Below are 144,179 nucleotides of genomic sequence, written 5' to 3' on the forward strand. Positions count from 1 at the left end.
AAGAGCCCCCAGGTAGCCTCTAGCTCTAGCAGGGGCAAGTGCTGTGAGTTGCTCTGCCTCGTGACGTCTACCAAAGACAAAGAGCCCCCAGGTAGCCTCTAGCTGTAGCAGGGGCAAGTGCTGTTAGTTGCTCTGCCTCGTGACGTCTACCAAAGACAAAGAGCCCCCAGGTAGCCTCTAGCTGTAGCAGGGGCAAGTGCTGTTAGTTGCTCTGCCTCGTGACGTCTACCAAAGACAAAGAGCCCCCAGGTAGCCTCTAGCAGTAGCAGGGGCAAGTGCTGTCAGTAGCAGCAGCACCCATAGACACAAAGAGCCCCCAGAGATAACCTCTAGCTGTGCTGTAGGGGCAAGTGCTGTCAGTAGCAGCGTCTATAGACACAAAGAGCCCCCAGGTAGCCTCTAGCTCTAGTAGGGGCAAGTGCTGTTAGTTGCTCTGCCTCGTGACGTCTACCAAAGACAAAGAGCCCCCAGGTAGCCTCTAGCAGTAGCAGGGGCAAGTGCTGTCAGTAGCAGCAGCACCCATAGACACAAAGAGCCCCCAGGTAGCCTCTAGCTCTAGCAGGGGCAAGTGCTGTTAGTTGCTCTGCCTCGTGACGTCTATCAAAGACAAAGAGCCCCCAGGTAGCCTCTAGCAGTAGCAGGGGCAAGTGCTGTAAGTTGCTCTGCCTCGTGACGTCTACCAAAGACAAAGAGCCCCCAGGTAGCCTCTAGCAGTAGTAGGGGCAAGTGCTGTTAGTTGCACTGCCTCGTGACGTCTACCAAAGACAAAGAGCCCCCAGGTAGCCTCTAGCAGTAGTAGGGGCAAGTGCTGTTAGTTGCTCTGCCTCGTGACGTCTACCAAAGACAAAGAGCCCCCAGGTAGCCTCTAGCAGTAGCAGGGGCAAGTGCTGTGAGTTGCTGTGCCTCGTGACGTCTACCAAAGACAAAGAGCCCCCAGGTGGCCTCTAGCAGTAGCAGGGGCAAGTGCTGTTAGTTGCTCTGCCTCGTGACGTCTACCAAAGACAAAGAGCCCCCAGGTAGCCTCTAGCTCTAGCAGGGGCAAGTGCTGTGAGTTGCTCTGCCTCGTGACGTCTACCAAAGACAAAGAGCCCCCAGGTGGCCTCTAGCAGTAGCAGGGGCAAGTGCTGTGAGTTGCTCTGCCTCGTGACGTCTACCAAAGACAAAGAGCCCCCAGGTAGCCTCTAGCAGTAGCAGGGGCAAGTGCTGTTAGTTGCTCTGCCTCGTGACGTCTACCAAAGACAAAGAGCCCCCAGGTAGCCTCTAGCTGTAGTAGGGGCAAGTGCTGTGAGTTGCTCTGCCTCGTGACGTCTACCAAAGACAAAGAGCCCCCAGGTGGCCTCTAGCAGTAGCAGGGGCAAGTGCTGTGAGTTGCTCTGCCTCGTGACGTCTACCAAAGACAAAGAGCCCCCAGGTAGCCTCTAGCAGTAGCAGGGGCAAGTGCTGTGAGTTGCTCTGCCTCGTGACGTCTACCAAAGACAAAGAGCCCCCAGGTGGCCTCTAGCAGTAGCAGGGGCAAGTGCTGTTAGTTGCTCTGCCTCGTGACGTCTACCAAAGACAAAGAGCCCCCAGGTAGCCTCTAGCTCTAGCAGGGGCAAGTGCTGTTAGTTGCTCTGCCTCGTGACGTCTACCAAAGACAAAGAGCCCCCAGGTGGCCTCTAGCAGTAGCAGGGGCAAGTGCTGTGAGTTGCTCTGCCTCGTGACGTCTACCAAAGACAAAGAGCCCCCAGGTAGCCTCTAGCAGTAGCAGGGGCAAGTGCTGTGAGTTGCTCTGCCTCGTGACGTCTACCAAAGACAAACAGCCCCCAGGTGGCCTCTAGCAGTAGCAGGGGCAAGTGCTGTTAGTTGCTCTGCCTCGTGACGTCTACCAAAGACAAAGAGCCCCCAGGTAGCCTCTAGCTCTAGCAGGGGCAAGTGCTGTTAGTTGCTCTGCCTCGTGACGTCTACCAAAGACAAAGAGCCCCCAGGTGGCCTCTAGCAGTAGCAGGGGCAAGTGCTGTGAGTTGCTCTGCCTCGTGACGTCTACCAAAGACAAAGAGCCCCCAGGTAGCCTCTAGCTGTAGTAGGGGCAAGTGCTGTTAGTTGCTCTGCCTCGTGACGTCTACCAAAGACAAAGAGCCCCCAGGTAGCCTCTAGCAGTAGCAGGGGCAAGTGCTGTTAGTTGCTCTGCCTCGTGACGTCTACCAAAGACAAAGAGCCCCCAGGTGGCCTCTAGCAGTAGCAGGGGCAAGTGCTGTGAGTTGCTCTGCCTCGTGACGTCTACCAAAGACAAAGAGCCCCCAGGTAGCCTCTAGCTGTAGTAGGGGCAAGTGCTGTTAGTTGCTCTGCCTCGTGACGTCTACCAAAGACAAAGAGCCCCCAGGTAGCCTCTAGCAGTAGCAGGGGCAAGTGCTGTGAGTAGCAGCAGCACCCATAGACACAAAGAGCCCCCAGAGATAACCTCTAGCTGTGCTGTAGGGGCAAGTGCTGTTAGTTGCTCTGCCTCGTGACGTCTACCAAAGACAAAGAGCCCCCAGGTAGCCTCTAGCTCTAGCAGGGGCAAGTGCTGTTAGTTGCTCTGCCTCGTGACGTCTACCAAAGACAAAGAGCCCCCAGGTAGCCTCTAGCTCTAGCAGGGGCAAGTGCTGTTAGTTGCTCTGCCTCGTGACGTCTACCAAAGACACAGAGCCCCCAGGTAGCCTCTAGCTCTAGCAGGGGCAAGTGCTGTTAGTTGCTCTGCCTCGTGACGTCTACCAAAGACACAGAGCCCCCAGGTAGCCTCTAGCTCTAGCAGGGGCAAGTGCTGTTAGTTGCTCTGCCTCGTGACGTCTACCAAAGACACAGAGCCCCCAGGTAGCCTCTAGCTCTAGCAGGGGCAAGTGCTGTTAGTTGCTCTGCCTCGTGACGTCTACCAAAGACAAAGAGCCCCCAGGTAGCCTCTAGCAGTAGCAGGGGCAAGTGCTGTTAGTTGCTCTGCCTCGTGACGTCTACCAAAGACAAAGAGCCCCCAGGTAGCCTCTAGCAGTAGCAGGGGCAAGTGCTGTTAGTTGCTCTGCCTCGTGACGTCTACCAAAGACAAAGAGCCCCCAGGTAGCCTCTAGCAGTAGCAGGGGCAAGTGCTGTTAGTTGCTCTGCCTCGTGACGTCTACCAAAGACAAAGAGCCCCCAGGTAGCCTCTAGCAGTAGCAGGGGCAAGTGCTGTTAGTTGCTCTGCCTCGTGACGTCTACCAAAGACAAAGAGCCCCCAGGTAGCCTCTAGCTCTAGCAGGGGCAAGTGCTGTTAGTTGCTCTGCCTCGTGACGTCTACCAAAGACAAAGAGCCCCCAGGTAGCCTCTAGCTCTAGCAGGGGCAAGTGCTGTTAGTTGCTCTGCCTCGTGACGTCTACCAAAGACAAAGAGCCCCCAGGTAGCCTCTAGCTCTAGCAGGGGCAAGTGCTGTTAGTTGCTCTGCCTCGTGACGTCTACCAAAGACAAAGAGCCCCCAGGTAGCCTCTAGCAGTAGCAGGGGCAAGTGCTGTGAGTAGCAGCAGCACCCATAGACACAAAGAGCCCCCAGGTAGCCTCTAGCTGTGCTGTAGGGGCAAGTGCTGTCAGTAGCAGCGTCTATAGACACAAAGAGCCCCCAGGTAGCCTCTAGCTCTAGCAGGGGCAAGTGCAGTGAGTTGCTCTGCCTCGTGACGTCTACCAAAGACAAAGAGCCCCCAGGTAGCCTCTAGCTGTAGCAGGGGCAAGTGCTGTTAGTTGCTCTGCCTCGTGACGTCTACCAAAGACAAAGAGCCCCCAGGTAGCCTCTAGCTGTAGCAGGGGCAAGTGCTGTTAGTTGCTCTGCCTCGTGACGTCTACCAAAGACAAAGAGCCCCCAGGTAGCCTCTAGCAGTAGCAGGGGCAAGTGCTGTTAGTTGCTCTGCCTCGTGACGTCTGCCAAAGACAAAGAGCCCCCAGGTAGCCTCTAGCAGTAGCAGGGGCAAGTGCTGTTAGTTGCTCTGCCTCGTGACGTCTACCAAAGACAAAGAGCCCCCAGGTAGCCTCTAGCAGTAGCAGGGGCAAGTGCTGTTAGTTGCTCTGCCTCGTGACGTCTACCAAAGACAAAGAGCCCCCAGGTAGCCTCTAGCAGTAGCAGGGGCAAGTGCTGTGAGTTGCTCTGCCTCGTGACGTCTACCAAAGACAAAGAGCCCCCAGGTAGCCTCTAGCAGTAGCAGGGGCAAGTGCTGTTAGTTGCTCTGCCTCGTGACGTCTACCAGAGACAAAGAGCCCCCAGGTAGCCTCTGGCAGTAGCAGGGGCAAGTGCTGTTAGTTGCTCTGCCTCGTGACGTCTGCCAAAGACAAAGAGCCCCCAGGTAGCCTCTAGCTCTAGTAGGGGCAAGTGTTGTTAGTTGCTCTGCCTCGTGACGTCTGCCAAAGACAAAGAGCCTCCAGGTAGCCTCTAGCAGTGCTGTAGGGGCAAGTGCTGTCAGTAGCAGCGTCTATAGACACAAAGAGCTCCCAGGTAGCCTCTAGCTCTAGCAGGGGCAAGTGCTGTGAGTAGCAGCAGCACCCATAGACACAAAGACAAAGAGCCCCCAGGTAGCCTCTAGCTCTAGCAGGGGCAAGTGCTGTCAGCAGCGCCTATAGACACAAAGACAAAGCTCCCCCAGGTAGCCTCTAGCAGTGCTGTAGGGGCAAGTGCTGTCAGCAGCAGCAGCGCCCATAGACACAGAGACAAAGCTCCCCCAGGTAGCCTCTAGTAGTGTTGTAGGGGCAAGTGCTGTTAGTTAGTGGCGAGTAGCAGCAGCAGTGGCTGTGAAGGCTGGCGCCACCACAACTACGCCCCGGCCGCCTTTGTCTCTCCCCACTGTGCTCGCGATGTTCAGCACACACCACAGCACCAGCCACTTATCATTTGAGGCTGAGTCGACCTAGGGGAGGCCCGGGTACCGGTGCAGATAATCGCCGTCACCGGCGGTGTTGGCCGTGAGCGGGAATCGAACTCAGGTCACAGCGCAGCGTAGCGCTACCCGCTACACTACACACACATACAGACACTCACACACAGACACATACAGACACACACACACAGACACACACACACACTCACAGACACACACACAGACACACACACATACACACACACAGACACACACATACACACACACAGACACACACAGACACACACACACTCACACAGACACACAGACACAGACACATACACACAGACACACACACACTCACACAGACACACACACACTCACACACAGACACACACACAGACACACACACAGACACACACAGACACACACACGGACACACACACAGACACACATACACACACACAGACACAGACACACACACAAAGACACACACACACTCACACACAGACACACACACAGACACACACACAGACACACACACAGACACAGACACACACACAAAGACACACACACACTCACACACAGACACACAGACACACACACAGACACGCACACAGACACACACACAGACACACACACACTCACACACAGACACACACACAGACACACACACAGACACACACACAGACACACACACACACAGACACACACACACACAGACACACACAGACACACACACAGACACACACACACAGACACACACACAGACACACACAGACACACACACAGACACACACACACACAAACACACACTCACAGACACACACACACAGACACACACACACAGACACACAGACACACACACACACACAGACACATTCACACAGACACACACAGACACACAGAGACACACACACAGACACACACACACACACAGACACACACACACATACACACACACACCGTACACACACATACACACACAGACACACACACACTCACACACACAGACACACACTCACAGACAGACACACACACAGACACACACAGACACACACACAGACACACACACACACAAACACACACTCACAGACACACACACACACAGACACACACACACAGACACACAGACACACACACACAGACACACACACACACAGACACATTCACACAGACACACACAGACACACAGAGACACACACACAGACACACACACACACACACAGACACACACACACATACACACACACACCGTACACACACATACACATACAGACACACACACACTCACACACACAGACACACACTCACAGACAGACACACACACAGACACACTCACACAGACACACACAGACACACAGAGACACACACACAGACACACACACACAGACACACACACACTGTACACACACACTGTACACACACTGTACACACTGTACACCCACTGTACACTACTCACACTGCAGGTGCCAGGCTCGCCAGATGGCGTTGTTCAGGCGGATTTTGTCTTTCCAAAGGAGACGCAGCCCCTTGAACGTCTTCCACTTGGGAGACACCAGCTTGCCGCTGAGACACGCGGACAGAGACACGGAGACAGAGACACAGAGACACAGAGACACCAGCTTGCCGCTGAGACACGCGGACAGAGACAGGGACAGGGAGACAGACACGGAGACACAGAGACACCAGCTTGCCGCTGAGACACGCGGACAGAGACAGGGACAGGGAGACAGACACGGAGACACAGAGACACCAGCTTGCCACTGAGACACGGGGACAGGGAGACACGGAGACAGAGACACAGAGACACAGAGACACCAGCTTGCCACTGAGACACGGGGACAGAGACAGGGAGACACGGAGACACAGAGACACCAGCTTGCCGCTGAGACACGGGGACAGGGAGACAGAGACACGGAGACACGGGGACAGGGAGACAGAGACACAGCGACACCAGATTGCCACTGAGACACAGAGACACAGAGACAGGGAGACAGAGACACCATCTTGCCACTGAGACACGGGGACAGAGACAGGGAGACAGAGACACGGAGACACCAGCTTGCCACTGAGACACGGGGACAGGGACAGGGAGACACGGAGACACAGAGACACCAGCTTGCCGCTGAGACACGGGGACAGGGACACGGAGACAGAGACACGGAGACACCAACTTGCCGCTGAGACACGGGGACAGGGACAGGGAGACACGGAGACACAGAGACACCAGCTTGCCGCTGAGACACGGGGACAGGGAGACAGAGACACGGAGACACAGAGACACCAGCTTGCCACTGAGACACGGGGACAGAGACACGGAGACAGAGACACGGAGACACCAACTTGCCGCTGAGACACGGGGACAGGGAGACAGGGAGACAGAGACACGGAGACACAGAGACACCAGCTTGCCGCTGAGACACGCGGACAGAGAGACAGAGACACGGAGACACCAACTTGCCGCTGAGACACGCGGACAGGGAGACACGGAGACAGAGACACGGAGACACCAGCTTGCCGCTGAGACACGGGGACAGAGAGACAGGGAGACAGAGACACCAGCTTGCCGCTGAGACACGGGGACAGAGACACGGGGACAGTGAGACACGGGGACAGGGAGAGACACAGAGACACCAGCTTGCCGCTGAGACACGGATACACAGAGACACGGAGACACCAACTTGCCGCTGAGACACGGGGACAGGGACAGGGAGACACGGAGACACAGAGACACCAGCTTGCCGCTGAGACACGGGGACAGGGACAGGGACAGGGAGACACGGAGACACAGAGACACCAGCTTGCCACTGATACACGGGGACAGGGAGACACGGAGACACAGAGACACCAGCTTGCCACTGAGACACGGGGACAGGGACACGGAGACAGAGACACGGAGACACCAGCTTGCCACTGAGACACGGGGACAGAGAGACAGAGACACCAGCTTGCCACTGAGACACGGGGACAGAGACAGGGACAGGGAGACAGAGACACAGAGACACCAGCTTGCCGCTGAGACACGGGGACAGGGAGACAGAGACACGGAGACACGGGGACAGGGAGACAGAGACACAGAGACACCAGATTGCCACTGAGACACAGAGACACAGAGACAGGGAGACAGAGACACCAGCTTGCCGCTGAGACACGGGGACAGGGACACGGAGACAGAGACACGGAGACACCAGCTTGCCACTGAGACACGCGGACAGAGAGACAGAGACACCAGCTTGCCGCTGAGACACGGGGACAGAGACAGGGACAGGGAGACAGACACAGAGACACCAGCTTGCCGCTGAGACACGGGGACAGGGACAGGGAGACAGAGACACAGAGACACCAGCTTGCCACTGAGACACGGGGACAGGGACAGGGAGACACGGAGACACAGAGACACCAGCTTGCCACTGAGACACGGGGACAGGGAGACAGGGAGACAGAGACACGGAGACACCAGCTTGCCACTGAGACACGGGGACAGAGACAGGGAGACAGAGACACAGAGACACCAGCTTGCCGCTGAGACACGGGGACAGGGAGACAGAGACACGGAGACACAGAGACACCAGCTTGCCGCTGGGACACGGGGACAGGGAGACACGGAGCCAGAGACACAGAGACACCAGCTTGCCGCTGAGACACGGGGACAGGGAGACAGGGAGACAGACACGGAGACACAGAGACACCAGCTTGCCGCTGAGACACGGGGACAGAGAGACAGAGACACGGAGACACGGAGACACAGAGACACAGAGACACGGAGACACCAGCTTGCCGCTGAGACACGGGGACAGGGAGACAGAGACACAGAGACACGGAGACACAGAGACACAGAGACACGGAGACACCAGCTTGCCGCTGAGACACGCGGACAGAGACAGGGACAGGGAGACAGAGACACAGAGACACGGAGACACAGAGACACCAGCTTGCCGCTGAGATACGCGGACAGAGAGACACGGGGACAGGGAGACACGGGGACAGAGAGACAGAGACACCATATTGCCGCTGAGACACGGGGACAGGGAGACACGGGGACAGGGAGAGAGAGACACGGAGACACAGAGACACAGAGACACGGAGACATAGAGACACTAGCTTGCCGCTGAGACACGGGGACAGGGAGACACGGGGACAGGGAGACAGAGACACGGAGACACAGAGACACGGAGACACAGAGACACCAGCTTGCCGCTGAGACACAGAGACACAGAGACAGGGAGACAGAGACACCAGTTTGCCGCTGGGACACGGGGACAGGGAGACACGGAGACGGAGACACAGAGACACAGAGACACCAGCTTGCCGCTGAGACACGGGGACAGGGAGACAGAGACACAGAGACACGGAGACACCAGCTTGCCGCTGAGACACGGGGACAGGGAGACACGGGGACAGGGAGACAGAGAGACAGAGACACGGAGACACCAGCTTGCCGCTGAGACACGGGGACAGAGAGACACCAGATTGCCGCTGAGACACGGGGACAGAGACACGGGGACAGGGAGACAGAGATACAGAGAGACAGAGACACGGAGACACCAGCTTGCCGCTGAGACACGCGGACAGGGAGACAGAGACACAGAGAGACAGAGACACCATATTGCCGCTGAGACACGGGGACAGAGAGACAGAGAGACAGAGACACCATATTGCCGCTGAGACACGGGGACAGAGAGACACGGGGACAGAGAGACAGAGACACGGAGACACAGAGACACGGAGACACCAGCTTGCCGCTGAGACACGGGGACAGGGAGACACGGAGACACAGAGACACCAGCTTGCCGCTAAGACACGGGGACAGAGACAGGGACAGGGAGACAGACACGGAGACACGGAGACACCAGCTTGCCGCTGAGACACGCGGACAGAGAGACACGGGGACAGGGAGACACGGGGACAGAGAGACAGAGACACCATATTGCCGCTGAGACACGGGGACAGGGAGACACGGGGACAGGGAGACAGAGACACAGAGACACAGAGACACAGAGAGACAGAGACACAGAGACACCATATTGCCGCTGAGACACGGGGACAGAGAGACAGAGACACAGAGAGACAGAGACACAGAGACACCAGCTTGCCGCTGAGACACGGGGACAGGGAGACAGAGACACAGAGACACAGAGAGACAGAGACACAGAGACACCAGCTTGCCGCTGAGACACGGGGACAGGGAGACAGAGACACAGAGACACGGAGACACCAGCTTGCCGCTGAGACACGGGGACAGGGAGACACGGGGACAGGGAGACAGAGAGACAGAGACACGGAGACACCAGCTTGCCGCTGAGACACGGGGACAGAGAGACACCAGATTGCCGCTGAGACACGGAGACAGAGACACGGGGACAGGGAGACAGAGATACAGAGAGACAGAGACACGGAGACACCAGCTTGCCGCTGAGACACGCGGACAGGGAGACAGAGACACAGAGAGACAGAGACACCATATTGCCGCTGAGACACGGGGACAGAGAGACAGAGAGACAGAGACACCATATTGCCGCTGAGACACGGGGACAGAGAGACACGGGGACAGAGAGACAGAGACACGGAGACACAGAGACACGGAGACACCAGCTTGCCGCTGAGACACGGGGACAGGGAGACACGGAGACACAGAGACACAGAGACACCAGCTTGCCGCTAAGACACGGGGACAGAGACAGGGACAGGGAGACAGACACGGAGACACGGAGACACCAGCTTGCCGCTGAGACACGCGGACAGAGAGACACGGGGACAGGGAGACACGGGGACAGAGAGACAGAGACACCATATTGCCGCTGAGACACGGGGACAGGGAGACACGGGGACAGGGAGACAGAGACACAGAGACACAGAGACACAGAGAGACAGAGACACAGAGACACCATATTGCCGCTGAGACACGGGGACAGAGAGACAGAAACACAGAGAGACAGAGACACAGAGACACCAGCTTGCCGCTGAGACACGGGGACAAGGAGACAGAGACACAGAGACACAGAGAGACAGAGACACAGAGACACCAGCTTGCCGCTGAGACACGGGGACAGGGAGACAGAGACACAGAGACACAGAGAGACAGAGACACAGAGACACCATATTGCCGCTGAGACACGGGGACAGGGAGACACGGGGACAGGGAGACAGAGACACGGAGACACAGAGACACGGAGACACCAGCGTGCCGCTGGGACACGCGGACAGGGAGACACGCGGACAGGGAGACAGAGACACAGAGACACAGCGACACAGAGACACGGAGACACCAGCGTGCCGCTGGGACACGTGGACAGGGAGACACGGGGACAGAGAGACACGGAGACACAGAGACACCAGCTTGCCGCTGGGACACGCGGACAGAGACACGGGGACAGGGAGAGAGACGGGAAGGGTGAGTGTATGACACACACTCACACACATATACACTCACACACACATATACACTCACACACATATATACACTCACACACATATACACTCACACACACATACCAACACAACAACAACCGCCATTCGACACTAAGTGGCGGTGACGTCACCTCGACGCTTGTGCCAGGCCAGACATACACACACCACACATACACACACACCACACACATACACACACACCTCACACATACACACACCATACACACACACACCACACACACACCACACACACCACACACACACACACCACACACACATACCACACACACACCACACACACATACCACACACACACATACACCACACACACACACACCACACACATACATACACACACCACACTACACGCACCACACACACACCACACTACACCACACACATACATACACACACCTACACACCCACACACCACACACATGCATACACACATCTACACACACCTACACACCCACACACCACACACACCTACACACCTACACACCACACACATACATACACACACCTACACACCCACACACATACATACACACACCTACACACCCACACACCACACACATGCATACACACATCTACACACACCTACACACCCACACACCACACACGCCTAAACACCTACACACCACACACATACACACCCCTACACACCACACACATACATACACACACCTACACACCCACACACCACACACATGCATACACACATCTACACACACCTACACACCCACACACCCACACACCCACACACACCTACACACCACACACATACATGCACACACCTACACACCTACACACCACACACATACATACACACACCTACACACCTACAGACCACACACATACATACACACACCTACACACACACACACCACACACATACATACACACACCTACACACCCACACACATACATACAAAGACAAAGATCCCCCATATAGCCTGTAGGGGCAAGTGCTGTTAGCGAGCACCTATGAAGGCCGGAACGGTACACGAGGGGGTGGGTGGCCAGCACCACGCCCGACCGCCTTTGTCTCCCTAGTGGCGATGTTTACACACCGCACCAGGTACTCATTTGAGGCTGAGTCGACCTAGGGGAGGCCCGGGACCGGTTCAGATAATCGTCACTGATGTTGGCCGTGAGCAGGAATCGAACCCGGGTCGCCAGGTGCATAGCACAGCGTAGCGCTAACCGCTACACACAGACACACACACACACTCAGTCACACACACACTCACTCACACACACACACTCACTCACACAGACACACACACACACACAGACATACACACAGACACACACACAGATACACACACAGACACACACCACACACATAGATACACACACCTACACACCCACACACCACACACACATACACACACCTACATACACACACCTACACACCACACACACACATACACACACCTACATACACACCACACTACACACACCACACACATACAAACATACACACACACACACCTACACACACATACATACATACACACACCTACACACACACTACACACCACACACACACACCACACACATACATACATACACCACACTACACAAACTACACACCACACACATACATACACACACCACACTACACACACTACACACCACACACACCACACACATACACACACCTACACACCCACACACACACATACATACACACACCTACACACCACACACACCTACACACCCACACACCCACACACCACACACATGCCATACACACACACCACACACAAATACACACCCCACACACCACCCCACACACCCACACCTACACACACACACCATACACACACACCACACACACACACACCACACACACACACACCAGACACACAACACACCCACACACACCACACACACACTACACACCACACACACCACACACATACACACACCTACACACCCACACACCCACACACATACACACACCTACATACACACACCTACACACCACACACACACATACACACACCTACATACACACCACACTACACACACCACACACATACAAACATACACACACACACACCTACACACACATACATACATACACACACCTACACACACACTACACACCACACACACACACCACACACATACATACATACACCACACTACACAAACTACACACCACACACATACATACACACACCACACTACACACACTACACACCACACACACCACACACATACACACACCTACACACCCACACACACACCACACACATACATACACACACCTACACACGCACACACCACACACATGCATACACACATCTACACACACAAATACACACCCCACACACCACCCCACACACCCACACCTACACACACACACCATACACACACACCACACACACACACACCACACACACACACACCTACACACACAACACACCCACACACACCACACACACACTACACACCACACACACCACACACATACACACACCTACACACCCACACACCCACACACACACCACACACATACATACACACACCTACACACCACACACACATACACACACCTACACACCCACACCACACACATACATACACACACCTACACACCACACACACCTACACACCCACACACCACACACATGCCATACACACACACCACACACACACACACCACATACACACTACACCACACACCCACACACACACACCACACACACCACACACACACCTACACCCACACCACACCCACACACACCACACACACACACCACACACACACCACACATGCACACCTACACACACACCACACACACCATACACACACACCACACACTACACACACACCACACATCACCACACCCACACACACACACACCACACATGCACACCTACACACACACCACACACACCATACACACACACCACACACTACACACACCACACACACATCACCACACCCACACACACCACACACACCATACACACACACCACACACACACACACGCCTACATACACACACCACACACACACACCACACCACACACCCACACCTACACACACACACCACACACACACCACACACACACACCTACACACACACCACACACACCACACACACACACCTACATACACACCACACCCACACCACACACACACCCACACCTACACACACATACACACACCACACACACACCTACATACACACATACACACACCACACACACACACGTGGTGAGTTTCAGCCACCCAACACCAGCTGGAGGTATTTTTAGAAAATATCTCCAGAGCCCATCACCACTACCATCATCATTCACCATCACTACACTCCATCAACACCATCATCATCACCATCACTACCATCACTACTACCATCATCACCATCACCACTACCATCATCACCATCATCACCATCACTACCATCACTATCATCATCACCATCACCACTACCATCATCACCATCACCACTACCATCATCATCACCATCACCACTACCATCATCATTCACCATCATCACTACCATCATCACCATCAATACTACCATCACTATCATCACTATCATCACCATCACCACCATCATCATCATCACCATCACACTCCACCATCATCACCATAACCACTACCATCATCACCATCATCACTACCATCAATATCATCATCATCATCACTATCACACTCCACCATCATCACCATCACTACCATCACTATCACCATCATCACTACCATCACTATCATCATCATCACCATCACCACCATCATCATTCACCATCACACTCCACCATCACTCCATCATCACCACCATCACACTCCATCATCATCACCATCATCATCATCACCATCACACTCCATCATCATCATCACCATCATCACTACCACCAGCACCACCATCACACCATCACCACCACCATCACCACCATCATCACCATCACACTCGCTGTGCGCGTACCACACAAACACCACCATCACTGTGACTACCATCACCACCATCATCACCACCATCACCACCACCACACCACCATCGTCATTACTGTTACTACCAGCATCACCATTACCACCACGACCATCATCAAGACTAACCACCATCACCATCATCACCATCACCACCACGACCATCATTACCACCATCACCATCATCACCACCATCACCACCATCATCAAGACTAACCACATTCACCATCATCACCATCACCACCACCACGACCATCATCACCATCATCATCACCACGTGAAGTGTCGACCGCCCGCTGGCAGGAGGTCACGGGGCAGACCCAGCAGGTGCCACGGGTCGACTGACTGTGATGACTGGCTGATGCACCACCTGTGCCCCCTACTGTGCCAACCTGCTGTGCTTTAGCCACCCGGCGCTCCGCTCGTTGTTGTGAGCATCGCTCCTCCGCCCTCCGTTGTTGTTGGAGGGCGACTGCCTCCAACTGCCCAGTAGCGTCCTTCACGAGCCTCCTCCACAGAGGCCGATCTTGACACCGCTGGTACCAGTCATCGGCAAGTCCACTCAGCTCCACGTCCTCCTGTACCACATCACTCCATCTCTACTCTAGCCCGTGCCGCGCCCGTTTAGCCCCCTCCATCCGGCCGAACAAAAGCTGTTTCGGCATGCGGTGACTGGGCATGCGGGCTACATGACCCAGCCAACGCAGCCTTGCCCGCCGGAGGAGCTCACCGATGGGACCTTGCCCAGATCTTTCAAGGATTTGTGAGCTCCTCACACAATCCAGCCTGGTTAAACCCAGGATGGATCGTAGGCAGGCTAGCCTAAATGTTTCTAACCGGCGAAGATGTTCTATTAGGGGGGTCCACGTTTCGCAAGTGTAGAGAAGGGAGGGAATGACCGTGGCTGAGAAGACCTGAAGCTTAGTGCGGAGCGACAGACCAGGTAGCTTCCACACAGCGTTACGCAACCGATGAAAATATATTGCCGCTCAACTGATTCGGAGTGAGACCTCTGCTGTTAAACTGGAGCTGGTCATAAGCACACTGCCCAGGTATGGGAAACTCTACACTCTCTCCACAACTGCCCCATCACCGATTGGGAGTTGTGGGGGTGGAGTGTCCGATGATACAAAATACCCAGGTAGGTGCTTAGTTTTGGTGGGGCTGATGGTAAGGCCCCATCTCTTAGTGGCACGCTCCAGTCTCAGCAGCAGCGTCTCCAACTCCTCCTCTGAATGAGCAGCTATTACCAAATCATCGGCATACATAACGTGGTTGAGCAATAGGGAGCTATCCCTTGACCGCACCCGGGCATCGATCAGCCTCCCATTATATCTGTACCATATGGAGATTCCCCCAGTACAGCTATTGAAGGCTTCACGAACTACGTGGTCAAAATAGATGTTAAATAATGTGGGAGCCAGAGGACATCCCTGTCGCACCCCAAGGTGTACAGGGAATGGCTCTGACTCCCGGCCACATAGTTTTACCCGGGCCCTTTCACCATCATGAAGGTCCTTAATGATCGTGAGCAGAGGATCAGGTACTCCAAAAGCACGAAGAACAACCCAGAGCCCAGGCCTACTGATGGTATCATAGGCCTTGACCAGGTCAATAAAGCAGAGATGTAGGTCTTGCTGGAATTCCCTACATCTCTGCTGTAGCAGACGGACAGAAAATATGGCATCTGTGCAGGACCGCCCTTTCCTGAAACCACACTGGGGCTCTGCAAGCCTCTCCTCAGCGTGCCTGGCAAGGCGATGTTGAATAATCCTTGCCAAGACCTTTCCCGGCACACTGAGGAGTGAGATGCCCCTGTAGTTGTTACAGTCTGTGCGGTCCCCCTTCTTAAAGATGGGGACCACCAGGGCATCCTTCCAATCCTGCGGAACCTGTCCAGTGGTCCAGACTGTTGTTATGATGTCACGTAGGGCAGTCTGTGCACAAACGCCACCCTCCCTCAGCATTTCGCTTGGGAGATCATCTCTGCCCGGTGCCTTTCCAGGTCTCAGACTCTGGATCGCCTTCAGTACTTCCTTAACAGATGACACTTCAGCCAGCCACTCACAGCGGGTGACTTCTTCCAATATTTGAGGCACCGCAGCCTCAGCAGGGTCATCCTCACTTTGTGCCACGATGTTTTCCTGGCTGAGGGATTTTCCCTCCCCCAGGACCTCACAGAAATGCTCAGCAAATCTGCAAACCTGTTCCTGGGGATCGGAGATTGGATCACCGTTTTTTTCCCCGAATAATGGTAATAGGTGTGGCGCTGCAGGTTACTTTTTTGATGGAGTTCCTCCTCATTCTCTGACGTGGGATTCTGTAGCCAGGGTGTTTGAGAAGGTCTGGACCGCGTACCCAAAGCAGCCATTGCAGCTGCATGAGTCACAGTCCTAAACCTCGCCCATTTACCCTCGACATCAGGAGGAGTGGGGGACGATGCCAACCCCAGCCGTAAGCGATGATGAAATTTTCGCTTGCAACTTTCATCAGATAACTGAGACCAGGCCACTTTAGGTTGGAATGGGGTCCTGGGTGTACACCCACCACTGGAGTGGAAAAATGGCAGGCGCATCTTACAGATGACTAGTCGATGGTCAGAGGGCAGATCAGCTCCACGGTAGGTCCTGGTGTCAAGGACATGGGCTCGCATCCGCTGGTCCGTTACTATGTAGTCCAGCAGATGTTCTTGCTTGGACCCGGCATGCATCCATGATGTTGTGTGGATGCGCCGATGCCAGAACAGCGTGTTGGTAATTACAAGCCCATGGGCTGCACCAAAATCTAGCAGCCTCCTACCGTTGTTATTGAGCTGATCGTGCCCATGCCCTCCAATCACTCCAGACCAGGTGCCAGCATCATGACCAACTCGGGCATTGAAATAACCCAACATGATGACTCTATCCCGAGAGGCCACTTTAGCCAGCACCTGTGACAGGTCATAGAAGGCATCTGACTCATCGGCTTTGCCTGCATCCCTCCACGGATGTTTGTCTTCGGCGGGGGCATAAGTAACCACGACCACCACTCCTCGCCTCCGGTTGATGGGAAGGCGAGCCCAAAGTAGCCTGGGGCTTACAGCTTCCCACACCTCACCTCCACGCTCCCACGCCCCCTTCATTCTTTTGTTCAAATGAAGAGCCACACCCTGTTGTTTGGCAGTCTGCTGCCCCGAGTAGAGGACTGTCCACCCCTCATGGTGGCAGGAGCCAGAACCGGTCCACCGGACCTCCTGAATGCCACAGAGATCCAGGCGGTACCGGTCCAGCTCCCAACAGAGGAGTGGCAGCCTCTCCTCCGCAGTGAGCATTCGAACATTCCACGTGGCCATCCGTAGTGGCTTTTCGTTGTTTCTGGAGGAGCCCCGAGGGTAGGTATTCAATCTCCTGGCTCCGCCAATTGGGGTTTGGCCAGGAGACGTCATAGACGCCTGTCCCCCTGGGGCCTCCGGCACAAGCTTATTAGTTACATATTTCAGTCATAGTTTAGTGGTAATTAATTGAAGGTGGAGGGGTTACCAGCCCCTCGCACCCGTCCAGACTCACTCACACACTCACACACTGATTCACACACTCATTCACACACTCACTCACACACACACCCTCATTCACACACACACTCACACACTCACACAATCACTCACACACAGTGGGTAGACAAGCGATTTGGTGGGTGAGCGAGCTGGTGAGTGAGTGAGTGGGTAGACAAGCGAGTTGGTAAGTGAGTGAGTGAGAGGGTGAGCGAGTGAGTGAGCGAGCAAGAGAGTGGCTGAGTGAGCGAGTGAGAGGGTGAGCATGCGAGCGAGTGGCTGAGTGAGCGAGCGAGTGGCTGAGCGAGCGAGCGAGTGGCTGAGCGAGCGAGCGAGTGGCTGAGCGAGTGGCTGAGCGAGCGAGCGAGCGGCTGAGTGAGCGAGCGAGTGGCTGAGTGAGCGAGCGAGTGGCTGAGCGAACGAGCGAGTGGCTGAGCGAGTGAGCGAGCGGCTGAGCGAGCGAGTGGCTGAGCGAGCGAGCGAGTGGCTGAGCGAGTGGCTGAGTGAGCGAGTGAGTGAGTGACTGAGCGAGCGAGCGAGTGGCTGAGCGAGTGGCTGAGCGAGAGAGCGAGCGGCTGAGCGAGCGAGCGGCTGAGCGAGTGGCTGAGCGAACGAGCGAGTGGCTGAGCGAACGAGCGAGTGCCTGAGCGAGCGAGTGGCTGAGCGAACGAACGAGTGCCTGAGCGAGCGAGTGGCTGAGCGAACGAGCGAGTGCCTGAGCGAGCGAGTGGCTGAGCGAGCGAGTGGCTGAGCGAGCGAGTGGCTGAGCGAGCGAGTGGCTGAGCGAGTGAGCGAGCGGCTGAGCGAGTGAGTGGCTGAGCGAGCGAGCGAGTGACTGAGCGAGCGAGTGGCTGAGCGAACGAGCGAGTGAGTGGCTGAGCGAGTGGCTGAGCGAGCGAGCGAGCGGCTGAGCGAGCGAGCGGCTGAGCGAGTGCCTGAGCGAGTGGCTGAGCGAACGAGCGAGTGAGTGGCTGAGCGAGCGAGCGGCTGAGCGAGCGAGTGGCTGAGCGAGCGAGCGAGCGGCTGAGCGAGCGAGTGGCTGAGCGAACGAGCGAGTGAGTGGCTGAGCGAGCGAGCGAGTGGCTGAGCGAGCGAGTGGCTGAGCGAGCGAGCGGCTGAGCGAGCGAGTGGCTGAGCGAGCGAGCGGCTGAGCGAGCGAGTGGCTGAGCGAGCGAGCGAGCGGCTGAGCGAGCGAGTGGCTGAGCGAGCGAGCGAGTGGCTGAGCGAGCGAGTGGCTGAGCGAGCGAGCGAGTGGCTGAGCGAGCGAGTGGCTGAGCGAGCGGGCGGCTGAGCGAGTGGCTGAGCGAGTGAGTGGCTGAGCGAGCGAGTGGCTGAGCGAACGAGCGAGTGCCTGAGCGAGCGAGTGGCTGAGCGAACGAGCGAGTGCCTGAGCGAGCGAGTGGCTGAGCGAGCGGGCGGCTGAGCGAGCGAGTGGCTGAGCGAGCGAGCAAGCGAGTGACTGAGCGAGCGAGTGGCTGAGCGAGTGGCTGAGCGAGTGAGTGGCTGAGCGAGCGAGCGAGCGAGTGACTGAGCGAGCGAGTGGCTGAGCGAACGAGCGAGTGGCTGAGCGAGCGAGTGAGCGAGTGGCTGAACGAGCGAGCGAGTGGCTGAGCGAGCGAGCGAGCGAGTGGCTGAGCGAGCGAGTGGCTGAGCGAGTGGCTGAGCGAGTGAGTGGCTGAGCGAGTGGCTGAGCGAGTGGCTGAGCGAACGAGCGAGTGGCTGAGCGAGCGAGTGGCTGAGCGAGTGAGCGGCCGAGCGAGTGGCTGAGCGAACGAGCGAGTGGCTGAGCGAGCGAGCGAGCGGCTGAGCGAGCGAGCCGAGCGGGCGGCTGAGCGAGCGAGTGGCTGAGCGAACGAGCGAGTGGCTGAGTGAGCAAGCGAGTGGCTGAGCGAGCGGGCGGCTGAGCGAGCGAGCGGCTGAGCGGCTGAGCGAGCCGAGCGCCCCGAACCTGTAGGCGATGCTCATGCACTCGAAGAGGCGCGTGAGCGACGCGTCGATGGAGAGCCGCGAGGAATAGCGCGGCCCGTAGCGGTAGGTGCACAGCGTGGACTGTCGCCCGCCGCCCCCGGGCCTCTCGTGGGGCCCTCCCCGACGGCCCCAGGCCTCCTCCCCACCCGCCTCCACCGCCTCCTCCGCCACGCCGCCATCATCACCACCGCCTCCTCCTCCTCCTCCTCCTCCTCCTCCTCCTCCTCCTCCGCCTCCGGTGGTGCCACCGGAGTGACGGAACCTTCGGCGGTGTTCGTCGCTGTGCGGACGCGACACCATGAAGTGACCGCTGTGGATGATCTGCCGGGCGCCGGCTCCGGCTCCGCCGCCGCTGCTGTTGCTGCCGTTGCCGGCGTGGTGGTGGTGGTGGTGGCGGCGGTGGCGGTGGCTGTGGCTGTGGCTTTGGCTGTGGTGGAGTTGGAGGGACTCGCCGCCCGCATCAACGCCATCGTTCGACGCAGCGGCCGCCGGGGAGGAATGGCGCGGCATCACCGCTCCGACTCCACCACCAACTCCACCACCACCACCTCCTCCTCCACCTCCTCCACCACCACCTCCACCAACAACTCCTCCACCACCAACTCCACCACCACCACCTCCTCCTCCACCATCACCTCCACCAACTCCACCAACTCCTCCTCCCTTCTTCTTCTTCTTGGTGTTGTTGCCGTTGTCCGTGCGGCAGCGCCGGGCGCCCAGGTAGAAGCTGGCGCGGTTGGCGGCATCCGCGAGTGGTCCGTAGGAGGAGGTGGAGGAGGTGGAGGTGCAGCTGGAGGTGGAGGAGGTGCAGGTGGTGGTGGTGGAGGTGGTGGACGTGGTGGACACTTTCGCTGTCAAGCAGCAGGCGACTCCGCTGACGATGATCCTGCCGCTGACGCCGGCGGCTTGGGAGGAGTGGCCCATGAGGGCCTGGGGGGAGGAGATGGCGATGGGGGGGGGGGGGGGACAGGCGAGTGAGTGGATGGACAGGTGACTGAGTGAGTGAGTGAATCAACAGGTGAATGAACGAGTGGACAGGCGAGTGAGTGGATGGACAGGTGAATAAATGAGTGGAGAGGCGAGTGAGTGGATGGACAGGTGACTGAGTGAGCGAGTGAATCAACAGGTGAATGAACGAGTGGACAGGCGAGTGAGTGGATGGACAGGTGCCTGAGTGAGTGACTCAACAGGTGAATGAATGAGGGGACAGGCGAGTGAGTGGATGGACAGGTGCCTGAGTGAGTGACTCAACAGGTGAATGAATGAGGGGACAGGCGAGTGAGTGGATGGACAGGTGACTGAGTGAGCGAGTGAATCAACAGGTGAATGAACGAGTGGACAGGCGAGTGAGTGGATGGACAGGTGCCTGAGTGAGTGACTCAACAGGTGAATGAATGAGGGGACAGGCGAGTGAGTGGATGGACAGGTGACTGAGTGAGTGAGTGAATCAACAGGTGAATGAATGAGTGGACAGGCGAGTGAGTGGATGGATAGGTGACTGAGTGAGTGAATCAACAGGTGAATGAACGAGTGGACAGGCGAGTGAGTGGATGGACAGGTGACTGACTGAGTGAGTGAATCAACAGGTGAATGAACGAGTGGACAGGCGAGTGAGTGGATGGACAGGTGACTGAGTGAGTGAGTGAATCAACAGGTGAATGAATGAGTGGACAGGTGAGTGAGTGGATGGACAGGTGACTGAGTGAGTGAATCAACAGGTGAATGAACGAGTGGACAGGCGAGTGAGTGGATGGACAGGTGCCTGAGTGAGTGACTCAACAGGTGAATGAATGAGGGGACAGGCGAGTGAGTGGATGGACAGGTGACTGAGTGAGTGAGTGAATCAACAGGTGAATGAATGAGTGGACAGGCGAGTGAGTGGATGGACAGGTGACTGAGTGAGTGAGTGAATCAACAGGTGAATGAACGAGTGGACAGGCGAGTGAGTGGATGGACAGGTGACTGAGTGAGTGAGTGAATCAACAGGTGAATGAACGAGGGGACAGGCGAGTGAGTGGATGGACAGGTGACTGAGTGAGTGAGTGAATCAACAGGTGAATGAACGAGGGGACAGGCGAGTGAGTGGATGGACAGGTGCCTGAGTGAGTGACTCAACAGGTGAATGAATGAGGGGACAGGCGAGTGAGTGGATGGACAGGTGACTGAGTGAGTGAGTGAATCAACAGGTGAATGAATGAGTGGACAGGCGAGTGAGTGGATGGATAGGTGACTGAGTGAGTGAATCAACAGGTGAATGAACGAGTGGACAGGCGAGTGAGTGGATGGACAGGTGACTGACTGAGTGAGTGAATCAACAGGTGAATGAACGAGTGGACAGGCGAGTGAGTGGATGGACAGGTGACTGAGTGAGTGAGTGAATCAACAGGTGAATGAATGAGTGGACAGGTGAGTGAGTGGATGGACAGGTGACTGAGTGAGTGAATCAACAGGTGAATGAACGAGTGGACAGGCGAGTGAGTGGATGGACAGGTGCCTGAGTGAGTGACTCAACAGGTGAATGAATGAGGGGACAGGCGAGTGAGTGGATGGACAGGTGACTGAGTGAGTGAGTGAATCAACAGGTGAATGAATGAGTGGACAGGCGAGTGAGTGGATGGACAGGTGACTGAGTGAGTGAGTGAATCAACAGGTGAATGAACGAGTGGACAGGCGAGTGAGTGGATGGACAGGTGACTGAGTGAGTGAGTGAATCAACAGGTGAATGAATGAGTGGACAGGCGAGTGAGTGGATGGACAGGTGCCTGAGTGAGTGAGTGAATCAACAGGTGAATGAACGAGGGGACAGGCGAGTGAGTGGATGGACGGGTGACTGAGTGAGTGAATCAACAGGTGAATGAACGAGTGGACAGGCGAGTGAGTGGATGGACGGGTGACTGAGTGAGTGAATCAACAGGTGAATGAACGAGTGGACAGGCGAGTGAGTGGATGGACGGGTGACTGAGTGAGTGAGTGAATCAACAGGTGAATGAATGAGTGGACAGGCGAGTGAGTGGATGGATAGGTGACTGAGTGAGTGACTCAACAGGTGAATGAATGAGGGGACAGGCGAGTGAGTGGATGGACAGGTGACTGACTGAGTGAGTGAATCAACAGGTGAATGAATGAGTGGACAGGCGAGTGAGTGGATGGACAGGTGACTGAGTGAGTGAATCAACAGGTGAATGAACGAGTGGACAGGCGAGTGAGTGGATGGACAGGTGACTGACTGAGTGAGTGAATCAACAGGTGAATGAACGAGTGGACAGGCGAGTGAGTGGATGGACAGGTGACTGAGTGAGTGAATCAACAGGTGAATGAATGAGTGGACAGGCGAGTGAGTGGATGGACGGGTGACTGAGTGAGTGAATCAACAGGTGAATGAATGAGTGGACAGGCGAGTGAGTGGATGGACAGGTGACTGAGTGAGTGACTCAACAGGTGAATGAATGAGTGGACAGGCGAGTGAGTGGATGGACAGGTGACTGAGTGAGTGAATCAACAGGTGAATGAATGAGTGGACAGGCGAGTGAGTGGATGGACAGGTGACTGAGTGAGTGAGTGAATCAACAGGTGAATGAATGAGTGGACAGGCGAGTGAGTGGATGGACAGGTGACTGAGTGAGTGAATCAACAGGTGAATGAATGAGTGGACAGGTGAGTGAGTGAGTGGATGGACAGGTGAGTAAGTGAATGAGTGAGTGAGTGAGCGAGTGAGTGAGCGAGTGGACAGGTGAGTGACTGAGTGAGTGGGTGAGTGAGTGGACAGGTGAGTGAGTGAGTGAGTGAGCGAGCGAGTGTGTGAGTGAGTGAGCGAGTGGTTAGGTGAGTGAGTGGGTGAGTGAGTGAGTGAGTGGACAGGTGAGTGACTGAGTGAGTGAGCGAGTGGACAGGTGAATAAGTGAGTGAGTGAGTGGACAGGTGAATAAGTGAGTGAGTGAGTGGACAGGTGAATAAGTGAGTGAGTGAGTGGACAGGTAACTGAGTGAGTGAGTGGATAGGTGACTGAGTGAGTAAATGACTGAGTGACTGAGTGAGTGAGTGAGCGAGTAAACAGGTGAGTGAGTGAGTGAGTGGACAGGTGACTGAGTGAGTGTGTGAGTGAGTGATTGAGTGGACAGGTGAGTGAGTGAGTGAGTGGACAGGTGAGTGAGTGAGTGAGCTAGTGAGTGAGTGACTGAGTGAGTGAGTGTGTGAGTGAGTGATTGAGTGGACAGGTGAATAAGTGAGTGAGTGAGTGGACAGGCGAGTGAGTGAGTGAGCTAGTGAGTAAGTGACTGAGTGAGTAAATGACTGAGTGACTGAGTGAGTGAGTGAGCGAGTGGACAGGTGACTGAGTGAGTGAGTGAGCGAGTGGACAGGTGACTGAGTGAGTGTGTGAGTGAGTGATTGAGTGGACAGGTGAGTGAGTGAGTGAGTGGACAGGTGAGTGAGTGAGTGAGCTAGTGAGTAAGTGACTGAGTGAGTAAGTGACTGAGTGAGTGACTGAGTGGACAGGTGAGTGACCGACTGACTGAGTGAGTGAACGACTGAGCGTGGGTGTTCACCTCATAATCTTCATCATCGTCGTCGTCATCATCGTCATCATCGTCATCATCATCGTCATCATCGTCGTCATCGTCATCCTCGTCGTCCTCCTCGTCGTCCAAGAGCTCTGTCCTGCTTCTCTCCGTGCTTCCACCGTCATCATCCTCATCAGCAGCGCCGCCGCCACCAGCAAGTCGGAGAGTCAGCTGATGACGCTGCTGCTGATGCTGCTGCTGCTGCTGATGACGCTGCTGCTGCTGATGCTGCTGCTGATGCTGCTGCTGATGACGCTGTTGTAGATGGTGCAGCGGTAGCGGCGGCGGGGGTGGTTGTGGCGGTTGAAGCTGTGGCGTTTGCAGATGGTGTGGTGGTAGCTGCGGTTGTTGTTGTGGTTGTTGTTGTGGTTGTTGTTGTGGTTGTTGTGGTTGTTGTTGCGGTTGTTGTGGTGGTGGTGGCTTCGAAGCGTCTTCTCCACGCGCTGGACTGCCCAGTTCGGTTCCTCTGGCCATCGTGCGCGCACTGTACGGTTGACACGCGCGCACTGTACGGTTAACACGCGCGCTGTACGGTTAACACGCGCGCTGTACGGTTAACACGCGCACTGTACGGTTAACACGCACGCTGTACGGTTAACACGCGCACTGTACGGTTAACACGCACGCTGTACGGTTAACACACACGCTGTACGGTTAACACGCACGCTGTACGGTTAACACGCACGCTGTACGGTTAACACGCACGCTGTACGGTTAACACGCACGCTGTACGGTTAACACACACGCTGTACGGTTAACACACACACTGTACGGTTAACACGCACGCTGTATGGTTAACACACACGCTGAACGGTTAACACACACACTGTACGGTTAACACGCACGCTGTACGGTTAACACACGGTACAGTCCGCACACACACACTGTATGGCCAACGCACACTGTACGATCAACACACTGTACGATCAACACACTGTGCAATCAACACACACTGTGCAATCAACACACACTGTGCAATCAACACACACTGCACAGCAAACAATCCACTCTACGGTCAACACACAATGTACGGTCAATACACACTGCACAGCCAACACACTGTACAGTTAACACACACACTGTATGGTCAACACACCCACTGTACGGTCAACGCACACTGTACAGCCGACACGCACTGTACAGCAGACACACACTGTAAGGAGGGCATGACCGAGAAGACCTGAAGCTTAGTGCGGAGCGACAGACCAGGTAGCTTCCACACAGCGTTACGCAACCGATGAAAAGATATTGCCGCTCGACTGATTCGGAGTAAGACCTCTGCTGTTAAACTGGAGCCAGTCATGAGGACACTGCCCAGGTATGGGACACTCTCCACTCTCTCCACAACTGCCCCATCACCGATTGGGAGTTGTGGGGGTGGAGTGTCCGATGGTACAAAATACCCAGGCAGGTGCTTAGTTTTGGTGGGGCTGATGGTAAGGCCCCACCTCTTAGTGGCACGCTCCAGTCTCAGCAGCAGCGTCTCCAACTCCTCCTCTGACTGAGCAGCTATTACCAAATCATCAGCATACATAACATGGTTGAGCAATAGGGAGCCATCCCTTGACTGCACCCCGGCATCGAACAGCCTCCCATTATATCTGTATCAAATGGAAATTCCTCCGGTACAGCTATTGAAGGCTTCACCAACTACGTGGTCAAAATAGATGTTAAATAATGTGGGAGCCAGAGGACATCCCTGTCGTAACCCAAGGTGTACAGGGAATGGCTCTGACTCCCGGCCACGTAGTTTTACCCGGGCCCGCTCACCATCATGAAGGTCCTTAATGATCGTGAGCAGAGGGTCAGGTACTCAATCAGCCTCCCCTTGTACCTGTACTAGATGGAGATTCCTCCGGTACAGCCATAGAAGGCTTCACGAACTACATGGTCAAAAAAACCACGTGAAATAATGTGGGAGCCAGAGGACATCCCTGTCGCACTCCAGAACCACCACCCATTCTTGCAGCACCGCACGGCTCTCCGAAACCTCCGAGCGAAGGCTGCGTTAAACCTCCTCATTCTCTGATGTGGGATGCTGTAGCCGATGACCGTGGGCCTTCCGCTTTTTCTCAACCAGCCTGAACACCTCCTCTGTCAGCCAGGGTCTCTGGGGAGGTCTGGACCGCGTACCCAAAGCAGCCACTGCAGCTGCATGAGCCACAGTCCTAAACCTCGCCCATTTACCCTCGAAACCAGGAGGAGTGGGGGACGATGCCAACCCCAGCCGCAAGCGATGATGAAATTCTCGCTTGCAACTTTCATCAGCTAGCTGAGACCAGGCCACCTTAGGTTGGAATGGGGTCCTGGGTGTACACCCACCACCGGAGTGGAATAATGGCAGGCGCATCTTGCAGATGACAAGTCGATGGTCAGAGGGCAGATCAGCTCCACGGTAGGTCCTCGTGTCAAGGACATGGGCCCGCATCCGCTGGTCCGTCACTACGTAGTCCAGCAGATGTTCTTGCTTGGACCCGACATGCATCCACGATGTTGTGTGGATGCGCCGATGCCGGAACAGCGTGTCGGTAATTACAAGCCCATGGGGCTGCACAAAAATCTAGCAGCCTCCTACCGTTGTTATTGAGCTGATCTGGCCCATGCCCTCCAATCACTCCAGACCAGGCGACAGCATCATGACCAACTCGGGCATTGAAGTGACCCACTTCAGCCGGCACCTGTGACACTAGGTCACAGAAGGCATCTGGACTCATCGGCCTTGCCTGCATCCCTCCACTGACGCTCAGTGATGTCGATCTCCCATTTTTTTGCCAGTGCATCCAAGTCTGGAGTTACGTTGGTCGTGGCAATTCTCAGGACAGATCCGAAGGTGCTGATCCATTAACTTTGATCACTGACGGCCCACAATGCATTGGGAGATCACGCGCCCTCTCGAGCCCTGTACACACCACACTCCCGGTCAAAGTGCGCCATCTGACGGGGAGAAATGGGCGCATTGCAGGAGAAAGGTAACATTTAAATTTCGATTTAAAGCTTTCGTGAATTCTGCAAGGATTCATCTTCTTTGGTTCCATTCGGCAAAGTCACCACCGCCACAACACAAAGCGGCCTTCTTCAGGTGAAAAGGGACAGACCTGTGGCCCTGTCGTCCCGACGTTTCGGCCACAACACAAGCGGCCTTCTTCAGGCGAAAAGGGACAGACCTGTGGCCCTGTCGTCCCGACGTTTCGGCCACAACACAAGCGGCCTTCTTCAGGCGAAAAGGGACAAACCTGTGGCCCTGTCGTCCCGACGTTTCGGCCACAACACAAGCGGCCTTCTTCAGGCGAAAAGGGACAGACCTGTGGCCCTGTCGTCCCGACGTTTCGGCCACAACACAAGCGGCCTTCTTCAGGCGAAAGGGGACAAACCTGTGGCCCTGTTGTCCCGACGTTTCGGCCACAACACAAGCGGCCTTCTTCAGGCGAAAAGGGACAGACCTGTGGCCCTGTCGTCCCGACGTTTCGGCCACAACACAAGCGGCCTTCTTCAGGCGAAAGGGGCAGACCTGCGGCCCTGTCGTCCCGATAGGTTTGTTCCGTTCACCTGAAGAAGGCCACTTGTGTTGTGGCCGAAACGTCGCGAGAATGTTATTGTTTTATGTTATTATTATTCTACGTGGTGGTGACTTTACCGACAGAACCAAAGAAGGTAAAATTTAATTTAATAATATTATTATTTGCACAAGTTCGGCAGGCCGGATTGAAAATCTCAACGGGTCGTCCACAGCCCGGGGGGCCGTACTTTGCCCACGTCTGCACTACACACAACAACTACACTATACTACTACACTATACACTACACTACACACAACTACACACTACTACACTATACACTACTACACTATACACTACTACACTATACAATACACTACTACACTACTACACTATACACTACTACACTATACAATACACTATACACTACACACAACAACTACACTATACACTACACTATACTACTACACTATACACTACACTATACACTACTACACTATACACTACACACTACTACACTATACTACTACACTATACACTACACTATACACTACTACACTATACAATACACTATACACTACTACACTACACACTACTACACTACACACTACTACACTATACACTACTAGACTACACACTACTACACTACACACTACTACAACTACACACTACTACACACTACTACACTATACACTACTACACTATACACTACACTACACACTACTACACTACTACACACTACTACACTACTACACACTACTACACTACACACTACACTACTACACTATACACTACACTATACACTACTACACTACACACTACTACACTACACGCTACAACACTACAACTACACACTACTACACTACAACTACACACTACAACTACACACCTACACTACACACTACTACACTACACACTACTACACTATACACTACACACTACTACACTACACACAACAACTACACACTACAACTACACACTACTACACTACTACACTATACACTACACTATACACTACTACACTATACACTACTACACTACACACTACTACACTACACACTACTACACCATACACTACTACACTACAACTACACACTACAACACTATTACACTACACACTACTACACTACACACTACTACACTACACTACTACACCATACACTACTACACTACAACTACACACTACAACACTATTAAACTACACACTACTACACTATTACACTACACACCACAACTACACACTACTACACTACACACTACAAATACACACTACTACACTATTACACTACACACCACAACTACACACTACTACACTACATACTACTACACTATTACTACACACTACTACACTACACACTACAACTACACACTACTCCACTACACACTACAACTACATACTACAACACTACACACTACTACACTATACACTACAACACTACACACTACTACACTATACACTACAACACTACACACTACTACACTATACACTACTACTACACTACACACTACAACTACACACTACTCCACTACACACTACAACTACACACTACAACACTACAACACTACAACTACACACTACTACACTACACACTACTACACTACACACTACACTACACACTACTACACTACACACTACTACACTATTACACTACACACCACAACTACACACTACTACACTACACACTACTACACTATTACTACACACTACTACACTACACACTACAACTACACACTACTCCACTACACACTACAACTACACACTACAACACTACACACTAAAACACTATACACTACTACTACACACTACAACTACACACTACTACACTACTACACACTACTACACTACACACTACTACACTACACACTACTACACTATACACTACTACACTATACACTACTACACTACACACTACTACACTATACACTACACACTACTACACTACACACTACTACACTACACACTACTACACTATACACTACTCCACTACACACTACTCCACTACACACTACAACTACACACTACAACACTACACACTACAACTACACACTACAACACTATACACTACTACTACACTACACACTACAACTACACACTACTCCACTACACACTACAACTACACACTACAACACTACAACACTACAACTACACATTACTACACTACACACTACTACACTATACACTACACTACACACTACTACACTACACACTACTACACTACACACTACTACACTACACTACACACTATTACACTATACACTACTACTACACTATACACTACTACACTACACACTACTACACTACACTATACACTACTACACTATACACTACACACTACAACTACACACTACAACTACACACTACAACACTACAACTACACACTACACTACACTACACACTACTACACTACACACGACTACACTACACACTACTACTACTACACACTACTACACTACACACTACTACACTACTACACTATTAAACTACTACACTATACACTACTACACTACATACTACACTACTACACTACACTACACACTACTACACTATACACTACTACACTATACACTACTACACACTACTACACTACACACTACTACACTATACACTACTACACTACACACTACAACTACACACTACTACACTACACACTACTACACACTACTACACTATACACTACTACACACTACTGCACTACACACTACTACACTACACACTACTACACTATACACTACTACACTATACACTACTACACACTACTACACTACACACTACTACACTATACACTACTACACTATACACTACACTACTACACTATACACTACTACACTATACACTACTACACTACACACTACTACAACTACACACTACTACACTATACACTACTACACTATACACTACTACACTATACACTACTACACACTACTACACTACACACTACTACACTATACACTACTACACTACACACTACAACTACACACTACTACACTACACACTACTACACACTACTACACTATACACTACTACACACTACTGCACTACACACTACTACACTACACACTACTACACTATACACTACTACACTATACACTACTACACACTACTACACTACACACTACTACACTATACACTACTACACTATACACTACACTACTACACTATACACTACTACACTATACACTACTACACTACACACTACTACAACTACACACTACTACACTATACACTACTACACTATACACTACTACACTATACACTACTACACCAGATACTACTACACTACACACTACTACACTATACTATACACTACTACACTACACACTACTACACTATACACTACTACACCATATACTACTACACTATACACTACTACACTATACACTACTACACTATACACTACTACACTATACACTACACACTACTACAACTACACACTACTACACACTACTACACTATACACTACTACACTACACACTACTACACTACACACTACACTACTACACTACACACTACTACACTATACACTACACTATACACTACTACACTACACACTACTACACTACACGCTACAACACTACAACTACACACTACTACACTACAACTACATACTACAACTACACACCTACACTACACACTACTACACTATACACTACTACACTATACACTACACACTACTACACTACACACAACAACTACACACTACAACTACACACTACTACACTATACACTACACTATACACTACTACACTATACACTACACTATACACTACTACACTACACACTACTACACTACACACTACTACACTACACACTACTACACTACACACTACTACACCATACACTACTACACCATACACTACTACACTACAACTACACACTACAACACTATTAAACTACACACTACTACACTATTACACTATACACCACAACTACACACTACTACACTACACACTACTACACTATTACTACACACTACTACACTACACACTACAACTACACTACACACTACAACTACACACTACTCCACTACACACTACAACTACACACTACAACACTACACACTACTACACTATACACTACAACACTACACACTACTACACTATACACTACTACTACACTACACACTACAACTACACACTACTCCACTACACACTACAACTACACACTACAACACTACAACTACACACTACTACACTACACACTACTACACTACACACTACTACACTATACACTACACACTACTACACTACACACTACTACACTATTACTACACTATACACTACTACACTACACTACACACTACTACACTATACACTACTACACTACACTATACACTACTACTACACTATACACTACTACACTATACACTACTACACTACACACTACAACTACACACTACAACTACACACTACATTACACTACACACTACTACACTACACACTAATACACTACACACTACTACTACACTACACACTACTACACTATACACTACTACACTACATACTACACTACTACACTACACACTACTACACTACACACTACTACACTACACACGACTACACTACACACTACTACTACTACACACTACTACACTACACACTACTACACTATTAAACTACTACACTATACACTACTACACTACATACTACACTACTACACTACACTACACACTACTACACTATACACTACTACACTATACACTACTACACTACACACTACTACACTATGCACTACTACACTACACACTACAACTATACACTACTACACTACACACTACTACACTACACACTACTACACTATTACGCTACACACTACTACAATATTAAACTACACACTATACACTACACTATACACTACACTATACACTACTACACTACACACTACTACACTACACTACTACACTATACACTACTACACTACACACTACTACACTACACACTACTACACTACACTACTACACTATACACTACTACACTATACACTACTACACTAGACACTACAACTACACACTACTACACTATACACTACTAGACTACACACTACTACACTACACACTACTACACTATACACTACTACACTATACACTACTACACCATATACTACTACACTACACACTACTACACTATACTATACACTACTACACTACACACTACTACACTATACACTACTACACCATATACTACTACACTATACACTACTACAGTATACACTACTACAGTATACACTACTACACTATACACTACTACACTATACACTACTACACTATACACTACTACAGTATACACTACTACATTATACACTACTACACTACACTATACACTACTACACTATACACTTCTACAGTATACACTACTACACTATACACTACTACACTACTACACCATACACTACTACACTATACACTACTACACTATACACTACAACACTACACACTACTACACTATACACTACACTATACTACACTATACACTACACTATACACTACTACACTATACACAACAACTACACCACAACCACTACAACAACTACACCACTTACCACTAGAACAACTACAACCACTAGAACTACACCACAACAACTACACAACAACTACACCACAACAACTACACAACAACTACACCACAACAACTACAACAACAACTACAGCCACAACTACACCACAACCACTACAACAGCTACACCACAACCACTACAACAACTACACCACAACCACTACAACAACTACACCACAACCACTAGAACAACAACCACAACTACAACCACAACTACACCACAACCACTACAACAACTACAGCACAACCACTAGAACAACAACCACAACTACACCACAACAACCATAACTACAACCACTACAACAACTACACCACAACAACCACAACTACACCACAACTACACAACAACTACAACCACAACAACAACAACTACACAACCACAACTACAACCACAACAACTACACAACAACCACAACTACACCACAACTACAACAACTACACCACAACAACAACCACAACTACGACACTCCCTGTAAATACATTTGGCTACGTGTCACTGTTGTTGGTGTAGTTGTTGTTGTGGTTGTAGTTGTGGTTGTTGTTGTGGTTGTGGTTGTTGTGGTGTAGTTGTGGTGGTGTAGTTGTGGTAGTTGTAGTTGTTGTGGTGTAGTTGTAGTAGTGGTTGTGGTGTAGTTGTTGTAGTGGTTGTGGTTGTTGTAGTTGTTGTGGTGTAGTTGTAGTAGTTTGTTGTGGTTGTAGTTATGGTGTAGTTGTTGTGGTTGTGGTGTAGTTGTTGTGGTGTAGTTGTTGTGGTTGTTGTTGTGGTGGTGTAGTTGTGGTGGTGTAGTTGTGGTAGTTGTAGTTGTTGTAGTTGTTGTGGTGTAGTTGTAGTAGTGGTTGTGGTGTAGTTGTTGTGGTTGTTGTTGTGGTAGTTGTAGTTGTTGTGGTGTAGTTGTAGTAGTTTGTTGTGGTTGTAGTTATGGTGTCGTTGTTGTGGTTGTGGTGTAGTTGTGGTGGTGTAGTTGCAGTAGTGGTTGTGGTGTAGTTGTTGTGGTTGTAGTTATGGTGTAGTTGTTGTTGTGGTTGTGATTGTTGTTGTTGTTGTGGTGGTTGTTGTTGTTGTGTCACCTCTCGTCTCTCTCCCTTTGCCTCCTCGTCCGGGCGCCTCCAAGTTCGACCGAACCGTCGGATCGAATCGAACGACTTTTTATGTCGGCAGCGAATCGCCGCGTCGGAATCGATTCTTTGGCGTGGCCACGCCCACCTTCCCTCCCCCCTATCCGCATGCGTTGGGATGCGTTGTCGATTCCGCCGCGGCTTTTCGATGGCCGAATCGGATCGTTACAGAGTGGATGTGTGGGCGCTTGGCTTGAGGGGGGGGAGGGGCGGAATCGATTACCGAATCGTTGTTTCGCTGGGCGGAGATGTTAGCAATTGGAATCGATTGCAGAATTGGATCGTTAAAGAGTGGATGTGGAGGGGTGTGTGGAGATGGAATCGATTTTCGAATCGTCGGTTTGCTGGAGGAGATGTTAACAATTGGAAATTGTTTGCAGAATCGGATCGTTACTGAGTAGATGGGGAGGAGGGGGGAATCGATTACCGATTCGTTGTTCTGACGGGGGGAGACTTTAACAACTGGAATCGATTCCAGAATCGTAATCGTTGCCGCGCCCCAACACCACAACAACAACGCGGATCGATCGATCGATTCGTGTTGAGTCACGTGGGGCGTTCCTGTTGTGTTTGTTGTTGTTGTTGTGTTGTTGTTGTGTTGTTGTTGTGTTGTTGATGTTGTGTTGTTGTTGTGTTGTTGTTATGTTGTTGTGTTGTTGTTGTGTTGTTGTTGTTGTGTTGTTGTGTTGTTGTGTTTGTTGTTGTTGTGTTGTTGTTGTGTTGTTGTGTTGTTGTTGTGTTGTTGTTGTGTTGTTGTGTTGTTGTTGTGTTGTTGTCGTGTTGTTGTTGTGTTGTTGTGTTGTTGTGTTGTTGTTGACGTTGTTGTGTTGTTGTTGTGTTGTTGTTGTGTTTGTTGTGTTTGTTGTTGACGTTGTTGTGTTGTTGTGTTGTTGTTGTTGTGTTTGTTGTGTTGTTGTGTTGTGTTGTTGTTGACGTTGTGTTGTTGTGTTGTTGTTGTGTTGTTGTTGTTGTGTTGTTGTGTTGTTGTTGTGTTGTTGTTGTGTTGTTGTTGTGTTGTTGTTGTGTTGTTGTGTTGTTGTTGTTGTGTTGTTGTGTTGTTGTGTTGTTGTTGTGTCGTTGTTGTTGTGTTGTTGTTGTGTTTATTGTTGTTGTGTTGTTGTTGTGTTGTTGTGTTGTTGTTGTGTTGTTGTGTTGTTGTGTTTGTTGTTGTTGTGTTGTTGTTGTGTTGTTGTTGTGGTGTTGTTGTGTTGTTGTTGTGTTGTTGTGTTGTTGTTGTGTTGTTGTGTTGTTGTTGTGTTTGTTGTTGTGTTTGTTGTGTTGTTGTGGTGTTGTTGTTGTGGTGTTGTTGTGTTTGTTGTGTTGTTGTTGTGGTGTTGTTGTGTTGTTGTGGTGTTGTTGTGTTGTGTTTGTTGTGTTGTTGTTGTGTTGTTGTTGTTGTGTTGTTGTTGTGTTGTGTTGTTGTTGTGTTGTTGTGTTGTTGTTGTGTTGTTGTATTGTTGTTGTTGTGTTGTTGTTGTGTTGTTGTTGTGTTGTTGTGTTGTTGTTGTGTTGCTGTTGTGTCGTTGTTGTGTTGTTGTTGTGTTGTTGTGTTTATTGTTGTTGTGGTGTTGTTGTTATGTTGTTGTTGTGGTTGTTGTTGTGGTGTTGTTGTTGTGTTGTTGTGTTGTTGTTGTGTTGTTGTTGTGTTGTTGTTGTGTTGTGTTGTTGTTGTGTTGTTGTGTTGTTGTTGTGTTGTTGTTGTGTTGTTGTGTTGTTGTGTTGTTGTTGTGTTGTGTTGTTGTGTTGTTGTTGTGTTGTTGTGTTGTTGTTGTGTTGTTATGTTGTGTTTGTTGTGTTGTTGTGTTGTTGTTGTGGTTGTTGTGGTGTTGTTGTTGTGTTGTTGTTGTGTTGTTGTTGTGTTGTTGTGTTTATTGTTGTTGTGTTGTTGTTGTGTTGTTGTGTTTATTGTTGTTGTGTTGTTGTTGTGTTGTTGTTGTGTTGTTGTGTTGTTGTGCTGTTGTTGTGTTGTTGTTGTGTTGTTGTTGTGTTTATTGTTGTTGTGTTGTTGTTGTGTTGTTGTTGTGTTTATTGTTGTTGTGTTGTTGTGTTTAGTGTTGTTGTGTTGTTGTTGTGTTGTTGTTGTGTTTATTGTTGTTGTGTTGTTGTTGTGTTGTTGTGTTGTTGTGTTGTTGTTGTGTTGTTGTTGTGTTGTTGTTGTGTTGTTGTGTTGTTGTGTTGTTGTTGTGTTGTTGTGTTGTTGTTGTGTTTATTGTTGTTGTGTTGTTGTGTTGTTGTTGTGTTGTTGTGTTGTTGTTGTGTTGTTGTTGTGTTGTTGTGTTGTTGTTGTGTTGTTGTGTTGTTTGTGTTGTGTTGCTTGTGTTGTTGTGTTGTTGTTGTGTTGTTGTGTTGTTGTTGTGTTGTTGTTGTGTTGTTGTTGTTGTGTTGTTGTGTTGTTTTGTTGTGTTGTTGTTGTGTTGTTGTTGTGTTGTTGTTGTGTTGTTGTGTTGTTGTTGTTGTTGTGTTGTTGTTGTGTTGTTGTTGTGTTGTTGTTGTGTTGTTGTGTTATTGTTGTTGTGTTTATTGTTGTTGTGTTGTTGTGTTTGTTGTTGTTGTGTTGTTGTGTTTGTTGTTGTGTTTATTGTTGTTGTGTTGTTGTTGTGTTGTTGTGTTTGTTGTTGTGTTTATTGTTGTTGTGTTGTTGTTGTGTTGTTGTTGTGTTGTTGTTGTGTTGTTGTGTTGTTTTGTTGTGTTGTTGTGTTGTTGTTGTTGTGTTGTTGTTGTGTTGTTGTGTTGTTGTTGTGTTGTTGTTGTGTTGTTGTTGTGTTTATTGTTGTTGTGTTGTTGTGGTGTTGTTGTTGTGTTGTTGTTGTGTTGTTGTGTTTATTGTTGTTGTGTTGTTGTGTTTATTGTTGTTGTGTTTATTGTTGTTGTGTTTATTGTTGTTGTGTTTATTGTTGTTGTGTTGTTGTTGTGTTTATTGTTGTTGTGTTGTTGTGTTTGTTGTTGTTGTGTTGTTGTTGTGTTTATTGTTGTGTTGTTGTGTTGTTGTTGTGTTGTTGTTGTTGTGTTGTTGTGTTTATTGTTGTGTTGTTGTGTTGTTGTGTTGTTGTTATATTTGTTGTTGTATTTGTTGTTGTGTTGTTGTTATATTTGTTGTGGTGTTTGTTGTTGTGTTGTTGTTGTGTTGTTGTTGTATTTGTTGTTGTATTTGTTGTTGTTCTATCGTTCGGACCAATCCTTTGGATGAGCTTTTAGATTATTTGTAGATTACTTTTTTATGAATTACGTTAGATTACGTTTGGATTATTTTAGATTATTTATAGATTACTTTTAGATTATTTTTCGATTATTTTAAAATGTTTTTAGATAATTTTTAGAATTTTTTAAAACTATTTTTAGATTATTTTAGAATGTTTTCCAATTATTTTAGACTTTTTAGATAATTGCAGATTCTTGAGATTGTTTTTAGATTAGTTTAGAAAAATAATAATAATTTGAGACACTTTTTTATGATTTCAGATATTTTTTTTAATTATCATTTAAGATTATTTTTAGATTATTTGTACTATTTTTTAGATGATTTTAGATTATTTTCACGTTTTTATTTTTTAAAGGTTATTTTATAATGTTTTTAGATTATTTTAGATAATTTTAGACGAATTTTTTTTTATATATTTTAGGTCATTTTTTTACTTGAGATAATTTAGACAATTTTCGGTTATTACTTTAGACTATTTTTAATTATTTTCAATTACAGTACTGTTAAAATATTATAGACTGTTTTTACATTATTTAAAGATATTTTTTTGACTATTTTTAGATGTTTCAAAGTGAGAGGAGGGGGCGAGGGGGGGGAGGGGCGATGGGGGGGGGAAGGAGGGCAGGAGGAGGAGCTTGCTAAAGTATCCGCCGCCGTGATTGGTCGACTACTGGTGGATTGGTATGTAACGACACTTCTGATTGGCCACGGCAACCCGCCCCCCCCACCCGCCCCATTTGCGAGGAGGGAGTGTCGATTAAACTCTCGCTCTGATTGGTCGGCATCCGAAGGCGTTGCAAGAAAACCCGCACGTGATTGGTTACAGCTGTTTCCGGAAGGGGCGTGGCTAGATGAGGGGGAGGAGTTTGGGGGAGGGGTTGTTTACACGGCGTCTCCATATTATTGAATAGAGAACCGAGTCTCTTAATGCACCTAGCCTGGTACAGCAGCACAACCCATGGCAGCTGCAGGGTCTGTCACGTGACCTCCTCCTGCACCTAGCCTGGCACAGCAGTCAACCCATGGCAGCTGCTGGGTCTGTCACGTGACCTCCTGCACCTAGCCTGGCACAGCAGTCAACCCCGTGGCACCTGCTGGGTCTGTCACGTGACCTCCACCTCCTGCACCTAGCCTGGCACAGGACAATAGGATCCGGTCACCCACTGATTGACAGCCCCATGCTAGCCCCGACCCCTCCCCCAAATGAGCCCCGCCCCCTCTTCGCTGAGCCCCGCCCCCTCCTCGCTGAGCCCCCGCCCCCTCCTCGATAAGCCCCGCCCCCTCCTCGCTGAGCCCCGCCCCCTCCTCGGCGAGCTCCTCCCCCTTACCCGGTTCCGTCACGTGACAGCCAAGATGGCCGCCTCCTGGAGCCGCCTGTTCCGCGCTCCGAGGTCGCGACTCCCGAGGTGCGGAGGGGGGGGGGCGAGGAGGGAGGGGCGGGGGGTACCCCCTTGGTGGGGGGGTACCCCCTTAGTGGGGGGGTTACCCCCTTGGTGGGGGGGTACCCCCTTGGTGGGGGGGTACCCCCTTGGTGGGGGTACCCCCCTTGGTGAGGGTACCCCCCTTAGTGGGGGGGTACCCCCTTGGTGAGGGGGTACCCCCCCCCTTGGTGAGGGTACCCCCCTTAGTGGGGGGTACCCCCTTGGTGGGGGGGTTACCCTCTTAGTGGGGGGTACCCCCTTGGTGGGGGCGTACCCCCTTGGTGGGGGGGTACCCCCTTAGTGGGGGGGGTTACCCCCTTAGTGGGGGGGGTTACCCCCTTGGTGGGGGGTACCCCCTTAGTGGGGGGGGTTACCCCCTTTGTGGGGGGGTTCCCCCTTGGTGGGGGGTACCCCCCCACAAAGGGGGTACCCCCCTTTGTACCCCCCACCCCCTTGGTGGGGGGTACCCCCTTGGTGAGGGTACCCCCCCCCTTAGTGGGGGGGTACCCCCTTGGTGAGGGGGTACCCCCCCCCTTAGTGGGGGGGGGTACCCCCTTGGTGGGGGGGTACCCCCTTGGTGGGGGGGTACCCCCTTGGTGAGGGTACCCCCCTTAGTGGGGGTACCCCCTTGGTGGGGGGGTTACCCTCTTAGTGGGGGGTACCCCCTTGGTGGGGGCGTACCCCCTTGGTGGGGGGGTACCCCCACCAAGGGGGTACCCCCTTAGTGGGGGGTACCCCCTTGGTGAGGGGGTACCCCCCCCCCCCTTAGTGGGGGGGGTACCCCCTTGGTGGGGGGGGTACCCCCTTGGTGGGGGGGTACCCCCCTTAGTGGGGGGTACCCCCTTGGTGGGGGGGTTACCCTCTTAGTGGGGGGTACCCCCTTGGTGGGGGCGTACCCCCTTGGTGGGGGGGTACCCCCTTAGTGGGGGGTACCCCCTTGGTGAGGGTACCCCCCTTAGTGGGGGGGTACCCCCTTGGTGAGGGGGTACCCCTCCTTAGTGGGGGGGGTACCCCCTTGGTGGGGGGGTACCCCCTTGGTGAGGGTACCCCCCTTAGTGGGGGGTACCCCCTTGGTGGGGGGGTTACCCTCTTAGTGGGGGGTACCCCCTTGGTGGGGGCGTACCCCCTTAGTGGGGGGGTACCCCCTTGGTGGGGGGTACCCCCCTTAGTGGGGGGGGCTACCCCCTTAGTGGGGGGGTACCCCCTTAGTGGGGGGTACCCCCTTGGTGGGGGGGTTACCCTCTTAGTGGGGGGTACCCCCTTGGTGGGGGCGTACCCCCTTAGTGGGGGGGTACCCCCTTGGTGGGGGCGTACCCCCTTAGTGGGGGTACCCCCTTGGTGGGGGGGTACCCCCTTAGTGGGGGGTACCCCCTTGGTGGGGGGGTTACCCTCTTAGTGGGGGGTACCCCCTTGGTGGGGGCGTACCCCCTTAGTGGGGGGGTACCCCCTTGGTGGGGGGTACCCCCTTAGTGGGGGGTACCCCCTTGGTGGGGGGTACCCCCTTAGTGGGGGGGTTACCCCCTTAGTGGGGGGGTTACCCCCTTAGTTGGGGGGGTACCCCACCCCCTTAGTGGGGGTGGGGTACCCCCTTAGTGGGGGGGTACCCCACCCCCTTAGTGGGGGTACCCCCTTGGTGGGGGGGTTACCCCCTTGGTGGGGGGGTACCCCCTTAGTGGGGGGGTACCCCACCCGGGGGGGTACCCCACCCCCTTAGTGGGGGTACCCCCTTAGTGGGGGGGTTACCCCCTTGGTGGGGGGGGGGTACCCCCTTAGTGGGGGGGTACCCCACCCCCTTGGTGGGTGGGGTACCCCCTTAGTGGGGGGGGTTACCCCCTTAGTGGGGGGGTGGGGTACCCCCTTGGTGGGGGGGTACCCCCTTAGTGTGGGGGGGAGGGTACTCCCTTAGTGTGGGGGGGAGGGTACCCCCTTAGTGGGGGGGTACCCCCTTAGTGGGGGGGTACCCCACCCCCCTTAGTGGGGGGGTGGGGTACCCCCTTATTGTGGGGGGGGTACCCCCTTATTGTGGATGGGGGTACCCCCTTATTGTGGGGGGGGTACCCCCTTATTGTGGGGGGGTACCCCCTTATTGGGGCTGTATCTAGGGGGTGTGGCTAGGGGGTGTGGCTAGGGGGTGTGGCTAGGAGCTGTATCTAGGGGGCGTGGCTAGGGGGTGTGGCTAGGGGCTGTATCTAGGGGGTGTGGCTAGGGGGTGTATCTAGGGGCTGTATCTAGGGGGTGTGGCTAGGGGGTTTGGCTGGGGGGTGTGGCTAGGAGCTGTATCTAGGGGGCGTGGCTGGGGGGTGTGGCTTAGTGCTGTATCTAGGGGGTGTGGCTGGGGGGTGTGGCTAGGAGCTGTATCTAGGGGGCGTGGCTGGGGGGTGTGGCTTAGTGCTGTATCTAGGGGGTGTGGCTGGGGGGTGTGGCTAGGAGCTGTATCTAGGGGGCGTGGCTAGGGGGCGTGGCTAGGTGCTGACATCACCGTCACGTGGAGATGTACAGTAATTAATGTGAACTCGTGCTTTTACTGCTAGTCGTGGACTGCAAGCCCAACCGGGATTCATTCTCACAGGAGGCAGGGGGGGGATGAATTGTTGTTGTTGTGTATGTCTGTGGATGTCTGTCCACGTGGGAGGGGTGGGGCTGGGTGGGGAGGGGAGGGTGGGGGGGAGGGGCTGGGTGGGGGGGAGGGGCTGGGTGGGTGGGAGGGGCTGGGGTGGGGGAGGGGCTGGTCACCCCGTGGTGCCCCCCCCCCCTTATAAAACTCAACGTTTCACCAACTCACAGTCGGGCATATTGTGTAGAACGCACCACGTGGTGTGTGTAGAACGCACCACGTGGTGTGTGTAGAACGCACCACGTGGTGTGTGTAGAACGCACCACGTGGTGTGTGCAACGCACCACGTGGTGTGTAGAACGCACCACGTGGTGTGTAGAACGCACCACGTGGTGTGTGTAGAACGCACCACGTGGTGTGTAGAACGCACCACGTGGTGTGTAGAACGCACCACGTGGTGTGTAGAACGCACCACGTGGTTTGTGTAGAACGCACCACGTGGTGTGTGTAGAACGCACCACGTGGTGTGTGTAGAACGCGCCACGTGGTGTGTAGAACGCACCACGTGGTGTGTACAACGCACCACGTGGTGTGTGTAGAACGCACCACGTGGTGTGTGTAGAACGCACCACGTGGTGTGTGCAACGCACCACGTGGTGTGTGCAACGCACCACGTGGTGTGTAGAACGCACCACGTGGTGTGTAGAACGCACCACGTGGTGTGTGTAGAACGCACCACGTGGTGTGTAGAACGCACCACGTGGTGTGTAGAACGCACCACGTGGTGTGTAGAACGCACCACGTGGTTTGTGTAGAACGCACCACGTGGTGTGTGTAGAACGCACCACGTGGTGTGTGTAGAACGCGCCACGTGGTGTGTAGAACGCACCACGTGGTGTGTACAACGCACCACGTGGTGTGTAGAACGCCCCACGTGGTGTGTAGAACGCACCACGTGGTGTGTGTAGAACGCGCCACGTGGTGTGTGTAGAACGCACCACGTGGTGTGTGTAGAACGCACCACGTGGTGTGTGTAGAACGCACCACGTGGTGTGTGTAGAACGCACCACGTGGTGTGTACAACGCACCACGTGGTGTGTGTAGAACGCACCACCTGGTGTGTGTAGAACGCACCACGTGGTGTGTGTAGAACGCACCACGTGGGGTGTGTAGAACGCACCACGTGGTGTGTGGAACGCACCACGTGGTGTGTACAACGCACCAAGTGGTGTGTACAACGCACCACGTGGTGTGTAGAACGCACCACGTGGTGTGTGTAGAACGCACCACGTGGTGTGTGTAGAACGCACCACGTGGTGTGTGTGGAACGCACCACGTGGTGTGTGTAGAACGCACCACGTGGTGTGTAGAACGCACCACGTGGTGTGTAGAACGCACCACGTGGTGTGTAGAACGCACCACGTGGTGTGTAGAACGCACCACGTGGTGTGTAGAACGCACCACGTGGTGTGTAAGAACGCACCACGTGGTGTGTAGAACGCACCACGTGGTGTGTAGAACGCACCACGTGGGGTGTGTAGAACGCACCACGTGGTGTGTAGAACAACACACCACGTGGTGTGTGCAACGCACCACGTGGGGTGTACAACGCACCACGTGGTGTGTGTAGAACGCACCACGTGGTGTGTAAGAACGCACCACGTGGTGTGTAAGAACGCACCACGTGGTGTGTGGAACGCACCACGTGGTGTGTGTAGAACGCACCACGTGGTGTGTGTAGAACGCACCACGTGGTGTGTTGTTGACCCTGACCATTGACCGAGCCACCCAACAACGTTCCTACCAGCAGCTCCTCCCTCCCTCCACAGGAGAATGTTTGCACCAGCTGTAATGCCCCATCACTGAGATGCTGCTGTAGTTGACTCTTTAAAGTCAGACAAACGACACGTGGTCGTGGTACAAATGATTGCAGCTAGGGCCAAGTGGCTGATGGCACCATCATCATCACCATCATCGTCACCATCATCGTCGTCGTCACCACCATCATCACCATCATCATCACCATCATCACCATCATCATCGTCGTCACCATCATCATCACCATCACCGCCGTCATCGTCATCACCATCATCATCACCATCATCATCATAATCACCATCACCGTCATCGTCACCACCATCATCACCATCACCGTCATCGTCGTCACCATCATCATCACCATCATCACCATCACCATCATCACCACCACCACCATCATCATCATCACCATCATCACCACCATCATCACCATCATCACCACCATCATCATCACCATCATCACCACCATCATCACCACCACCATCACCACCACCACCATCACCATCATCACCATCATCATTACCATCATCACCATCATCATAATCACCATCATCATAATCACCATCATCACCATCACCATCATCACCTCCACCATCACCATCATCACCATCATCACCATCATCATCACCATCATCACCATCATCATAATCACCATCATCATCATCACCATCATCACCACCACCATCACCATCATCACCATCATCATCACCATCATCACCACCATCATCACCATCATCACCATCATCATCACCATCATCACCACCATCATCACCATCATCACCATCATAATTACCATCATCATCATCACCATCATCATCACCATCATCATCATCACCATCATCATCACCATCATCACCATCATCATCACCATCATCACCATCATCATCACCATCATCATTACTATCATCATCACCATCATCACCATCATCATCACCACCATCATCGCCACCACCACCATCACCACCACCATCACCACCACCACCACCATCACCACCACCATCACCACCACCACCACCATCACCACCATCATCACCACCATCACCACCATCACCACCACCATCATCACCATCACTACCACCACCATCACCACCATCACCACCATCACCACCACCGTCACCACCATCACCACCACCATCACCACCATCACCACCACCACCATCACCACCATCACCACCATCATCACCACCATCATCACCATCATCACCACCATCACCACCACCATCACCACCACCATCACCACCATCACCACCATCACTACCACCACCACCATCACCACCACCATCACCACCATCATCACCATCATCATCACCACCATCATCACCCCCATCATCACCACCATCACCACCACCAACACCACCAACACCATCACCACCATCACCACCATCACCACCACCACCATCACCACCACACCACCACCATCACCACCACCATCATCACCACCACCACCACCACCATCACCACCATCACCACCATTACCACCACGATCACCACCATCACTACCACCACCAGCACCACCACCATCACCACCACCATCATCACCACCATCACCACCATCACCACCACCATCACCACCATCACCATCACCACCATCACCACCACCATCACCACCATCATCACTACCACCACCATCACCACCATCACCACCATCACCACCACCATCACCACCATCACCACCACCATCATCACCACCATCACCACCATCACCACCATCACCACCATCACCATCACCACCATCACCACCACCATCACTACCACCACCATCACCACCATCACCACCATCACCACCACCATCACCACCACCATCACCACCATCACCACCACCATCACCACCACCACCATCACCACCACCACCATCACCACCACCATCACCACCATCACTACCACCACCATCACCACCATCACCACCACCATCACCATCATCACCACCACCATCACCACCATCACCACCACCATCACCACCATCACCACCACCATCACCATCATCACCACCACCATCACCACCATCACCACCATCACCACCATCACCACCATCACCACCACAGGGGCATTAACAGCGGCAGTGAGATGAGTCTCTAGTGTGGTGCGGACAGCACATTCACATTGGTCTCCATCCAGCAGTAGATAGGCCACGGGGATTACAGTGAGAGACGGAGGGATACGTGGATTAGAGAACACGCCGGGTGAGTGGGTGGGTGGGTGAGTGGGTGGGTGAGTGGGTGGGTGAGTGGGTGGGTGGGTGAGTGAGTGGGTGGGTTGGTGAGTGAGTGAGTGGGTGAGTGAGTGGGTGAGTGGGTGAGTGAGTGGGTGAGTGGGTGGGTGAGTGAGTGGGTGAGTGCGTAGGTGGGTGTGTAGGTGAGTGGGTGGGTGGGTGAGTGGGTGGGTGAGTGAGTGAGTGGGTGAGTGAGTGAGTGGGTGGGTGAGTGGGTGAGTGGGTGAGTGAGTGGGTGAGTGAGTGGGTGAGTGGGTGGGTGAGTGGGTGGGTGAGTGGGTGGGTGGGTGAGTGGGTGGGTGAGTGGGTGAGTGAGTGGGTGAGTGAGTGGGTGAGTGGGTGGGTGAGTGAGTGGGTGAGTGGGTGGGTGGGTGAGTGGGTGGGTGGGTGGGTGAGTGAGTGGATGAGTGGGTGGGTGGGTGAGTGAGTGGGTGGGTGAGTGGGTGGGTGAGTGGGTGGGTGAGTGAGTGAGTGGGTGGGTGAGTGGGTGGGTGAGTGGGTGGGTGAGTCGGTTGGTGGGTGGGTGAGTGGGTGAGTGGGTGAGTGAGTGAGTGTGTGGGTGAGTGGGTGGGTGGGTGAGTGGGTGAGTGGGTGGGTGAGTGGGTGGGTGAGTGGGTGGGTGGGTGAGTGGGTGGGTGAGTGGGTGGGTGGGTGTGTGGGTGAGTGGGTGGGTGAGTGGGTGTGTGGGTGGGTGGGTGAGTGGGTGGGGTGGGTGAGTGGGTGGGTGGGTGAGTGGGTGGGTGGGTGAGTGGGTGGGTGGGTGAGTGGGTGAGTGAGTGGGTGGGTGAGTGGGTGGGTGGGTGAGTGAGTGGGTGGGTGAGTGGGTGGGTGAGTGGGTGAGTGGGTGGGTGGGTGAGTGGGTGAGTGGGTGGTGGGTGGGTGAGTGGGTGAGTGAGTGAGTGGGTGGGTGGGTGGGTGAGTGAGTGAGTGGGTGAGTGGGTGGGTGAGTGGGTGAGTAGGTGGGTGGGTGGGTGAGTGAGTGAGTGGGTGGGTGGGTGAGTGGGTGGGTGGGTGAGTGAGTGGGTGAGTGATTGGGTGAGTGGGTGGGTGAGTGGGTGGGTGAGTGGGTGGGTGGGTGGGTGAGTGTGTGGGTGTGTGGGTGGGTGAGTGAGTGTGTGTGTGGGTGGGTGAGTGGGTGGGTGAGTGGTTGTGTGGGTGGGTGAGTGAGTGGGGGTGGGTGTGTGGGTGTGGGTGTGGGTGTGTGGGTGGGTGAGTGGTGGGTGGGTGTGAGGTGGGTGGGTGGGTGAGTGAGTGGGTGTGGGGGGTGAGGTGGGTGGGTGAGTGGGTGGGTGAGTGGGTGAGTGAGTGGGTGGGTGGGTGGGTGAGTGAGTGGGTGGGTGAGTGTGTGGGTGGGTGAGTGGGTGGGTGAGTGGGTGGGTGGGTGAGTGAGGTGGGTGAGTGAGTGGGTGAGTGGGTGGGTGAGTGAGTGGGTGAGTGAGTGGGTGGGTGAGTGGGTGAGAGAGTGTGAGGTGGGTGAGTGGGTGGGTGAGTGAGTGGGTGAGTGAGTGGGTGGGTGTGTGGGTGAGTGGGTGGGAGTGTGGGTGGGTGAGTGGGTGGGTGGGTGAGTGGGTGGGTGGGTGAGTGAGTGGGTGGGTGGGCGGGTGAGTGGGTGGGTGGGTGAGTGGGTGGGTGAGTGGGTGAGTGAGTGGGTGAGTGAGTGGGTGAGTGGGTGGGTGAGTGAGTGGGTGAGTGAGTGGGTGGGTGTGTGGGTGAGTGGGTGGGAGTGTGGGTGGGTGAGTGGGTGGGTGAGTGGGTGGGTGGGTGGGTGAGTGAGTGGGTGGGTGGGCGGGTGAGTGGGTGGGTGGGTGAGTGGGTGGGTGAGTGGGTGAGTGAGTGGGTGAGTGGGTGGGTGAGTGAGTGGGTGGGTGAGTGTGTGGGTGTGTGGGTGGGTGAGTGGGTGGGTGGGTGAGTGGGTGGGTGGGTGGGTGAGTGGGTGGGTGGGTGTGTGGGTGGGTGGGTGAGTGGGTGAGTGGGTGGGTGGGTGGGTGAGTGAGTGGGTGGGTGGGCGGGTGAGTGGGTGGGTGGGTGAGTGGGTGGGTGAGTGGGTGAGTGAGTGGGTGGGTGGGTGGGTGAGTGGGTGGGTGGGTGAGTGGGTGGGGTGGGTGGGTGTGTGGGTGGGTGGGTGAGTGGGTGGGTGTGTGGGTGGGTGAGTGGGTGAGTGAGTGGGTGAGTGGGTGAGTGAGTGGGTGGGTATGTGGGTGAGTGGGTGGGTGTGTGGGTGAGTGGGTGGGTGGGTGAGTGAGTGGGTGGGTGAGTGAGTGGGTGGGTGAGTGGGTGGGTGAGTGGGTGGGTGAGTGGGTGGGTGAGTGAGTGAGTGGGTGGGTGAGTGAGTGAGTGGGTGAGTGAGTGAGTGGGTGAGTGGGTGGGTGAGTGGGTGGGTGGGTGGGTGAGTGAGTGGGGTGGGAGTGGGTGAGTGAGTGGGTGGTGAGTGGGTGAGTGGAGGAGGTGAGTGAGGAGTGAGTGAGTGAGTGATTGGGTGGGTGAGTGAGTGAGTGAGTGGGTGAGTGAGTATGTGAGTGGGTGAGTGGGTGGGTGAGTGGGTGAGTGGGTGGGTGGGTGGGTGAGTGAGTGAGTGGGTGAGTGAGTGGGTGGGTGGGTGGGTGAGTGGGTGGGTGGGTGAGTGAGTGGGTGAGTGATTGGGTGAGTGGGTGGGTGAGTGGGTGGGTGAGTGGGTGGGTGGGTGAGTGTGTGGGGTGTGTGGGTGAGTGAATGTGTGTGTGGTGGGTGAGTGGGTGGGTGAGTGGGTGTGTGGGTGGGTGAGTGAGTGGGTGGGTGAGTGTGTGGGTGTGTGGGTGAGTGGGTGTGTGGGTGGGTGGGTGAGTGGGTGGGTGGGTGAGTGGGTGGGTGGGTGGGTGAGTGAGTGGGTGGGTGGGGGGTGAGTGGGTGGGTGGGTGAGTGGGTGGGTGAGTGGGTGAGTGAGTGGGTGGGTGGGTGGGTGAGTGAGTGGGTGGGTGAGTGTGTGGGGTGTGTGGGTGGGTGGGTGGGTGAGTGGGTGGGTGAGTGGGTGGGTGGGTGAGTGAGTGGGTGAGTGAGTGGGTGAGTGGGTGGGTGAGTGAGTGGGTGAGTGAGTGGGTGGGTGAGTGGGTGAGTGAGTGGGTGGGTGAGTGAGTGGGTGAGTGAGTGGGTGGGTGTGTGGGTGAGTGGGTGGATGGTGGGTGGGTGAGTGGGTGGGTGGGTGAGTGGGTGGGTGGGTGGTGAGTGAGTGGGTGGGTGGGCGGGTGAGTGGGTGGGTGGGTGAGTGGGTGGGTGAGTGGGTGAGTGAGTGGTTGGGTGGGTGGGTGAGTGAGTGGGTGGGTGAGTGTGTGGTGTGTGGGTGAGTGAGTGGGTGGGTATGTGGGTGAGTGGGTGGGTGTGTGGGTGAGTGGGTGGGTGGGGTGAGTGAGTGGGTGGGTGAGTGAGTGGGTGGGTGTGTGGGTGGGTGAGTGGGTGGGTGAGTGGGTGGGTGAGTGAGTGAGTGGGTGGGTGAGTGAGTGAGTGGGTGAGTGAGTGAGTGGGTGAGTGGGTGGGTGAGTGGGTGGGTGGGTGGGTGAGTGAGTGGGTGGGTGAGTGGGTGAGTGAGTGGGTGGGTGAGTGGGTGAGTGAGGAGTGAGTGAGTGAGTGAGTGATTGGGTGGGTGAGTGAGTGAGTGGGTGAGTGAGTATGTGAGTGGGTGAGTGGGTGGGTGAGTGGGTGAGTGGGTGGGTGGGTGAGTGAGTGAGTGGGTGAGTGAGTGGGTGGGTGGGTGAGTGGTGGGTGGGTGAGTGAGTGGGTGAGTGATTGGGTGAGTGGGTGGGTGAGTGGGTGGGTGAGTGGGTGGGTGGGTGAGTGTGTGGGTGTGTGGGTGGGTGAGTGAGTGTGTGTGTGGGTGGGTGAGTGGGTGGGTGAGTGGGTGTGTGGGTGGGTGAGTGAGTGGGTGGGTGAGTGTGTGGGTGTGTGGGTGAGTGGGTGTGTGGGTGGGTGGGTGAGTGGGTGGGTGGGTGAGTGGGTGGGTGGGTGGGTGAGTGAGTGGGTGGGTGGGCGGGTGAGTGGGTGGGTGAGTGGGTGGGTGAGTGGGTGAGTGAGTGGGTGGGTGGGTGGGTGAGTGAGTGGGTGGGTGAGTGTGTGGGTGTGTGGGTGGGTGGGTGGGTGAGTGGGTGGGTGAGTGGGTGGGTGGGTGAGTGAGTGGGTGAGTGAGTGGGTGAGTGGGTGGTGAGTGAGTGGGTGAGTGAGTGGGTGGGTGAGTGGGTGAGTGAGTGGGTGGGTGAGTGAGTGGGTGAGTGAGTGGGTGGGTGTGTGGGTGAGTGGGTGGGAGTGTGGGTGGGTGAGTGGGTGGGTGGGTGAGTGGGTGGGTGGGTGGGTGAGTGAGTGGGTGGGTGGGCGGGTGAGTGGGTGGGTGGGTGAGTGGGTGGGTGAGTGGGTGAGTGAGTGGTTGGGTGGGTGGGTGAGTGAGTGGGTGGGTGAGTGTGTGGGTGTGTGGGTGGGTGAGTGGGTGGGTGGGTGAGTGGGTGGGTGGGTGGGTGTGTGGGTGGGTGGGTGAGTGGGTGGGTGGGTGTGTGGGTGGGTGGGTGAGTGGGTGAGTGGGTGGGTGGGTGGGTGAGTGAGTGGGTGGGTGGGCGGGTGAGTGGGTGGGTGGGTGAGTGGGTGGGTGAGTGGGTGAGTGAGTGGGTGGGTGGGTGGGTGAGTGGGTGGGTGGGTGAGTGGGTGGGTGGGTGTGTGGGTGGGTGGGTGAGTGGGTGGGTGGGTGTGTGGGTGGGTGGGTGAGTGGCTCAGTGAGTGGGTGAGTGGGTGAGTGAGTGGGTGGGTGTGTGGGTGAGTGGGTGGGTGTGTGGGTGAGTGGGTGGGTGGGTGAGTGAGTGGGTGGGTGAGTGAGTGGGTGGGTGAGTGGGTGGGTGAGTGGGTGGGTGAGTGGGTGGGTGAGTGAGTGAGTGGGTGGGTGAGTGAGTGAGTGGGTGAGTGAGTGAGTGGGTGAGTGTGTGGGTTAGTGGGTGGGTGGGTGAGTGAGTGGGTGGGTGAGTGGGTGAGTGAGTGGGTGGGTGAGTGGGTGAGTGAGGAGTGAGTGAGTGAGTGATTGGGTGGGTGAGTGAGTGAGTGAGTGGGTGAGTGAGTATGTGAGTGGGTGAGTGGGTGGGTGGGTGGGTGAGTGGGTGGGTGGGTGGGTGAGTGAGTGGGTGGGTGGGTGAGTGAGTGGTTGATTGAGTGAGTGTCTGTGTGTGTGTCTGTGTGTCTGTGTGTGTGTCTGTGTGTGTGTCTGTGTGTGTGTCTGTGTGTGTGTGTCTGTGTGTGTCTGTGTGTGTGTGTGTCTGTGTGTGTGTCTGTGTGTGTGTCTGTGTGTGTCTGTGTGTGTGTCTGTGTGTGTGTCTGTGTGTGTGTGTCTGTGTGTGTGTGTGTCTGTGTGTGTCTGTGTGTGTGTCTGTGTGTGTGTGTCTGTGTGTGTGTCTGTGTGTGTGTGTGTCTGTGTGTGTGTGTGTCTGTGTGTGTCTGTGTGTGTGTCTGTGTGTGTGTGTGTCTGTGTGTGTGTCTGTGTGTGTGTGTGTGTGTGTCTGTGTCTGTGTGTGTGTCTGTGTGTGTGTCTGTGTGTGTCTGTGTGTGTGTGTCTGTGTGTGTGTCTGTGTCTGTGTGTGTCTGTGTGTGTGTGTCTGTGTGTGTGTGTGTCTGTGTCTGTGTGTGTGTCTGTGTGTGTGTCTGTGTGTGTGTGTCTGTGTGTGTGTCTGTGTCTGTGTGTGTCTGTGTGTGTGTGTCTGTGTGTGTGTGTGTCTGTGTCTGTGTGTGTGTCTGTGTGTGTGTCTGTGTGTGTGTGTCTGTTTGTGTGTGTCTGTGTCTGTGTGTGTGTCTGTGTGTGTGTGTGTGTGTGTCTGTGTGTGTGTCTGTGTGTAGTGTGGGTAGTGCGCTACACACCAGTGGCCCAGCCGGCAAGGAGGATGGGTGGCTGAAGTCGCTGTTTGTCCACAAGGTCGATCCACGCAAGGACGCGCACTCACAGCTACTCGCTAAACATGACACCAGCAACTTGTACAAGCTGCAGTGTGAGTACTCACAGTGACACGGAGACACTCACAGAGACACAGAAACACTCACAGAGACACAGAGACACTCACAGAGACACTCACAGAGACACAGAGACACTCACAGAGACACAGAGACACTCACAGAGACACAGAGACACTCACAGAGACACAGAGACACTCACAGAGACACAGAGACACTCACAGAGACACAGAGACACTCACAGAGACACAGAGGCACTCGCAGCTACTCGCTAAACATGACACCAGCAACTTGTACAAGCTGCAGTGTGAGTACTCACAGAGACACGGAGACACTCACAGAGACACTCACAGAGACACAGAGACACTCACAGAGACACAGAGACACTCGCAGCTACTCGCTAAACATGACACCAGCAACTTGTACAAGCTGCAGTGTGAGTACTCACAGTGACACGGAGACACTCACAGAGACACAGAGACACTCACAGAGACACAGAGACACTCACAGAGACACTCACAGAGACACAGAGACACTCACAGAGACACAGAGACACACACAGAGACACTCACAGAGACACAGAGACACTCACAGAGACACAGAGGCACTCGCAGCTACTCGCTAAACATGACACCAGCAACTTGTACAAGCTGCAGTGTGAGTACTCACAGAGACACGGAGACACTCACAGAGACACTCACAGAGACACAGAGACACTCACAGAGACACAGAGACACTCGCAGCTACTCGCTAAACATGACACCAGCAACTTGTACAAGCTGCAGTGTGAGTACTCACAGTGACACGGAGACACTCACAGAGACACAGAGACACTCACAGAGACACAGAGACACTCACAGAGACACTCACAGAGACACAGAGACACTCACAGAGACACAGAGACACACACAGAGACACTCACAGAGACACAGAGACACTCACAGAGACACAGAGGCACTCGCAGCTACTCGCTAAACATGACACCAGCAACTTGTACAAGCTGCAGTGTGAGTACTCACAGAGACACGGAGACACTCACAGAGACACTCACAGAGACACAGAGACACTCACAGAGACACAGAGACACTCGCAGCTACTCGCTAAACATGACACCAGCAACTTGTACAAGCTGCAGTGTGAGTACTCACAGTGACACGGAGACACTCACAGAGACACAGAGACACTCACAGAGACACAGAGACACTCACAGAGACACTCACAGAGACACAGAGACACTCACAGAGACACAGAGACACACACAGAGACACAGAGACACTCACAGAGACACAGAGACACTCGCAGCTACTCGCTAAACATGACACCAGCAACTTGTACAAGCTGCAGTGTGAGTACTCACAGTGACACGGAGACACTCACAGAGACACAGAGACACACACAGAGACACTCACAGAGACACTCACAGAGACACAGAGACACTCACAGAGACACAGAGACACTCACAGAGACACAGAGACACTCACAGAGACACTCACAGAGACACAGAGACACTCACAGAGACACAGAGACACACACAGAGACACAGAGACACTCACAGAGACACAGAGACACTCGCAGCTACTCGCTAAACATGACACCAGCAACTTGTACAAGCTGCAGTGTGAGTACTCACAGAGACACAGAGACACTCACAGAGACACAGAGACACTCACAGAGACACAGAGACACTCACAGAGACACAGAGACACTCGCAGCTGCTCGCTAAACATGACACCAGCAACTTGTACAAGCTGCAGTGTGAGTACTCACAGAGACACAGAGACACTCACAGAGACACAGAGACACTCACAGAGACACTCACAGAGACACAGAGACACTCACAGAGACACTCACAGAGACACTCACAGAGACACAGAGACACTCACAGAGACACAGAGACACTCACAGAGACACAGAGACACACACAGAGACACAGAGACACAGAGACACTCACAGAGACACTCACAGAGACACAGAGACACTCGCAGCTACTCGCTAAACATGACACCAGCAACTTGTACAAGCTGCAGTGTGAGTACTCACAGAGACACAGAGACACTCACAGAGACACAGAGACACTCACAGAGACACTCACAGAGACACAGAGACACTCACAGAGACACAGAGACACTCACAGAGACACTCACAGAGACACTCACAGAGACACAGAGACACTCACAGAGACACAGAGACACTCACAGAGACACTCACAGAGACACAGAGACACTCACAGAGACACAGAGACACTCACAGAGACACAGAGACACTCACAGAGACACAGAGACACTCACAGCTACTCGCTAAACATGACACCAGCAACTTGTACAAGCTGCAGTGTGAGTACTTACAGAGACACAGAGACACACACAGAGACACAGAGACACTCACAGAGACACTCACAGAGACACTCACAGAGACACAGAGACACTCACAGAGACACAGAGACACTCGCAGCTACTCGCTAAACATGACACCAGCAACTTGTACAAGCTGCAGTGTGAGTACTCACAGTGACACGGAGACACTCACAGAGACACAGAAACACTCACAGAGACACAGAGACACTCACAGAGACACTCACAGAGACACAGAGACACTCACAGAGACACAGAGACACTCACAGAGACACAGAGACACTCACAGAGACACAGAGACACTCACAGCTACTCGCTAAACATGACACCAGCAACTTGTACAAGCTGCAGTGTGAGTACTTACAGAGACACAGAGACACACACAGAGACACAGAGACACTCACAGAGACACTCACAGAGACACTCACAGAGACACAGAGACACTCACAGAGACACAGAGACACTCACAGAGACACAGAGACACTCGCAGCTACTCGCTAAACATGACACCAGCAACTTGTACAAGCTGCAGTGTGAGTACTCACAGTGACACGGAGACACTCACAGAGACACAGAGACACTCACAGAGACACTCACAGAGACACTCACAGAGACACAGAGACACTCACAGAGACACTCACAGAGACACAGAGACACACACAGAGACACAGAGGCACTCGCAGCTACTCGCTAAACATGACACCAGCAACTTGTACAAGCTGCAGTGTGAGTACTTACAGAGACACAGAGACACTCACAGAGACACTCACAGAGACACTCACAGAGACACTCACAGAGACACAGAGACACTCACAGAGACACTGACAGAGACACAGAGACACAGAGACACAGAGACACTCACAGAGACACTCACAGAGACACTCACAGAGACACAGAGACACTCACAGAGACACTCACAGAGACACTCACAGAGACACTCACAGAGACACAGAGACACTCACAGAGACACAGAGACACAGAGACACTCACAGAGACACTCACAGAGACACAGAGACACTCGCAGCTACTCGCTAAACATGACACCAGCAACTTGTACAAGCTGCAGTGTGAGTACTTACAGAGACACTCACAGAGACACAGAGACACTCACAGAGACACAGAGACACTCACAGAGACACTCACAGAGACACTCACAGAGACACAGAGGCACAGAGACACTCACAGAGACACAGAGACACTCGCAGCTACTCGCTAAACATGACACCAGCAACTTGTACAAGCTGCAGTGTGAGTACTCACAGTGACACAGAGACACTCACAGAGACACTCACAGAGACACTCACAGAGACACAGAGACACACACAGAGACACAGAGACACTCGCAGCTACTCGCTAAACATGACACCAGCAACTTGTACAAGCTACAGTGTGAGTACTTACAGAGACACAGAGACACTCACAGAGACACTCACAGAGACACTCACAGAGACACAGAGACACTCTCAGCTGCTCGCTAAACATGACACCAGCAACTTGTACAAGCTGCAGTGTGAGTACTTACAGAGACACAGAGACACTCACAGAGACACTCACAGAGACACTCACAGAGACACTCACAGAGACACAGAGACACTCACAGAGACACTCACAGAGACACAGAGACACAGAGACACAGAGACACTCACAGAGACACTCACAGAGACACTCACAGAGACACAGAGACACTCACAGAGACACTCACAGAGACACTCACAGAGACACTCACAGAGACACAGAGACACTCACAGAGACACAGAGACACAGAGACACTCACAGAGACACTCACAGAGACACAGAGACACTCGCAGCTACTCGCTAAACATGACACCAGCAACTTGTACAAGCTGCAGTGTGAGTACTTACAGAGACACTCACAGAGACACAGAGACACTCACAGAGACACAGAGACACTCACAGAGACACTCACAGAGACACTCACAGAGACACAGAGGCACAGAGACACTCACAGAGACACAGAGACACTCGCAGCTACTCGCTAAACATGACACCAGCAACTTGTACAAGCTACAGTGTGAGTACTTACAGAGACACAGAGACACTCACAGAGACACTCACAGAGACACTCACAGAGACACAGAGACACTCGCAGCTGCTCGCTAAACATGACACCAGCAACTTGTACAAGCTGCAGTGTGAGTACTTACAGAGACACAGAGACACTCACAGAGACACTCACAGAGACACAGAGACACTCACAGAGACACTCACAGAGACACAGAGACACTCGCAGCTACTCGCTAAACATGACACCAGCAACTTGTACAAGCTGCAGTGTGAGTACTCACAGAGACACGGAGACACTCACAGAGACACTCACAGAGACACAGAGACACTCACAGAGACACTCACAGAGACACAGAGACACTCACAGAGACACAGAGACACTCACAGAGACACAGAGACACAGAGACACTCACAGAGACACTCACAGAGACACAGAGGCACTCGCAGCTACTCGCTAAACATGACACCAGCAACTTGTACAAGCTGCAGTGTGAGTACTTACAGAGACACAGAGACACTCACAGAGACACTCACAGAGACACAGAGACACTCACAGAGACACAGAGACACTCACAGAGACACAGAGACACACACAGAGACACAGAGACACTCTCAGCTACTCGCTAAACATGACACCAGCAACTTGTACAAGCTGCAGTGTGAGTACTCACAGTGACACGGAGACACTCACAGAGACACTCACAGAGACACTCACAGAGACACAGAGACACTCACAGAGACACTCACAGAGACACAGAGACACTCACAGAGACACAGAGACACACACAGAGACACAGAGACACTCGCAGCTACTCGCTAAACATGACACCAGCAACTTGTACAAGCTACAGTGTGAGTACTTACAGAGACACAGAGACACTCACAGAGACACTCACAGAGACACAGAGACACTCACAGAGACACAGAGACACAGAGACACACACAGAGACACAGAGACACTCGCAGCTACTCGCTAAACATGACACCAGCAACTTGTACAAGCTGCAGTGTGAGTACTCACAGTGACACGGAGACACTCACAGAGACACTCACAGAGACACTCGCAGCTACTCGCTAAACATGACACCAGCAACTTGTACAAGCTGCAGTGTGAGTACTTACAGAGACACAGAGACACACACAGAGACACAGAGACACAGAGACACTCACAGAGACACAGAGACACACACAGAGACACAGAGACACTCGCAGCTACTCGCTAAACATGACACCAGCAACTTGTACAAGCTGCAGTGTGAGTACTTACAGAGACACAGAGACACACACAGAGACACAGAGACACTCACAGAGACACTCACAGAGACACTCACAGAGACACAGAGGCACAGAGACACTCACAGAGACACAGAGACACTCACAGCTACTCGCTAAACATGACACCAGCAACTTGTACAAGCTGCAGTGTGAGTACTTACAGAGACACAGAGACACACACAGAGACACAGAGACACTCACAGAGACACTCACAGAGACACTCACAGAGACACAGAGGCACAGAGACACTCACAGAGACACAGAGACACTCGCAGCTACTCGCTAAACATGACACCAGCAACTTGTACAAGCTGCAGTGTGAGTACTTACAGAGACACAGAGACACACACAGAGACACAGAGACACTCACAGAGACACTCACAGAGACACTCACAGAGACACAGAGGCACAGAGACACTCACAGAGACACAGAGACACTCGCAGCTACTCGCTAAACATGACACCAGCAACTTGTACAAGCTGCAGTGTGAGTACTTACAGAGACACAGAGACACACACAGAGACACAGAGACACTCACAGAGACACTCACAGAGACACTCACAGAGACACAGAGGCACAGAGACACTCACAGAGACACAGAGACACTCGCAGCTACTCGCTAAACATGACACCAGCAACTTGTACAAGCTGCAGTGTGAGTACTTACAGAGACACGGAGACACACACAGAGACACTCACAGAGACACTCACAGAGACACTCACAGAGACACAGAGACACAGAGACACTCACAGAGACACTCACAGAGACACAGAGACACTCGCAGCTACTCGCTAAACATGACACCAGCAACTTGTACAAGCTGCAGTGTGAGTACTCACAGTGACACGGAGACACTCACAGAGACACAGAGACACTCACAGAGACACTCACAGAGACACTCACAGAGACACAGAGACACTCACAGAGACACAGAGACACTCACAGAGACACAGAGACACTCACAGAGACACAGAGACACTCGCAGCTACTCGCTAAACATGACACCAGCAACTTGTACAAGCTGCAGTGTGAGTACTCACAGTGACACGGAGACACTCACAGAGACACAGAGACACTCACAGAGACACAGAGACACTCACAGAGACACAGAGACACACAGAGACACAGAGACACTCGCAGCTACTCGCTAAACATGACACCAGCAACTTGTACAAGCTGCAGTGTGAGTACTTACAGAGACACAGAGACACTCACAGAGACACAGAGACACTCGCAGAGACACAGAGACACTCACAGAGACACTCACAGAGACACTCACAGAGACACTCACAGAGACACTCACAGAGACACAGAGACACTCACAGAGACACAGAGACACTCACAGAGACACAGAGACACTCACAGAGACACTCACAGAGACACAGAGACACTCACAGAGACACTCACAGAGACACAGAGACACTCACAGAGACACTCACAGAGACACAGAGGCACTCGCAGCTACTCGCTAAACATGACACCAGCAACTTGTACAAGCTGCAGTGTGAGTACTCACAGAGACACGGAGACACTCACAGAGACACTCACAGAGACACAGAGACACTCACAGAGACACTCACAGAGACACAGAGACACTCACAGAGACACTCACAGAGACACAGAGACACTCACAGCTACTCGCTAAACATGACACCAGCAACTTGTACAAGCTGCAGTGTGAGTACTCACAGAGACACGGAGACACTCACAGAGACACTCACAGAGACACAGAGACACTCACAGAGACACTCACAGAGACACAGAGACACTCACAGAGACACTCACAGAGACACTCACAGAGACACAGAGACACTCACAGAGACACAGAGACACTCACAGAGACACAGAGACACTCGCAGCTACTCGCTAAACATGACACCAGCAACTTGTACAAGCTGCAGTGTGAGTACTCACAGAGACACAGAGACACTCACAGAGACACTCACAGAGACACTCACAGAGACACAGAGACACTCACAGAGACACAGAGACACTCACAGAGACACAGAGACACTCGCAGCTACTCGCTAAACATGACACCAGCAACTTGTACAAGCTGCAGTGTGAGTACTTACAGAGACACAGAGACACTCACAGAGACACTCACAGAGACACTCACAGAGACACAGAGACACTCACAGAGACACAGAGACACTCACAGAGACACAGAGACACTCTCAGCTACTCGCTAAACATGACACCAGCAACTTGTACAAGCTGCAGTGTGAGTACTTACAGAGACACAGAGACACTCACAGAGACACTCACAGAGACACTCACAGAGACACAGAGACACACACAGAGACACAGAGACACTCACAGAGACACAGAGACACTCACAGAGACACAGAGACACTCGCAGCTACTCGCTAAACATGACACCAGCAACTTGTACAAGCTGCAGTGTGAGTACTTACAGAGACACAGAGACACTCACAGAGACACTCACAGAGACACAGAGACACTCACAGAGACACTCACAGAGACACAGAGACACTCGCAGCTACTCGCTAAACATGACACCAGCAACTTGTACAAGCTACAGTGTGAGTACTCACAGAGACACAGAGACACTCACAGAGACACAGAGACACTCACAGAGACACTCACAGAGACACAGAGACACTCACAGAGACACAGAGACACTCACAGAGACAGAGACACACACAGAGACACTCACAGAGACACAGAGACACTCACAGAGACACAGAGACACTCACAGAGACACAGAGACACACACAGAGACACAGAGACACTCGCAGCTACTCGCTAAACATGACACCAGCAACTTGTACAAGCTGCAGTGTGAGTACTCACAGTGACACGGAGACACTCACAGAGACACAGAGACACTCACGGAGACACAGAGACACACACAGAGACACTCACAGAGACACAGAGACACTCACAGAGACACAGAGACACTCGCAGCTACTCGCTAAACATGACACCAGCAACTTGTACAAGCTACAGTGTGAGTACTTACAGAGACACAGAGACACTCACAGAGACACAGAGACACACACAGAGACACAGAGACACACACAGAGACACTCACAGAGACACAGAGACACTCACAGAGATACAGAGACACTCGCAGCTACTCGCTAAACATGACACCAGCAACTTGTACAAGCTACAGTGTGAGTACTCACAGAGACACAGAGACACTCACAGAGACACAGAGACACTCACAGAGACACAGAGACACTCACAGAGATACAGAGACACTCACAGAGACACAGAGACACTCACAGAGACACAGAGACACTCACAGAGACACTCGCAGAGACACTCACAGAGACACAGAGACACTCACAGAGACACTCACAGAGACACAGAGACACTCGCAGCTACTCGCTAAACATGACACCAGCAACTTGTACAAGCTACAGTGTGAGTACTCACAGAGACACAGAGACACTCACAGAGACACAGAGACACTCACAGAGACACTCACAGAGACACTCACAGAGACACACACAGAGACACACACAGAGACACAGAGACACTCGCAGCTACTCGCTAAACATGACACCAGCAACTTGTACAAGCTGCAGTGTGAGTACTTACAGAGACACAGAGACACTCACAGAGACACAGAGACACTCACAGAGACACAGAGACACTCACAGAGACACACACAGAGAGACAGAGACACTCGCAGCTACTCGCTAAACATGACACCAGCAACTTGTACAAGCTACAGTGTGAGTACTTACAGAGACACAGAGACACTCACAGAGACACAGAGACACTCGCAGCTACTCGCTAAACATGACACCAGCAACTTGTACAAGCTGCAGTGTGAGTACTCACAGAGACACAGAGACACTCACAGAGACACTCACAGAGACACAGAGACACAGAGACACTCACAGAGACACAGAGACACTCACAGAGACACAGAGACACACACAGAGACACAGAGACACTCTCAGCTGCTCGCTAAACATGACACCAGCAACTTGTACAAGCTACAGTGTGAGTACTCACAGAGACACAGAGACACTCACAGAGACACAGAGACACTCACAGAGACACAGAGACACTCACAGAGACACAGAGACACTCACAGAGACACAGAGACACTCACAGAGACACAGAGACACTTACAGAGACACAGAGACACTCACAGAGACACAGAGACACTCACAGAGACACTGACAGAGACACTCACAGAGACACAGAGACACTCACAGAGACACAGAGACACTCGCAGCTACTCGCTAAACATTACACCAGCAACTTGTACAAGCTGCAGTGTGAGTACTCACAGTGACACAGAGACACTCACAGAGACACACAGACACAGAGACACTCACAGAGACACAGAGACACTCGCAGCTACTCGCTAAACATGACACCAGCAACTTGTACAAGCTACAGTGTGAGTACTCACAGAGACACAGAGACACACACAGAGACACAGAGACACTCACAGAGACACTCACAGAGACACTCACAGAGACACTCGCAGAGACACAGAGACACTCGCAGAGACACAGAGATACTCACAGAGATACAGAGACACTCACAGAGACACAGAGACACTCACAGAGACACAGAGACACTCACAGAGACACAGAGACACTCGCAGCTACTCGCTAAACATGACACCAGCAACTTGTACAAGCTGCAGTGTGAGTACTTACAGAGACACAGAGACACTCACAGAGACACTCACAGAGACACAGAGACACACACAGAGACACTCACAGAGACACACACAGAGACACTCGCAGCTACTCGCTAAACATGACACCAGCAACTTGTACAAGCTACAGTGTGAGTACTCACAGAGACACGGAGACACTCACAGAGACACAGAGACACTCACAGAGACACAGAGACACTCACAGAGACACAGAGACACTCACAGAGACACAGAGACACTCGCAGCTACTCGCTAAACATGACACCAGCAACTTGTACAAGCTACAGTGTGAGTACTCACAGAGACACGGAGACACTCACAGAGACACAGAGACACTCACAAAGACACAGAGACACTCACAGAGACACTCACAGAGACACAGAGACACTCACAGAGACACTCACAGAGACACAGAGACACAGAGACACACACAGAGACACTCACAGAGACACAGAGACACAGAGACACTCACAGACACAGAGACACTCACAGAGACACAGAGACACAGAGACACTCACAGAGACACAGAGACACTCACAGAGACACAGAGACACTCTCAGCTGCTCGCTAAACATGACACCAGCAACTTGTACAAGCTGCAGTGTGAGTACTCACAGAGACACAGAGACACTCACAGAGACACAGAGACACTCACAGAGACACTCACAGAGACACAGAGACACTCACAGAGACACAGAGACACTCACAGAGACACAGAGACACTCACAGAGACACTCACAGAGACACTCACAGAGACACACACAGAGACACAGAGACACTCACAGAGACACTCACAGAGACACAGAGACACTCGCAGCTACTCGCTAAACATGACACCAGCAACTTGTACAAGCTGCAGTGTGAGTACTTACAGTGACACGGAGACACTCACAGAGACACAGAGACACTCACAGAGACACAGAGACACTCACAGAGACACTCACAGAGACACAGAGACACTCACAGAGACACTCACAGAGACACAGAGACACTCACAGAGACACAGAGACACACACAGAGACACAGAGACACTCACAGAGACACAGAGACACTCACAGAGACACAGAGACACTCACAGAGACACTCACAGAGACACAGAGACACTCACAGAGACACAGAGACACTCACAGAGACACAGAGACACTCACAGAGACACTCACAGAGACACAGAGACACTCACAGAGACACAGAGACACTCACAGAGACACAGAGACACTCGCAGCTACTCGCTAAACATGACACCAGCAACTTGTACAAGCTGCAGTGTGAGTGCTCACAGAGACACAGAGACACTCACAGAGACACTCACAGAGACACACACAGAGACACTCACAGAGACACAGAGACACTCACAGAGACACAGAGACACTCACAGAGACACAGAGACACACACAGAGACACTCACAGAGACACTCACAGAGACACAGAGACACTCACAGAGACACAGAGACACTCACAGAGACACTCACAGAGACACAGAGACACTCACAGAGACACAGAGACACTCACAGAGACACTCGCAGCTACTCGCTAAACATGACACCAGCAACTTGTACAAGCTGCAGTGTGAGTACTTACAGAGACACAGAGACACTCACAGAGACACAGAGACACTCACAGAGACACAGAGACACTAACAGAGACACAGAGACACTCGCAGAGACACAGAGATACTCGCAGAGACACAGAGACACTCACAGAGACACAGAGACACTCACAGAGACAGAGACACTCACAGAGACACAGAAACACTCACAGAGACACAGAGACACTCACAGAGACACAGAGACACTCACAGAGACACAGAGACACACAGAGACACAGAGACACTCACAGAGACACTCACAGAGACACAGAGACACTCACAGAGACACTCACAGAGACACAGAGACACTCGCAGCTGCTCGCTAAACATGACACCAGCAACTTGTACAAGCTGCAGTGTGAGTACTTACAGAGACACAGAGACACTCACAGAGACACTCACAGAGACACACACAGAGACACAGAGACACACAGACACAGAGACACTCACAGAGACACAGAGACACTCTCAGCTACTCGCTAAACATGACACCAGCAACTTGTACAAGCTGCAGTGTGAGTACTTACAGAGACACAGAGACACAGAGACACTCACAGAGACACACACAGAGACACTCACAGAGACACAGAGACACACACAGAGACACAGAGACACTCACAGAGACACAGAGACACTCACAGAGACACAGAGACACTTACAGAGACACAGAGACACTCACAGAGACACAGAGACACTCACAGAGACACTGACAGAGACACTCACAGAGACACAGAGACACTCACAGAGACACAGAGACACTCGCAGCTACTCGCTAAACATTACACCAGCAACTTGTACAAGCTGCAGTGTGAGTACTCACAGTGACACAGAGACACTCACAGAGACACACAGACACAGAGACACTCACAGAGACACAGAGACACTCGCAGCTACTCGCTAAACATGACACCAGCAACTTGTACAAGCTACAGTGTGAGTACTCACAGAGACACAGAGACACACACAGAGACACAGAGACACTCACAGAGACACTCACAGAGACACTCACAGAGACACTCGCAGAGACACAGAGACACTCGCAGAGACACAGAGATACTCACAGAGATACAGAGACACTCACAGAGACACAGAGACACTCACAGAGACACAGAGACACTCACAGAGACACAGAGACACTCGCAGCTACTCGCTAAACATGACACCAGCAACTTGTACAAGCTGCAGTGTGAGTACTTACAGAGACACAGAGACACTCACAGAGACACTCACAGAGACACAGAGACACACACAGAGACACTCACAGAGACACACACAGAGACACTCGCAGCTACTCGCTAAACATGACACCAGCAACTTGTACAAGCTACAGTGTGAGTACTCACAGAGACACGGAGACACTCACAGAGACACAGAGACACTCACAGAGACACAGAGACACTCACAGAGACACAGAGACACTCACAGAGACACAGAGACACTCGCAGCTACTCGCTAAACATGACACCAGCAACTTGTACAAGCTACAGTGTGAGTACTCACAGAGACACGGAGACACTCACAGAGACACAGAGACACTCACAAAGACACAGAGACACTCACAGAGACACTCACAGAGACACAGAGACACTCACAGAGACACTCACAGAGACACAGAGACACAGAGACACACACAGAGACACTCACAGAGACACAGAGACACAGAGACACTCACAGACACAGAGACACTCACAGAGACACAGAGACACAGAGACACTCACAGAGACACAGAGACACTCACAGAGACACAGAGACACTCTCAGCTGCTCGCTAAACATGACACCAGCAACTTGTACAAGCTGCAGTGTGAGTACTCACAGAGACACAGAGACACTCACAGAGACACAGAGACACTCACAGAGACACTCACAGAGACACAGAGACACTCACAGAGACACAGAGACACTCACAGAGACACAGAGACACTCACAGAGACACTCACAGAGACACTCACAGAGACACACACAGAGACACAGAGACACTCACAGAGACACTCACAGAGACACAGAGACACTCGCAGCTACTCGCTAAACATGACACCAGCAACTTGTACAAGCTGCAGTGTGAGTACTTACAGTGACACGGAGACACTCACAGAGACACAGAGACACTCACAGAGACACAGAGACACTCACAGAGACACTCACAGAGACACAGAGACACTCACAGAGACACTCACAGAGACACAGAGACACTCACAGAGACACAGAGACACACACAGAGACACAGAGACACTCACAGAGACACAGAGACACTCACAGAGACACAGAGACACTCACAGAGACACTCACAGAGACACAGAGACACTCACAGAGACACAGAGACACTCACAGAGACACAGAGACACTCACAGAGACACTCACAGAGACACAGAGACACTCACAGAGACACAGAGACACTCACAGAGACACAGAGACACTCGCAGCTACTCGCTAAACATGACACCAGCAACTTGTACAAGCTGCAGTGTGAGTGCTCACAGAGACACAGAGACACTCACAGAGACACTCACAGAGACACACACAGAGACACTCACAGAGACACAGAGACACTCACAGAGACACAGAGACACTCACAGAGACACAGAGACACACACAGAGACACTCACAGAGACACTCACAGAGACACAGAGACACTCACAGAGACACAGAGACACTCACAGAGACACTCACAGAGACACAGAGACACTCACAGAGACACAGAGACACTCACAGAGACACTCGCAGCTACTCGCTAAACATGACACCAGCAACTTGTACAAGCTGCAGTGTGAGTACTTACAGAGACACAGAGACACTCACAGAGACACAGAGACACTCACAGAGACACAGAGACACTAACAGAGACACAGAGACACTCGCAGAGACACAGAGATACTCGCAGAGACACAGAGACACTCACAGAGACACAGAGACACTCACAGAGACAGAGACACTCACAGAGACACAGAAACACTCACAGAGACACAGAGACACTCACAGAGACACAGAGACACTCACAGAGACACAGAGACACACAGAGACACAGAGACACTCACAGAGACACTCACAGAGACACAGAGACACTCACAGAGACACTCACAGAGACACAGAGACACTCGCAGCTGCTCGCTAAACATGACACCAGCAACTTGTACAAGCTGCAGTGTGAGTACTTACAGAGACACAGAGACACTCACAGAGACACTCACAGAGACACACACAGAGACACAGAGACACACAGACACAGAGACACTCACAGAGACACAGAGACACTCTCAGCTACTCGCTAAACATGACACCAGCAACTTGTACAAGCTGCAGTGTGAGTACTTACAGAGACACAGAGACACTCACAGAGACACACACAGAGACACTCACAGAGACACAGAGACACACACAGAGACACAGAGACACTCACAGAGACACAGAGACACTCGCAGCTACTCGCTAAACATGACACCAGCAACTTGTACAAGCTGCAGTGTGAGTACTTACAGAGACACAGAGACACTCACAGAGACACTCACAGAGACACTCACAGAGACACAGAGACACTCACAGAGACACAGAGACACTCACAGAGACACAGAGACACTCACAGAGACACAGAGACACTCTCAGCTACTCGCTAAACATGACACCAGCAACTTGTACAAGCTGCAGTGTGAGTACTTACAGAGACACAGAGACACTCACAGAGACACTCACAGAGACACAGAGACACTCACAGAGACACAGAGACACTCACAGAGACACAGAGACACTCACAGAGACACAGAGACACTCACAGAGACACAGAGACACTCTCAGCTGCTCGCTAAACATGACACCAGCAACTTGTACAAGCTGCAGTGTGAATACTCACAGAGACACAGAGACACTCACAGAGACACTCACAGAGACACAGAGACACAGAGACACTCACAGAGACACAGAGACACTCACAGAGACACAGAGACACTCACAGAGACACAGAGACACTCACAGAGACACAGAGACACTCACAGAGACACTCACAGAGACACAGAGACACTCACAGAGACACAGAGACACTCACAGAGACACAGAGACACACACAGAGACACAGAGACACTCGCAGCTACTCGCTAAACATGACACCAGCAACTTGTACAAGCTGCAGTGTGATTACTCACAGTGACACGGAGACACTCACAGAGACACAGAGACACACACAGAGACACAGAGACACTCACAGAGACACTCACAGAGACACTCACAGAGACACAGAGACACACACAGAGACACTCACAGAGACACAGAGACACTCACAGAGACACAGAGACACTCACAGAGACACAGAGACACTCGCAGCTACTCGCTAAACATGACACCAGCAACTTGTACAAGCTGCAGTGTGAGTACTTACAGAGACACAGAGACACTCACAGAGACACTCACAGAGACACACACAGAGACACAGAGACACTCACAGAGACACACAGACACAGAGACACGGAGACACTCACAGAGACACGGAGACACTCACAGAGACACAGAGACACTCACAGAGACACTCACAGAGACTCTCACAGAGACACACAGAGACACTCACAGAGACACACAGAGACACTCACATAGACACGGAGACACTCACAGAGACATGGAGACACTCACAGAGACACGGAGACACAGAGACACTCACAGAGACACGGAGACACTCACAGAGACACTCATTGAGACACAGAGACACTCACAGAGACACAGAAACACTCACAGAGACACAGAGACACTCACAGCGACACAGAGACACTCACAGAGACACAGAGACACTCACAGAGACACAGAAACACTCACAGAGACACTCAGTACTCACGGTGATGATAATAATGATGGTGATAATGGTGATGGTGGTGATGATGGTGATTATGGGGATGATGCTGGTGATGGTGGTGATGATGGTGATGGTGGTGATGATGCTGGTGATGGTGGTGATGATGGTGGTGGTGATGGTGGTGATGATGATGATGATGGTGGTGGTGATGGTGATGGTGGTGATGATGATGATGGTGATTATGGTGATTATGGTGATGATGGTGGTGATGGTGATGATGTTGGTCATGGTGGTGATGGTGGTGATGATGCTGGTGGTGATGCTGCTGGTGATGTTGGTGATGGTGGTGATGATGGTGGTGATGATGGTGGTGGTGATGGTGGTGATGATGGTGGTGGTGATGGTGGTGGTGATGGTGGTGGTGATGGTGGTGGTGATGATGATGGTGGTGATGATGCTGGTGATGATGATGGTGGTGATGATGATGCTGGTGATGGTGGTGATGATGCTGGTGATGGTGGTGATGGTGGTGGTGGTGATGGTGGTGATGATGCTGGTGATGATGATGCAGGTGATGATGGTGGTGGTGGTGATGGTGGTGATGATGATGCTGGTGATGATGGTGGTGGTGGTGGTGATGATGATGGTGATGATGATGCAGGTGATGATGGTGTTGGTGGTCTTTGTCTCTCCGTCTCAACCCAGTTCACAATGTCAAGCCGGAGTGCCTCTACGCCTACAACCAGCTAGTGTGAGACACACACACAGACACACAGACAGACACACACACAGACACACACACAGACACACAGACAGACACACACACAGACACACACACAGACACACACACACACACACAGACACAGACACACACACAGACACACACACAGACACACACACAGACACACACACAGACACACACAGACACACACACACACACAGACACACACAGACACACACACAGACACACACAGACACACACACACACACAAACTCACACACAGACACACACACAGACACAACAACAACCGCCGTTCGCCACTAAGTGGCGGTGACGTCACCACGACGCTTGTGCCAGGCTATGTGCACCCTGAGGCCACGTGAAGTGTCGAACGCCCGCTGGCAGGAGGTCACGGGGCAGACCCAGGTGCCACGGGTCGACTGACTGAGATGACTGGCTGATGCACCACCTGTGCCCCCTACTGTGCCAACCTGCTGTGCTTTAGCCACCCGGCGCTCCGCTCGTTGTTGTGAGCGTCGCTCCTCCGTTGTTGTTGGAGGGCGACTACCTCCAACTGCCCAGTAGCGTCCTTCACAAGCCTCCTCCACAGAGGCCGATCTTGACACCGCTGGTACCAGTCATCGGCAAGTCCACTCAGCTCCACGTCCTCCTGTACCACATCACTCCATCTCTTCTCTAGCCCGTGCCGCGCCCGCTTTGCCCCCTCAATCCGGCCGAACAAAAGCTGTTTCGGCATGCGGTGGCTGGGCATGCGGGCAACATGACCCAGCCATCGCAGCCTTGCCCGCCGGAGGAGCTCACCGATGGGACCTTGCCCAGATCTTTCAAGGATTTGTGAGCTCCTCACACAATCCAGTCTGGTTAAACCCAGGATGGATCGTAGGCAGGCCAGCCTAAATGTTTCTAACCGGCGAAGATGTTCCATTAGGGGGGTCCACGTTTTGCAAGCGTAGAGAAGGGAGGGAATAACTGTGGCCGAGAAGACCTGAAGCTTAGTGCGGAGCGACAGACCAGGTAGCTTCCACACAGCGTTATGCAACCGATGAAAAGATATTGCCGCTCGACTGATTCGGAGTGAGACCTCTGCTGTTAAACTGGAGCCAGTCATAAGCACACTGCCCAGGTATGCGAAACTCTCCACTCTCTCCACAACTGCCCCATCACCGATTGGGAGTTGTGGGGGTGGAGTGTCCGATGGTACAAAATACCCAGGCAGGTGCTTAGTTTTGGTGGGGCTGATGGTAAGGCCCCACCTCTTAGTGGCACGCTCCAGTCTCAGCAGCAGCGTCTCCAACTCCTCCTCTGACTGAGCAGCTATTACCAAATCATCAGCATACATAACGTGGTTGAGCAATAGGGAGCCATCCCTTGACCGCACCCGGGCATCGATCAGCCTCCCAGTATATTTGTACCATATGGAGATTCCCCCGGTACAGCTATTGAAGGCATCACGAACTACGTGGTCAAAATAGATGTTAAATAATGTGGGAGCCAGAGGACATCCCTGTCGCACCCCAAGTTGTACAGGAAATGGCTCCGGCCACGTAGTTTTACCCGGGCCCGCTCACCATCATGAAGGTCCTTAATGATCGTGAGCAGAGGGTCAGGGACTCCAAAAGCACGAAGAACGACCCAGAGCCCAGGCCTACTGATGGTATCATAGGCCTTGACCAGGTCAATAAAACAGAGATTTAGGTCTTGTTGGAATTCCCTACACCTCTGCTGTAGCAGACGGACAGAAAATATGGCATCCGTGCAGGACCGCCCTTTCCTGAAACCGCATTGGGGCTCCGCAAGCCTCTCCTCAGTGTGCCTGGCAAGGCGATGCTGAATAATCCTTGCCAGGACCTTTCCCGGCACACTGAGGAGTGAGATGCCCCTGTAGTTGTTACAGTCTGTGCGGTCCCCCTTCTTAAAAAGGGGGACCACCAGGGCATCCTTCCAATCCTGCGGAACCCGTCCAGTGGTCCAGACTGTTGTTATGATGGCATATAGGGCAGTCTGTGCACAAACGCCACCCTCCCTCAGCATTTCGCTTGGGAGATCATCTCTGCCCGCTGCCTTTCCTGGTCTCAGACTCCGGATTGCCTTCAGTACTTCCTCAACAGATGGCACCTCAGCCAGCCACTCACAAGGGGTGACTTCTTCCAATATTTGAGGCACCGCAGCCTCAGCAGGGTCATCCTCACTTTGTGCCACGATGTTTTCCTGGCTGAGGGATTTTCCCTCCCCCAGGACCTCAGAAATGCTCAGCAAATCTGCAAACCTGTTCCTGGGGGTCAGAGATTGGATCACCGTTTTTTCCCCTAATGATGGGAATAGGTGTGGCGCTGCAGGTTACTTTTTTGATGGAGTTAAATAGAGATTTGTGATCACGGGCCACTGAGGCAGACTCCATCTCCTCAGCAACCCGCGACCACCACCCATCCTTGCAGCGCCTCACGGCTCTCCGAACCTCCGAGCGAAGGCTGCGGTAAGCCTCCTCATTCTCTGACGTGGGATTCTGTAGCCGATGACAGTGGGCCTGTCGCTTTTTCTCAACCATCCTGAACACCTCCTCTGTCAGCCAGGGTCTCTGGGGAGGTCTGGACCGCGTACCCAAAGCAGCCATTGCAGCTGCATGAGTCACAGTCCTAAACCTCGCCCATTTACCCTCGACATCAGGAGGAGTCGGGGACGATGCCAATCCCAGCCGCAAGCGATGATGAAATTCTCGCTTGCAACTTTCATCAGATAACTGAGACCAGGCCACTTTATGTTGGAATGGGGTCCTGGGTGTACACCCACCACCGGAGTGGAAGAATGGCAGGCGCATCTTACAGATGACTAGTCGATGGTCAGAGGGCAGATCAGCTCCACAGTAGGTCCTGGTGTCAAGGACATGGGCTCGCATTCGCTGGTCCGTCACTATGTAGTCCAGCAGATGTTCTTGCTTGGACCCGGCATGCATCCATGATGTTGTGTGGATGCGCCGATGCCGGAACAGCGTGTTGGTAATTACAAGCCCATGGGCTGCACCAAAATCTAGCAGCCTCCTACCGTTGTTATTGAGCTGATCTGGCCCATGCCCTCCAATCACTCCAGACCAGGTGCCAGTATCATGACCAACTCGGGCATTGAAGTCACCCAACATGATGACTCTATCCCGAGGGGCCACTTTAGCCAGCACCTGTGACAGGAGGTCATAGAAGGCATCTGACTCATTGGCTTTGCCTGCATCCCTCCACGGATGTTCATCTTCGGCGGGGGCATAAGTAACCACCACCGCCATTCCTCGCCTCCGGTTGATGGGAAGGCGAGCCCAAAGTAGCCTGGGGCTTACAGCTTCCCACACCTCACCGCCACGCTCCCACGCCCCCTTCATTCTTTTGTTCAAAAGAAGACCCACACCCTGTTGTTTGGCAGTCTGCTGCCCCGAGTAGAGGACTGTCCACCCCTCATGGTGGCAGGAGCCAGAGCCGGTCCACCGGACCTCCTGAATGCCGCATAGATCCAGGCGGTACCGGTCCAGCTCCCGACAGAGGAGCGGCAGCCTCTCCTCCGCAGTGAGCGTTCGAACATTCCACGTGGCCACCCGTAGCGGCTTTTCGTTGTTTCTGGAGTAGCCCCGAGGGTAGAGATTCAATCTCCTGGCTCCGCCAATTGGGGTTTGGCCAGGAGACGTCATAGGCGCCTGGCCCCCCGGGGCCTCCGGCACAAGCTTATTAGTTACATATTTCAGTTTAATTCGTGGTTTCGTGGTAATTAATTGAAGGTGGAGGGGTTACCAGCCCCTCGCACCCGTCCAGAGCCCCCGTTTAGCCCCTGTGGTGGACACTTTTGCCATGAGGGGAGGAGCCAATCAAAATTGGATCTCCCCCCACAGCACTGTCCACGACAGAGTTGCCCGTCCGGCACCGCGAGGAGGTAGGGGGTTGTTTTGCCGGTACACACACACACAGTGTACACACACACACAGTGTACACACACACGTGTTGATGATGATGGTGGTTGTTGTTGGTGATGGTGGTTGTTGTTGTTGTTGATGCTTGTTGTTGTTGACGGTTGTTGTTGTTGTTGTTGATGGTTGTTGTTGTTGATGGTTGTTGTTGTTGTTGTTGATGGTTGTTGTTGACGCTTGTTGTTGTTGTTGACGGTTGTTGTTGTTGTTGACTGTTGTTGATGGTTGTTGTTGTTGTTGACTGTTGTTGTTGTTGATGGTTGTTGTTGATGGTTGTTGTTGTTGTTGATGGTTGTTGTTGTTGTTGACGCTTGTTGTTGATGGTTGTTGTTGTTGTTGATGGTTGTTGTTGTTGTTGATGGTTGTTGTTGTTGTTGTTGATGGTTGTTGTTGTTGTTGTTGTTGATGGTTGTTGTTGTTGATGGTTGTTGTTGTTGTTGTTGATGGTTGTTGTTGACGCTTGTTGTTGTTGTTGACGGTTGTTGTTGTTGTTGACTGTTGTTGATGGTTGTTGTTGTTGTTAACTGTTGTTGTTGTTGTTGATGGTTGTTGTTGATGGTTGTTGTTGTTGTTGATGGTTGTTGTTGATGTTGTTGACCACAGCACTGAGATGCTGCCCAAGATTCACGACAATCCGGAACTCCCCACGGAGTTGGTGGGAAGCTTTAACACCTGGTATGGAGAGCAGGACCAGGCAGGTGAGTAACACTCACCACTCACTCACCACTCACTCACTCACTCACCACTCACTCACCACTCACTCACTCACCACTCACTCACCACTCACCACTCACTCACCACTAACACCTGGTATGGAGAGCAGGACCAGGCAGGTGAGTAACACTCACCACTCACTCACCACTCACCCACTCACCACTCACTCACCACTCACTCACCACTCACTCACCACTCACTCACCACTCACTCACTCACCACTCACTCACCACTCACCACTCACTCACCACTCACCACTCACTCACTCACCACTCACTCACTCACCACTCACTCACCACTCACTCACCACTCACTCACCACTCACCACTCACTCACCACTCACTCACCACTCACTCACCACTAACACCTGGTACGGAGAGCAGGACCAGGCAGGTGAGTAACACTCACCACTCACTCACCACTCACTCACCACTCACTCACCACTCACCACTCACTCACCACTCACTCACCACTCACTCACCACTCACTCACCACTCACTCACTCACTCACCACTCACTCACTCACCACTCACTCACCACTCACTCACCACTCACTCACTCACCACTCACTCACCACTCACTCACCACTCACTCACCACTCACTCACTCACCACTCACTCACCACTCACTCACCACTCACTCACTCACCACTCACTCACCACTCACTCACCACTCACTCACCACTCACTCACCACTCACTCACTCACCACTCACTCACCACTCACTCACCACTCACTCACTCACCACTCACTCACCACTCACTCACCACTCACTCACCACTCACTCACTCACTCACCACTCACTCACCACTCACTCACCACTCACTCACCACTCACTCACCACTCACTCACCACTCACCACTCACTCACCACTCACTCACCACTCACCACTCACCACTCACTCACCACTCACTCACCACTCACTCACCACTCACTCACCACTCACTCACCACTCACTCACTCACCACTCACTCACCACTCACTCACTCACCACTCACTCACCACTCACTCACCACTCACTCACTCACCACTCACTCACCACTCACTCACCACTCACTCACCACTCACTCACTCACCACTCACCACTCACTCACCACTCACTCACCACTAACACCTGGTATGGAGAGCAGGACCAGGCAGGTGAGTAACACTCACCACTCACTCACCACTCACTCACCACTCACTCACCACTCACTCACCACTCACTCACTCACCACTCACTCACTCACTCACCACTCACTCACCACTCACTCACCACTCACTCACTCACTCACCACTCACTCACTCACTCACCACTCACTCACCACTCACTCACCACTCACTCACCACTCACTCACCACTCACTCACTCACCACTCACTCACCACTCACCACTCACTCACCACTCACTCACTCACCACTCACTCACCACTCACTCACCACTCACCACTCACTCACTCACCACTCACTCACCACTCACTCACTCACTCACCACTCACTCACCACTCACTCACCACTCACTCACCACTCACTCACTCACTCACCACTCACTCACCACTCACTCACTCACCACTCACTCACCACTCACTCACCACTCACTCACTCACCACTCACTCACCACTCACTCACCACTCACTCACCACTCACTCACTCACCACTCACTCACCACTCACTCACCACTAACACCTGGTACGGAGAGCAGGACCAGGCAGGTGAGTAACACTCACCACTCACTCACCACTCACTCACTCACTCACCACTCACTCACCACTCACTCACCACTCACTCACCACTCACTCACTCGCTTACTAACTCACTCACTCACTCACCACTCACTCACCACTCACTCACCACTCACTCACCACTCACTCACTCACCACTCACTCACTCACTCACCACTCACTCACCACTCACTCACCACTCACCACTCACTCACCACTCACTCACTCACTCACCACTCACTCACCACTCACCACTCACTCACCACTCACTCACCACTCACTCACCACTCACCACTCACTCACTCACCACTCACTCACTCACTCACCACTCACTCACCACTCACTCACTCACCACTCACTCACCACTCACTCACCACTAACACCTGGTATGGAGAGCAGGACCAGGCAGGTGAGTAACACTCACGACTCACTCACCACTCACTCACCACTCACTCACCACTCACTCACCACTCACCACTCACTCACCACTCACTCACCACTCACTCACCACTCACTCACCACTCACCACTCACTCACCACTCACTCACTCACCACTCACCACTCACTCACTCACCACTCACTCACCACTCACTCACCACTCACCACTCACTCACTCACCACTCACTCACCACTCACTCACTCACCACTCACTCACCACTCACCACTCACTCACCCACTCACCACTCACTCACTCACTCACCACTCACTCACCACTCACTCACCACTCACTCACCACTCACCACTCACTCACCACTCACTCACCACTCACTCACTCACCACTCACCACTCACTCACCACTCACCACTCACTCACTCACTCACCACTCACTCACTCACTCACCACTCACCACTCACTCACTCACTCACCACTCACTCACTCACCACTCACTCACCACTAACACCTGGTACGGAGAGCAGGACCAGGCAGGTGAGTAACACTCACCACTCACTCACCACTCACTCACCACTCACTCACTCACCACTCACTCACCACTCACTCACCACTCACTCACTCACTCACCACTCACTCACCACTCACTCACTCACTCACCACTCACTCACCACTCACTCACCACTCACTCACTCACCACTCACCACTCACTCACCACTCACTCACCACTCACTCACTCACCACTCACTCACCACTCACTCACTCGCTCACTCACCACTCACTCACTCACTCACCACTCACTCACCACTCACCACTCACTCACTCACCACTCACTCACTCACCACTCACTCACCACTCACTCACCACTCACCACTCACTCACCACTCACTCACTCACCACTCACTCACCACTCACTCACCACTCACTCACCACACACTCACGACTCGCTCACTCACTCACACACCACTCACTCACCACTCACTCACCACTCACTCACCACTCACTCACACACCACTCACTCACCACTCACTCACCACTCACTCACACACCACTCACTCACCACTCACTCACACACCACTCACTCACCACTCACTCACTCGCTCACTCACTCACTCGCTCACACACTCACTCACTCACCACTAACTTACTCGCTCACACACTCACTCACCACTCACTCACTCACCACTCGCTCACTCACTCACCACTCACTCACTCACCACTCACTCACTCACCACTCACTCACTCACTCACCACTCACTCACTGACCCACTCACTCACTCACCACTCACTCACTCACCACTCGCTCACTCACTCACCACTGACTCACTCACTCACTGGTACGGAGAGCAGGACCAGGCAGGTGAGTAACACTCACCACTCACTCACCACTCACTCACTCACCACTCACTCACTCACACACCACTCGCTCACTCACACACCACTCACTCACTGACCCACTCACTCACTCACTCACCACTCACTCACTCACTCACCGCTCACTCACACACCACTCACTCGCTCACTCACTCACACACCACTCACTCACCACTCACTCACCACTCACTCACACACCACTCACTCACCACTCACTCACCACTCACTCACACACCACTCACTCACCACTCACTCACACACCACTCACTCACCACTCACTCACACACCACTCACTCACCACTCACTCACTCGCTCACTCACTCACTCGCTCACACTCTCACTCACTCACCACTAACTCACTCGCTCACACACTCACTCACTCGCTCACTCACTCACTTACTCACTCACCACTCGCTCAGTCACTCACCACTCACTCACCACTCACTCACTCACCACTCACTCACTCGCTCACTCACCCACTCACCCACTCACTCACTCACACACTCACACACTCACTCATCACTCGCTCACTCACTCACCACTCGCTCACTCACTCACTCACCACTCGCTCACACACTCACTCACTCACCACTAACTCACTCACCACTAACTCACTCACACATTCACTCACTCACACACTCATACACTCACTCACACACTCACACACTCACAAACTCACTCACACACTCAGTCTATGAGTGAGTGAGTGAGTGAATTAATGAGTGAGTGTGTGAATGAGTTAGGGAGTGAGTGTGTGAGTGTATTAGTGTTTTGAGTGTGTGAGTGTGTGAGTGTTTGTGAATGAGTGTGTGAGTGTGTGTGTGAGTGAGTGTATGAGTGAGTGAGTGGGTGTGTGAGTGTGTGTGTGTGTGAGTGAGTGAGTTTGTGAGTGTGTGAGTGAGTGTGTGAATGAGTGAGTGTGTGAGTGTATGAATGAGTGAATTAATGAGTGAGTGTGTGAGTAAGTGTATGAGTGAGTGTGTGAGTGAGTGGGTGAATGAGTGAGTGTGTGATTGTGTGAGTGTGTGAGTGAGTGAGTGGGTGAGTGAGTGAGTGTGTGAGTGTGTGTGTTAGTGAGTGAGTGTATGAGTGAGTGAGTGTATGAGTGAGTGTATGAGTGAGTGAGTGAGTGTATGAGTGAGTGTATGAGTGAGTGAGTGTATGAGTGAGTGAGTGTATGAGTGAGTGAGTGAGTGTATGAGTGAGTGAGTGAGTGTATGAGTGAGTGAGTGTATGAGTGAGTGAGTGTATGAGTGAGTGAGTGTATGAGTGAGTGTATGAGTGTATGAGTGAGTGTATGAGTGAGTGAGTGAGTGTATGAGTGAGTGTATGAGTGAGTGAGTGTATGAGTGAGTGTATGAGTGAGTGTATGAGTGAGTGTATGAGTGAGTGAGTGAGTGTATGAGTGTATGAGTGAGTGTATGAGTGAGTGTGTGTGTGAGTGAGTGATCTGCACTTGCCCCTACATCCTGCGTGGGCTACACGGGGGACCTTTGCCTGTGCCTTTGTAGTTCACCTGTGGAGTTACTCGGGAGGTTACCCCAGTATATGAGTGAGTGTATGAGTAGGTGAGTGGGTGAGTGAGTGAGTGTATGAGTGAGTGTATGAGTAGGTGAGTGGGTGAGTGAGTGAGTGTATGAGTGATTGTATGAGTGAGTGTGTGAGTGAGTGTATGAGTAGGTGAGTGGGTGAGTGAGTGAGTGTATGAGTGAGTGTATGAGTAGGTGAGTGGGTGAGTGAGTGAGTGTATGAGTGAGTGTATGAGTGAGTGTGTGAGTGAGTGTATGAGTAGGTGAGTGGGTGAGTGAGTGAGTGTATGAGTGAGTGTATGAGTAGGTGAGTGGGTGAGTGAGTGAGTGTATGAGTGAGTGTATGAGTGAGTGTGTGAGTGAGTGTATGAGTGAGTGAGTGTATGAGTGAGTGAGTGTATGAGTGAGTGAGTGTATGAGTGAGTGTATGAGTGAGTGAGTGAGTGTATGAGTGAGTGAGTGTATGAGTGAGTGTGTGTATGAGTGAGTGTATGAGTGAGTGAGTGAGTGTATGAGTGAGTGAGTGTATGAGTGAGTGAGTGTATGAGTGAGTGAGTGTATGAGTGAGTGAGTGTATGAGTGAGTGAGTGTATGAGTGAGTGTATGAGTGAGTGAGTGAGTGTATGAGTGTGTGAGTGAGTGATCAGCACTTGCCCCTACATCCTGCGTGGGCTACACGGGGGACCTTTGCCTGTGCCTTTGTAGTTCACCTGTGGAGTTACTCGGGAGGTTACCCCAGCCTCACCACCGTCATGAACGAACTCAAGAAGGACAAGGTAACGTCATCGTCGTCACCACGGTAACGTCATCGTCGTCACCGCGGTAACGCCATCGTCGTCACCACGGTAACGTCATCGTCGTCACCGCGGTAACGTCATCGTCGTCACCACGGTAACGTCATCGTCGTCACCACGGTAACGCCATCGTCGTCACCGCGGTAACGCCATCGTCGTCACCACGGTAACGTCATCGTCGTCACCACGGTAACGTCATCGTCGTCACCGCGGTAACGTCATCGTCGTCACCACGGTAACGCCATCTCTCTCTCTCTCCCAGTAACGTAACAAGATGTCTCTCTCTCTCTCCCAGTAACGTAACAAGATGTCTCTCTCTCTCTCTCTCTCCCAGTAACGTAACAAGATGTCTCTCTCTCCCTCTCTCTCCCAGTAACGTAACAAGATGTCTCTCTCTCTCCCAGTAACGTAACAAGATGTCTCTCTCTCTCTCTCCCAGTAACGTAACAAGATGTCTCTCTCTCTCTCCCAGTAACGTAACAAGATGTCTCTCTCTCTCTCCCAGTAACGTAACAAGATGTCTCTCTCTCTCTCTCTCCCAGTAACGTAACAAGATGTCTCTCTCTCTCTCTCTCCCAGTAACGTAACAAGATGTCTCTCTCTCTCTCTCCCAGTAACGTAACAAGATGTCTCTCTATCTCTCTCAGTAACGTAACAAGATGTCTCTCTCTCTCTCTCCCAGTAACGTAACAAGATGTCTCTCTCTCTCTCCCAGTAACGTAACAAGATGTCTCTCTCTCTCTCCCAGTAACGTAACAAGATGTCTCTCTCTCTCTCCCAGTAACGTAACAAGATGTCTCTCTCTCTCTCCCAGTAACGTAACAAGATGTCTCTCTCTCTCTCTCCCAGTAACGTAACAAGATGTCTCTCTCTCTCTCTCCCAGTAACGTAACAAGATGTCTCTCTCTCTCTCCCAGTAACGTAACAAGATGTCTCTCTTTCTCTCTCTCCCAGTAACGTAACAAGATGTCTCTCTCTCTCTCTCAGTAACGTAACAAGATGTCTCTCTCTCTCTCTCTCCCAGTAACGTAACAAGATGTCTCTCTCTCTCTCTCCCAGTAACGTAACAAGATGTCTCTCTCTCTCTCTCTCCCAGTAACGTAACAAGATGTCTCTCTCTCTCCCAGTAACGTAACAAGATGTCTCTCTCTCTCTCTCTCCCAGTAACGTAACAAGATGTCTCTCTCTCTCTCCCAGTAACGTAACAAGATGTCTCTCTCTCTCTCCCAGTAACGTAACAAGATGTCTCTCTCTCTCTCTCTCCCAGTAACGTAACAAGATGTCTCTCTCTCTCCCAGTAACGTAACAAGATGTCTCTCTCTCTCTCCCAGTAACGTAACAAGATGTCTCTCTCTCTCTCTCTCTCCCAGTAACGTAACAAGATGTCTCTCTCTCTCTCCCAGTAACGTAACAAGATGTCTCTCTCTCTCCCCTCTCTCTCTCCCCAGGAGTTTGCCGAGTTCCGTCAAGAGCGTAGCAAGATGTCTCTCTCTCTCTCCCAGTAACGTAACAAGATGTCTCTCTCTCTCTCTCAGTAACGTAACAAGATGTCTCTCTCTCTCTCCCAGTAACGTAACAAGATGTCTCTCTCTCTCTCCCAGTAACGTAACAAGATGTCTCTCTCTCTCTCAGTAACGTAACAAGATGTCTCTCTCTCTCTCCCAGTAACGTAACAAGATGTCTCTCTCTCTCCCAGTAAAGTAACAAGATGTCTCTCTCTCTCTCTCCCAGTAACGTAACAAGATGTCTCTCTCTCTCTCTCAGTAACGTAACAAGATGTCTCTCTCTCTCTCCCAGTAACGTAACAAGATGTCTCTCTCTCTCTCCCACAGGAGTGTAACAAGATGTCTCTCTCTCTCTCTCCCTCTCTCTCTCTCTCCCCAGGAGTTTGCCGAGTTCCGTCAAGAGCGTAGCAAGATGTCTCTCTCTCTCTCTCTCCCAGTAACGTAACAAGATGTCTCTCTCTCTCTCCCAGTAACGTAACAAGATGTCTCTCTCTCTCCCTCTCTCTCTCTCTCCCCAGGAGTTTGCCGAGTTCCGTCAAGAGCGTAGCAAGATGTCTCTCTCTCTCTCTCTCCCACAGGAGCGTAACAAGATCTCTCTCTCTCTCTCCCCAGGAGTTTGCCGAGTTCCGTCAAGAGCGTAGCAAGATGTCTCTCTCTCTCTCTCTCCCAGTAACGTAACAAGATGTCTCTCTCTCTCCCTCTCTCTCTCTCTCCCCAGGAGTTTGCCGAGTTCCGTCAAGAGCGTAGCAAGATGTCTCTCTCTCTCCCTCTCTCTCTCTCTCTCCCCAGGAGTTTGCCGTGTTCCGTCAAGAGCGTAGCAAGATGTCTCTCTCTCTCTCCCACAGGAGTGTAACAAGATGTCTCTCTCTCTCTCCCACAGGAGTGTAACAAGATATCTCTCTCTCTCCATCTCTCTCTCCAGGAGTTTGCCGAGTTCCGTCAAGAGCGTAGCAAGATGTCTCTCTCTCTCCATCTCTCTCTCTCTCTCCCCAGGAGTTTGCCGAGTTCCGTCAAGAGCGTAGCAAGATGTCTCTCTCTCTCTCCCACAGGAGTGTAACAAGATGTCTCTCTCTCTCTCCCACAGGAGTGTAACAAGATATCTCTCTCTCTCCATCTCTCTCTCCAGGAGTTTGCCGAGTTCCGTCAAGAGCGTAGCAAGATGTCTCTCTCTCTCCATCTCTCTCTCTCTCTCCCCAGGAGTTTGCCGAGTTCCGTCAAGAGCGTAGCAAGATGTCTCTCTCTCTCTCCCACAGGAGTGTAACAAGATGTCTCTCTCTCTCCATCTCTCTCTCCAGGAGTTTGCCGAGTTCCGTCAAGAGCGTAGCAAGATGTCTCTCTCTCTCCATCTCTCTCTCTCTCTCCCCAGGAGTTTGCCGAGTTCCGTCAAGAGCGTAGCAAGATGTCTCTCTCTCTCTCCCACAGGAGTGTAACAAGATGTCTCTCTCTCTCCATCTCTCTCTCCAGGAGTTTGCCGAGTTCCGTCAAGAGCGTAGCAAGATGTCTCTCTCTCTCCATCTCTCTCTCTCTCTCCCCAGGAGTTTGCCGAGTTCCGTCAAGAGCGTAGCAAGATGTCTCTCTCTCTCTCCCACAGGAGTGTAACAAGATATCTCTCTCTCTCCATCTCTCTCTCCAGGAGTTTGCCGAGTTCCGTCAAGAGCGTAGCAAGATGTCTCTCTCTCTCCATCTCTCTCTCTCTCTCCCCAGGAGTTTGCCGTGTTCCGTCAAGAGCGTAGCAAGATGTCTCTCTCTCTCTCCCACAGGAGTGTAACAAGATGTCTCTCTCTCTCTCCCAGTAACGTAACAAGATGTCTCTCTCTCCCTCTCTCTCTCTCTCTCCCCAGGAGTTTGCCGAGTTCCGTCAAGAGCGTAGCAAGATGTCTCTCTCTCTCCATCTCTCTCTCTCTCTCCCCAGGAGTTTGCCGAGTTCCGTCAGGAGCGTAGCAAGATGTCTCTCTCTCTCTCTCCCAGTAACGTAACAAGATGTCTCTCTCTCTCTCTCCCACAGGAGTGTAACAAGATCTCTCTCTCTCTCCATCTCTCTCTCCAGGAGTTTGCCGAGTTCCGTCAAGAGCGTAGCAAGATGTCTCTCTCTCTCTCTCCCACAGGAGTGTAACAAGATCTCTCTCTCTCTCTCCCCAGGAGTTTGCCGAGTTCCGTCAAGAGCGTAGCAAGATGTCTCTCTCTCTCTCTCCCACAGGAGCGTAACAAGATCTCTCTCTCCCTCTCCCTCTCTCTCTCTCTCCCCAGGAGTTTGCCGAGTTCCGTCAAGAGCGTAGCAAGATGTCTCTCTCTCTCTCCCAGTAACGTAACAAGATGTCTCTCTCTCTCCCAGTAACGTAACAAGATGTCTCTCTCTCCCTCTCTCTCTCTCTCTCCCCAGGAGTTTGCCGAGTTCCGTCAAGAGCGTAACAAGATGTCTCTCTCTCTCTCCCCTCTCTCTCCCTCCCCCAGGAGTTTGCCGAGTTCCGTCAAGAGCGTAGCAAGATGTCTCTCTCTCTCTCCCACAGGAGTGTAACAAGATGTCTCTCTCTCTCCCCCAGGAGTTTGCCGAGTTCCGTCAAGAGCGTAGCAAGATGTCTCTCTCTCTCCCAGTAACGTAACAAGATGTCTCTCTCTCTCTCCCAGTAACGTAACAAGATGTCTCTCTCTCTCTCTCCCACAGGAGTGTAACAAGATCTCTCTCCCCTCTCTCTCTCCCCAGGAGTTTGCCGAGTTCCGTCAGGAGCGTAGCAAGATGTCTCTCTCTCTCCCAGTAGCGTAACAAGATGTCTCTCTCTCTCTCCCAGTAACGTAACAAGATGTCTCTCTCTCTCTCCCACAGGAGTGTAACAAGATCTCTCTCCCCTCTCTCTCTCCCCAGGAGTTTGCCGAGTTCCGTCAGGAGCGTAGCAAGATGTCTCTCTCTCTCTCCCACAGGAGTGTAACAAGATCTCTCTCTCTCTCCATCTCTCTCTCCAGGAGTTTGCCGAGTTCCGTCAAGAGCGTAGCAAGATGTTGATGTCCCGCAGGAACCAGCTCCTGCTGGAGTTCACCTTCTGGAACGAGCCACGGCCTCGCAAGGGACCCTTCATCTACGAGTTGCGAACCTACCAGCTGCGGGTACGGAGACACGGGGGGGAGGAGAGACACGGGGGGAGACACGGGGAGACACGGGGAGGGAGAGACACGGGGAGACACGGGGAGACACGGGGAGAGAGACACGGGGAGAGACGGGGAGGGAGACACGGGGAGGGAGAGACACGGGGAGACACGGGGAGAGACACGGGGAGACACGGGGAGACACGGGGAGACACGGGGAGAGACACGGGGGGGGAGGAGAGACACGGGGGGAGACACGGGGAGACACGGGGGGAGACACGGGGGGAGAGACACGGGGGGAGAGACACGGGGAGACACGGGGAGACACGGGGAGACACGGGGAGGAGAGACACGGGGAGACACGGGGAGGAGAGACACGGGGAGACACGGGGAGGAGAGACACGGGGAGACACGGGGAGACACGGGGGAGACACAGGGAGGAGAGACACGGGGAGACACGGGGAGACACGGGGGAGACACGGGGAGAGAGACACGGGGGGAGACACGGGGAGACACGGGGAGGAGAGACACGGGGAGACACGGGGAGAGAGACACGGGGAGAGAGACACGGGGAGACACGGGGGAGACACGGGGAGACACGGGGAGAGAGACACGGGGAGAGACACGGGGGGAGACACGGGGAGACACGGGGGAGACACAGGGAGGAGAGACACGGGGAGACACGGGGAGAGAGACACGGGGAGACACGGGGAGACACGGGGGGAGAGACACCGGGAGAGACACGGGGGAGACACGGGGGGGGAGGAGAGACACGGGGGGGAGGAGACACGGGGAGACACGGGGGGAGACACGGGGAGACACGGGGAGACACGGCGAGGGAGACACGGGGAGAGAGACACGGGGGGAGACACGGGGAGAGAGACACGGGGAGAGAGACACAGGGAGACACGGGGAGAGAGACACGGGGGGACACGGGGGGAGACACGGGGGGGGAGACACGGAGAGAGAGACACGGGGGGAGACACGGGGGGAGACACGGGGAGAGACGGGGAGACACGGGGGGAGACACGGGGAGAGAGACACGGGGAGAGAGACACGGGGAGACACGGGGAGGAGACACGAGGGGAGGAGACACGGGGGGAGGAGACACGGGGGGAGACACGGGGAGACACGGGGGGAGACACGGGGGAGACACGGGGGGAGACACGGGGAGACACGGGGAGACACGGGGTAGACACGGGGAGACACGGGGGAGACACGGGGAGAGACACGGGGAGACACGGGGAGACACGGGGGAGACACGGGGAGAGACACGGGGAGACACGGGGGGGGAGACACGGGGAGACACGGGGAGACACGGGGGAGACACGGGGGGAGACACGGGGGAGACACGGGGAGAGACACGGGGAGACACGGGGAGACACGGGGAGACACGGGGGAGACACGGGGAGAGACACGGGGAGACACGGGGGGGGGAGACACGGGGAGACACGGGGAGACACGGGGGAGACACGGGGGGAGACACGGGGGGAGACACGGGGAGACACGGGGAGAGAGACACGGGGAGACACGGGGAAGGAGACACGGGGAGACACGGGGGAGACACGGGGGGAGACACGGGGGGAGACACGGGGAGACACGGGGGGGAGACACGGGAGAGAGGTGTGTGTGTGTCTGTGTGTGTGTGTCTGTGTGTCTGTGTGTACATGTGTGTCCGTGTGTGTGTCCGTGTGTGTGTCTGTGAGTGTGTCTGTGTGTACACGCGCGTGTGTGCGTGCGTGTGTGTATGTCTGTATATATGTGTGTGTATATGTATATATGCATGTGTATATGTGTGTATATATGTGTTTGTGTGTGTATATGTGTATATATGTGTCTGTATGTGTGTGTAGTGTAGCAGGTAGCGCTACGCTGCACTACGAACCCGGCGACCTGAGTTCGATTCCCGCTCACGGCCAACACCGCCAGTGACGATTCTCTGAACCGGTCTTGGGCCTCCCCTAGGTCGACTCAGCCTCAAATGAGCAGTAGCTGGTGTAGCGGTGTGTAGTGCTGGTGTAGTGCTGGTGTACTGGTGGTGTAGTAGTGGTGGTGTAGTAGTGGTGTAGTAGTGGTGGTGGTGTAGTGGTGGTGGTGGTGTAGTAGTGGTGGTGTAGTAGTGGTGCTGTAGTAGTGGTGTAGTAGTGGTGGTGGTGGTGTAGTAGTGGTGGTGTAGTGGTGGTGGTGGTGTAGTAGTAGTGGTGTAGTAGTGGTGGTGTAGTAGTGGTGGTGTAGTGGTGGAGGTGTAGTGGTGATGGTGTAGTAGTGGTGGTGTAGTAATAGTGGTGTAGTAGTAGTGGTGGTGTAGTGGTGGTGGTGGTGTAGTAGTGGTGGTGTAGTAGTGGTGGTGGTGTAGTAGTGGTGGTGTAGTGGTGGTGGTGGTGTAGTAGTAGTGGTGTAGTGGTGGTGGTGTAGTGGTGATGGTGTAGTAGTGGTGGTGTAGTAGTGGTGGTGTAGTAGTGGTGGTGGTGTAGTAGTAGTGGTGGTGTAGTAGTGGTGTAGTAGTAGTGGTAGTAGTAGTGGTGGTGTAGTAGTGGTGTAGTAGTGGTGGTGTAGTAGTAGTGGTGTAGTAGTGGTGGTGGTATAGTAGTAGTGGTGGTGGTGTAGTAGTGGTGGTGTAGTAGTAGTGGTGGTGTAGTAGTGGTGGTGTAGTACTGGTGTAGTAGTGGTGGTGTAGTAGTGGTGGTGTAGTAGTGGTGGTGGTGTAGTAGTGGTGGTGTAGTAGTAGTGGTGGTGGTGTAGTAGTGGTGGTGTAGTAGTAGTGGTGTAGTAGTGGTGTAATAGTAGTAGTGGTGGTGTGGTGGTGTAGTAGTGGTGGTGTAGTAGTGGTGTAGTAGTGGTGGTGTAGTAGTAGTGCCGGTGTAGTAGTAGTGGTGGTGTACTGGTGGTGTGCTGGTGGTGTAGTAGTGGTGGTGTAGTAATGGTGTAGTAGTGGTGGTGTAGTAGTGGTGTAGTAGTGGTGGTGTAGTAGTGGTGGTGTAGTAGTGGTGTAGTAGTGATGGTGTAGTAGTGGTGGTGTAGTAGTAGTGGTGGTGTAGTAGTGGTGGTGTAGTAGTGGTGGTGATGTAGTAGTGGTGGTGTAGTAGTGGTGTAGTAGTTGTGGTGTAGTAGTAGTGGTGTAGTAGTGGTGGTGGTATAGTAGTAGTGGTGGTGGTGTAGTAGTGGTGGTGTAGTAGTAGTGGTGGTGTAGTAGTGGTGGTGTAGTAGTGGTGGTGGTGTAGTAGTGGTGGTGTAGTACTGGTGTAGTAGTGGTGGTGTAGTAGTAGTAGTGGTGTCGTAGTGGTGGTGGTGTAATAGTAGTGGTGGTGGTGTAGTAGTGGTGGTGTAGTAGTAGTGGTGTAGTAGTAGTGGTGGTGGTGGTGTAGTAGTGGTGGTGTAGTAGTGGTGTAGTAGTGGTGGTGTAGTAGTAGTGGTGTAGTAGTGGTGGTGGTGTAGTAGTAGTAGTGGTGGTGGTGTAGTAGTGGTGGTGTAGTAGTAGTGGTGTAGTAGTAGTGGTGGTGTAGTGGTGGTGGTGGTGTAGTAGTGGTGGTGTAGTAGTAGTGGTGGTGTAGTAGTGGTGGTGTAGTAGTGGTGGTGGTGTAGTAGTGGTGGTGTAGTAGTAGTGGTGTAGTAGTGGTGGTGGTGTAGTAGTAGTGGTGGTGGTGTAGTAGTGGTGGTGTAGTAGTAGTAGTGGTGGTGTAGTAGTGGTGGTGTAGTAGTAGTGGTGTAGTAGTGGTGGTGTAGTAGTGGTGGTGTAGTAGTAGTAGTGGTGGTGTAGTAGTGGTGGTGTAGTAGTAGTGGTGTAGTAGTGGTGGTGTAGTAGTGGTGGTGTAGTAGTAGTAGTGGTGGTGTAGTAGTGGTGGTGTAGTAGTAGTGGTGTAGTAGTGGTGGTGTAGTAGTGGTGGTGTAGTAGTGGTGGTGTAGTAGTAGTAGTGCTGGTGTAGTAGTGGTGTTGTAGTGGTGGTGTACTGGTGGTGTGCTGGTGGTGTAGTAGTGGTGGTGTAGTAGTGGTGTAGTAGTGGTGGTGTAGTAGTGGTGTAGTAGTGGTGGTGTAGTAGTGGTGGTGTAGTAGTGGTGTAGTAGTGGTGGTGTAGTAGTGGTGGTGTAGTAGTGGTGTTGTAGTGGTGGTGTAGTGGTGCTGGTGTAGTGGTGGTGTACTGGTGGTGTACTGGTGGTGTAGTGGTGGTGTAGTAGTGGTGGTGTACTGGTGGTGTAGTAGTGGTGTAGTAGTGGTGGTGTAGTGGTGGTGTACTGGTGGTGTAGTGGTGGTGTAGTAGTGGTGGTGTAGTGGTGGTGGTGGTGTAGTGGTGGTGGTGTAGTAGTGGTGGTGTACTGGTGGTGTAGTAGTGCAGTGAACATCGCTAGCACTGGGGGAGAGACAAAGGCGGCCGGGCGTGGTGGTGCTGACCACCCACCTCCTCTGTGTGTGTAGCCACAGTGCCGGTAGCCTTCATAGACGCTGCTGCTGCTACTAACACAGCACTTGTCCCTACAGCCTGCTACAGGCTACCTGGGGGAGCTTTGTATTTGTTTGTGTGGTGTGTATGTGTGTTGTGTGTGTGTGTTGTGTGTGTTGTGTGTGTGTGTTTTGTGTGTGTGTTGTGTGTATGTTGTGTGTGTTGTGTGTGTGTTGTGTGTGCTGTGTGTGTGTTGTGTGTGTGTTGTGTGCGTGTGTTGTACAGTATGTGTACAGTGTGTGTACAGTGTGTTGTGTGTCTTCTTACAGCCTGGAACCATGATCGAGTGGGGGAACAATTGGTAAGAAACGCACACACACTGTACACACTGTACACACTGTACACATACTGTATACACTGTATACACTGCACCACTGTATATACTGTACACACACTGTATATACACTATACACACTGTATACACAGTGCACACATACATAGTGCACACACACAGTGTACACACAGACAGTGTACACACACACACACAGTGTACACACACACACAGTGTACACACACACAGTGTACACACAGTGTACACACACACAGTTTACACACACACAGTGTACACACACACAGTGTACACACAGTGTACACACACACAGTTTACACACACACAGTGTACACACACACACACAGTGCACACACACAGTGTACACACACACACAGTGTACACACACACAGTGTACACACACAGTGTACACACACACAGTGTACACACACACAGTGTACACACAGAGACAGTGTACACACACAGTGTACACACACACACAGTGTACACACACACACACAGTGTACACACACACACACAGTGTACACACACAGTGTACACACACACACAGTGTACACACACACACACAGTGTACACACACACACACAGTGTACACACACAGTGTACACACACACACAGTTTACACACAGTGTACACACACAGTGTACACACAAACACAGTTTACACACAGTGTACACACACAGTGTACACACACACACAGTTTACACACACACACAGAGTACTCTGTGTGTGTGTGTAAACTGTGTGTGTGTAATGTGTGTGTACTCTGTGTGTGTGTGTGTGTACACTGTGTGTGTGTACACTGTGTGTGTGTGTATGCACTGTGTGTGTGAGGACACTGTGTGTACTCTGTGTGTGTGTACACTGTGTGTGTACACTGTGTGTGTATGTACACTGTGTGTGTACACTGTGTGTGTGTGTACACTGTGTTTACACTGTGTGTGTATACACTGTGTGTGTACTCTGTGTGTGTTTGTGTACTCTGTGTGTGTGTTTGTGTACACTGTGTATGTGTGTGTACTCTGTGTGTGTGTGTGTACACTGTGTGTGTACACTGTGTGTGTGTACACTGTGTGTATAATCTGTGTGTACTCTGTGTGTGTGTACACTGTGTGTGTGTACACTGTGTGTATAATCTGTGTGTACTCTGTGTGTACTCTGTGTGTTTGTGTACACTGTGTGTGTATATATATACTGTGTGTACTGTGTGTGTACACTGTGTGTACTCTGTGTGTGTGTGTACACTATGTGTGTGTACACTGTGTTTGTGTACACTGTGTGTGTACACTGTGTGTGTGTACACTGTGTGTACTGTGTGTTTGTGTACACTGTGTGTGTACACTGTGTGTGTGTTTGTGTACACTGTGTGTGTACACTGTGTGTGTACTCTGTGTGTACTCTGTGTGTGTACACTGTGTGTGTGTACACTGTGTGTGTTTGTGTACACTGTGTGTGTATGTACACTGTGTGTGTGTTTGTGTACACTGTTTGTGTGCACTGTGTGTACTGTGTGTACACTATGTGTGTGTGTACACTGCGTGTGTATACTGTGTGTATAATCTGTGTGTACTCTGTGTGTGTGTACACTGTGTGTGTGTACACTGTATAATCTGTGTGTACTCTGTGTGTGTGTACACTGTGTGTGTGTGTACTCTGTGTGTGTATATATACTGTGCGTGTACACTGTGTGTGTTTGTGTACACTGTTTGTGTACATTGTGTGTACTGTGTGTACACTCTGTGTGTGTGTACACTGTGTGTGTGTACTCTGTGTGTACTCTGTGTGTGTACACTGTGTGTGTGTACACTGAGTGTGTGTGTACTCTGTGTGTGCACTGTGTGTATACTGTGTGTACACTGTGTGTGTGTACACTGTGTACACTTTGTGTGTGTGTACACTGTGTGTGTGTACACTGTGTGTGTGTACTGTGTGTATACTGTGTGTGTGTTTGTGTGTGTGTACACTGTGTGTGTACACTGTGTGTGTGTGTACACTGTGTGTGTGTATTTTCACCTGTGTGTGTGTGTTCATGTGTGTGTGTGTCACTGTGTGTGTCTTCATCTGTGTGTGTGTTCACCTGTGTGTGTACACTGTGTGTGTGTACACTGTGTGTGTATGTACACTGTGTGTGTACACTGTGTGTGTGTGTACACTGTGTTTACACTGTGTGTATACACTGTGTGTGTACTCTGTGTGTGTTTGTGTACTCTGTGTGTGTGTTTGTGTACACTGTGTATGTGTGTGTACTCTGTGTGTGTGTGTGTACACTGTGTGTGTACACTGTGTGTGTGTAATGTGTGTGTACTCTGTGTGTGTGTGTGTGTACACTGTGTGTGTGTACACTGTGTGTGTGTGTATGCACTGTGTGTGTGAGGACACTGTGTGTACTCTGTGTGTGTGTACACTGTGTGTGTACACTGTGTGTGTATGTACACTGTGTGTGTACACTGTGTGTGTGTGTACACTGTGTTTACACTGTGTGTGTATACACTGTGTGTGTACTCTGTGTGTGTTTGTGTACTCTGTGTGTGTGTTTGTGTACACTGTGTATGTGTGTGTACTCTGTGTGTGTACACTGTGTGTGTACACTGTGTGTGTGTACACTGTGTGTATAATCTGTGTGTACTCTGTGTGTGTGTACACTGTGTGTGTGTACACTGTGTGTATAATCTGTGTGTACTCTGTGTGTACTCTGTGTGTTTGTGTACACTGTGTGTGTATATATATACTGTGTGTACTGTGTGTGTACACTGTGTGTACTCTGTGTGTGTGTGTACACTATGTGTGTGTACACTGTGTTTGTGTACACTGTGTGTGTACACTGTGTGTGTGTACACTGTGTGTACTGTGTGTTTGTGTACACTGTGTGTGTACACTGTGTGTGTGTTTGTGTACACTGTGTGTGTACACTGTGTGTGTACTCTGTGTGTACTCTGTGTGTGTACACTGTGTGTGTGTACACTGTGTGTGTTTGTGTACACTGTGTGTGTATGTACACTGTGTGTGTGTTTGTGTACACTGTTTGTGTGCACTGTGTGTACTGTGTGTACACTATGTGTGTGTGTACACTGCGTGTGTATACTGTGTGTATAATCTGTGTGTACTCTGTGTGTGTGTACACTGTGTGTGTGTACACTGTATAATCTGTGTGTACTCTGTGTGTGTGTACACTGTGTGTGTGTGTACTCTGTGTGTGTATATATACTGTGCGTGTACACTGTGTGTGTTTGTGTACACTGTTTGTGTACATTGTGTGTACTGTGTGTACACTCTGTGTGTGTGTACACTGTGTGTGTGTACTCTGTGTGTACTCTGTGTGTGTACACTGTGTGTGTGTACACTGAGTGTGTGTGTACTCTGTGTGTGCACTGTGTGTATACTGTGTGTACACTGTGTGTGTGTACACTGTGTACACTTTGTGTGTGTGTACACTGTGTGTGTGTACACTGTGTGTGTGTACTGTGTGTATACTGTGTGTGTGTTTGTGTGTGTGTACACTGTGTGTGTACACTGTGTGTGTGTGTACACTGTGTGTGTGTATTTTCACCTGTGTGTGTGTGTTCATGTGTGTGTGTGTCACTGTGTGTGTCTTCATCTGTGTGTGTGTTCACCTGTGTGTGTACACTGTGTGTGTGTACACTGTGTGTGTATGTACACTGTGTGTGTACACTGTGTGTGTGTGTACACTGTGTTTACACTGTGTGTGTATACACTGTGTGTGTACTCTGTGTGTGTTTGTGTACTCTGTGTGTGTGTTTGTGTACACTGTGTATGTGTGTGTACTCTGTGTGTGTGTGTGTACACTGTGTGTGTACACTGTGTGTGTGTACACTGTGTGTATAATCTGTGTGTACTCTGTGTGTGTGTACACTGTGTGTGTGTACACTGTGTGTATAATCTGTGTGTACTCTGTGTGTACTCTGTGTGTTTGTGTACACTGTGTGTGTATATATATATACTGTGTGTACTGTGTGTGTACACTGTGTGTACTCTGTGTGTGTGTGTACACTATGTGTGTGTGTACACTGTGTTTGTGTACACTGTGTGTGTACACTGTGTGTGTGTACACTGTGTGTGTACTGTGTGTTTGTGTACACTGTGTGTGTACACTGTGTGTGTGTTTGTGTACACTGTGTGTGTACACTGTGTGTGTACTCTGTGTGTACTCTGTGTGTGTACACTGTGTGTGTGTACACTGTGTGTGTTTGTGTACACTGTGTGTGTATGTACACTGTGTGTGTGTGTTTGTGTACACTGTTTGTGTGCACTGTGTGTACTGTGTGTACACTATGTGTGTGTGTACACTGCGTGTGTATACTGTGTGTATAATCTGTGTGTACTCTGTGTGTGTGTACACTGTGTGTGTGTACACTGTGTGTATAATCTGTGTGTACTCTGTGTGTGTGTACACTGTGTGTGTGTGTACTCTGTGTGTGTATATATACTGTGTGTGTACACTGTGTGTGTTTGTGTACACTGTTTGTGTACATTGTGTGTACTGTGTGTACACTCTGTGTGTGTGTACACTGTGTGTGTACTCTGTGTGTACTCTGTGTGTGTACACTGTGTGTGTGTACACTGAGTGTGTGTGTACTCTGTGTGTGCACTGTGTGTATACTGTGTGTACACTGTGTGTGTGTACACTGTGTACACTTTGTGTGTGTGTACACTGTGTGTGTGTACACTGTGTGTGTGTATTGTGTGTATACTGTGTGTGTGTTTGTGTGTGTGTACACTGTGTGTGTACTCTGTGTGTGTATACACTGTGTGTGTGTACACTGTGTACACTTTGTGTGTGTACACTGTGTGTGTACACTGTGTGTGTGTACTGTGTGTATACTGTGTGTGTGTTTGTGTGTGTGTACTCTGTGTGTACTCTGTGTGTACTCTGTGTGATTACACTGTGTGTGTACACTGTGTGTGTGTGTGTACACTGTGTGTGTGTGTGTACACTGTGTGTGTGTACATTGTGTGTACTGTGTGTACACTGTGTGTGTGTGTACACTGTGTGTGTGTGTACACTGTGTGTGTGTACTCTGTGTGTACTCTGTGTGTACACTGTGTGTGTGTACACTGTGTGTGTACTGTGTGTACACTATGTGTGTGTGTTTGTGTGTGTGTACACTGTGTGTGTACTCTGTGTGTGTATACACTGTGTGTGTGTACACTGTGTGTGTACACTGTGTGTGTACTCTGTGTGTACACTATGTGTGTGTGTTTGTGTGTGTGTACACTGTGTGTGTACACTGTGTGTACACTGTGTGTGTGTACACTGTGTGTGTACACTGTGTGTACACTGTGTGTGTGTACACTGTGTGTGTACTCTGTGTGTACTCTGTGTGTTTGTGTACACTGTGTGTGTACTCTGTGTGTGTGTACACTGTGTGTGTGTACATTGTGTGTACTGTGTGTACACTGTGTGTGTGTGTACACTGTGTGTGTGTGTACACTGTGTGTGTGTACTCTGTGTGTACTCTGTGTGTACACTGTGTGTGTGTACACTACGTGTGTACTCTGTGTGTACACTGTGTTTGTGTACACTGTGTGTGTACATAGTGTGTATTGTGTGTACACTGTGTGTGTGTACACTGTGTGTGTACACTGTGTGTGTTTGTGTACACTGTGTGTGTACTGTGTGTACACTGTGTGTGTATACACTGTGTGTGTGTACACTGTGTGTGTGTGTACACTGTGTGTGTACACTGTGTGTGTGTGTACACTGTGTATATATACTCTGTGTGTACACTGTGTGTGTGTACTGTGTGTGTACACTGTGTGTGTGTACACTATGTGTGTATATACTGTGTGTACACTATGTGTGTATATACTGTGTGTACACTGTGTGTGTGTACACTCTGTGTTTACACTGTGTGTGTGTACACTGTGTGTGTTTACACTGTGTGTGTGTGTGTGTACACTGTGTGTTTGTGTACACTGTGTGTTTGTGTACACTGTGTGTGTGTACACTGTGTGTGTACACTGTGTGTGTGTACTCTGTGTGTGTGTACACTGTGTGTGTGTGTACACTGTGTGTGTGTGTGTACACTGTGTGTGTGTGCTGTGTGTGTACACTGTGTGTGTGTACTGTGTGTGTACACTGTGTTTGTGTACACTATGTGAACACTGTGTTTGTGTACACTGTGTGTATGTACACTGTGTGTGTGTGTGTACACTGTGTGTGTTTACACTGTGTGTGTGTGTGTGTACACTGTGTGTTTGTGTACACTGTGTGTTTGTGTACACTGTGTGTGTGTACACTGTGTGTGTACACTGTGTGTGTGTACTCTGTGTGTGTGTACACTGTGTGTACTCTGTGTGTACTCTGTGTGTGTACACTGTGTGTGTGTACACTGTGTGTGTGCACTGTGTGTGTGTACTCTGTGTGTACTCTGTGTGTACACTGTGTACACTGTGTGTGTACACTGTGTGTGTACACTGTGTGTGTACACTCTGTGTGTACACTGTGTGTACACTGTGTGTGTACACTGTGTGTGTACACTGTGTGTGTGTGTACACTGTGTGTACTCTGTGTGTACACTGTGTGTGTGTGTGTACACTGTGTGTGTGTGTACTCTGTGTGTACTCTGTGTGTGTACACTGTGTGTGTACACTGTGTGTGTACTCTGTGTGTGTGTGTACACTGTGTGTGTACACTGTGTGTGTACTCTGTGTGTACACTGTGTGTGTGTACACTGTGTGTGTACACTGTGTGTACACTGTGTGTGTGTGTACTCTGTGTGTACACTGTGTGTGTACACTGTGTGTGTGTTTGTGTACACTGTGTGTGTACACTGTGTGTGTACACTGTGTGTGTGTGTACACTGTGTGTGTATACTGTATGTACACTGTGTACACTCTGTGTGTGTGTGTACACTGTGTGTGTGTACACTGTGTGTACTCTGTGTATACACTGTGTGTGTGTGTACACTGTGTGTGTACTCTGTGTGTGTGTACACTGTGTGTGTACACTGTGTGTGTGTGTACACTGTGTGTGTACTGTGTGTACACTGTGTGTGTACACTGTGTACTGTGTGTACACTGTGTGTGTGTGTATACTGTGTGTGTACTGTGTGTACACACACAGTGTATACTGTGTGTACTCTGTATATACACTGTGTGTACACTGTGTGTGTTTGTGTGTACACTGTGTATATATACTGTGTGTACACTGTGTGTACACTGTGTGTACTGTGTGTGTGTTTGTGTGTACACTGTGTACATATACTGTGTGTACACTGTGTGTGTACACACTGTGTGTGTGTTTGTGTACACTGTGTGTGTTTGTGTACACTGTGTGTGTACTGTGTGTACATTGTGTACACACAGTGTGTACTCTGTGTGTACACTGTGTGTGTGTGTACACTGTGTGTGTACCGTGTGTACACACACAGTGTATACTGTGTGTACTCTGTATATACACTGTGTGTACACTGTGTGTACTGTGTGTACACTGTGTGTGTGTATACACTGTGTGTACACTGTGTGTGTGTATACACTGTGTGTACACTGTGTACACACTGTGTGTGTGTTTGTGTACACTGTGTGTACACTGTGTGTGTATATACACTGTGTACTCTGTGTGTACACTGTGTACTCTGTGTGTATACACTGTGTGTACACTCTGTGTGTACTGTGTGTACACTGTGTGTACTCTGTGTGTACACTGCGTGTGTACACTGTGTATATACACTGTGTACACAGTGTGTACACTGTGTACACACTGTGTGTGTGTGTTTGTGTACACTGTGTGTGTACTGTGTGTACATTGTGTACACACAGTGTGTACTCTGTGTGTACACTGTGTGTGTGTGTGTACACTGTGTACACACTGTGTGTGTGTTTGTGTACACTCAGGGCCCGGGCGATCCGCCACCGTCAGGATAACGACGAACCGGTCGGAGGATTCTTCTCTCAGATCGGAGACCTCTATGTCGTGCATCACCTGTGGGGTGAGCACACGTGCACCTAGCCTGGCACGGGGGAGGGGGATGGGTGGGTGGGTGAGTGGTGAGTGGGTGGGTGAGTGGGTGTGTACACGTGTGTGTGTCTGTGTGTGTGTCATTTGTGTGTGTGTGTGTGTGTAATGTGTGTGTAATGTGTGTGTGTGTGTAATGTGTGTGTGTGTATATAATGTGTGTGTGTACGTGTGTGTGTGTGTAATGTGTGTGTAATGTGTGTGTGTACGTGTGTGTGTGTACACGTGTGTGTACGTGTGTGTGTACGTGTGTGTGTGTACGTGTGTAATGTGTGTACACGTGTGTGTGTGTGTACGTGTGTGTGTAATGTGTGTGTGTGTGTACGTGTGTGTGTGTGTACATGTACGTGTGTACGTGTGTAATGTGTGTGTACGTGTGTAATGTGTGTGTACATGTACGTGCGTATGTGTGTGTACGTGTACGTGTGTGTGTGTACATGTACGTGTGTACGTGTGTATGTGTGTAATGTGTGTGTACGTGTGTGTGTACATGTACGTGTGTACGTGTGTAATGTGTGTACACGTGTGTGTGTGTACATGTACGTGTGTACGTGTGTAATGTGTGTGTACGTGTGTGTGTGTGTACATGTACGTGTGTACGTGTGTATGTGTGTGTACGTGTACGTGTGTGTGTACATGTACGTGTGTACGTGTGTAATGTGTGTGTACGTGTGCGTACGTGTGTGTGTACGTGTGTGTGTACGTGTGTATGTGTGTGTACGTGTACGTGTGTGTGTGTACATGTACGTGTGTAATGTGTGTGTACATGTACGTGTGTATGTGTGTGTACGTGTGTGTGTACATGTACGTGTGTACGTGTGTGATGTGTGTACACGTGTGTGTGTACGTGTGTGTGTGTACATGTACGTGTGTACGTGTGTAATGTGTGTGTACGTGTGTGTGTGTACATGTACGTGTGTACGTGTGTGTACGTGTGTGTGTGTACGTGTGTGTGTGTACATGTACGTGTGTACGTGTGTATGTGTGTACATGTACGTGTGTACGTGTGTAATGTGTGTGTACGTGTGTGTGTGTGTACATGTACGTGTGTACGTGTGTAATGTGTGTGTACGTGTGTAATGTGTGTGTACGTGTACGTGTGTGTAATGTGTGTCCACGTGTGTGTGTACGTGTGTACGTGTGTGTGTGTACGTGTGTGTACGTGTGTGTGTGTACGTGTGTGTACGTGTGTGTGTGTAATGTGTGTGTACGTGTGTGTACGTGTGTAATGTGTGTGTACGTGTGTGTGTGTAATGTGTGTGTACGTGTGTGTACGTGTGTACATGTACGTGTGTACGTGTGTATGTGTGTGTACGTGTGTGTGTGTACATGTACGTGTGTACGTGTGTAATGTGTGTGTACGTGTGTAATGTGTGTGTACATGTACGTGTGTGTGTGTGTGTACATGTACGTGTGTACGTGTGTAATGTGTGTGTACGTGTACGTGTGTGTGTGTACATGTACGTGTGTACGTGTGTAATGTGTGTGTACGTGTGTGTACGTGTGTAATGTGTGTGTACGTGTGTAATGTGTGTGTACATGTACGTGTGTACGTGTGTACATGTGTGTGTACGTGTGTACATGTGTGTGTACGTGTGTGTTCGTCTGTAATGTGTGTACACGCGTGTGTACGTGTGTAATGTGTGTGTACACGTGTGTGTGTACATGTACGTGTGTATGTGTGTGTGTGTACGTGTGTGTACATGTACGTGTGTATGTGTGTGTACGTGTACGTGTGTGTGTGTACATGTACGTGTGTACGTGTGTAATGTGTGTGTACGTGTGTGTGTGTACATGTACGTGTGTACGTGTGTAATGTGTGTGTACGTGTGTGTGTAATGTGTGTGTGTACGTGTGTGTGTGTACGTGTGTGTACGTGTGTACATGTACGTGTGTACGTGTGTAATGTGTGTGTACGTGTGTGTACGTGTGTGTGTACGTGTGTGTGTACGTGTGTAATGTGTGTGTACGTGTGTGTGTACATGTACGTGTGTACGTGTGTAATGTGTGTGTACGTGTGTAATGTGTGTGTACGTGTGTGTACGTGTGTGTGTACGTGTGTGTGTACGTGTGTAATGTGTGTGTACGTGTGTGTGTGTACATGTACGTGTGTACGTGTGTAATGTGTGTGTACGTGTGTAATGTGTGTACGTGTGTGTACGTGTGTAATGTGTGTGTACGTGTGTGTGTACGTGTGTAATGTGTGTGTACGTGTGTGTACGTGTGTAATGTGTGTGTACGTGTGTAATGTGTGTGTACGTGTGTGTACGTGTGTAATGTGTGTGTACGTGTGTGTGTACGTGTGTAATGTGTGTGTACGTGTGTGTGTACGTGTGTGTGTACGTGTGTAATGTGTGTGTACGTGTGTGTGTACGTGTGTGTGTACGTGTGTGTGTACGTGTGTAATGTGTGTGTACGTGTGTGTGTGTACATGTACGTGTGTACGTGTGTAATGTGTGTGTACGTGTGTGTGTACGTGTGTGTACGTGTGTAATGTGTGTGTAATGTGTGTGTACGTGTGTGTACGTGTGTAATGTGTGTGTACGTGTGTGTACGTGTGTGTGTACGTGTGTGTACGTGTGTAATGTGTGTGTACGTGTGTGTGTACGTGTGTGTACGTGTGTAATGTGTGTGTAATGTGTGTGTGTGTACATGTACGTGTGTAATGTGTGTGTACGTGTGTGTGTGTACATGTACGTGTGTAATGTGTGTGTACGTGTGTGTGTACGTGTGTAATGTGTGTGTACGTGTGTGTGTACGTGTGTGTGTACGTGTGTAATGTGTGTGTACGTGTGTGTGTACGTGTGTGTGTACGTGTGTAATGTGTGTGTACGTGTGTGTGTGTACATGTACGTGTGTACGTGTGTAATGTGTGTGTACGTGTGTGTGTACGTGTGTGTACGTGTGTAATGTGTGTGTAATGTGTGTGTACGTGTGTGTGTACGTGTGTGTACGTGTGTAATGTGTGTGTACGTGTGTGTGTACGTGTGTGTACGTGTGTAATGTGTGTGTACGTGTGTGTGTACGTGTGTGTACGTGTGTAATGTGTGTGTAATGTGTGTGTGTGTACATGTACGTGTGTAATGTGTGTGTACGTGTGTGTGTGTACATGTACGTGTGTAATGTGTGTGTACGTGTGTGTGTACGTGTGTAATGTGTGTGTACGTGTGTGTGTGTACGTGTGTAATGTGTGTGTACGTGTGTGTGTACGTGTGTAATGTGTGTGTACGTGTGTGTGTACGTGTGTAATGTGTGTGTACGTGTACATGTGTGTGTACGTGTGTGTGTACGTGTGTAATGTGTGTGTACGTGTGTGTACGTGTGTGTGTGTGTACATGTACGTGTGTAATGTGTGTGTACGTGTGTGTGTGTACATGTACGTGTGTGTACGTGTGTAATGTGTGTGTACGTGTGTATGTGTGTGTGTGTACGTGTGTGTGTGTACGTGTGTAATGTGTGTGTACGTGTGTGTGTGTACGTGTGTAATGTGTGTGTACGTGTGTGTGTGTACGTGTGTAATGTGTGTGTACGTGTGTGTACGTGTGTAATGTGTGTGTACGTGTGTAATTTGTGTGTACGTGTGTGTACGTGTGTAATGTGTGTGTACGTGTGTAATGTGTGTGTACGTGTGTGTGTGTACGTGTGTACGTGTGTAATGTGTGTGTACGTGTGTGTGTACGTGTGTAATGTGTGTGTACGTGTGTGTGTACGTGTGTGTGTACGTGTGTGTACGTGTGTAATGTGTGTGTACGTGTGTAATGTGTGTGTACGTGTGTGTGTACGTGTGTAATGTGTGTGTACGTGTGTGTGTGTACGTGTGTAATGTGTGTGTACGTGTGTGTGTACGTGTGTGTGTACGTGTGTAATGTGTGTGTACGTGTGTGTGTGTACGTGTGTGTGTGTACGTGTGTAATGTGTGTGTACGTGTGTGTACGTGTGTAATGTGTGTGTACGTGTGTGTGTACATGTGTAATGTGTGTGTACGTGTGTGTGTACGTGTGTATGTGTGTGTGTGTACGTGTGTAATGTGTGTGTACGTGTGTGTACGTGTGTGTGTGTACGTGTGTAATGTGTGTGTACGTGTGTGTGTACGTGTGTGTACGTGTGTAATGTGTGTGTAATGTGTGTGTACGTGTGTGTGTACGTGTGTAATGTGTGTGTACGTGTGTGTACGTGTGTAATGTGTGTGTAATGTGTGTGTACGTGTGTGTGTACGTGTGTAATGTGTGTGTACGTGTGTGTGTACGTGTGTGTGTACGTGTGTAATGTGTGTGTACGTGTGTGTGTACATGTACGTGTGTAATGTGTGTGTACGTGTGTAATGTGTGTGTACGTGTGTGTACGTGTGTAATGTGTGTGTACGTGTGTAATGTGTGTAATGTGTGTACGTGTGTGTACGTGTGTAATGTGTGTGTACGTGTGTAATGTGTGTGTACGTGTGTAATGTGTGTGTACGTGTGTGTGTAATGTGTGTACATGTACGTGTGTGTGTGTGTACGTGTGTAATGTGTGTGTACGTGTGTGTCGCAGCTTACAAGGACCTACAGTCTCGTGATGAGACAAGGCAGAGTGCCTGGCACAAGCCAGGATGGGAGGAGTGCGTTTATTATACAGGTACACACACATATATACATACATATATACACATATATACATATACACACTTATATATACACTAACATATACATATATATACATATACACTTATATATATACACTAACATATACACATATATATACATATATACATACACTAACATATACATATATACATACATATATACATACACTTATACATACACTAACATATACATATATACATATATACACTCACACACACATATATATACATACACTAACATATACATACATATATACATATACACTTATATATACACTAACATATACATACATATACACTTATATACATACACTAACATATACATACATATATACACATATATACACTAACATATACATATATACACATATATACACTCACACACACACACATATATACATATACACACATATATATACACTAACACATACATATATACACTTATATATACACTAACATATACATATATACATATATACACTCACACACACATGTATACATATACACACTTATATATATATACACTAACACATACATATATACACTTATATATACACTAACATATACATATATACATATATACACTCACACACACATGTATACATATATACACACTTATATATACACTAACATATACATATATACATATACACACTTATATATACACTAACATATACATATATATACATATACACATATATACATACACTAACATATACATATATACATATATACACTAACACATACATGTATACATATACACACTTATATATACATATATACATACATACACACTTATATATATACACTAACATATACATATATATACATATATACACTCACACACACATGTATACATATACACACTTATATATATACACTAACACATACATATATATACATATACACATATATACATACACTAACATATACATACATATATACATATACACTTATATACATACACTAACATATACATACATATATACATATACACTTATATACATACACTAACATATACATACATATATACATATATATACACTAACATATACATACATATATACATATATACACTCACACACACATATATACATATACACTTATATATACACTAACATATACATATATATATATACATATACACATACACTAACATATATATACATATACACATATATACATACACTAACACATACATACATATATACATACACACACTCACACACACATATATACATACATACACACACTCACACATACATATATACATACACTTACATACACACATATATACATACACACACTCACACATACATACATATATACACACACTCACACATACATATATACATACACACACTCACACATACATACATATATACACACATATATACATATATACACTTATATACACACTAACATATACATATATATACATATACACATATATACATACACTAACATATACATACATATATACATATACACATACACTTACATACACACATATATACATACATACACACACTCACACACACATATATACATACATACACACACTCACACATACATACATATATACATACATATATACACACATATACACTTATATATACACTCACACACACATATATACATACACACACTCACACATACATATATACATACATATATACACACTCACACACACATATATACATACATATATACACACACTCACACATACATACACATATACATACATATATACACACTTATATATACACACATATACACACATATACATATATACATACACTCACATAGATAGATATATACACACTTATATATACACTCACACTAACATATACACACATATACATATATACACACATATACATATATACACACATATACATATATACACTCACACACACATATATACATACACACTCTCATACATACATATATACATACATATATACACACATACACACATACATACATATATACATACATATATACACACATATACACACATATATACATATACACTTATATATACATACACTAACATATACATACATATATACATACACTTACATACACACATATATACATACATACACACACTCACACATACATATATACATACATATATACACACTCACACATACATACATATATACACACATATATATATATACATATATACACTCACACACATATATACATACACACACTCACACATACATATATACATACATACACACACTCACACATACATACATATATACATACATACACACACTCACACATACATACATATATACACACATATATATACATATATACACTCACACACACACATATATACATACACACACTCACACATACATATATACATACATACACACACTCACACATACATACATATATACATACATACACACACTCACACATACATACATATATACATACATATATACACACATATACACACATATATACATACACACACTCACACATACATATATACATACACACACTCACACATACATACATATATACATACATACACACTCACACATACATACATATATACATACATACACACTCACATAGATATATATATATACACTTATATATACACTCACACTAACATATACACACATACATACATACACACACATACATATATACACACGTATATATACATATATACACTCACACACATATATACATACATACACATACATATATACATACATATATACACACTTATATATACACACATATACACACATATACATTTATACATACACTCACATAGATAGATATATACACATATATATACATATATACACTCACACACACATACACACATATATACATACACACACTCACACATACATTCATATATACATACATATATACACGTATATATACACACATATATACATACACTCACATATATACACACATATACATACATAATACACTCACACATATATACATATATACATACATATATACGCACTTATATATACACACACATATACACACATATATACATACACTTACATACACACTCATATATATACACATATATACATATATACACACATATACATATATACACACATATACATATATACACACATATACATATATACACTCACACACATACACACATACACACACTCATACATACATATATACATAATACACACACTCACACATACATACATATATACATACATACACACACTCACACATACATATATACATACATATATACACACACATATACACACATATATACATACACACACTCACACATACATATATACATACACACACTCACACATACATACATATATACATACATACACACTCACACATACATACATATATACATACATACACACTCACATAGATATATATATACACTTATATATACACTCACACTAACATATACACACATACATACATACACACACATACATATATACACACGTATATATACATATATACACTCACACACACATATATACATACATACACATACATATATACATACATATATACACACTTATATATACACACATATACACACATATACATATATACATACACTCACATAGATAGATATATACACATATATATACATATATACACTCACACACACATACACACATATATACATACACACACTCACACATACATTCATATATACATACATATATACACGTATATATACACACATATATACATACACTCACATATATACACACATATACATACATAATACACTCACACATATATACATATATACATACATATATACGCACTTATATATACACACACATATACACACATATATACATACACTTACATACACACTCATATATATACACATATATACATATATACACACATATACATATATACACACATATACATATATACACACATATACATATATACACTCAACAACAACAACAACAACCGCCATTCGCCACTAAGTGGCGGTGACGTCACCACGACGCTTGTGCCAGGCTATGTGCACCCTGAGGCCACGTGAAGTATCGAACGCCCGCTGGCAGGAGGTCACGGGGCAGACCCAGGTGCCACGGGTCGACTGACTGAGATGACTGGCTGATGCACCACCTGTGCCCCCTACTGTGCCAACCTGCTGTGCTTTAGCCACCCGGCGCTCCGCTCGCTGTTGTGAGCGTCGCTCCTCCGCCCTCCGTTGTTGTTGGAGGGCGACTGCCTCCAACTGCCCAGTAGCATCCTTCACGAGCCTCCTCCACAGAGGCCGATCTTGACACCGCTGGTACCAGTCATCGGCAAGTCCACTCAGCTCCACGTCCTCCTGTACCACATCACTCCATCTCTTCTCTAGCCCGTGCCGCGCCCGCTTAGCCCCCTCAATCCGGCCAAACAAAAGCTGTTTCGGCATGCGGTGGCTGGGCATGCGGGCTACATGACCCAGCCATCGCAGCCTTGCCTGCCGGAGGAGCTCACCGATGGGACCCTGCCCAGATCTTTCCAGGATTTGTGAGCTCCTCACACAATCCAGTCTGGTTAAACCGAGGATGGATCGGAGGCAGGCCAGCCTAAATGTTTCTAACCGGCGAAGATGTTCCATTAGGGGGGTCCACGTTTCGCAAGCGTAGAGAAGGGAGGGAATGACCGTGGCCGAGAAGACCTGAAGCTTAGTGCGGAGCGACAGACCAGGTAGCTTCCACACAGCGTTACGCAACCGATGAAAAGATATTGCCGCTCGACTGATTCGGAGTGAGACCTCTGCTGTTAAACTGGAGCCAGTCATAAGCACACTGCCCAGGTATGGGAAACTCTCCACTCTCTCCACAACTGCCCCATCACCGATTGGGAGTTGTGGGGGTGGAGTGTCCGATGGTACAAAATACCCAGGCAGGTGCTTAGTTTTGGTGGGGCTGATGGTAAGGCCCCACCTCTTAGTGGCACGCTCCAGTCTCAGCAGCAGCGTCTCCAACTCCTCCTCTGACTGAGCAGCTATTACCAAGTCATCAGCATACATAACGTGGTTGAGCAATAGGGAGCCATCCCTTGACCGCACCCGGGCATCGATTAGCCTCCCATTATATCTGTACCATATGGAGATTCCCCCGGTACAGCTATTGAAGGCTTCACGAACTACGTGGTCAAAATAGATGTTAAATAATGTGGGAGCCAGAGGACATCCCTGTCGCACCCCAAGGTGTACAGGGAATGGCTCTGACTCCCGGCCACGTAGTTTTACCCGGGCCCGCTCACCATCATGAAGGTCCTTAATGATCGTGAGCAGAGGGTCAGGTACTCCAAAAGCACGAAGAACGACCCAGAGCCCAGGCCTACTGATGGTATCATAGGCCTTGACCAGGTCAATAAAGCAGAGATGTAGGTCTTGTTGGAATTCCCTACACCTCTGCTGTAGCAGACGGACAGAAAATATGGCATCTGTGCAGGACCGCCCTTTCCTGAAACCGCATTGGGGCTCCGCAAGCCTCTCCTCAGCGTGCCTGGCAAGGCGATGCTGAATAATCCTTGCCAGGACCTTTCCCGGCACACTGAGGAGTGAGATGCCCCTGTAGTTGTTACAGTCTGTGCGGTCCCCCTTCTTAAAAAGGGGGACCACCAGGGCATCCTTCCAATCCTGCGGAACCCGTCCAGTGGTCCAGACTGTTGTTATGATGTCATATAGGGCAGTCTGTGCACAAACGCCACCCTCCCTCAGCATTTCGCTTGGGAGATCATCTCTGCCCGCTGCCTTTCCTGGTCTCAGACTCCGGATCGCCTTCAATACTTCCTCAGCAGATGGCACCTCAGCCAGCCACTCACAGGGGGTGACTTCATCCAATATTTGAGGCACCGCAGCCTCAGCAGGGTCATCCTCACTTTGTGCCACGATGTTTTCCTGGCTGTGGGATTTTCCCTCCCCCAGGATCTCACAGAAATGCTCAGCAAATCTGCGAACCTGTTCCTGGGGGTCGGAAATTGGATCACCGTTTTTTCCCCTAATGATGGTAATAGGTGTGGCGCTGCAGGTTACTTTTTTGATGGAGTTAAATAGAGATTTGTGATCACGGGCCACTGAGGCAGACTCCATCTCCTCAGCAACCCGCGACCACCACCCATCCTTGCAGCGCCTCACGGCTCTCCGAACCTCCGAGCGAAGGCTGCGGTAAGCCTCCTCATTCTCTGACGTGGGATTCTGTAGCCGATGACAGTGGGCCTGTCGCTTTTTCTCAACCATCGTGAACAACTCCTCTGTCATCCAGGGTGTCTGGGGAGGTCTGGACCGCGTACCCAAAGCAGCCATTGCAGCTGCATGAGTCACAGTCCTAAACCTCGCCCATTTACCCTCGACATCAGGAGGAGTCGGGGACGATGCCAATCCCAGCCGCAAGCGATGATGAAATTCTCGCTTGCAACTTTCATCAGATAACTGAGACCAGGCCACTTTAGGTTGGAATGGGGTCCTGGGTGTACACCCACCACCGGAGTGGAAGAATGGCAGGCGCATCTTACAGATGACTAGTCGATGGTCAGAGGGCAGATCAGCTCCACGGTAGGTCCTGGTGTCAAGGACATGGGCTCGCATTCGCTGGTCCGTCACTACGTAGTCCAGCAGATGCTCTTGCTTGGACCCGGCATGCATCCATGATGTTGTGTGGATGCGCCGATGCCGGAACAGCGTGTTGGTAATTACAAGCCCATGGGCTGCACAAAAATCTAGCAGCCTCCTACCATTGTTATTGAGCTGATCTGGCCCATGCCCTCCAATCACTCCAGACCAGGTGCCAGTATCATGACCAACTCGGGCATTGAAGTCACCCAACATGATGACTCTATCCCGAGGGGCCACTTTAGCCAGCACCTGTGACAGGAGGTCATAGAAGGCATCTGACTCATCGGCTTTGCCTGCATCCCTCCACGGATGTTCATCTTCGGTGGGGGCATAAGTAACCACGACCACCATTCCTCGCCTCCGGTTGATGGGAAGGCGAGCCCAAAGTAGCCTGGGGCTTACAGCTTCCCACACCTCACCGCCACGCTCCCACGCCCCCTTCATTCTTTTGTTCAAAAGAAGACCCACACCCTGTTGTTTGGCAGTCTGCTGCCCCGAGTAGAGGACTGTCCACCCCTCATGGTGGCAAGAGCATACACACATACACACACACATACACACACATGCACACACACATACACACACATACACACATACACACACCTACACACATACACACACATACATACACACACATACACACACACATACACACACACATACACGTGCGCTGCACTACGAACCCGGCGACCTGAGTTCGATTCCCGCTCACGGCCAACTCCGCCAGTGACGATTCTCTGAACCGGTCCTGGGCCTCCCCTAGGTCGACTCAGCCTCAAATGAGCAGTAGCTGGTGTAGTGGTGGTGTAGTGGTGGTGTAGTAGTGGTGGTGGTGTACTGGTGTAGTGGTGGTGGTGTAGTAGTGGTGGTGTAGCGGTGGTGTAGTAGCGGTGGTGTAGTGGTGGTGTAGTAGTAGTGGTGTAGTAGTAGTAGTGGTGGTGTAGTAGTGGTGGTGTAGTAGTGGTGGTGTAGTGGTGGTGTAGTAGTGGTGGTGTAGTAGTGGTGGTGTAGTGGTGGTGTAGTAGTGGTGTAGTAGTGTAGTGGTGTAGTGGTGGTGTAGTAGTGGTGGTGGTGGTGTAGTAGTAGTGGTGTAGTAGTGGTGGTGTAGTAGTAGTGGTGTAGTGGTGGTGGTGTAGTGGTGGTGGTGTAGTAGTAGTGGTGTAGTAGTGGTGGTGTGGTGGTGGTGGTGTAGTAGTGGTGGTGTAGTAGTAGTGGTGTAGTAGTAGTGGTGGTTTAGTCGTGGTGGTGTAGTGGTGGTGGTGTAGTAGTGATGGTGTAGTGGTGGTGGTGGTGGTGTAGTAGTGGTGGTGTAGTAGTAGTGGTGTAGTAGTAGTGGTGGTGTAGTGGTGGTGGTGTAGTAGTGGTGGTGTAGTAGTAGTGGTGTAGTAGTGGTGGTGTAGTGGTGGTGTTGTATTAGTGGTGTAGTAGTGGTGGTGTAGTAGTGGAGTAGTAGTGTAGTGGTGTAGTATTGGTGGTGGTGGTGTAGTAGTGGTGGTGTAGTAGTAGTGGTGTAGTGGTGGTGGTGTAGTAGTGGTGTAGTAGTGGTGGTGTAGTAGTGGTGGTGTACTGGTGGTGTAGTGGTGGTGGTGTAGTAGTGGTGGTGTAGTAGTAGTGCTGGTGTAGTGGTGATGGTGGTGGTGTACTGGTGGTGTAGTGGTGGTGGTGTAGTAGTGGTGGTGTAGTAGTGGTGGTGTAGTAGTGGTGGTGTAGTAGTAGTGGTGTAGTAGTGGTGGTGGTGTAGTAGTTGTGGTGGTGTAGTGGTGGTGGTGTACTTGTGGTGTAGTAGTGCAGTGAACATCGCTAGCACTGGGGGAGAGACAAAGGCGGCCGGGCGTGGTGGTGCTGACCACCCACCCCCTCTGTGTGTGTAGCCACAGTGCCGGTAGCCTTCATAGACGCTGCTGCTACTAACACAGCACTTGCCCCTACAGCCTGTTACAGGCTACCTGGGGGAGCTTTGTCTCTGTGTGTCTAGGTGCTGTTACTAACACAGCACTTGCCCCTACAGCCTGCTACAGGCTACCTGGGGGAGCTTTGTCTGTGTGTTCACCTGTGTGTCTTCACCTGTGTGTGTATGTTCACCTGTGTGTGTGTGTACACTGTGTGTGCGTACACTGTGTGTGTCTTCACCTGTGTGTTCACCTGTGTGTGTGTGTACACTGTGTGTGTGTATTTTCACCTGTGTGTGTGTGTGTTCACCTGTGTGTGTGTGTGCAGTGCCTTTGATTCGCCACATGGAGTCTCGGATTATGATTCCTTTGAAGTTCTCTCCTCTGCAGTAGTTGCCAGGTCACCAGCTCCCTCACCAGCTCCCTCACCAGCTCCCTCACCAGCTCCCTCACCAGCTCCCTCACCAGCTCCCTCACCAGCTCCCTCACCAGCTCCCTCACCAGCTCCCTCACCAGCTCCCTCACCAGCTCCCTCACCAGCTCCCTCACCAGCTCCCTCACCAGCTCCCTCACCAGCTCCCTCACCAGCTCCCTCACCAGCTCCCTCACCAGCTCCCTCACCAGCTCCCTCACCAGCTCCCTCACCAGCTCCCTCACCAGCTCCCTCACTAGCTCCCTCACCAGCTCCCTCACCAGCTCCCTCACCAGCTCCCTCACTCACCCACCTACTTACCCACTCACTCACTCACTCACCCACCCACTCACTCATCCACTCACTCACCCACCCACTCACTCATCCACTCACTCACTCACCCACTCACTCACTCATCCACTCACTCACCCACCCACTCACTCATCCACTCACTCACTCACTCACCCACCCACTCACTCACCCACCCACTCACTCATCCACTTACTCACTCACTCACTCACCCACCCACCCACTCACTCACCCACCCACTCACTCACCCACCCACTCACTCACTCATCCACCCACTCACTCACCCACTCACTCACCCACCCACTCACTCATCCATTTACTCACTCACACACTCACTCACCCACCCACTCACTCATCCACCCACTCACTCATCCACTCACTCACTCACCCACCCACTCACTCACTCATCCACTTACTCACTCACCCACCCACTCACTCATCCACCCATTCACTCATCCACTCACTCACTCACTCACCCACCCACTCATCCACTCACTCACTCGCCCACTCACTCACACACTCACTCACCCACCCACTCACTCATCCACCCACTCACTCATCCACTCACTCACTCACCCACCCACTCACTCACTCATCCACTTACTCACCCACCCACTCACTCACTCACCCACCCACCCACTCACTCACTCACTCACCCACCCACTCACTCATCCACCCACTCACTCATCCACTCACCCAATCACTCACTCATCCACTTACTCACCCACTCACTCACTCACCCACTCACTCACCCACTCACTCACCCACCCACTCACTCACTCATCCACTTACTCACCCACCCACTCACTCACTCATCCACCCACTCACTCACCCACTCACTCACCCACCCACTCACTCATCCACTTACTCACCCACCCACCCACTCACTCATCCACCCACTCACTCACCCACTCACTCACCCACCCACTCACTCACTCACCCACCCACTCACTCACTCATCCACCCACTCACTCACCCACTCACCCACCCACTCACTCACTCATCCACTTACTCACTCACCCACCCACTCACTCACCCACCCACTCACTCACCCACCCACTCACTCACCCACCCACCCAATCACTCACTCATCCACTTACTCACCCACCCACCCAATCACTCACTCATCCACTTACTCACCCACCCACCCACTCACTCACTCATCCACCCACTCACTCACCCACCCACCCACCCACTCACCCACCCACTCACCCACCCACTCACTCATCCACTTACTCACTCACCCACTCACTCACTCACCCACTCACTCACCCACCCACTCACTCACTCACCCACCCACTCACTCACTCACACACTCACCCACTCACACACTCACTCACACACCCACTCACTCACTCACACACACACCCACTCACACACTCACTCACACACCCACTCACTCACTCACCCACTCACTCACTCACCCACCCACTCACCCACCCACTCACACACTCCAGACGTCACACTCCGCACGTGAACGTGTGACACTCTACATGTGAACACGTGACACTCCGCACGTTAACATGTGACACTGCACGTTAACACGTGACACTCTACACGTGAACACGTGACACTACACGTGAACACGTGACACTCTACACGTGAACATGTGACACTCCGCACATGAACACGTGACACTACACATGGACATGTGACACTGCACGTGAACATGTGACACTCCGCATGTTAACATGTGACACTCTACACGTGAACATGTGAAACTCCGCACATGAACACGTGACACTGCACGTGAACATGTGACACTCCGCACGTGGACACATGACACTCCGCATGTTAACATGTGACACTCTACACGTGAACATGTGACACTCCGCACGTGAACACGTGACACTACACGTGAACATGTGACACTCCGCACATGGACACGTGACACTCCGCACGTGAACATGTGACACTACACATGAACATGTGACACTACGCATGAACACGTGAACGTGTGACGCTCTACACGTGAACATGTGACACTACACATGAACATGTGACACTACACATGAACACGTGAACGTGTGACGCTCTACACGTGAACATGTGACACCACACATGAACATGTGACACTACACATGAACGCGTGAACGTGTGACACTCTACACGTGAACATGTGACACTCCGCACATGAACATGTGACACTCCCCCCCCCACCCCAACCCGTGCCACTCTGGCCCTGCTCTAGCACGGTTGTCTCAGTGGAAAAAACAACTCAACCCGTGCCACGCTGGCCCTGCTCTGGCACGGTTGTCTGGAAAAAACTCAACCCGTGCCACGCTGGCCCTGCTCTGGCACGGTTGTCCCAGTTGGAAAAAAACAACTCAACCCGTGCCACGCTGGTCCTGCTCTGGCACGGTTGTCTCAGTGGAAAAATAACTCAACCCGTGCCACGCTGGCCCTGCTCTGGCACGGTTGTCTGGAAAAAACTCAACCCGTGCCACGCTGGCCCTGCTCTGGCACGGTTGTCTCAGTTGTAAAAAACAACTCAACCCGTGCCACGCTGGCCCTGCTCTGGCACGGTTGTCTCAGTGGGAAAAAACTAAACCCGTGCCACGCTGGCCCTGCTATGGCACGGTTGTCTCAGTGGAAAAAAGAACTCAACCCGTGCCACGCTGGCCCTGCTCTGGCACGGTTGTGTCAGTGGGATAAAAACAACTCAACCCGTGCCACGCTGGCCCTGCTCTGGCACGGTTGTCCCAGTTGGAAAAAAACAACTCAACCCATGCCACGCTGGTCCTGCTCTGGCACGGTTGTCTCAGTGGAAAAATAACTCAACCCGTGCCACGCTGGCCCTGCTTTGGCACGGTTGTCTGGAAAAAACTCAACCCGTGCCACGCTGGCCCTGCTCTGGCACGGTTGTCTCAGTTGTAAAAAACAACTCAACCCGTGCCACGCTGGCCCTGCTCTGGCACGGTTGTCTCAGTGGGAAAAAACTAAACCCGTGCCACGCTGGCCCTGCTATGGCACGGTTGTCTCAGTGGAAAAAATAACTCAACCCGTGCCACGCTGGCCCTGCTCTAGCACGGTTGTGTCAGTGGGATAAAAACAACTCAACCCGTGCCACGCTGGCCCTGCTCTGGCACGGTTGTCTCAGTTGGAAAAAAACAACTCAACCCGTGCCACACTGGCCCTGCTATGGCACGGTTGTCTCAGTGGAAAAACTCAACCCGTGCCACGCTGGCCCTGCTCTGGCACGGTCGTGTCAGTGGGAAAAAAACAACTCAACCCGTGCCACGCTGGCCCTGCTCTGGCACGGTTGCCCCCAGTTGGAAAGAACAACTCAACCCGTGCCACGCTGGCCCTGCTATGGCAGGGTTGTCTCAGTGGTGAAAAAACAACTCAACCCGTGCCACGCTGGCCCTGCTTTGGCACGGTTGTCCCAGTGGAGAAAAAACACGAGCACAACTCGTGCCACGTTGGCCCTGCTCCAGCACGGTTGTCCCAGTGGAGAAAAAAGACGAGCACAACCCGTGCCACGCTGGCCCTGCTCCAGCACGGTTGTCCCAGTGGAGAAAGACAAGCACAACCCGTGCCACGCTGGCCCTGCTATGGCACGGTTTTAAATGTTCCATTTGGAACACACTGGGTGAGAAAACCGGTGACCGCCCCCCACACCACGATGGGGTTAGGGGGTAGAGTGGCTATGGGGTTAGGGGGTAGTGTGGCTATGGGGTTAGGGGGTAGTGTGGCTAGGGGGTTAGGGGGTAGTGTGGCTATGGGGTTAGGGGGTAGTGTGGCTAGGGGTTTAGGGGGTAGAGTGGCTATGGGGTTAGGGGGTAGAGTGGTTAGGGGGTAGAGTGGCTATGGGATTAGGGGGTAGAGTGGCTATGGGTTTAGGGGGTAGAGTGGCTATGGGGTTAGGGGGTAGAGTGGCTATGGGTTTAGGGGGTAGAGTGGCTAGGGGGTTAGGGGGTAGTGTGGCTGTGTGGTTAGGGGGTAGAGTGGCTATGGGTTTAGGGGGTAGAGTGGCTATGGGGTTAGGGGGTAGAGTGGCTATGGGTTTAGGGGGTAGAGTGGCTATGGGGTTAGGGGGTAGTGTGGCTATGGGTTTAGGGGGTAGAGTGGCTATGGGGTTTAGGGGGTAGAGTGGCTATGGGTTTAGGGGGTAGAGTGGCTATGGGATTAGGGGGTAGTGTGGCTATGGGTTTAGGGGGTAGAGTGGCTATGGGTTTAGGGAGTAGAGTGGCTATGGGGTTAGGGGGTAGAGTGGCTATGGGGTTTAGGGGGTAGAGTGGCTATGGGGTTAGGGGGTAGTGTGGCTATGGGTTTAGGGGGTAGAGTGGTTAGGGGGTAGAGTGGCTATGGGGTTAGGGGGTAGAGTGGCTATGGGGTTAGGGGGTAGTGTGGCTATGGGTTTAGGGGGTAGAGTGGCTATGGGGTTTAGGGGGTAGAGTGGCTATGGGTTTAGGGGGTAGAGTGGCTATGGGGTTAGGGGGTAGTGTGGCTATGGGTTTAGGGGGTAGAGTGGCTATGGGTTTAGGGGGTAGTGTGGCTATGGGGTTAGGGGGTAGAGTGGCTATGGGTTTAGAGGGTAGAGTGGCTATGGGTTTAGGGGGTAGAGTGGCTATGGGGTTAGGGGGTAGAGTGGCTATGGGGTTAGGGGGTAGAGTGGCTAGGGGGTTTAGGGGGTAGAGTGGCTAGGGGGTTGTTACGATGGCTTAGGGGGTTAGAGGGGGGACAGGGAGTGTGATTCGATCACGGATTGTTGTTGATTTTGTTGTTGTTGCTGCTGATGATGATGGTGGTCGTGGTGGTGTTGTTGATTTTGTTGTTGCTGTGAATTTCGCAATTTATTTTTGAGTCGCACTCACACCGCGTCGCTGTGTGGTCTCTGTGTGGTACCTGTGTGGTCTCTGTGTGGTCTCTGTGGGTCTCTGTGGGTCTCTGTGTGGTCCCTGTGGGTCTCTGTGGGTCCCTGTGTGGTCCCTGTGGGTCCCTGTGTGGTCTCTGTGTGGTCTCTGTGGGTCTCTGTGGGTCTCTGTGTGGTCCCTGTGGGTCTCTATGGGTCCCTGTGGGTCTCTGTGTGGTCTCTGTGGGTCTCTGTGTGGTCTCTGTGTGGTCCCTGTGGGTCTCTGTGGGTCTCTGTGGGTCTCTGTGTGGTCTCTGTGTGGTCTCTGTGGGTCTCTGTGTGGTCCCTGTGGGTCCCCGTGGGTCTCTGTGTGGTCCCTGTGTGGTCCCTGTGGGTCTCTGTGGGTCTCTGTGTGGTCTCTGTGTGGTCTCTGTGGGTACCTGTGGGTCTCTGTGTGGTCTCTGTGTGGTCTCTGTGGGTCTCTGTGGGTCTCTGTGTGGTCTCTGTGGGTACCTGTGGGTCTCTGTGTGGTCTCTGTGTGGTCTCTGTGGGTCTCTGTGGGTCTCTGTGTGGTCTCTGTGGGTCTCTGTGTGGTCTCTGTGTGGTCCCTGTGTGGTCCCTGTGGGTCTCTGTGGGTCCCCGTGGGTCCCTGTGTGGTCCCTGTGGGTCTCTGTGGGTCTCTGTGTGGTCTCTGTGGGTCTCTGTGGGTCCCCGTGGGTCCCTGTGTGGTCCCTGTGTGGTCCCTGTGGGTCCCTGTGTGGTCCCTGTGGGTCTCTGTTGGTCTCTGTGGGTCTCTGTGGGTCTCTGTGTGGTCTTTGTGGGTCCCTGTGTGGTCTCTGTGTGGTCTCTGTGGGTCTCTGTGGGTCTCTGTGTGGTCTCTGTGTGGTCTCTGTGTGGTCCCTGTGGGTCTCTGTGTGGTCTCTGTGGGTCTCTGTGGGTCTCTGTGGGTCTCTGTGTGGTCTCTGTGGGTCTCTGTGTGGTCTCTGTGGGTCTCTGTGGGTCTCTGTGTGGTCTCTGTGGGTCTCTGTGGGTCTCTGTGGGTCTCTGTGGGTCTCTGTGGGTCCCTGTGGGTCTCTGTGTGGTCTCTGTGGGTCTCTGTGGGTCTCTGTGTGGTCTCTGTGGGTCTCTGTGGGTCTCTGTGTGGTCTCTGTGTGGTCTCTGTGTGGTCCCTGTGGGTCTCTGTGGGTCTCTGTGTGGTCTCTGTGGGTCTCTGTGGGTCTCTGTGTGGTCCCTGTGGGTCTCTGTGGGTCTCTGTGGGTCTCTGTGTGGTCTCTGTGGGTCTCTGTGTGGTCCCTGTGTGGTCCCTGTGTGGTCTCTGTGTGGTCCCTGTGGGTCTCTGTGTGGTCCCTGTGGGTCTCTGTGGGTCTCTGTGGGTCTCTGTGTGGTCTCTGTGTGGTCTCTGTGTGGTCTCTGTGTGGTCCCTGTGGGTCTCTGTGTGGTCCCTGTGTGGTCTCTGTGGGTCTCTGTGTGGTCCCTGTGGGTCTCTGTGTGGTCCCTGTGGGTCCCTGTGGGTCTCTGTGGGTCTCTGTGGGTCCCTGTGGGTCTCTGTGGGTCTCTGTGGGTCTCTGTGGGTCTCTGTGGGTCTCTGTAGGTTTGTGTGGTACCTGTGTGGTCCTTGTGGGTCTCTGTGGGTCCCCGTGGGTCTCTGTGGGTCCCTGTGAGTCTGCCCCTGTGGGTCTGCCCCTGTGGGTCTCCCCGTGACGTCCGCCGGCCCCGCGTGCCCCGCCCACGCGCGTCTCCGACAGCGGCACCGAGTAAACGTTTCAAGCGAAGGTCCGCCGCCGGCCTCGAGGCCGTTCCTGTCTGTCCACGGAGGCCCGAATCTCCCCCGGCACTGGGCCCAGGCTGGGCCCGGTGCCACCACCACCACCACCCCCAACCATTGCCGGACCCCCTCGCTGCCTCTCGACCGCTCGCTACACCTGGCCACGCTCCTGTTCACGATCGTTCCTGTGGCCAGCGGCGGTCCACTCACACCGCAGGCTGACTCTCCCTGTCACTACCTCCCGTGGTCACCAGTCCACTCACACTCACAGCTGACTCCCCTGTCATTACCTTGGCCAGCAGTCCACTCACACTGCAGGCTGACTCTCCCTGTCACTACCTCCCGTGGCCACCAGTCCACTCACACTGCAGGCTGACTCTCCCTGTCACTACCTCCCGTGGTCACCAGTCCACTCACACTCACAGCTGACTCCACCTGTCATTACCCACTTGGCCACTAGTCCACTCACACTGCAGGCTGACTCTCCCTGTCATCACCTCCCGTGGCCACCAGTCCACTCACACTGCAGGCTGACTCACCTGTCATCACCTCCCGTGGTCACCGGTCCACTCACACTGCAGGCTGATTCACCTGTCATTACCTCCTGTGGTCACCAGTCCACTCACACTCACAGCTGACTCCACCTGTCATTACCCACTTGGCCACTAGTCCACTCACACTGCAGGCTGACTCTCCCTGTCATCACCTCCCGTGGCCACCAGTCCACTCACACTGCAGGCTGACTCGCCTGTCATTACCTCCCATGGCCACCAGTCCACTCACACCGCACGCTGACTCCCCTGTCATTACCTCCCGTGGCCACCAGTCCACTCACACCGCAGGCTGACTCTCCTGTCATTACCTCCCGTGACCACCAGTCCACTCACACTCACAGCTGACTCTTCCTGTCATTACCTTGGCCAGCAGTCCACTCACACTGCAGGCTGACTCTCTCTGTCACTACCTCCCGTGGCCACCAGTCCACTCACACTGCAGGCTGACTCTCCCTGTCACTACCTCCCGTGGTCACCAGTCCACTCACACTGCAGGCTGATTCACCTGTCATCACCTCCCGTGGTCACCAGTCCACTCACACCGCAGGCTGACTCCACCTGTCATTACCCACTTGGTCACTAGTCCACTCACACTGCAGGCTGACTCTCCCTGTCACTACCTACCGTGGTCACCAGTCCACTCACACTGCAGGCTGACTCACCTGTCATTACCTCCCGTGGCCACCAGTCCACTCACACTGCAGGCTGACTCCCCTGTCATTACCTCCCGTGGCCACCAGTCCACTGACACTGCAGGCTGACTCCCCTGTCATTACCTCCCGTGGCCACCAGTCCACTCACACTGCAGGCTGACTCCCCCTGTCACTACCTCCCGTGGCCACCATTCCACTCACACCGCAGGCTGACTCCCCTGTCATTACCTCCCATGGCCACCAGTCCACTCACACTGCAGGCTGACTCCCCTGTCATTACCTCCTGTAGCCACCAGTCCACTCACACCGCAGGCTGACTCTCCTGTCATTACCTACTTGGCCACCAGTCCACTCACACCGCAGACTGACTCTCCCTGTCATTATCTCCCGTGGCCACTAGTCCACTCACACTGCAGGCTGACTCCCCTGTCACTACCTCCCGTGGCCACCAGTCCACTCACACTGCAGGCTGACTCCCCTGTCATTACCTCCCTTGGTCACCAGTCCACTCACACTGCAGGCTGACTCTTCCTGTCATTTCCTACTTGGCCACCAGTCCACTCACACCGCAGACTGACTCTCCCTGTCATTATCTCCCGTGGCCACTAGTCCACTCACACCGCAGGCTGACTCCTCCTGTCACTACCTCCCGTGGCCACCAGTCCCCTCACACTGCAGGCTGACTCTTCCTGTCACTACCTCCCGTGACCACCAGTCCACTCACACTGCAGGCTGACTCCTCTGTCATTACCTCCCATGGCCACCAGTCCACTCACACTGCAGGCTGACACCCCTGTCATTACCTCACGTGGCCACCAGTCCACTCACACTGCAGGTTGACTCACCTGTCATCACCTCCCGTGGCCACCAGTCCACTCACACCGCAGGCTGACTCCCCCTGTCACTACCTCCCATGGCCACCAGTCCACTCACACCGCAGGCTGACTCCCCTGTCACTACCTCCCGTGGCCACCAGTCCACTCACACCGCAGTCTGACTCTCCCTGTCACTACGTCACGTGGTCACCAGTCCACTCACACTGCAGACTGACTCCCCTGTCACTACCTCCCGTGGTCACCAGTCCACTCACACCGCAGGCTGACTCCCCCTGTCACTACCTCCCGTGGCCACCAGTCCACTCACACCGCAGGCTGACTCCCCTGTCATTACCTCCCGTGGTCACCAATCCACTCACACTGCAGGCTGACTCCCCCTGTCACTACCTCCCGTGGCCACCAGTCCACTCACACCGCAGGCTGACTCCCCTGTCATTACCTCCCATGGCCACCAGTCCACTCACACTGCAGGCTGACTCCCCTGTCATTACCTCCTGTAGCCACCAGTCCACTCACACCGCAGGCTGACTCTCCTGTCATTACCTACTTGGCCACCAGTCCACTCACACCGCAGACTGACTCTCCCTGTCATTATCTCCCGTGGCCACTAGTCCACTCACACTGCAGGCTGACTCCCCTGTCACTACCTCCCGTGGCCACCAGTCCACTCACACTGCAGGCTGACTCCCCTGTCATTACCTCCCTTGGTCACCAGTCCACTCACACTGCAGGCTGACTCTCCCTGTCATCACCTCCCGTGGCCACCAGTCCACTCACACTGCAGGCTGACTCACCTGTCATCACCTCCCGTGGTCACCGGTCCACTCACACTGCAGGCTGATTCACCTGTCATTACCTCCTGTGGTCACCAGTCCACTCACACTCACAGCTGACTCCACCTGTCATTACCCACTTGGCCACTAGTCCACTCACACTGCAGGCTGACTCTCCCTGTCATCACCTCCCGTGGCCACCAGTCCACTCACACTGCAGGCTGACTCGCCTGTCATTACCTCCCATGGCCACCAGTCCACTCACACCGCACGCTGACTCCCCTGTCATTACCTCCCGTGGCCACCAGTCCACTCACACCGCAGGCTGACTCTCCTGTCATTACCTCCCGTGACCACCAGTCCACTCACACTCACAGCTGACTCTTCCTGTCATTACCTTGGCCAGCAGTCCACTCACACTGCAGGCTGACTCTCCCTGTCACTACCTCCCGTGGCCACCAGTCCACTCACACTGCAGGCTGACTCTCCCTGTCACTACCTCCCGTGGTCACCAGTCCACTCACACTGCAGGCTGATTCACCTGTCATCACCTCCCGTGGTCACCAGTCCACTCACACCGCAGGCTGACTCCACCTGTCATTACCCACTTGGTCACTAGTCCACTCACACTGCAGGCTGACTCTCCCTGTCACTACCTACCGTGGTCACCAGTCCACTCACACTGCAGGCTGACTCACCTGTCATTACCTCCCGTGGCCACCAGTCCACTCACACTGCAGGCTGACTCCCCTGTCATTACCTCCCGTGGCCACCAGTCCACTGACACTGCAGGCTGACTCCCCTGTCATTACCTCCCGTGGCCACCAGTCCACTCACACTGCAGGCTGACTCCCCCTGTCACTACCTCCCGTGGCCACCATTCCACTCACACCGCAGGCTGACTCCCCTGTCATTACCTCCCATGGCCACCAGTCCACTCACACTGCAGGCTGACTCCCCTGTCATTACCTCCTGTAGCCACCAGTCCACTCACACCGCAGGCTGACTCTCCTGTCATTACCTACTTGGCCACCAGTCCACTCACACCGCAGACTGACTCTCCCTGTCATTATCTCCCGTGGCCACTAGTCCACTCACACTGCAGGCTGACTCCCCTGTCACTACCTCCCGTGGCCACCAGTCCACTCACACTGCAGGCTGACTCCCCTGTCATTACCTCCCTTGGTCACCAGTCCACTCACACTGCAGGCTGACTCTTCCTGTCATTTCCTACTTGGCCACCAGTCCACTCACACCGCAGACTGACTCTCCCTGTCATTATCTCCCGTGGCCACTAGTCCACTCACACCGCAGGCTGACTCCTCCTGTCACTACCTCCCGTGGCCACCAGTCCCCTCACACTGCAGGCTGACTCTTCCTGTCACTACCTCCCGTGACCACCAGTCCACTCACACTGCAGGCTGACTCCTCTGTCATTACCTCCCATGGCCACCAGTCCACTCACACTGCAGGCTGACACCCCTGTCATTACCTCACGTGGCCACCAGTCCACTCACACTGCAGGTTGACTCACCTGTCATCACCTCCCGTGGCCACCAGTCCACTCACACCGCAGGCTGACTCCCCCTGTCACTACCTCCCATGGCCACCAGTCCACTCACACCGCAGGCTGACTCCCCTGTCACTACCTCCCGTGGCCACCAGTCCACTCACACCGCAGTCTGACTCTCCCTGTCACTACGTCACGTGGTCACCAGTCCACTCACACTGCAGACTGACTCCCCTGTCACTACCTCCCGTGGTCACCAGTCCACTCACACCGCAGGCTGACTCCCCCTGTCACTACCTCCCGTGGCCACCAGTCCACTCACACCGCAGGCTGACTCCCCTGTCATTACCTCCCGTGGTCACCAGTCCACTCACACTGCAGGCTGACTCCCCCTGTCACTACCTCCCGTGGCCACCAGTCCACTCACACCGCAGGCTGACTCCCCTGTCATTACCTCCCATGGCCACCAGTCCACTCACACTGCAGGCTGACTCCCCTGTCATTACCTCCTGTAGCCACCAGTCCACTCACACCGCAGGCTGACTCTCCTGTCATTACCTACTTGGCCACCAGTCCACTCACACCGCAGACTGACTCTCCCTGTCATTATCTCCCGTGGCCACTAGTCCACTCACACTGCAGGCTGACTCCCCTGTCACTACCTCCCGTGGCCACCAGTCCACTCACACTGCAGGCTGACTCCCCTGTCATTACCTCCCTTGGTCACCAGTCCACTCACACTGCAGGCTGACTCTTCCTGTCATTTCCTACTTGGCCACCAGTCCACTCACACCGCAGACTGATTCTCCCTGTCATTATCTCCCGTGGCCACTAGTCCACTCACACCGCAGGCTGACTCCTCCTGTCACTACCTCCCGTGGCCACCAGTCCCCTCACACTGCAGGCTGACTCTTCCTGTCACTACCTCCCGTGACCACCAGTCCACTCACACTGCAGGCTGACTCCTCTGTCATCACCTCCCGTGGTCACTGGTCCACTCACACTGCAGGCTGACTCACCTGTCATCACCTCCCGTGGCCACCGGTCCACTCACACTGCAGGTTGACTCACCTGTCATCACCTCCCGTGGCCACCAGTCCACTCACACCGCAGGCTGACTCCCCCTGTCACTACCTCCCGTGGCCACCAGTCCACTCACACCGCAGGCTGACTCCCCTGTCACTACCTCCCGTGGCCACCAGTCCACTCACACCGCAGTCTGACTCTCCCTGTCACTACGTCACGTGGTCACCAGTCCACTTACACTGCAGACTGACTCCCCTGCCACTACCTCCCGTGGTCACCAGTCCACTCACACCGCAGGCTGACTCCCCCTGTCACTACCTCCCGTGGCCACCAGTCCACTCACACCACAGGCTGACTCCCCTGTCATTACCTCCCGTGGTCACCAGTCCACTCACACTGCAGGCTGACTCCCCCTGTCACTACCTCCCGTGGCCACCAGTCCACTCACACCGCAGGCTGACTCCCCTGTCATTACCTCCCATGGCCACCAGTCCACTCACACTGCAGGCTGACTCCCCTGTCATTACCTCCTGTAGCCACCAGTCCACTCACACCGCAGGCTGACTCTCCTGTCATTACCTACTTGGCCACCAGTCCACTCACACCGCAGACTGACTCTCCCTGTCATTATCTCCCGTGGCCACTAGTCCACTCACACTGCAGGCTGACTCCCCTGTCATTACCTCCCGTGGCCACCAGTCCACTCACACTGCAGGCTGACTCCCCTGTCATTACCTCCCTTGGTCACCAGTCCACTCACACTGCAGGCTGACTCTTCCTGTCATTTCCTACTTGGCCACCAGTCCACTCACACCGCAGACTGACTCTCCCTGTCATTATCTCCCGTGGCCACTAGTCCACTCACACCGCAGGCTGACTCCTCCTGTCACTACCTCCCGTGGCCACCAGTCCCCTCACACTGCAGGCTGACTCTTCCTGTCACTACCTCCCGTGACCACCAGTCCACTCACACTGCAGGCTGACTCCTCTGTCATTACCTCCCATGGCCACCAGTCCACTCACACTGCAGGCTGACACCCCTGTCATTACCTCACGTGGCCACCAGTCCACTCACACTGCAGGTTGTCTCACCTGTCATCACCTCCCGTGGCCACCAGTCCACTCACACCGCAGGCTGACTCCCCCTGTCACTACCTCCCGTGGCCACCAGTCCACTCACACCGCAGTCTGACTCTCCCTGTCACTACGTCACGTGGTCACCAGTCCACTCACACTGCAGACTGACTCCCCTGTCACTACCTCCCGTGGTCACCAGTCCACTCACACCGCAGGCTGACTCCCCCTGTCACTACCTCCCGTGGCCACCAGTCCACTCACACCGCAGGCTGACTCCCCTGTCATTACCTCCCGTGGTCACCAGTCCACTCACACTGCAGGCTGACTCCCCCTGTCACTACCTCCCGTGGCCACCAGTCCACTCACACCGCAGGCTGACTCCCCTGTCATTACCTCCCATGGCCACCAGTCCACTCACACTGCAGGCTGACTCCCCTGTCATTACCTCCTGTAGCCACCAGTCCACTCACACCGCAGGCTGACTCTCCTGTCATTACCTACTTGGCCACCAGTCCACTCACACCGCAGACTGACTCTCCCTGTCATTATCTCCCGTGGCCACTAGTCCACTCACACTGCAGGCTGACTCCCCTGTCACTACCTCCCGTGGCCACCAGTCCACTCACACTGCAGGCTGACTCCCCTGTCATTACCTCCCTTGGTCACCAGTCCACTCACACTGCAGGCTGACTCTTCCTGTCATTTCCTACTTGGCCACCAGTCCACTCACACCGCAGACTGACTCTCCCTGTCATTATCTCCCGTGGCCACTAGTCCACTCACACCGCAGGCTGACTCCTCCTGTCACTACCTCCCGTGGCCACCAGTCCCCTCACACTGCAGGCTGACTCTTCCTGTCACTACCTCCCGTGACCACCAGTCCACTCACACTGCAGGCTGACTCACCTGTCATCACCTCCCGTGGTCACCGGTCCACTCACACTGCAGGCTGACTCACCTGTCATCACCTCCCGTGGCCACCGGTCCACTCACACTGCAGGTTGACTCACCTGTCATCACCTCCCGTGGCCACCAGTCCACTCACACCGCAGGCTGACTCCCCCTGTCACTACCTCCCGTGGCCACCAGTCCACTCACACCGCAGGCTGACTCCCCTGTCACTACCTCCCGTGGCCACCAGTCCACTCACACCGCAGTCTGACTCTCCCTGTCACTACGTCACGTGGTCACCAGTCCACTCACACTGCAGACTGACTCCCCTGTCACTACCTCCCGTGGTCACCAGTCCACTCACACCGCAGGCTGACTCCCCCTGTCACTACCTCCCGTGGCCACCAGTCCACTCACACCACAGGCTGACTCCCCTGTCATTACCTCCCGTGGTCACCAGTCCACTCACACTGCAGGCTGACTCCCCCTGTCACTACCTCCCGTGGCCACCAGTCCACTCACACCGCAGGCTGACTCCCCTGTCATTACCTCCCATGGCCACCAGTCCACTCACACTGCAGGCTGACTCCCCTGTCATTACCTCCTGTAGCCACCAGTCCACTCACACCGCAGGCTGACTCTCCTGTCATTACCTACTTGGCCACCAGTCCACTCACACCGCAGACTGACTCTCCCTGTCATTATCTCCCGTGGCCACTAGTCCACTCACACTGCAGGCTGACTCCCCTGTCACTACCTCCCGTGGCCACCAGTCCACTCACACTGCAGGCTGACTCCCCTGTCATTACCTCCCTTGGTCACCAGTCCACTCACACTGCAGGCTGACTCTTCCTGTCATTTCCTACTTGGCCACCAGTCCACTCACACCGCAGACTGACTCTCCCTGTCATTATCTCCCGTGGCCACTAGTCCACTCACACCGCAGGCTGACTCCTGTCACTACCTCCCGTGGCCACCAGTCCCCTCACACTGCAGGCTGACTCTTCCTGTCACTACCTCCCGTGACCACCAGTCCACTCACACTGCAGGCTGACTCCTCTGTCATTACCTCCCATGGCCACCAGTCCACTCACACTGCAGGCTGACACCCCTGTCATTACCTCACGTGGCCACCAGTCCACTCACACTGCAGGTTGACTCACCTGTCATCACCTCCCGTGGCCACCAGTCCACTCACACCGCAGGCTGACTCCCCCTGTCACTACCTCCCGTGGCCACCAGTCCACTCACACCGCAGGCTGACTCCCCTGTCACTACCTCCCGTGGCCACCAGTCCACTCACACCGCAGTCTGACTCTCCCTGTCACTACGTCACGTGGTCACCAGTCCACTCACACTGCAGACTGACTCCCCTGTCACTACCTCCCGTGGTCACCAGTCCACTCACACCGCAGGCTGACTCCCCCTGTCACTACCTCCCGTGGCCACCAGTCCACTCACACTGCAGGCTGACTCCCCCTGTCACTACCTCCCGTGGCCACCAGTCCACTCACACCGCAGGCTGACTCCCCTGTCATTACCTCCCATGGCCACCAGTCCACTCACACTGCAGGCTGACTCCCCTGTCATTACCTCCTGTAGCCACCAGTCCACTCACACCGCAGGCTGACTCTCCTGTCATTACCTACTTGGCCACCAGTCCACTCACACCGCAGACTGACTCTCCCTGTCATTATCTCCCATGGCCACTAGTCCACTCACACTGCAGGCTGACTCCCCTGTCACTACCTCCCGTGGCCACCAGTCCACTCACACTGCAGGCTGACTCCCCTGTCATTACCTCCCTTGGTCACCAGTCCACTCACACTGCAGGCTGACTCTTCCTGTCATTTCCTACTTGGCCACCAGTCCACTCACACCGCAGACTGACTCTCCCTGTCATTATCTCCCGTGGCCACTAGTCCACTCACACCGCAGGCTGACTCCTCCTGTCACTACCTCCCGTGGCCACCAGTCCCCTCACACTGCAGGCTGACTCTTCCTGTCACTACCTCCCGTGACCACCAGTCCACTCACACTGCAGGCTGACTCCTCTGTCATTACCTCCCATGGCCACCAGTCCACTCACACTGCAGGCTGACACCCCTGTCATTACCTCACGTGGCCACCAGTCCACTCACACTGCAGGTTGACTCACCTGTCATCACCTCCCGTGGCCACCAGTCCACTCACACCGCAGGCTGACTCCCCCTGTCACTACCTCCCGTGGCCACCAGTCCACTCACACCGCAGGCTGACTCCCCTGTCACTACCTCCCGTGGCCACCAGTCCACTCACACCGCAGTCTGACTCTCCCTGTCACTACGTCACGTGGTCACCAGTCCACTCACACTGCAGACTGACTCCCCTGTCACTACCTCCCGTGGTCACCAGTCCACTCACACCGCAGGCTGACTCCCCCTGTCACTACCTCCCGTGGCCACCAGTCCACTCACACCGCAGGCTGACTCCCCTGTCATTACCTCCCGTGGTCACCAGTCCACTCACACTGCAGGCTGACTCCCCCTGTCACTACCTCCCGTGGCCACCAGTCCACTCACACCGCAGGCTGACTCCCCTGTCATTACTTCCCATGGCCACCAGTCCACTCACACTGCAGGCTGACTCCCCTGTCATTACCTCCTGTAGCCACCAGTCCACTCACACCGCAGGCTGACTCTCCTGTCATTACCTACTTGGCCACCAGTCCACTCACACCGCAGACTGACTCTCCCTGTCATTATCTCCCGTGGCCACTAGTCCACTCACACTGCAGGCTGACTCCCCTGTCACTACCTCCCGTGGCCACCAGTCCACTCACACTGCAGGCTGATTCCCCTGTCATTACCTCCCTTGGTCACCAGTCCACTCACACTGCAGGCTGACTCTTCCTGTCATTTCCTACTTGGCCACCAGTCCACTCACACCGCAGACTGACTCTCCCTGTCATTATCTCCCGTGGCCACTAGTCCACTCACACCGCAGGCTGACTCCTCCTGTCACTACCTCCCGTGGCCACCAGTCCCCTCACACTGCAGGCTGACTCTTCCTGTCACTACCTCCCGTGACCACCAGTCCACTCACACTGCAGGCTGACTCCTCTGTCATTACCTCCCATGGCCACCAGTCCACTCACACTGCAGGCTGACTCTCCCTGTCATTACCTCCCGTGGCCACCAGTCCACTCACACTCACAGCTGACTCCCCCTGTCATTACCTCCCGTGACCACCAGTCCACTCACACTCACAGCTGACTCCCCCTGTCATTACCCACTTGGCCACCAGTCCACTCACACTGCAGGCTGACTCTCCCTGTCATTATCTCCCGTGGCCACCAGTCCGCTCACACTGCAGGCTGACACCCCTGTCATTACCTCACGTGGCCACCAGTCCACTCACACTCCAGGCTGACTCTCCCTGTCATTACCTCCCGTGGCCACCAGTCCACTCACACTCACAGCTGACTCCCCCTGTCATTACCTCCCGTGACCACCAGTCCACTCACACTCACAGCTGACTCCCCCTGTCATTACCCACTTGGCCACCAGTCCGCTCACACTGCAGGCTGACTGCCCCATCATTACCTCCCGTGACCACCAGTCCACTCACACTGCTGGCTGACTCCCCTGTCATTACCTCCCGTGGCCACCAGTCCACTCACACCGCAGGCTGACTCGCCTGTCATTACCTCCCGTGGCCACCAGTCCACTCACACCGCAGGCTGACTCCCCTGTCATTACCTCCCGTGACCACCAGTCCACTCACACTGCAGGCTGACTCCCCTGTCATTACCTCCTGTAGCCACCAGTCCACTCACACCGCAGGCTGACTCTCCTGTCATTACCTACTTGGCCACCAGTCCACTCACACTGCAGACTGACTCTCCCTGTCATTATCTCCCGTGGCCACTAGTCCACTCACACTGCAGGCTGACTCCCCTGTCACTACCTCCCGTGGCCACCAGTCCACTCACACTGCAGGCTGACTCCCCTGTCATTACCTCCCTTGGTCACCAGTCCACTCACACTGCAGGCTGACTCTTCCTGTCATTTCCTACTTGGCCACCAGTCCACTCACACCGCAGACTGACTCTCCCTGTCATTATCTCCCGTGGCCACTAGTCCACTCACACCGCAGGCTGACTCCTCCTGTCACTACCTCCCGTGGCCACCAGTCCCCTCACACTGCAGGCTGACTCTTCCTGTCACTACCTCCCGTGACCACCAGTCCACTCACACTGCAGGCTGACTCCTCTGTCATTACCTCCCATGGCCACCAGTCCACTCACACTGCAGGCTGACTCTCCCTGTCATTACCTCCCGTGGCCACCAGTCCACTCACACTCACAGCTGACTCCCCCTGTCATTACCTCCCGTGACCACCAGTCCACTCACACTCACAGCTGACTCCCCCTGTCATTACCCACTTGGCCACCAGTCCACTCACACTGCAGGCTGACTCTCCCTGTCATTACCTCCCGTGGCCACCAGTCCGCTCACACTGCAGGCTGACACCCCTGTCATTACCTCACGTGGCCACCAGTCCACTCACACTCCAGGCTGACTCTCCCTGTCATTACCTCCCGTGGCCACCAGTCCACTCACACTCACAGCTGACTCCCCCTGTCATTACCTCCCGTGACCACCAGTCCACTCACACTCACAGCTGACTCCCCCTGTCATTACCCACTTGGCCACCAGTCCACTCACACTGCAGGCTGACTCCCTGTCATTACCTCCCGTGGCCACCAGTCCGCTCACACTGCAGGCTGACTGCCCCATCATTACCTCCCGTGACCACCAGTCCACTCACACTGCTGGCTGACTCCCCTGTCATTACCTCCCGTGGCCACCAGTCCACTCACACCGCAGGCTGACTCGCCTGTCATTACCTCCCGTGGCCACCAGTCCACTCACACCGCAGGCTGACTCCCCTGTCATTACCTCCCGTGACCACCAGTCCACTCACACTGCAGGCTGACTCTCCTGTCACTACCTCCCGTGGCCACCAGTCCACTCGCACTGCAGGCTGACTCACCTGTCATTACCTCCCGTGGCCACCAGTCCACTCACACTGCAGGCTGACTCCCCTGTCATTACCTTCCGTGGCCACCAGTCCACTCACACTGCAGGCTAACTCCCCCTGTTACTACCTCCCGTGGCCACCAGCCCACTCACACTCCAGGCTGACTCCTCTGTCATTACCTCCCATGGCCACCAGTCCACTCACACTGCAGGCTGACACCCCTGTCATTACCTCACGTGGCCACCAGTCCACTCACACTGCAGGTTGACTCACCTGTCATCACCTCCCGTGGCCACCAGTCCACTCACACCGCAGGCTGACTCCCCCTGTCACTACCTCCCGTGGCCACCAGTCCACTCACACCGCAGGCTGACTCCCCTGTCACTACCTCCCGTGGCCACCAGTCCACTCACACCGCAGTCTGACTCTCCCTGTCACTACGTCACGTGGTCACCAGTCCACTCACACTGCAGACTGACTCCCCTGTCACTACCTCCCGTGGTCACCAGTCCACTCACACCGCAGGCTGACTCCCCCTGTCACTACCTCCCGTGGCCACCAGTCCACTCACACCGCAGGCTGACTCCCCTGTCATTACCTCCCGTGGTCACCAGTCCACTCACACTGCAGGCTGACTCCCCCTGTCACTACCTCCCGTGGCCACCAGTCCACTCACACCGCAGGCTGACTCCCCTGTCATTACCTCCCATGGCCACCAGTCCACTCACACTGCAGGCTGACTCCCCTGTCATTACCTCCTGTAGCCACCAGTCCACTCACACCGCAGGCTGACTCTCCTGTCATTACCTACTTGGCCACCAGTCCACTCACACCGCAGACTGACTCTCCCTGTCATTATCTCCCGTGGCCACTAGTCCACTCACACTGCAGGCTGACTCCCCTGTCACTACCTCCCGTGGCCACCAGTCCACTCACACTGCAGGCTGACTCCCCTGTCATTACCTCCCTTGGTCACCAGTCCACTCACACTGCAGGCTGACTCTTCCTGTCATTTCCTACTTGGCCACCAGTCCACTCACACCGCAGACTGACTCTCCCTGTCATTATCTCCCGTGGCCACTAGTCCACTCACACCGCAGGCTGACTCCTCCTGTCACTACCTCCCGTGGCCACCAGTCCCCTCACACTGCAGGCTGACTCTTCCTGTCACTACCTCCCGTGACCACCAGTCCACTCACACTGCAGGCTGACTCACCTGTCATCACCTCCCGTGGTCACCGGTCCACTCACACTGCAGGCTGACTCACCTGTCATCACCTCCCGTGGCCACCGGTCCACTCACACTGCAGGTTGACTCACCTGTCATCACCTCCCGTGGCCACCAGTCCACTCACACCGCAGGCTGACTCCCCCTGTCACTACCTCCCGTGGCCACCAGTCCACTCACACCGCAGGCTGACTCCCCTGTCACTACCTCCCGTGGCCACCAGTCCACTCACACCGCAGTCTGACTCTCCCTGTCACTACGTCACGTGGTCACCAGTCCACTCACACTGCAGACTGACTCCCCTGTCACTACCTCCCATGGTCACCAGTCCACTCACACCGCAGGCTGACTCCCCCTGTCACTACCTCCCGTGGCCACCAGTCCACTCACACCGCAGGCTGACTCCCCTGTCATTACCTCCCGTGGTCACCAGTCCACTCACACTGCAGGCTGACTCCCCCTGTCACTACCTCCCGTGGCCACCAGTCCACTCACACCGCAGGCTGACTCCCCTGTCATTACCTCCCATGGCCACCAGTCCACTCACACTGCAGGCTGACTCCCCTGTCATTACCTCCTGTAGCCACCAGTCCACTCACACCGCAGGCTGACTCTCCTGTCATTACCTACTTGGCCACCAGTCCACTCACACCGCAGACTGACTCTCCCTGTCATTATCTCCCGTGGCCACTAGTCCACTCACACTGCAGGCTGACTCCCCTGTCACTACCTCCCGTGGCCACCAGTCCACTCACACTGCAGGCTGACTCCCCTGTCATTACCTCCCTTGGTCACCAGTCCACTCACACTGCAGGCTGACTCTTCCTGTCATTTCCTACTTGGCCACCAGTCCACTCACACCGCAGACTGACTCTCCCTGTCATTATCTCCCGTGGCCACTAGTCCACTCACACCGCAGGCTGACTCCTCCTGTCACTACCTCCCGTGGCCACCAGTCCCCTCACACTGCAGGCTGACTCTTCCTGTCACTACCTCCCGTGACCACCAGTCCACTCACACTGCAGGCTGACTCACCTGTCATCACCTCCCGTGGTCACCGGTCCACTCACACTGCAGGCTGACTCACCTGTCATCACCTCCCGTGGCCACCGGTCCACTCACACTGCAGGTTGACTCACCTGTCATCACCTCCCGTGGCCACCAGTCCACTCACACCGCAGGCTGACTCCCCCTGTCACTACCTCCCGTGGCCACCAGTCCACTCACACCGCAGGCTGACTCCCCTGTCACTACCTCCCGTGGCCACCAGTCCACTCACACCGCAGTCTGACTCTCCCTGTCACTACGTCACGTGGTCACCAGTCCACTCACACTGCAGACTGACTCCCCTGTGACTACCTCCCATGGTCACCAGTCCACTCACACCGCAGGCTGACTCCCCCTGTCACTACCTCCCGTGGCCACCAGTCCACTCACACCGCAGGCTGACTCCCCTGTCATTACCTCCCGTGGTCACCAGTCCACTCACACTGCAGGCTGACTCCCCCTGTCACTACCTCCCGTGGCCACCAGTCCACTCACACCGCAGGCTGACTCCCCTGTCATTACCTCCCATGGCCACCAGTCCACTCACACTGCAGGCTGACTCCCCTGTCATTACCTCCTGTAGCCACCAGTCCACTCACACCGCAGGCTGACTCTCCTGTCATTACCTACTTGGCCACCAGTCCACTCACACCGCAGACTGACTCTCCCTGTCATTATCTCCCGTGGCCACTAGTCCACTCACACTGCAGGCTGACTCCCCTGTCACTACCTCCCGTGGCCACCAGTCCACTCACACTGCAGGCTGACTCCCCTGTCATTACCTCCCTTGGTCACCAGTCCACTCACACTGCAGGCTGACTCTTCCTGTCATTTCCTACTTGGCCACCAGTCCACTCACACCGCAGACTGACTCTCCCTGTCATTATCTCCCGTGGCCACTAGTCCACTCACACCGCAGGCTGACTCCTCCTGTCACTACCTCCCGTGGCCACCAGTCCCCTCACACTGCAGGCTGACTCTTCCTGTCACTGCCTCCCGTGACCACCAGTCCACTCACACTGCAGGCTGACTCCTCTGTCATTACCTCCCATGGCCACCAGTCCACTCACACTGCAGGCTGACACCCCTGTCATTACCTCACGTGGCCACCAGTCCACTCACACTGCAGGTTGACTCACCTGTCATCACCTCCCGTGGCCACCAGTCCACTCACACCGCAGGCTGACTCCCCCTGTCACTACCTCCCGTGGCCACCAGTCCACTCACACCGCAGGCTGACTCCCCTGTCACTACCTCCCGTGGCCACCAGTCCACTCACACCGCAGTCTGACTCTCCCTGTCACTACGTCATGTGGTCACCAGTCCACTCACACTGCAGACTGACTCCCCTGTCACTACCTCCCGTGGTCACCAGTCCACTCACACCGCAGGCTGACTCCCCCTGTCACTACCTCCCGTGGCCACCAGTCCACTCACACCGCAGGCTGACTCCCCTGTCATTACCTCCCGTGGTCACCAGTCCACTCACACTGCAGGCTGACTCCCCCTGTCACTACCTCCCGTGGCCACCAGTCCACTCACACCGCAGGCTGACTCCCCTGTCATTACCTCCCATGGCCACCAGTCCACTCACACTGCAGGCTGACTCCCCTGTCATTACCTCCTGTAGCCACCAGTCCACTCACACCGCAGGCTGACTCTCCTGTCATTACCTACTTGGCCACCAGTCCACTCACACCGCAGACTGACTCTCCCTGTCATTATCTCCCGTGGCCACTAGTCCACTCACACTGCAGGCTGACTCCCCTGTCACTACCTCCCGTGGCCACCAGTCCACTCACACTGCAGGCTGACTCCCCTGTCATTACCTCCCTTGGTCACCAGTCCACTCACACTGCAGGCTGACTCTTCCTGTCATTTCCTACTTGGCCACCAGTCCACTCACACCGCAGACTGACTCTCCCTGTCATTATCTCCCGTGGCCACTAGTCCACTCACACCGCAGGCTGACTCCTCCTGTCACTACCTCCCGTGACCACCAGTCCACTCACACTGCAGGCTGACTCACCTGTCATCACCTCCCGTGGTCACCGGTCCACTCACACTGCAGGCTGACTCACCTGTCATCACCTCCCGTGGCCACCGGTCCACTCACACTGCAGGTTGACTCACCTGTCATCACCTCCCGTGGCCACCAGTCCACTCACACCGCAGGCTGACTCCCCCTGTCACTACCTCCCGTGGCCACCAGTCCACTCACACCGCAGGCTGACTCCCCTGTCACTACCTCCCGTGGCCACCAGTCCACTCACACCGCAGTCTGACTCTCCCTGTCACTACGTCACGTGGTCACCAGTCCACTCACACTGCAGACTGACTCCCCTGTCACTACCTCCCATGGTCACCAGTCCACTCACACCGCAGGCTGACTCCCCCTGTCACTACCTCCCGTGGCCACCAGTCCACTCACACCGCAGGCTGACTCCCCTGTCATTACCTCCCGTGGTCACCAGTCCACTCACACTGCAGGCTGACTCCCCCTGTCACTACCTCCCGTGGCCACCAGTCCACTCACACCGCAGGCTGACTCCCCTGTCATTACCTCCCATGGCCACCAGTCCACTCACACTGCAGGCTGACTCCCCTGTCATTACCTCCTGTAGCCACCAGTCCACTCACACCGCAGGCTGACTCTCCTGTCATTACCTACTTGGCCACCAGTCCACTCACACCGCAGACTGACTCTCCCTGTCATTATCTCCCGTGGCCACTAGTCCACTCACACTGCAGGCTGACTCCCCTGTCACTACCTCCCGTGGCCACCAGTCCACTCACACTGCAGGCTGACTCCCCTGTCATTACCTCCCTTGGTCACCAGTCCACTCACACTGCAGGCTGACTCTTCCTGTCATTTCCTACTTGGCCACCAGTCCACTCACACCGCAGACTGACTCTCCCTGTCATTATCTCCCGTGGCCACTAGTCCACTCACACCGCAGGCTGACTCCTCCTGTCACTACCTCCCGTGGCCACCAGTCCCCTCACACTGCAGGCTGACTCTTCCTGTCACTACCTCCCGTGACCACCAGTCCACTCACACTGCAGGCTGACTCCTCTGTCATTACCTCCCATGGCCACCAGTCCACTCACACTGCAGGCTGACACCCCTGTCATTACCTCACGTGGCCACCAGTCCACTCACACTGCAGGTTGACTCACCTGTCATCACCTCCCGTGGCCACCAGTCCACTCACACCGCAGGCTGACTCCCCCTGTCACTACCTCCCGTGGCCACCAGTCCACTCACACCGCAGGCTGACTCCCCTGTCACTACCTCCCGTGGCCACCAGTCCACTCACACCGCAGTCTGACTCTCCCTGTCACTACGTCACGTGGTCACCAGTCCACTCACACTGCAGACTGACTCCCCTGTCACTACCTCCCGTGGTCACCAGTCCACTCACACCGCAGGCTGACTCCCCCTGTCACTACCTCCCGTGGCCACCAGTCCACTCACACCGCAGGCTGACTCCCCTGTCATTACCTCCCGTGGTCACCAGTCCACTCACACTGCAGGCTGACTCCCCCTGTCACTACCTCCCGTGGCCACCAGTCCACTCACACCGCAGGCTGACTCCCCTGTCATTACCTCCCATGGCCACCAGTCCACTCACACTGCAGGCTGACTCCCCTGTCATTACCTCCTGTAGCCACCAGTCCACTCACACCGCAGGCTGACTCTCCTGTCATTACCTACTTGGCCACCAGTCCACTCACACCGCAGACTGACTCTCCCTGTCATTATCTCCCGTGGCCACTAGTCCACTCACACTGCAGGCTGACTCCCCTGTCACTACCTCCCGTGGCCACCAGTCCACTCACACTGCAGGCTGACTCCCCTGTCATTACCTCCCTTGGTCACCAGTCCACTCACACTGCAGGCTGACTCTTCCTGTCATTTCCTACTTGGCCACCAGTCCACTCACACCGCAGACTGACTCTCCCTGTCATTATCTCCCGTGGCCACTAGTCCACTCACACCGCAGGCTGACTCCTCCTGTCACTACCTCCCGTGGCCACCAGTCCCCTCACACTGCAGGCTGACTCTTCCTGTCACTACCTCCCGTGACCACCAGTCCACTCACACTGCAGGCTGACTCCTCTGTCATTACCTCCCATGGCCACCAGTCCACTCACACTGCAGGCTGACACCCCTGTCATTACCTCACGTGGCCACCAGTCCACTCACACTGCAGGTTGACTCACCTGTCATCACCTCCCGTGGCCACCAGTCCACTCACACCGCAGGCTGACTCCCCCTGTCACTACCTCCCGTGGCCACCAGTCCACTCACACCGCAGGCTGACTCCCCTGTCACTACCTCCCGTGGCCACCAGTCCACTCACACCGCAGTCTGACTCTCCCTGTCACTACGTCACGTGGTCACCAGTCCACTCACACTGCAGACTGACTCCCCTGTCACTACCTCCCGTGGTCACCAGTCCACTCACACCGCAGGCTGACTCCCCCTGTCACTACCTCCCGTGGCCACCAGTCCACTCACACCGCAGGCTGACTCCCCTGCCATTACCTCCCGTGGTCACCAGTCCACTCACACTGCAGGCTGACTCCCCCTGTCACTACCTCCCATGGCCACCAGTCCACTCACACTGCAGGCTGACTCCCCTGTCATTACCTCCTGTAGCCACCAGTCCACTCACACCGCAGGCTGACTCTCCTGTCATTACCTACTTGGCCACCAGTCCACTCACACCGCAGACTGACTCTCCCTGTCATTATCTCCCGTGGCCACTAGTCCACTCACACTGCAGGCTGACTCCCCTGTCACTACCTCCCGTGGCCACCAGTCCACTCACACTGCAGGCTGACTCCCCTGTCATTACCTCCCTTGGTCACCAGTCCACTCACACTGCAGGCTGACTCTTCCTGTCATTTCCTACTTGGCCACCAGTCCACTCACACCGCAGACTGACTCTCCCTGTCATTATCTCCCGTGGCCACTAGTCCACTCACACCGCAGGCTGACTCCTCCTGTCACTACCTCCCGTGGCCACCAGTCCCCTCACACTGCAGGCTGACTCTTCCTGTCACTACCTCCCGTGACCACCAGTCCACTCACACTGCAGGCTGACTCCTCTGTCATTATCTCCCATGGCCACCAGTCCACTCACACTGCAGGCTGACTCTCCCTGTCATTACCTCCCGTGGCCACCAGTCCACTCACACTCACAGCTGACTCCCCCTGTCATTACCTCCCGTGACCACCAGTCCACTCACACTCACAGCTGACTCCCCCTGTCATTACCTCCCGTGACCACCAGTCCACTCACACTCACAGCTGACTCCCCCTGTCATTACCCACTTGGCCATCAGTCCACTCACACTGCAGGCTGACTCTCCCTGTCATTACCTCCCGTGGCCACCAGTCCGCTCACACTGCAGGCTGACACCCCTGTCATTACCTCACATGGCCACCAGTCCACTCACACTCCAGGCTGACTCTCCCTGTCATTACCTCCCGTGGCCACCAGTCCACTCACACTCACAGCTGACTCCCCCTGTCATTACCTCCCGTGACCACCAGTCCACTCACACTCACAGCTGACTCCCCCTGTCATTACTCACTTGGCCACCAGTCCACTCACACTGCAGGCTGACTCTCCCTGTCATTACCTCCCGTGGCCACCAGTCCGCTCACACTGCAGGCTGACTGCCCCATCATTACCTCCCGTGACCACCAGTCCACTCACACTGCTGGCTGACTCCCCTGTCATTACCTCCCGTGGCCACCAGTCCACTCACACCGCAGGCTGACTCGCCTGTCATTACCTCCCGTGGCCACCAGTCCACTCACACCGCAGGCTGACTCCCCTGTCATTACCTCCCGTGACCACCAGTCCACTCGCACTGCAGGCTGACTCACCTGTCATTACCTCCCGTGGCCACCAGTCCACTCACACTGCAGGCTGACTCCCCTGTCATTACCTCCCATGGTCACCAGTCCACTCGCATGTATCTCTATGTATCTCTCTATGTATCTCTCTTTATCTCTGTGTATCTATATGTATATCTATCTGTATCTGTGTATCTCTCTGTGTATCTCTATGTATCTCTCTGTGTATCTTCCTGTGTATCTCTATGTATCTCTCTGTATCTCTGTGTATCTATATGTATATCTCTCTGTATCTGTGTATCTCTCTGTGTATCTCTATGTATCTCTCTGTTAATCTCTGTGTATCTCTCTGTTAATCTCTGTGTATCTCTATCTCTCTATGTATCTCTATGTATATCTCTCTATCTCTATGTATCTCTCTGTTAATCTCTGTGTATCTCTCTATCTCTCTGTGTATCTCTATCTATGTGTCTCTATGTATCTCTCTGTGTATCTCTATGTATATCTCTATCTCTGTGTATCTCTCTGTATCTCTATGTATTTCTCTGTATCTCTATGTATCTATGTGTATCTCTGTATCTCTATGTATCTCCCTGTGTATCTCTATGTATCTCTCTATGTATCTCTCTGTGTATCTCTCTATGTATCTCTCTGTGTATCTCTCTGTGTATCTCTGTGTATCTCTATGTATCTCTCTATGTATCTCTATGTATCTCTCTATGTATCTCTCTGTGTATCTCCCTGTGTATCTCTATGTATCTCTCTATGTATCTCTCTGTGTATTTCTATGTATCTCTCTATGTATCTCTCTGTGTATCTCTCCGTGTATGTCTCTGTGTATCTTAATGTATCTCTCTATGTATCTCTCTGTGTACCTCTATGTATCTCTCTGTGTATCTCCCTGTGTATCTCTATGTATCTCTCTGTGTATCTCCCTTTGTATCTCTATGTATCTCTCTGTGTATCTCCCTGTGTATCTCTATGTATCTCTCTATGTATCTCCCTGTGTATCTCTATGTATCTCTCTATGTATGTCTCTGTGTATCTCTATGTATCTCTATGTATCTCTCTATGTATCTATCTGTGTATCTCTATGTATCTCTCTGTGTATCTCTATGTATCTCTCTATGTATCTCTCTATGTATCTCTATGTATCTCTCTATGTATCTCTCTGTGTATCTCTATGTATCTCTCTGTGTATCTCTCTGTGTATCTCTATGTATATCTCTATGTATCTCTATGTATCTCTATGTATCTCTCTGTGTATCTCTATGTATCTCTCTATGTATCTCTATGTATCTCTCTATGTATCTCTCTGTGTATCTCTCTGTTAATATCTGTGTATCTCTCTATCTCTCTGTGTATCTCTATCTATGTATCTCTATGTATCTCTCTGTGTATCTCTATGTATCTCTCTGTCTCTATGTATCTCTGTGTATCTCTGTGTATGTCTCTGTGTATCTCTATGTATCTCTCTGTGTATCTCTGTGTATCTCTCTATGTATCTCTCTATGTATCTCTATGTATCTCTCTGTGTATCTCTATGTATCTCCCTGTGTATCTCTATGTATCTCTGTGTATGTCTCTATGTATCTCTCTATGTATCTCTCTGTGTATCTCTCTGTGTATCTCTATGTATCTCTCTATGTATCTCTCTGTGTATCTCTATGCATCTCTCTATGTATCTCTCTATGTATCTCTCTATGTATCTCTATGTATCTCTCTGTGTATCTCAATGTATCTCTCTATGTATCTCTCTATGTATCTCTATGTATCTCTCTATGTATCTCTCTGTGTATCTCTATGTATCTCTATGTATCTCTCTGTGTATCTCTCTGTGTATCTCTATGTATCTCTCTGTGTATCTCTCTGTATCTCTATGTATCTCTCTATGTATCTCTCTGTGTATCTCTATGTATCTCTCTATGTATCTCTCTATGTATCTCTCTGTGTATCTCTATGTATCTCTCTGTGTATCTCTCTGTGTATCTCTCTATGTATCTCTCTGTGTATCTCTCTGTATCTCTATGTATCTCTATGTATCTCTATGTATCTCTCTGTGTATCTCTATGTATCTCTCTGTGTATCTCTATGTATCTCTCTATGTATCTCTCTGTGTAGCTCTATGTATCTCTCTATGTATCTCTCTGTGTATCTCTATGTATCTCTATGTATCTCTCGGTGTATCTCTATGTATCTCTCTGTGTATCTCCCTGTGTATCTCTGTGTATCTCTATGTATCTCTATGTATCTCTCTGTGTATCTTCCTGTGTATCTCTCTGTGTATCTCTATGTATCTCTATGTATCTCTCTGTGTATCTCTCTGTGTATCTCTATGTATCTCTATGTATCTCTCTGTGTATCTCCCTGTGTATCTCTCTGTGTATCTCTATGTATCTCTATGTATCTCTCTGTGTATCTCTCTGTGTATCTCTATGTATCTCTCTATGTATCTCTCTGTGTATCTCTATGTATCTCTCTATGTATCTCTCTGTGTATCTCTACGCATCTCTATGTATATCTCTATGTATATCTCTATGTATCTCTATGTATCTCTCTGTGTATCTCTGTGTATCTCTATGTATCTCTCTATGTATCTATATGTATCTATATGCGTATCTCTATGTATTTTTGTGTATCTCTATGTATCTCTGTGTATCTCTCTATTTATCTCTCTGTATCTCTGTGTATCTCTATGTATCTCTCTATGTATCTCTCTGTGTATCTCTATGTATCTCTCTATTTATCTCTCTGTATCTCTGTGCATCTCTATGTATCTCTCTATGTATCTCTCTGTGTATTTCTATGTATCTCTCTATGTATCTCTGTGTATCTCTATGTATCTCTCTATGTATCTCTCTGTGTATCTCTATGTATCTCTCTATGTATCTCTGTGTATCTCCCTGTGTATCTCTATGTATCTCTCTATGTATCTCTATGTATCTCTCTATGTATCTCTATGTATCTCTCTATGTATCTCTCTGTGTATCTCTATGTATCTCTCTATGTATCTCTCTATGTATCTCTATGTATCTCTATGTATCTCTCTGTGTATCTCTATGTATCTCTGTGTATCTCTCTGTGCATCTCTATGTATCTCTCTATGTATCTCTCTATGTATCTCTCTGTGTATCTTTATGTATCTCTCTGTGTATCTCTTTGTATCTGTGCATCTCTATCTCTATGTATCTCTATGTGTATATCTATGTATCTCTCTATGTATCTATCTCTATGTATCTCTATGTATCTCTATGTATCTCTCTATGTATCTGTCTGTGTATCTCTCTGTGTATCTCTATATATCTCTATGTATATCTCTGTGTATCTTTATGTATCTCTACGTATCTCTATCTATGTATCTATATATCTCTCTATGTATCTCTATATATCTATTTATAGCTCTATGTATCTCTCTGTGTATCTCTATGTATCTATATATCTCTATGTATATCTCTATGTATCTATGTATCTCTATGTATCTATCTATGTATATCTCTATGTATCTATCTCTGTGTATCTATGTATATCTCTATGTATCTATCTCTATGTATCTCTCTGTGTATCTATGTATCTCTCTATGTATCTCTCTATGTATCTCTCTGTGTATCTATGTATATTTTTGTATCTCTATGTATCTCTCTATGTATCTCTCTATGTATCTCTCTGTGTATCTATGTATATTTATGTATCTCTATATATCTCTCTATGTATCTCTATATATCTCTCTATGTATCTATGTATCTCTATGTATCTCTGTGTATCTATCTCAATGTATCTCTATGTATCTCCCTGTGTATCTCTATGTGTATCTATGTATCTCTATGTGTATCTCTATGTATTTCTATGTATCTCTCTATGTATCTCTATGTATCTATCTCTATGTATCTCTATTCGTATCTCTCTGTGTATCTATCTATGTATCTCTCTATGTATCTACATGTATCTATCTCTTTGTAGCTCTATGTATCTCTCTGTGTATCTATCTATGTATCTCTATATATCTCTATGTATCTCTCTATGTATCTATCTATTTGTATCTCTATGTATCTCTATGTGTATCTCTATGTATCTCTCTATGTATCTATATGCATCTATCTCTATGTATCTCTCTGTGTATCTATCTATGTATCTATCTCTTTGTATCTCTATGTATCTCTATGTATCTCTGTGTGTATCTCTCTATGTATCTCTCTATGTATCTCTATGTATCTCTATGTATCTATCTCTATGTATCTATCTATGTATCTCTATGTATCTATATATCTCTATGTATCTATATATGTATCTCTATGTATGTGTATCTCTATGCATTAATTTATTCGGGTGACGTCACGCCGTCACGAGGTGGGGCAGGAAATTTGTTACCGCCCTCTACCCCCCCCCGCTGATTAATTATTCATTAGCTCCTCGACCAATCCGGGAACGAGGAGGGAGGTGACGCGCCCGGAAGTGACGAGTGATCGCGCAAACGGAAGTGTCCAGGGTAACGGCGAGTGGCGCGGTCGAGACAACGTTGCCATGGTAACGGTGGTGGTTGGGGGGGTGAGGGGTGGGTGGTGAGCGGGTGTGGTGAGTGGGTGGGTGAGTGTGTGGTGAGTGAGTGTGTGGTGAGTGGGTGTGTGGTGAGTGGGTGTGTGGTGAGTGGGTGTGTGGTGAGTGGGTGTGTGGTGAGTGGGTGAGTGTGTGGTGAGTGGGTGTGTGGTGAGTGGGTGAGTGAGTGAGTGGGTGAGTAGTGGTGAGTGAGTGAGTGGGTGAGTGAGTGTGTGGTGAGTGGGTGAGTGAGTGTGTGCGTGAGTGTGTGGTGAGTGGTTAAGTGTGTGGTGAGTGAGTGGGTGGGTGTGTGGTGAGTGAGTGGGTGGGTTAGTGGGTAGGTGGGTGGTGAGTGAGTGGGTGAGTGTGTGATGTGGTGAGTGGTTAAGTGTGTGGTGAGTGGGTGAGTGAGTGTGTGGTGAGTGGGTGAGTGAGTGTGTGCGTGAGTGTGTGGTGAGTGAGTGAGTGGGTGAGTGGGTAGGTGGGTGGTGAGTGGGTGAGTGGGTGGGTGAGTGGGTGAGTGGGTGGGTGAGTGAGTGGTGAGTGGGTGGTGAGTGGGCGAGTGAGTGGTGAGTGAGTGTGTGGTGAGTGGGTGAGTGAGTGTGTGCGTGAGTGTGTGGTGAGTGAGTGAGTGGGTGAGTGGGTAGGTGGGTGGTGAGTGGGTGAGTGGGTGGGTGAGTGGGTGAGTGGGTGGGTGAGTGAGTGGTGAGTGGGTGGTGAGTGGGCGAGTGAGTGGTGAGTGAGTGTGTGGTGAGTGGGTGGGTGAGTGGGTTAGTGAGTGGTGAATGAGTGAGTGGCTGAGTGAGTGGTGAGTGGGTGAGTAGGTGAGTGAGTGAGTGGTGAGTGTGTGTGGTGAGTGAGTGGTGGGTGAGTGAGTGTGTGGTGAGTGAGTGGGTGGGTGAGTGAGTGGTGAGTGAGTGAATGGGTGAGCGGGTGGGTGAGTGAGTGGGTGAGTGGGTGGGTGAGTGGGTGAGTGGGTGGGTGAGTGAGTGGTGAGTGGGTGAGTGAGTGGGTGAGTGAGTGAGTGGGTGAGCGGGTGGATGAGTTA

The 144,179-nt window shown here is 52.1% G+C and overlaps 2 protein-coding genes across 4 annotated transcripts in view; one reads left to right on the forward strand and one right to left on the reverse strand.

Annotated features, from left to right (window-relative positions):
• The window catches only part of LOC142907875 (uncharacterized), a 119,806-nt gene extending 84,308 nt beyond the window's left edge, over positions 1-35,498 (reverse strand). For both annotated transcript variants that reach the window (XM_076057778.1, XM_076057779.1), the window contains exons 1-4: positions 35,352-35,498; positions 25,225-25,723; positions 20,661-21,610; positions 6,283-6,389 (exon numbers count right to left, since the gene is read on the reverse strand). In XM_076057778.1, coding sequence (XP_075913893.1) covers positions 6,283-6,389; positions 20,661-21,610; positions 25,225-25,713 — 1,546 coding nt within the window. In that variant the 5' untranslated portion in view covers positions 25,714-25,723; positions 35,352-35,498. The remainder of the gene's footprint in view (positions 1-6,282; positions 6,390-20,660; positions 21,611-25,224; positions 25,724-35,351) is intronic.
• Positions 35,499-39,884: 4,386 nt separating this feature from the next.
• On the forward strand, positions 39,885-114,700 carry LOC142907876 (protein NipSnap homolog 1-like). 2 transcript variants are annotated; one of them, XM_076057781.1, is made up of 10 exons: positions 39,885-40,004; positions 52,433-52,581; positions 69,914-69,959; positions 74,494-74,588; positions 80,301-80,371; positions 84,853-84,993; positions 89,678-89,709; positions 97,552-97,646; positions 102,203-102,286; positions 111,154-111,352. In XM_076057781.1, the coding sequence occupies exons 1-10, from the start codon at positions 39,952-39,954 to the stop codon at positions 111,216-111,218; spliced, it is 831 nt and encodes a 276-aa protein (XP_075913896.1). In that variant the 5' UTR covers positions 39,885-39,951; the 3' UTR covers positions 111,219-111,352. The 2 variants fall into 2 exon arrangements, with proteins under 2 accessions (XP_075913896.1, XP_075913895.1); XM_076057780.1 differs by lacking the exons at positions 39,885-40,004; positions 52,433-52,581; positions 69,914-69,959; ... (2 more) ...; positions 84,853-84,993; positions 89,678-89,709 and having other exon boundaries at positions 111,154-114,700.
• Positions 114,701-144,179: the final 29,479 nt, after the last annotated feature.

Source organism: Petromyzon marinus, chromosome 84 (assembly GCF_048934315.1).
Source record: "Petromyzon marinus isolate PM22_M1 ecotype Great Lakes invasive population chromosome 84, UKy_Petmar_22M1.pri1.0, whole genome shotgun sequence".
NCBI classification, from domain to species: Eukaryota; Metazoa; Chordata; class Hyperoartia; order Petromyzontiformes; family Petromyzontidae; genus Petromyzon; species Petromyzon marinus.

What these genes read in the sequence shown, in the direction of transcription:
- LOC142907876 (XM_076057780.1), top strand. Translation starts at nt 102,261, where the DNA reads ATGGGAGGAGTGCGTTTATTATACAG. An exon ending in GGAGTGCGTTTATTATACAG is followed by an intron (nt 102,287 to 111,153) that starts GTACACACACAT and finishes GTGTGTGTGCAG; the next exon opens with TGCCTTTGATTCGCCACATG.